The sequence below is a fragment of the Taudactylus pleione genome, unplaced genomic scaffold (genome assembly GCF_031769625.1).
Source record: "Taudactylus pleione unplaced genomic scaffold, aTauple2 ptg000399l, whole genome shotgun sequence".
Classification (NCBI taxonomy): Eukaryota; Metazoa; Chordata; class Amphibia; order Anura; family Myobatrachidae; genus Taudactylus; species Taudactylus pleione.
The window spans coordinates 3,228,927-3,373,105 of NW_028284801.1; the positions used below are offsets into that span (position 1 = coordinate 3,228,927).

Genomic DNA, 144,179 nt, shown 5'->3' on the forward strand with positions numbered 1-144,179 from the left:
TCTCTCCTTGGCCTGTAAGCCTGACCCCCTGTGGGGTTATAACCAGACTCCACTCTTTGATCCCTGCTTCAAGTGAGGAAACCACAGACATTAACAACTTGTACGCTGAGCCTAGGGCAATAAGTAAACACTAGCCAGTCCATTAACTCTCAGTAATACAATTTGAAAAACACTTCCTACAAGAAATAGATTTAACATACAATATAAACAGTATCATTGGACATTTATGGCTGGGCAGGAACACAACTTCTTATAACCTCTCTTTCAACCTTTGTTAAAAGGCTTGTCATTTCCTATACATTTCATACCAAGTTAAAGAGAAAAAAAAAACAAGTTACATGTTTATACCATTTGCATTCAGCGCAGTTATGCCCATGCGGACGCAAAATCCATCATTTTGCTACATCTCCCCTTTTACGATCAGCATGGGAACGTTGGCACCTCATGCTGCAGTCTCCCATGCTGTAACCTGACTGTCAGTACCCAGCCTGGATGGGCTGCTGTCATCTCCCTGTCAAGACAGACCATCGCAGTTGCCATGCTGGGACCCCTTTCGGTGCTGGATGGTGAAGTTGTACTGCTGCAGCAGCAGCAAACTCCACCGGAGCAGGTTTCCGTTGTCACCGGAGATGCGATGTAACCAGCTTAAAGGGTTGTGGTCCTTTATCACCATGAAATCACGTCCGTACAGGTAGGACTGCAATTTCCGGAGGGGCCAGACGATGGCGAGGCACTCCTTTTCGATGGTCGCGTATGCTACCTCGCAAGGAAGCAGCTTCCGGCTCAGGAACATAAGAGTGTTCCCTGCCTTGGTCATCAACCTGACTGAGTACGGCCCCTAGTCCAAAGTTAGTTGTGTCCTTTTGCACTATGAACCTGCACCTGAAGTCAGGTGCCTCTAGCACCGATGCTTCTGACAGGGCTGTTTTCAAGGTGCAAAATGCCTGCTCACAAGCCTCCATCCAGTGTACCAATTGGGGAAGCTTCTTTTTTGTGAGGTGTGTCAGGGGCTTTGCAATAGTGCTGTACTGGGGCACAAACTTGCGGTAGTACCCTGCAGTTCCCAAAAAAGACATGACCTTTTTCTTGGTTTGCGGGGTAGGCCAGGTAGCAATTGCTTACACCTTCCCTGGCTCTGGACGGAGGTTGCCGCCCCCTACTCTGTGCCCTAGGTACTGCACCTCTTGCATGCCCAGCTGGCACTTCTTTGGCTTAATGGTCAGGCCGGCCCCAGTGATCTGTTTTAGTACGTCGTCCAAATGGATCAAATGTTCCACCCAGGTCTGACTGAACACCACTGTCATCCGGGTATGCGACCGCGTGCCTTTCCAGGCCTTCAAGCAGGTCATTAACCAGGCACTGAAATGAGGCTGGGGCATTTTCCATCCTAAAAGGCATTACTAAGAATTCATACAGCCCAAATGGGGTGATAAAGGCAGACTGCTCACGGCCCTCTGGTGACAAAAGGATCTGTCAGTACCCTCGGCTGAGATCCATAATGGTGACACATCATGGCGAGGCTAGCTGACTTAACAGGTCATCCATCCAGGACATGGGATATGCGTCAAATACCATGGCCTCATTTAGCCTTCGATAGTCCACACAGACCTGATTGCCCCCACACTTCTTTGGGACCAGCACTACAGGCGCAGCCTATGAACTACAGGATTTCTGTATGATCCCTAAACTCAGCATCTCATCTACCTCCCACCTCATTGCCTGCAACACTTCCAAGGTGCTTCTGTATGCTGGCTAAGGGGAGTCTGGTTGCCTGTGTCTACATAATGCGTGACTAGGTGTGTTCTCCCTGGCTTCCCTGTGAAGTGGGCCTGATAGGTGTGCATGGTGTCAGATAACTGACTCCACTGCACCTGTTAATTCTTCCCCATACTGGGCATCTGCCAGGGTGGCACCTGTCGCAGCTGCTGCAGTGAGGTCCAGCAGTGGGTCCGGTTCCTGTTCCTCTTCCAGGAGGCTGCAAAGTGCTAGCACATGTGGGTCCCTGTCCTGGTAGGCCTTGAGCATATTTACATGATATACTCTGTCTCTTTCTGCCCTCCTCTCTGGCAACGACATAGTTCACATCTTTTATGCACTGGACTACAGTGTACGGGCCTTCCCACGCAGCCTGCAATTTATTCTGCCTCATTGGAATCAGTACCAGGACCTTTTGTTCCACTTTGAAAGAGCGCTCCCTAGCGTTGCGGTCATACCAGCGCTTCTGTCTGGTTTGTGCAGCCTTAAGGTTGCTCTGGGCCAACCCTGTCAAGGCCTGCATCTTTTCCCTAAACAGCATGACATAATGCACAACAGATGTCTCGGTGGGGGAAGGGCAGTTTCCCTTTCCAGCCCTCTCGAATCTTGCGTCCATACAAGAGCTCGAAGGGTGAGAAGCCAGTGGATTCCTGCGGTACCTTGCGGTATGCAAAGTGGAGGTCCGGCAGGAATCACTCACAGTCTCTTCCCTGGGACTACACAAATGTACGGAGCACTTCCTTCAAGGAACTGTTAAATCTCTCCACAAGTCCATTCCCAGCTGGGTGATAAGGAGAGGTGATCATGTGATCCACCTGCATCCTTTTGCAGAGGCTCTGCATGAGACTGGACATGAACTGCGGGCCCTAGTCGGTCAGCTTCTCCTTCAGGAACCCTACCCGGGAAAAGATGGTGATGAGGGTGTCTGCTACTTTGTCTGCTCTAATTGAGGAGAGGGCCACAGCTTCTGGGTATCGGGTGGCGTAATCCACCATGGTCAGGATGTATTCCTTCCCTGAACTACTGGGTATCGCAAGGGGCCCTACAAGGTCTACGGCCACTCGCTCAAATGGCTCTGAAATAACGGTGAGGGGAATAAGTTGGGCTTTCCCTATATCCCCGGACTTCCCCACTAACTGGCAGGTATGACATGACTGACATTACTGTGATATGTCCTTCCTTTAATACCAAGATGTCCTGCCAGGGGTATTTCATGGGCTACCCTCAGCAGACTTTCCCGATAGGTTCAGGGTACTACAGGCTGCCGTTCAGTGACTTGCCCTGGTGTGGTATCAAGGTTAGGGATTCCCTGTATAAGTAACCATCCTCCCAGTATACCCTGTGTCTCGTTTGCAGTGTCAGATTTCTAAGCTGCTGCTCTGAGGGGGAGTAGGGAGGGGTCAGTCCTCCGCTCTGCTTGAAAGGCTAAACTCTCCAGTGTACTCACAGTGGGGGGGTGTTGTTCTGGTGTGTGCGAATTACTGTCACGGGGGGGCGTGAGATACTGCAGCATGTCTCTCCTCTCCCTCAGCCTGGACTTTCTGCGGACGGGTGGTGACCGCAGACACATATGGCACCATCCTCAGCAGACATGTCAGTAAACCCTGCAGCCTTTCACTGGTCACTCCCACATCTAGATACATTTTTCACACCAGTGTTACATGCATTGGTAAAGTTACTGGCTACAGTGGCACAAGGCATTACAGTATCAGCATTAACCTGACTTAATGCATTCTCCTTGGGTACCTGCAAATCAACACAAGCATTTTCATCATTACATGACATCATTGCCCCACTCTTACACCTAGGCATTGTACCATTCGGCTCACTTGCCACCTAAGAAAGAATGAGGTTAGTGGGAGAAACTGGCATTGTATTTGATACATCAGATTCAGTCACATAGGTAGCTCTTAAGGGACCTAGGTCAGTCCCCAATAACACATTTGTGGGTAGATGGGGCAACACACCCACCTCCTGGAAACCCCTGCCCACCCCCCCAGTCCAGGTATACACGGGCCATGGCTGTTTCAGAGTGGATTCCCCCGACACCGCGTACGGCAATTGTCTTTCCGGGTCCACTAATGTGGGAAATGCACTAAAGTCAAATCTGCCCTGGTGTCACGTAACCCCACAGTTACCTGCTTTCCTACGACCACAGCTTGCAGATTCTCGCTGTCACCCTCCTGGGACCCTCGTGCATACAAAATGACGTGCACGGGTTTCGTTGGTGAGGCCCCTGCAGGAGAGGATGTCATCATCTTCTTTACCAGACAACTGGCACTGAGGTGTCTGGGATCATCACATACATAACACCGGGTGGCCCGTGACCCAAACCGGTTTTCACCCCACCCGCTTCACTGGTGCTGAAGCAGTAGTTGCATTTCCGGTAGAAGGCAATGGAACAGCTCCTCCAGGTCGCTTCTCCTTCCAGATGGGTTGCCCCAGCTTTTCGTTGCGGTGGTGTTCCAGGTAGCAGCATACTTATCAGCCAGGCTGGCAGCTTCTTTTGTGGTCTTGGGTTCGCGATCCAAGACCCACTCCTTGACTTCTGCTGGGCACAGGGAGATGGACTGCTCCTGCAGAATGAGGTCCTTTAACGCCTCAAAATCTGTCACCTGTACTCCATCCAGCCATTGCTGCAGAAAGGTTGTTAGCTGTGCGGACAGTCCTGCATAAGTATCAGGGGCACTGCGTGTTTGACCACTGAACTTCTGCCTGTAAGCTTCCGGGGTAATGCTAAATCGGGCCAACAATGCCTTTTTGATTTCGGCATAATTCCCATCCATCTCCCACAGAAGGTCGGCGAACGCATACAGCGCTTGCCCTCTAAAGCTGGCCACACACTAGACCAACTTGCATCCAACCAGCCAACTAGTTGATTGGTTGGAATGAAAATCTGGTAACGTATGGGGAGTAACTGATGATCAGCAATTTGCTCCTAAATGCAACAGTTTTTGTCCATTTTTCCGGCATTTGGGAGCAAATTGCTGATTGTCATTTGCTTTCATCCCTTACCAGATTTTCATTCCAACCAATCAACAAGTTGGCTGGTTGGACAGATAATCTGTAGATGTGTGGCCAGCTTTAGGCCAGGAGGGGTTAGATAGCTGGCCCATAGTTTTGAATCCAATTGAAATTGACAGCAAGTCTTTTCAAAAGTCCTGAAAAAAAGTGTCCAGTTCAAACTCATTTTCCATCACTGGAAATTGATCTCGACGCGGTCGATGGACATTTGCGTTGCCGGTTACAGGCTGCTGGGCTAGTTTAGCCAACTCCAACTGGAGCCTGCAATCGGCCTCCTCTTTACGCTCCACAGCCTCCTGGTCCATGGCTGCCTTACGCCCTGCAGTCTCCCGGTCCATGGCTGCCTGATTGCTCTGCAGTCTCCCGGTCCATGGCTGCCTTACGGTCTGCAGCCTCTGTAGTATGGAACCTCTAGACAAGCTGCAGTACCATAGTCGGGTCAGGCTCTTTCACATACTTCAGAACTGACTGCAGGTACTGATCCAGGGCACTGACACCACTGGAGTTATCAGAGGAGACCGATCTATAACGAACTGGCCCCGTAACTTCCAGTGCCGTCGGCTCCTTCACAACACTCTGAATCTAATTGATCCCCTTCAGCGGCTGGCTGCGGGTCTGCGTCCATGAGGGCTTTGATCAGCTGTTGTCTGATGTGGTCTTTAGTGGGCAGACCCTTCTGCACACCTCAAGCTCTTCCTTCTTGAGGTCTCTGTAGTTTACCATCATTCGCCAAAATAAAAATAAAAACGGGTGGGGAACAGAAATTGCTTTCAGTGTGACCTTTTACTAATATAAGCTTTGAGTTCTGGAATCTGGTGAAATTGGGTTCCTCGCTAAGAGTACTCCCTCCTTCACTTAAGTTTTTATAAAAATAAAACACTTATTATCATCCCACTGCTGCGAACCAATTGTCACGGGCCTCTGGCAGATCTCTCCAGATACCCCAATCTGAGAATTGCCGCCAGTGACTTTTACAAGTTAACTCAGCACGCGTGGTTAAATACCTGAAAGCTGCCACCAGCAAAAGCAACTTTAATGCTTCAGCATAAGGTGAGTTTTTGTTCTCACCTGCACACACACTTCGAAAAATAGGTAACGTGGGCCAAGTTTAGGCCTTGGGTCATAAAAACAAAGTTCCAGAACTAGAATTAATGTTTTAATTCAAGAATACCTTCAAAGCTTAGTTACAAAAAGTTACAAGACTATAATATTAAATAAAAGGTTGCACACAATTTACTTACAATTTCAGAAATAAAATAAAAGGGAAGCAACAAACCACTGTTGTCTTATGTGATTTGGGGACAGGGCAGCCCCTAGTGACGAACTCCAATTCAATCTGTACATGTGGCCCCTCAGAAATGAACGCTGACCCAGAAGTCAGTTTTCTGCCTGTTTCTCCAGGCACTCCTAGTGTTCCCTCTAGCTCCGGCGGGAGGCAGGGCGCCGGAGCTAGAGGGCATGCCCGTGCGCGCGGCGAAGGCGCGCGCGACAGAGAAGGGGGCGTGGTCATCGGAAAAGGGGGCGTGTCTATAAGACGCGTCCCCTTTTCGTCACTCTTGGGGGCGTGCCCGGCACTTACGGACACGCCGGGCAGCCCCCAAGCCCTGCAGACAGGGAGAATAGATGCCGGGCGCATGCGCCCGGCGTCTATTCTCCGGCGGTGACCGAGTCACCGCATGTTCCTCCACCCGCGGGACACTGCGTCCCGCAGGTGAGAACGGCTCCCGCAGGGTGCTTTTTGCCCTCCAGAAGGAGGGCAGGGAGAGTGTTGTCCAGCTGGTTGGATCTTCGGGGTTCCCTGTCATTTGGGCAGGGGTTATTTTAATTACCTTTCAGCCCTTTCTGAAGTGGGTTTAGGTCAATAAACATGCACACGGCTTAAGTGATAAAACATACACCTCTGGAGCATGACTGTAATGCAGGGTTTCTTGGTCACCAGAGCAGGGGTTATTTCATTTAATCATTGCTCACTCCATCCTGTTTGGAGCTCAGAGATTAGGCCTGTGTCCACAGAACTGGACACTTCTTACAGATGGCTAGGAGAAAGATTTGACAACTCGCTGGTCGGTCTGTCTCTCCTTGGCCTGTAAGCCTGACCCCCTGTGGGGTTATAACCAGACTTCACTCTTTCATCCCTGCTTCAAGTGAGGAAACCACAGACATTAACAACTTGTACCCTGAGCCTAGGGCAATTCCTATAACCTCTCTTTCAACCTTTGTTTCCTATACACAGATGACATTTCATACCAAGTTAAAGAGAAAAAAAAACAATAAGTTACATGTTTATACCATTTGCATTCGGCAGTTATGCCCAAGCGGTTGCAAAATCTGTCTTTTCGCGACAGCGCCTCCAAACCAACCTCCTTAATGGCACAAGCCCACCTATGGTCATTCATCCACTCAAAACCCCTGATGGCTTTTTCACATCTTCCGGTGCACACATTAGAGGTTAGGAGATCCTTCTATGCAGACCTGTATTCCAAGCTTGAAGGAGCACCTTTATCTGAATCTCCTGCCTCATCTAACGACTCCACCACTCTTTTGGAGAACTCCTTTCGTCCTTGGCATTCTATACATTTCCCCAACCTGCCTTGGCACTTAGTGCTTGGGACAATTATGGTTTGAGCGCTCTTTAAAGTGACTAAAGCTATTTAGCAATTAATATCAACTAAAGCCCCAGGAACCAATCGTTTGAGTAGAGACTTATAGAAAATTATCTCCCCAATAACTGTAGACATTCTAGTTCCGTGGTTCGTAAACTCGCTTAAGGTACCCCGATGGTCTAGGGTTTCAGGATATCCATGCTTGAGCAAAACTGGTTTAATACCTAAGTCAAATGAGATTTAACCATCTGTACCCTAGCATGGATATCCTTAAAACCTGGACTGTTAGGGTGCTTTGAGGACAGAGTTTGGGAACCTCTGCTCTAATCTCAGTTTTAATACAATTATCTCAACCAAAATCCACCCATTGTACTTCACCTCCACAATAATAAAAGTCCTCCTTTAACCCGGCAGAGACCTCTCTCTTCCTGGCTCTTATAGACAGATTTCATGCTTACCAAAATCATTTCAGACAAGCTGAAATAGACCACATTGGCTTTATTTGGGGCCGACATTGTTGTGAAAAAATAAATGGCTCCATGTGCATCAGGGGGTCTAGGTGTTCCTGATTTACACTCCTGCTATCTGGCTGTCTTCTTCAGGTATATTAGTGATTGGATACTAAACAAAGGTGTTTATACAGACTGCAAAATAAAATCTGTGGCTACAAAATACTAGTGAATTGTTTCTATGTGCTGAAGTGCAGATATTTTGGGGGCATAAATATATTATAGTGGAATGTTTTATATAATTGTTAATATACTATTTATCATTTAGTTGTCTTGGAATACTAAACAATATCTAATAGCTCTTTAAGGTATATGCACACATTTTGCTGTTTAATTAATAAGTCATTATTTAGAAGCTGCTGTGTATGTAGGAGACAATCAGCTTTAGAATTTTTCAGTTTAGCGCCCAAATATTAGTAGCGTGTTTAATTGGATATGGCCATATTTGGGTTGGGGTACTTACCAGTCCCAGTTGGGATCCTGACGGTTCGGGCTTCGTGTCTCAGTATTTCGTCCGGCAGCATTGTGTACAGATTCAATTTTGTCTCCTCTCCAGTTCATTCATCTTCTAACCCTGTTCCCATACACACAAGGTTCATCACAGCCAATCCTTACAAGACTAAATACCTGTATTCACAACCATTTCCTCTAACCCACTCTGGGACAAATTAGCAGTAATGTGGCAGAAAGACATTTCATGTATAATCTCCTCTAAAGATTTACGGACACATTTTCTGCTTACATGAAAGAGGTTCATGTCCGCACCTTACATGGAGCCTGTATTTCTCTGGCTCAACGCAGATATAGGTATTCGACTGGGGAACGTTCCTACTCCAAATGTCATCACTCCAATGCAACATTCATGCATTGTTTCTGGGAATGTGGTAAAATTAAATAAAAAAAATGTAGCGCAAGGTACTCTCATATCAATAACTTTGACCTCAACAACAACCTGAACCATTCACTTGCCTTTGAAATAATTTTTTAATTGGAACCTTGGACCCACTGAAACCACAATCATACTCCTACCTCACTGTTTTGGTCACTCTGGCCAAAACTTAATTGGACTGTTAGAACTGTACCTTTATTAGCAGAGGTTAAACAAAAACATTGGAATTTTTATACTTTGATAGGCAGTCAACCTTACCGGATGTTAATGAAAGTTTTAAAAAAGTTGCTCTAAAAAGGTTTATACATTGATAAGATGAACAATTCCAAAAACAAAATCTTTACAATATTTGAATCAACTGATTGGTACTTGCATAGTTGCTTACTACTGGACTCATTATGTACTAGTTTGGGAGAACATTCTAAATCTGGGATATGAACCAAAATTCAAAAGAGAATGAGTTTTTTGGAGGTGCACTCTTATCCTAAACTCACACTCTGTCTAAAACCAATATTTATTAGATATGAATAAAAAAAAACAAGTATCCTCTTGATCCAATATATAGTGACATGAGTACAGACTTCCTACTCTATATATAGTATTTGATAAAATGAGAACCGTATGTCCTTAAATAAGGTCACTTGAGCAAAATATAATTTTAAAAACTATAGAAATATAAAGTGATAAAGAAAAATTAAGTGAATAAAGAGATTAAAAACTCAACTGAGTGCTGTCTTTATTCATAAATATAATAAAGTCTATCAACTGTGTGTCTACCGATTATGGTGAAGCTCAATCTATGTCAAGGTCATAGGAAAGGCCTTAAAGTTTCAAACACTATTGGTACAATGCCCCTTCTGCAAAATATTACTGATACTCCAAATGATGGAGAGGAAGCTCAATCCTGGGTACATCATGCAAATAAATGTGGTGGTACCATCCTAAATTATCTAGTCATTGGTCATCTGTGAAAAATAATACCCTCTTATGCAAACTGATGTTCCCTTTACACCAAAATCTCAAATTAAAAGTCTTTCTGGCTTTGGATAAGCAGAGAATGTTTCAGACCATTCACACAAAAGCATTAGTCAGTCAATTCAAACAGGCAACAGAGTGCAATATATTTTCATGCACAATTGTGCCATCGTATTGCTGCTACATGTTCTTTAAAACTATAAAGAGTATTAAAGGAGTCCTGTTGAAGGATGTTACTACCAAGGCAACAGATGCTGATAGGACATTAAGTAGAAAACTGCATGTGCACACAAAAACCTTCAGCAACTGCATAATTGCAAATCTTTTTATTGTAAGAAACACTATTTTTGTGTGGTTTTTTTGTTAAATTTGGGAACAAAAACAAAATGTATTTTTTGCAAAGCATGTACAAAAAACCAAAAAAAAAACAAAAAAAACAAAGAAAATAACATTCACAGACGCAAGAGACTGAGAAAAGAATTTAAAACACTTAAATTAGAACAATAAAATAAAATAGTTGCGGCTGTTTCTGAACCGGTTGCATCATGTCCTGCATCACCACAGGGAAAACAAAACAAAAAAAAGTTAACAAAAAGTAAAAATTCAGAAAAGTAGAAGTAAAACAGTGTCTTGTTTAGGAGGGACAGGCTGTAGGATCTGTACATGATTCAGTTTACTTTATGCCCTGCTCCTAGTCAAAGCCCAGATAAAGGACAGTTTAATAAAGCTATATGTCATCTCAGACCAATCTTGGAATAGTAAACATATTTAAACTTGTGATCTAGTGCCTAGATTGAATAACCACGACTCTACACTTGGTTTGTTAAAAATGTATTAAAATCTGACATTTAGGTTTTGACAGATATCACAGTAATTGCACATCTATTCCACTAATTTTGACCAAGTCTTGTTTTGATTGCTGAAAACCAATTTCACAGTAAGGACAGGTTTTAAATATTTCTGATAATGGTTAACACTGGCTGGGGAAGTTGGTAGAAAGTTTAGATAACTGCGTAGGTTACATAAACCTGCAAATAATAAAAAATACATATGGGGTGGGGAACATTTTTGAAACCTCTCTGGCTAATGCTGCCAACAGGCTTAATCTTCAGAAATACATGATTCTGAGTAAGGACAACATAAAAAATAAACAAATACAGCATTTCAAAGGCCCTGCTATAAGTGCAACTATAAGTTTGTAAAAAGGGCAGGGAAGGTCTGTTTTTAGATGGAGAGTGAGTTTGTTCATGTAAATTTTTAGGCAAATTCCTTTATAATAAACCAAATTAAAGTGACTTTACAGTTCGCTCCAGTACAAAAAGCATTTCGTAATGAACACAAGGTTTCCTCAATTTGACAAAATCGAAGATATGGGATATTACAAAATACAGCCAGACCCAGGGGGAAAGCACCCCCATTAAGCACTCGTGAATGCAATTTGCTTTTTTGGGTGCTTAGACACAACTTTCCAAAGGTTGAAACTATGAATGCAATCTTGTAAAATTCTAATAATTTTACATTCATTTACAGATCCCTGAAAATCAAGTCTACAATGTAAATAATCTGTATTTGACATTGATTACTGGAACTGCACAACCTCGGTATGATTTTACAATAACTATAAAAGGATAGAATTTATTTTATATTCAAACTATAAAGTGAAGAGCATAAATACATTGCTAACCAACAGGATATAATCTGTGGACCAGTCAGTGCTACTTCTCATTCACATAGTTTACAAATAAGACATGCCTGCTTAAATATTCAAAAGCTAGCGTTCCTGCACCAAAAAGATTAGTACATAAGCAGGTGGTGAAGAGATAGAAATAGAAGATGGGAGACTTTCAAAAGGTGGGAATAAGTATCCAATGGCATAACAAAAGAATGTGTATGGAGAGAGGGGGCCTAGAAATGGGTCAATTGTAGGGAGGAGAAAGTCTAGAGCAGCATTAACCCCCTTCCCGTAACTAGCACAGAAACAAAACCTAAAACAGCAGAGAGGTAGTTTGATTGAAAGCGTTGTGTAAATCCCCACTCCCATCAATCATTATCGCTTCACAAATGTCTAAACACACCCCGCTTTTTGCATATTACTAAAGTAGAACAAGGAATAAAATCGCACCTCCTATAAAATCGGTAGGAAGTGAAATGTTGGAACACCAAGTTGGCCATTCATTTTAACCCCACAATGGCTGTCAACCAGAATCCCCTCTGTAGAGCTAACTATTTACAACATTATTTTTGCCCTGGATTTTACACCAAAACATTCACATCCTGCAATGACAAACCACTGTATTTAATTTTTCTACAGTCCCTCCATTAAATGATCCATACCACACATTATAAGTGGAGACAGAGCATGAAAAAAAAAAAATCAAAAAAAAAATCAGCATTTCAAAGTAGCATTTGAAGGCAAGGAGAGTGGTTGTGAGGAGGCTTGGAATGGTTTTCTTCCCTCTAAGTCTGTCTCTTGGACCCAATTCCAAAACATACAATTTTGGAAGGGAAAAAAAAAAAAAAAATAAAAATCAAAAAATGGGCAGAAGTGTAGATATGAAGTACTGAGGCATTGCCAGGGTAACATGACATTTTATGTCTTAAGTTAAACAGATGAAAGGGACTTCGCAAAAGTAGGGATGCATATAGGTCTTGGGAGGCAGAGGGACAGAGTTCCCTGCTGTATCTGTATGCGATTTGAAGGTCCAAGTTTATGAAAACAAAGCAGGGAGGGGTCAGGAGGCTGATAAAAGTCCATTTTCATAGCAGCGTCTCTTATGTGGTGGACGGTCCTCCTCATCATCTTCCTCGTCTTCATCAGAGGAGGACGAAGAAGACGAACTGCTGTCCAATGTTAGGTCCACCACATCTAGCCCAGGCTTCCCATTCTCATTTGCCACTGTGCTGCTGGGAGGAGGAATCTTTGCTGCATTTTCAGGAGAACCTGGCAAGACAAAGGTTAATGATAATAAAGAGCTGATAATTATAAAAAAACTTACTACAAACTTTTGAAGGCTATAGGGGACAGAAGTATAGCAGAGGAAAGTGTGGGAATGCAGTCTTAAAGTTTGTATATATATATATATACACATACACACACACAGATGGAAATATACCTAAGTCAAGAATGGGACACACTGGACTGCAGCTCCTCTCTTTCTCTGCCTTTATTGGACACCAGGATCCATCCACCAAAAATTCTATCTCATCTGCATCCTTACACTCACTGAGGATCTTGGACAATAGCCTGAAATAGAGAACACCCTGCTCAGACAAGAATCAAACCTAACAAGTTGCATCAGTTAAGTTGGTTATTCAGGGAACTGGAGCACTGTAATGCAAACAAATGTTTGCTAGCCTATATCAACCATATTGTCACGTTTCTAGTACAGCATAGAAAACAGAAGTAAAATCTGATATTTGCAATGTGGTGCAGCATTTATTGACATTAATATGTACAAATTTTCATAAATATTCTCTATTTTTACTTCACTGACAAATATATATTACACTGTTGACTTTGTTGTGACTCAAATGGGTATGGCCTGTATTTCAAGAATAAATGTGATTATGCCATTTGACTACAGTAATTATTTAACCCTGGACCTCCACTGTCACAGAACCTCAGTCAATATGAACAAGTAGTAGAATCAATACTTCATTGTAGGCAGTAAAATCTTCCATATAACATTTCAGGATATACCCTATCACTAGAGGGGTCACTACGAATTACATACTCAGGTGAAATACACAAAGAAAAAGAAAAATCACACTACAAACTCTTGTTAACTGTCTTAATAAGGCAGCTTCTGATAAAATGTAGGGTCAAGCACAATAAGAATATTCAAATAAAAGCTGAAAATGAAAAAAAAATATACATTACAATATTTCAAAGTAAGCCAGACTTGTCACACAGGTATATAAAAAGTGCATTGATGGTGATTTTACAGCTCACAACTTCTGCCAATACGTAGGATGTTCATAACAGTGTTGGTGCAGTTTGATAAACTATTACAGATGCTGCAAAGCATCTCTTTCTATCTATGGTTATGGATTGCAGTTATGGAATGTCAATTGTTGAACATCTGTCAATTTGCAGCAATAGTTATTCCAGTAAATTGTATTACCCAGAACAATGCCATAGTATAGTTACCCTTTAATACTCATTACATTTCTAGTTGCTAGAAGATGGATAATTTCATACTCACATGTAACATGTGAATATAAATGTTATAGTTGCAACTAAGTAAACAGTCAATTTAGTTATATGCTGTCAGTTAACAGTGTAAAGTGAAGATTTGTGTCAGTGACAGGCACTTTAATCTGCTTAAATACAAAAACTAGTGAAAGGGATTATTTTTGCATAAGCACAAACAGACTAGCTTAACTACAATTCTTGCTCACCCGTCTATTATAAGCTGATCATACTGAGCAGGTTTGTCACAAACTGGGCATGTCCACGTTGGCTTCTTTTCATTCATTTGCAGGTAGAAAACTGCATCAAAGCACTGGAGGTGAGCACAGGTCTCTGCTCGGCAGGGTACAGTAAGACGCATCTTCACAAGCTGCAAGTCAGGGGGGAATTGCGAAAATTACTATTTACACTGACATCGAAGCACCAAATGAATACATGGGATAGTTGGTTTCATTACATTTAAAAAAAAAAAACACAACAAAACAATAAATATGGCTATATAGTAACTTAGGTGCTGATGGGCCGTAATACATTCCATCCTTTATAGCCTTACCGGGCAAATAAGGGATACTCTTACTCCAGTGGTGGCAATCTCGCTGTCTGGGTCTAGGCGTAGCTTCTCCCTCACTGCATAGTTTGGGAAAATATGACAAAACATTTGCTTTTTATTATAGATTATTGCTTCACAACACAAAAGGAAATATTTAGATTAACAGTTTGCTTCAATTAAATACATTACATTATCAACGCTCACTTGTAAATGTAAAATGAATGAGTGCAAGTATTTCCCAAAAAACAGGCCCAATTATAATCTTACCAAGGGTCTTGCACAGCTCTGGATGTTTCACCCCAATGGTTTTTAAACGTTGCAAGAGTTCAGATGACGTTCTCTGTCTTACCAGATATAAACCCACGGAGTAACTCTATACAAGAAAGAACATATTGTAAGATGGCCAAAAAGCAGCTTTTATGGAGAACCAAGCTCTAAACAGGTTAGCAGAACTATATCAGAAAACAAAGGTGGAGAGGAATGCTATAGAAAATAAGGAAAAGTCAAAGAAATTAAGAAAACAAAAGTTTATATTTGTTTAGTTCCTTTCATATTTCTTTACAAATAAACATGTGACATATCAATACAACCAACATAAATGTTCAAACAGAGTGAAGGAGTATTGGGAACATCTTCATAAAACTTGTAGAAATGTTTTGCTAGTACCAGTTATCAGGCTTTCAATTAAATACATAGACATAATAAAATAAATAAAAAAAATCACCTCACTAATACGCTGTGTATATATACAAACACTTATTATTGTATACCATACTGACTATTGAGCTTAATACCGCTAAATATATAATAGCCAATAAGAAGCAATAAGGTACCAAAATGTTGCCAGAATTGGGGGAAGAGCAGTTGATTGTACATTAGTTCATTAGACAGCATAAGAATACCTAACATAATATAAGCCATTACAAAATAATGGGGAGCTAAATCAACCACAAAGATGAGGCTACCAAGTACTGCAGGACAGTAACAACAGAAATTGAAACAAAATACATTCACAAAAGTAAATGATAAATCTATCATGTGGATGTGAGCACTACAGTAGGGCATATAAAAAGCATGCATCATTTTTGCACATTCTGATACAGTGTGGTAAAACCCTCCCACACATTTTGGACATATCTGGAGCAGTGCAACTTGTGATCTCTGTGCCTTTTCTAGTGTAAGTTAGCTATGATCTTTGACATTGTCCAACTCTATTTTTGTTTACAGAGGCCACAGAAAAACACATACTTTATAGAAAGCTGTAGATCAAATTTCCACCTGTGATACCACCACTCACTCAATGAGCTTACATTTAAAACAGCCAAAGTTATGCCCAACAACAAAAAAAGTATTTACAGTTGAATAATCAGGAGTGTGGGATGTATGAATATTTCCTTCCTTTATTTTTCATATCTAGATAAGGGCACATTTAAAACATGTAAACTGCAAAATACAGATTCACTACTGCAAATTAGGAGGAATCTCCATTTAACACACAATACATTAACACCACCAAGAAGTAATGTTCTTACGATATAGGGCCGTATTCAATTACCGGTGAAAACAGACTTTTGTGCCAAAATTATAGAAAATTGCTTTCTATCATTTAACAATTTTTTTAAAACTGCTCGGACGGTTTTTGCCAAAGTACGCAACTTACTTTAAATGTTGGGGTCATTTATTATTGGGGGGGCTCCAAAGGGTTCTGAAAGAAACCACATTTTTAGCCAAAAATATGGATTTTGCAGTTTTTTTCTCCTGGTCTGGATCTCCATTTTTTTTTTTTTACAGATGGGAGGTAAGATGGGATTTTGGTACTTACCAGTAAATCCTTTTCTCCGATTCCACAGGGGACACTGGAGGTGCTTACGCTGGGGTATAGAGGCTTGGTTAGCTGGAGCTGGCACTTTAAATAATTAAGTGCGAAGCTCCTCCCCACCAGCCCTCAGTTTAGAAAATGAAGACCGATAGGAGATGGAGAACAACAGGAATGAAAGGAAGAGATCATACAACAACAAAACCATACAACATATGGAACAAACTGAACAGACAGGCGAAGAACGCTGAGGTGGGCGTCCAGTGTCCCCTGTGGAATCAGAGAAAAGGATTTACCAATAAGTACCAAAATCCCATTTTCTCTTTAATCCACTAGGGGACACTGGAGGTGCTTACGCTGGGGACGTCCCAAAGTTTTCCCCACGGGCGGGAGCGCTCAGAGGAACCTGCAAAACAAGGCGGCAAAGCATAATGCTGAAACCGCAAATGTATCAAATCTATAAAAATTTCACAGAAGTGAGCACCAATGACCAAGTGGTCACAAGGCACAAAAGTAAAGTCGAGGCACCCATACGTGCCGTCCATGATGTAGCCACAGTACGTGAGGAATGAACAGACAAGATATAGGAGACTGACGATCATAGTTGAAATGAGCTAAACTGATTGTCAGTCTAAGCCAACATGCCTACCCTGTTTGGATGCTGACCAACCCTTCCGAACAGCCTCAAGAGGACAAAAAAAACGAAAAAACAGACAGACTAGCGTAAGGACACCGTCCAAGCAATCATAGAGGCGGAGAGCTCGAACCTCATCCAGGTTGATCTATGTGGAAAGCCGACACAACCGTAGGCAGGAAAGTAACTTGCGTTCTGAGCTCCGCCCTATCATCATGAAACACAAGGCTTGGAGGACAGAGCCCCACCTACCAAAACCCCTACGAACCGTAGCCAAAACCCGAAGGACGACAGTCTTCCAAGACAAATACTTAATATCAACCTCTAAAGAGGTTCTTACATGGAAAACTAAAAAGAGACAAAAAGTATCAAGTAGAAGTCTCAGGGAGCCATCGGTGGTACAAAAGGAGGCTGCACCTGCAACACCCCTTGAATAATGTGAGCGTCGCCGGTAGGAGGGCCAAATCCTGTGTTGAAAGAAAATAGAAAGACCAGAATCTAATCCCGTTTGGAGAGAAGTAAAAACAGGATAACGAAACTTCCTTGACGGAAGGCCCAGACTGTAACACCAAATGATAGAAGAGCGCCCGATGCGATAATGCGCAGCCAAAACCTGTTTCCTGGCGCGAAGAATGGTGGGAATAAGAATGGTGGGAATAAGAGTCTGGGATGCCCTTCCGTCTAAAGATATCGGATTCAAGAACCACCCCGTTACACGCAGTTGCGCTAAGTTAGGGTGGACCAAAGGACCCTGATGCAGAAGTTCCGGACGAAGAGGAAGAGGCCCGGATCGGCTGCCAAGAAGGACCGAAGAACCAACTATTCCGAGGCCAGTTCCGTGCCACGAGAATGACTAAGCCCGACTCGTGTTTTATTCGTTTTAGTAGATGAGGAATTCGTGGAATCGGAGGAAACAGGTAAACCATGTCATAGGTCCATGGAACTGTTAGGGCTTCGACAGCCTGTGCCTGCGGATCCAGAGATCTTGACACGTATATTGGTCGCTGATGTTTAATCGAGACGCCATGAGGTCCGCCTGACAACCTCAGTCCGTGCAACACGTGTGGGTTAAGCTGCCATTCCCCGAGATGGTTATTCTGGCGAGTTAGGTAATCTGCTTCCCAGTTGTCCACTCCCGGGATGAATATTGCCGACCGGATTACTGACAGACTTTCGGCCCACTAGAGAATCTGAGATTCTTCTCTAGTGCCGGTCCTAGTGGTTAATGTAAGCGACGGCCTTCGCGCTGTCTGACAGAACTCGTACCGGGAGAGATCTTAGAAATTGCGCCGCTTCTAGCAGAGCATGTTCCAACATTTATGGGCCACCGTCTTTTTTTGTAGGGACCACCTTCCCTGAAAGTTATAGTCGAGGACAACAGCGCCCCCTCCTCGGAGGCTGGCATTGTCACGATTATCCAATCCCACACTCCGAATAGGTTGTTGCATTGTATCCCCCAGAGGAGAAGGTTGCCAGGGCCCAATGGATCAGTAGATTTAGATGCAGGTGAGAGCCTGACCCCTGTGTTAGCAGGGCCAGCTGGAACACTTGGGAGTGGAATCGGCCAAATTGTAGTGCCCTGAAAGCAGTTACCACCTTCTCGAAGAGATGAAGACCAAGAAGCAAGGACACCCTCTTTGGTCTGAGGACTAGCTGAAAGAGCAACCGGATATCCTGGGCCCTGTCTTCCGGACGGAAAATCCTCTGTAATATCCCCAGAACTGGAGTCTCTGGGACGGACTCAGATTGTTTTTTTTTTTTTTTATTTCCCCCTTTCTTAAATTGATTATGTCAGTGAGACATGATCCAAGAGAAGAGATTCCAATGAAGTCTTGATTAACTGGTCGTCATGACAGACATTATTCTAGTGGAAACAAGGGGGAGGCTAGAATAACCCAAATGGCAACGGTGAGTTTGCCAAATCGCAAAATGCAGTAAAGCCTGATGCAGCTCCCAATTTGGGGCATGGAGATATGAATCGTTTATATACAGAGAAATGAGGAACTCCGCCAGATTCACTCTTGCAATGAAAGACTGAAGCGACTCCATAGTGAAACGATACAGCTTCAGATACTGGTTAGGAGACTTTAGGTTTAAGAGGGGCCTACCTGCAATGTAACTGGAAACTAGCACTGCCGATTCTTGCAGAGACTGAATTGCTTCCAGCAGAACCCTGGCCTTGTCCCTGGACACCGGCAGACTCACAGTGAAGAACCGATGTGGAGGAGAAACGTCGATATCTATTTGGAAGCGAGCCGAAAGCAGCTTGCGAATCCACGGATCTGAAGAGGTCTAGTTCCAGGCTTGTTGAAAAGTCTGTAAACGAGGTCCCACCACAGGAGATCCCAGGTAGGATGAGAGACAGTCAAGGCAACTGTTGGTTGACTGGTTTCTGATCCTGTCGACGTGCAACTGTATGTGGGCGACCTCTACCTCTCCTAATGTGCGAGGGAGTACCTCTGGCCCTTTAACTAAAGGGCTATGCACGAAAGGAATGAAATGAGGGACCAGTGTAAGTCCTCCTGGGTGACAGAGCAGTCGAAGGGAGGAAAGACGACTTATCTCCACTTGGGATATCCATCTGTCCAGTTCTGGACCAAAAAGCATATCACCTGTGACCATAGACACTCAACAGCCCGATTCATACATGGAAAGCATGCGCTCTACCACTGAGCTACATCCTCTTGTTGGATTCTGCGTCCGCCTGCCAAGAGCACAAGCAGAGAATTCTGCGGCAAAAATAGCAGAAGCGGACATACGAGCACTGACTAACATCTCAGGAAACCCTGGTCAGGAAAACTGCTGACTCACGGAGAGTTCTGCTAGTTGTAACTCTGCTATGGAAGTCCAAATTTTTTGTGGAGTGGACAGAGCAAGCTCTCAGATATTAAACTGATAAGAACAGAAACTACACTTGATCTTAGCCAAAAGGCAGAGAACTCGTAATTCTTCCATTTTCCTGTTCTAAAAATCCATTTAAATATATGGCCCCCAGATAGGGGGCGTATCAACTAACCCGCCCAGCAAGTTACAGCATGTTTACTCAGGCGCTAACAAGCGTAGGCCTAAGTTGGGCTACCGCTGCAGTGTAAATGGATCGCAGTGTTGCTCCAACTTGCGAGCAGAAGAGTCCTTAAATAACGTAGCACCCGGCACAGGGAGCATCGTTTCACCCCCAAAAACAAGAAACAAACGCATCTACTTGAGGAGGTGTTTCATGCTGTTCCATCATAGATAATGGGAATGGATATCCGGAGGGGAAACAACGTGGATTTTGAACCGCTTATCCAGTTGTTTCCATGCCACAGAAAGCTGCTTGGTTATCAAAGAGGAGTTCCTGAGCTGCAGGAACTACTTCCTCCGATAGTTTAAGAATCTACCTGACCGCTAGAATTAAAAGGCTCCAACCCCTGAGAGGCATATTCTAAATCCTGCGGTGCGGAGTTGCGAGGAGTTCCTCATCCGTGGAGGACAGTTAGCAGAGAACGCTTAGTGCAGGCTTATGATAGGCAGTGGAGGACAATGTAGAAGCGGTACACAATCTGTACCAGTCCAGATATTTTCCTCCTATTAGCCATCATTTCTGACGTTACAGGCGCCATAACACCTGCCATGTCAGCGGCCCATGGAGAAGTAGGCTAGACAGTAACAGAGGGATCGTTACTAAACAAGCATCACATAGCGTGGTGCCAGCAGCATCTGGCTTAGTTTGTTGTTACATTTGGAACAAATAAACCTTCTCGGATAAGCCTTAGTCCTGTCATTGGCATACACACACAGAATCAGACTCTATGCTTACACAGGGACAGAATACAGAGACAGATTACTAGTGGGAAACAGAGGAGGAGGCTCACACCACTCTCTCCCAATAATTCAGATTCCCTGCACTTTGTACATCCCAGTCACAGCCCCTTTTGGAAAGGATCCTGTATAAGGGATGTGTGCCAGGAGAATCAATCCTTCGGCCCTCACTGTGTGGCTTCTGCACTCTCCTGTAATGAGGAGAGATGCAGGTAGTGTATAAAAGATGGCAGGCATGCTGTTGCCGCATATTGAGAGAGAGCCCGCTCATTAGATTCCGCCCCCTTCTTCCTTCTGAGGCATGCAGTATGGCTGCTTAACGCTAGCCATATTAACTTTCCCCTCTGACTGCCCCACTACTGTGTAACAGTCGCTTGCCGCTCTACTAGCGGGGGAAGGGGAGCCTGTGTAACGCTGGCTGCAGCACCTGTCAGCCCCTCTACTGCCCGCGATGTTCTAAACTAGCGGGGAGACTTAATAGATAGAGAGCAGCGCTGCAGCTGCTCTAAACCAGCGTCGGGAAGCAGGGCGGGAGACGGGGGATGCGCAGCTGAGTATACTCACTGCGCTCCCTCAGAGGTCTCTTCTCTCGTTCAGCTCAGCACCACTTCTTTCTTCTTGTGACCTTGTCACTGTGTAGAAGTGTGCTGTGGTGATAAGGAGCTGTCCGTTGCTTTTAGGATAAGCACTGTGCACTCCTTCCTGCTCTACTAAGAACAGGGCGCCAGGTACCCGGACCCCACCTTTAGAGAGGTGGCGAAGGGCACCTAATATAGTGTAAAAGATGTAATAAAAAAAAATTAACCTATTAAAATAAAAAAATCAAATGTATTGCTGGAGCACAGCCTGTTGTGACCAGCTCCTAGGGCACATTTTCTAAACTGAAGGCTGGTGGGGAATAGAGGGGGAGGAGCTATACACTTAATTATTTAAAGTACCAGCTCCAGCTAACCACGCCTCTATACCCCAGCATAAGCACCTCCAGTGTCCACTAGTGGATGAAAGAGAAAAAGGCTACATCTTTAGCTCATCAGTTTAAGATATAAGAAGAGCAGCAATGTTTCATGTTTAACATTCATTACTAGATGTAACACAATATAAGGCATCTTCATTTCATGGACTTTATATTTCATGGAGTATTAAATGAGAACACCACTCTAGGGCAACTTTAATAATCCATGATAGTTATACTCCAATAATCATTTAATTTAATTCTGCACCCATCTAGCGCTACTCATTTTTTAACAGCTGGTTGTCAGAGCCGGTATGAAATCATTATGGTGGCACCAGAATGTCAACAGTCCATTTTAGAGTTAAGTTTAGAGGTAGGCTGTGGTTAGTATTGGGCTACATTTAGGCCTGGGTTAGGTTTAGGGCTCAAATACACTGAAAAAAGCATTGTCAACATTATGTCCAAGAAGACATTTTGAACCACACCTGCTAGAGCCACTTTTCCTGCTGCTGTCCAAAGAAATGGAGTTATCAGCCTCCAGTAATGATAGTTACAGGCGTGTGACAATTGGGTACACAGAGAAGGATAAGCTGTGGAGTACAAAAAAATACTAGAAAGCTAAGTGTAACCCAAGTTTAATAAGAATTTTTGAGAGATAAGGCCCACAGACTTAGCAGGACAGCTAAACGGGGAATAATCTTGTAAAGAGCATGGAAAGCACATGGTCTATACATCTAGGGCTTATGCTTACCTTTCCATAATTTCCCCAGGTGACTGTTACTCTGTTGCTAGCTGATGACAGATACATGAGATTGGTGAGATTTATGGGGCGGCACGGCCGCTTGGGTTCCACGCCAGGTTTATTGGAGGGATAATAGCCCTGGGTAAATGTATAATGACAGTAGGTAATCAAACACTGTAGCAGATTATGCACATGTGGGCACAATCAAAACAGCAATTAACTCACCGGTACTGAACAATAGTTGTGATTGACCTTTACAGCAATGTTGGGTGGGTACTGATCCTCCTGTGGACAGCTGGTGTCTGTGTAACAAATCCTGAAAGAAAAAGAATATATGTCATCTGTGTCTATTTTGTATTCCATGACTAAGTTACTACACGTGAAAACCAATTGACAATTACAATACCCTCACCACTAGTAATAAAATTATTAATGTTGTTACGATTGTAAAATTCACTTACCTCAAAACCACTTGAACCGATTTGGTGCCAGGATTTAAATCCCTAACAGAAAAAACAAACAAAAAAAAAACGTTAAGGCTATAACAATCAGACATTGGTATCAATCATTTGATCAAGTGAAGTAGAAGATATAAGTGACTAAATTATTAAAGTATACCAATTCCAAGTTGAGTCAATATTTTAGTCAAACAAAACAAAGACACACAATTTAGGCACCCTTTCTTTCCCAATAAATCATTGAATAGTGATGTTCGCAAATAAGATTTCATATTTGACTATGGAGTCTGTGATGAAGAAGTTCTTTAACAACATTTAGCTAACATGTTCATCTGAAGAAAACTGGAAGAATATAGGCTCTTTTAAAAAAAATAAAAATAAATCAGTATGTAGACAAATACGGCTTAGCCACAAACTACTGTTTTTTATTTATATTTACATTTACCCAAGGTGAAGCAAGCAAGTCCAGAGATGGATACATAACATGTGTTCCATGTACAGGTCTATCACTCTTCCCGATTCAGCCAGCACCATAGTTTGCTGGCTACAAGCAAAATTATTTTCAGATTAAATGAGCACTGTAGCATATTGCACCGACTGATCTCTCAGCAACTAGACATCGCCAGTATTGTGGAGCTGGTATCTAAATGATCAGTGCCAATGGTTAATTATCAGCTGGCATCACATCTTTTAACATACATAAAGCCTTGGAGAGAGCTCAAGTACCATCCAGTCAGTGTCTAATTTTACAGGTCGTTTGAAAAATAACAGAGAGCTAAAAGTAGCAACCAATCAGCATCTAGGATTTGATAAATCTCCCCCTAAGTAAGGTAAACACTGAAGCAATGCATGGCTATAGTGTAACTACTGGTTTTCACTCAGCCCGCTGAACTTCCTACCGGTAAATCCTTTTCTCTGATTCCACAGGGGACACTGGAGGTGCTTACGCTGGGGTATAGAGGCGTGGATAGCTAGAGCTGGCACTTTAAAATTTAGAAGTGTGAAGCTCCTCCCCCTCTATGCCCCACCAGCCCTCAGTTTAGAAAATGAAGACCGAGAAGAGGTGGAGAACAAGCGGAGTGAAAAGGAGATAAGAACACACAATAACTGAATCATACAACATACAGAACAAAACCGAACAGGCAGGCATAGAGAGCAGAGGTGGGCGTCCAGTGTCCCCTGTGGAATCAGAGAAAAGGATTTACCGGTAGCTACCAAAATCCCATTTTCTCTTTCATCCACTAGGGGACACTGGAGGTGCTTACGCTGGGGACGTTCCAAAGTTATCCCCACGGGCGGGAGTGCTCTGTGGCGCATGCAGAACAAGGCGGCCAAAACGGGACGTAGAAGAAGCAAACGTATCAAATTTGTAAAACTTGACAAACGTGTGAACTGAAGACCAAGTGGCCGCACGACACAATTGTGACGTAGATGCTCCTCTACCGGCCGCCCATGACGCACCCACAGAACGTGTGGAATGAGCCGAAATTGATGAAGGAGGCCGACGGTTAGCACTAACATAAGCTTGATGAATAGTCAGCCGGGTCCAACGTGCTAAAGGCTGCTTAGACGCTGGCCAACCACTCCGAAACGCATCATAGTGGACAAAAAGCGACTCCGACTTACGAAGGGAAGCAGTCCTGTCAACATAGATGCGGAGAGCCCTAACCACATCCAAGGTAGAAGAACCAGAGTCCTCCACCAACAATGGTACCACAATAGGCTGATTGATATGGAAAGCCGACACGACCTTAGGAAGGAAGGCGGCTATCGTCTGGAGTTCCGCTCTATCCGCATGAAACACTAGGTAAGGAGGTTTATAGGAAAGAGCCCCCAATTCCGAAACCCTACGAGCCGAAGCGAGAGCCAGGAGGATTACAGTCTTCCAAGATAGGTACTTAAGATCAACCTCCTCCAAAGGTTCAAACATGGGCGACTGAAGGAACAGAAGAACTAGATTAAGATCCCATGGATCAATTGGATGTACAAAAGGAGGTTGCACACGCAAGACCCCTTGAAGAAACGTCTGCACCTTTAAGGTTCCCAGATGAAGGCCAGAATCCAGACCCGTCTGAAGGAAAAGCAGAAACCGGGATAAGCGAAAGGTCCTAGACGGAAGATCCCGACTGGAACACCATGAGATACAAGCACGCCAGATGCGATGATAATGCGCAGCCGAAACTGGCTTCCTGGCGCATAGCATGGTGGGAATAACCGCGTCTGGGATACCTCTACGTCTTAGGATATCGGTTTCAAGAGCCACCCCGTTAAACATAGCTGCGCTAAGTTGGGGTGTAGGAAAGGGCCCTGCTGTAGAAGATCCGGGCGCAGAGGAAGGGGCCACGGATCGTCTGATAATAGGGATCGAAGGTCCGGAAACCAACTTCTCCGAGGCCAGTTCGGGGCCACAAGAATTACCAAGGCTGACTCCTGTTTTATTCTTTTTAGAAGACGAGGAAGAAGTGGAATCGGAGGGAAAAGGTAAACGAAGTCGTAGGTCCACGGACTTGTCAGAGCGTCTACTGCTTCTGCCTGCGGATCTCGAGTTCTTGACACGTATACTGGAAGCTGATTATTCAATCGTGACGTCATGAGATCCACCTGAGGACATCCCCATCGATGTATCAGCGCGTTGAACACGTCTGGAAGACGTGGATTATTGACTGATTCTCGGCCCACCGGAGGATCAGAGTTACCTCTCGCATAGCCATGCGACTCCGAGTCCCTCCTTGGCGATTGATGTAAGCGACAGCCGTCGCGTTGTCGGACTGAACTCTTACCGGACGAGCCTTTAGCAACTCTGTTGCCTCTATCAGAGCATTGTAAATCGCTCTGAGTTCCAACACATTTATGGGCCACTTCTGTTCTAGAGGGGACCATCGACCCTGAAAGTGATAAATCGAGGACTACTGCGCCCCATCCTCGAAGGCTAGCATCCGTGGTTATGATGATCCAGGCCCACATTCCGAGCAGTTTTCCAGCTAACAGATTGCTGGATTGTGTCCACCAAAGAAGGGTTACTCTGGTAACCGGGCTCAGACGGATCTGTCGATGTAGGAACAGATGAGACCCTGACCCCTGTGTTAACAGGTCCAGCTGAAGCACCCTGGAGTGGAACCGGCCAAACTGTAGTGCGTCGAAAGCAGCTACCATTTTCCCCAAGAGACTCAGACAAAGAAGCATTGACACAGTCTTTGTTTTGAGGACCAGCTGAACTAACAGTCGGATATCCCTGGCCTTGTCTGTTGGAAGAAAAATCCTCTGAGATTTCGTATCCAATATCATGCCCAGAATTAAAAGTTTCTGGGACGGATTGAGATTCGACTTCTTGAAGTTGATTATCCAACCATGTTGGATTAGAATGTGATATGTCAGTAAGGCATGATCTGATTGAAGAGGCACTGATGGAGCCTTGAGTAACAGATCGTCCAAATAAGGTATTATGTTTACTCCTGATGACCGAAGGAGAGCGATCATGACTGACATGAGTTTGGTGAAGATGCGGGGAGGACAACCCGAACGGCAATGCCCGAAATAGATAATGATCCTTCAAAATGGCGAAACGCAGAAAAGCCTGGTGTGGTTCCCAAATGGGAACATGGAGATATGAGTCCTTGATATCCAGGGATAATAGGAACCAAGCTCGCTATTACTGACTTTAGAGACTCCATGTTGAAACGATACATCTTCAGATACCGGTTCAAAGACTTTAGGTTTAAGATGGGCCTGACCGAGCCATCCGGCTAGGGTACTACAAACAGGTTTGAGTAAAACCCCATACCTCGTTGAAGTTCCGGAACTGGAACCATCACAGAAGATACTAGAGACTGGATAGCCTCCTGTAGAACCATGGCTCTTTCTGCCTGTATTGGCAGACTTGTAGTGAAGAACCGAGGTGGAGGGGAGGTCTCGAAATCTATTCGGTACCCCAGCGTAATTAGTCTTCGGATCCATGGTTCTGTAGAAGTCTGGTTCCAAACTTGTTGAAATCTTTGCAGGCGGCCTCCCACTGCAGATGGTCCCAGGTGGGACTGAAGACAGTCATGCCACTTGTTTCTCAGCTGGTTTAGGCTCTGGTCTACAAGCAACCATGTGTGGACGACCTCGACCTCTGCCACCTCTTGGTTGCGTGGGCGCACCTCTGGTCCTACCACTAAAGGAATGTGGCGCCCGAAAGGAATTAAACGAAGGTCCCGTGTAAATTCTTCTGGGAGCCGATGCAGCTGACGGGAGGAAGGAAGACTTACCCCCTGTGGCTTGGGATATCCATTTGTCTAATTCCGGCCCGAACAGCATGTCGCCAGTGAATGGTAGACTTTCCACCGCATGCTTGGATTCTGCGTCCGCTTGCCAAGCACGTAGCCAGAGGGTTCTGCGGGCCGAAATCGCTGAAGCAGATATGCGAGCACTAATCTGACTGATATCCTTTGAAGCTTCTCCCATGTAAACTGCAGATTCACGGATGTGTTCTGCTAGTAGACGTGACTCTGCTCTGGAATTACCTGAGTCCAATCCTGTAATCAATTGATCGGCCCAGGAAACCACAGCCTTGTTAACCTAAGAGGTAACAAGTGTGGGCCTGAGTTGAGCACCCGCTGCTGTATAAATAGATCTTAGCGTTGTCTCCAACTTACGATCCGACGGATCTTTTAGAACTGTAGCTCCCGGTACTGGGAGTGCTGTTTTCTTTGAGAGACGGGAGACAGACGCATCTACTGGAGGAGGGGTTTCCCACTTTTCCATCATGGATGAAGGAAAAGGGTAACTAGATGAAAACCGGCGCGGAATCTGGAACCTCTTATCCGGCTGTTTCCAAGCTACCGAGAGCTTTTGCTGAAGTTGCTGCGAGAACGGAAAAACTGCAGAGCTCTTCGGTTGTTCATTAAATAATTCAAACTCCTGTGATGGAGGAATTATATGCTCAGGTAAATGGAGAGTCTTTCTGACCGCCAAAATTAAAGATTCCACCCCGGGAGAGGTGGACTCTAACTCCTGAGGGGTGTCGTCCTGTAATGCAACCTCCAATTCCCCTTCTTCGGTATCCTCCATAGTAAGGAATTCTTCCTCCGACTCCCGACTGGAGAACAGTCGTCAGAGTACGCTTTGGTCTCTGGTAGGAGGTGGAGGGTGCGGATGCTGCAGTGCCCATAACCTGTACCAAGGTGTCTAGAGACTTGGTTAGCCCCGCCACCCAGGGAGGTGGAGACTCGTGCCTCAGCTAACTCTGACGTTAAGTCTGACATAACTCCTACCATGTCAGCGGCCCATGGCGGAGCAACTGAGTCAGGAATAGCCATCGGTAGATCAATTGTTATACAAGCATCACATAACGTGGACCCAGTGGCGTGTGGCTTAGATAGTTTGTGGTTACATTTAGAACAGACAAACATCTTTTGAGCCGCTTTTGTTTTGTTCGACATGGATAAACAACAGTCACCCAGACACAATAGACAGCAGTGATTTGAAATAAAACAGAAGGCTGGTTGGGACACAGAGGAAGAGGTACCCCTCCCACAGATTAGATTCCCTGCAGTGACACCCCAGTGTTACTCACAGCCTCTTGCCAGGGATGTAGACAGGAGAATCAGCCTTCAGCCTGTGCCTGCACACTACCTGTAGTGGAGAGATGCAGGCAAACAACAGGTTAAACGCAGCCCCCCACACTGCTGTAACAGCCACTGCCGCGTTAATTAGACCAGGGAGCCCGCGCTATTAGGCTCCGCCCCCTTTCTCCTCAAGTCCGAGGGACTGTAAAATGGCCACCACGCTGCAGTTACCACCTCCCCCCTGCGCTAGCCCCGCCGAGGAGCCGCTAGCCGCGCTCATCAGCGGGGAGAAGCATAATCATTGAATAGCGCTTATAGCACTCTCTGAAGCCAGCGCTGATGGCGGGGCAGGAGTCGGGGAAAGTGCAAGTGATCTGTACTCACTGCGCTCCCCTCTGGACGGCTCTTCCGAACAGCACTTCTCCTCCCTGCTTCCTGGAGGCAGTCTGTGCTGTGTGCGCGCGCGGCATTAAGGAGATGTCAGATGCTTTTGGTGAAGCACTGCACACTCCTTCCTGTAACCCAGGAGCTTAACAGGGTGCCAGTAACCCGGACCCCACCTTTATAGAGGTGGCGAAGGGTACTAGAAAAATGTAAAAGAGGTTTTAAAATAATAAAACAAAAAATAAATAATAGTGTAAAATAAAATAAATAAATTATGTGACTTGCTGGAGCACAGCAGATTGTGACCAGCTCCGACGGCACATTTTCTAAACTGAGGGCTGGTGGGGCATAGAGGGGGAGGAGCTTCATACTTCTAAATTTTAAAGTGCCAGCTCCAGCTATCCACGCCTCTATACCGCAGCGTAAGCACCTCCAGTGTCCCCTAGTGGATGAAAGAGAAATCCTCTTCATTCAGCAGATGGAAGGAAAGGGAAACAACAAGACAAGCCTTCTGCTGCTGCTTCATAGCTACAGGCTATAATGGGGAAAATTGCCAAGGCAGTGTTTCACAAACTCGATCCTCAAGGTACCGTAACAGTCCAAAATGTAAGGATATTCATGAATGAGCACAGGGGAGCAATTAAACCTCAGTCATTTTGGTTTTTCGTAAAACCTGGACAGTTGGGTTGGTGTCTTGAGTATTGAGGAGATTTATCAAAGCTTGGGGAGAGATAAAATACCAACCAATTAGCTCCTGTCATTTATCAACCAGCCAGTAAAATGACAGGAACTGATTGGTTGGTACTTTCTGTCGCCAAACATTGATAAATCTCATAGATACATAGAATTTGACGGCAGATAAGAACCACTTGGCCCATCTAGCCTGCCTCATTTTTAAACATATTGTTACCTCAACCCTTATTGAGCCTTACTTCTTCTGAAGGATATCCTTAGGTCTATCCCATGCATGTTTAAATTGTTCTACCGTCTTAGCCTCTACCACCTCTGATGGGAGGCTATTCCACTTGTCCACTACCCTGTGAAGTAATTTTTCCTCAAATTTCCCCTGAACCTACCACCCTCCAGTTTCAGAACATGTCCTCTTGGTTCTAATACTTTCTTTGAAGAATGTCTCCTTCAATAAAACCCTTTTTATATTTGAACATTTCTATCATGTCCCCCCTTTCCGTTCTCTGCTCCAAACTATACATATTAAGATCTTTTAGTCTTTCCTGGTATGTTTTGTGGTTTTTTGCACCATTTTAGTTGCCCTTCTTCGTACAGTCTCTCATGTATTAATATCCTTCTGGAGATATGGTCTCCAGAACTGAACACAATATTCAAGATGAGGACGTACCAATGACCTATACAGTAGTATTATCACTTCTTTCTTTCTGCTACTGATTCCTCTCCCTATGCAACCAAGCATCTGACTTTCCTTCCGCATTGCTTTGTTACAATGTTTGCTTGCCTTTAAGTCACCTAAAATAGTGACTCCTAGATCCCTTTCCTCTTCAGTACTTTCCAGTATAGTGCCATTAATAGTATATTTAGCCTTTGGATTTTTGAGACCCAAGGGCATGATCTTGCATTTTTTGGCATTAAACTGTAGTTGCCATGTTCTTGACCATTCATCTAGTCTACCTAGATCATCAACCCTCCAGGTGTGTCTACCCTCTTGCAGATCTTTGTGTCGTGCAAAAAGGCATAGTTTCCCTTCAATACCATTTGCAATGTCACAAATACAGATATTAAAAAGCGCTGGTCCAAGTACAGATCCCTGAGGTACTCCACTGGTAACATTTCCCTCTTGAGACTGCAGTCCGTTTACTACAACTCTGTTTCCTATTCTGCAGCCACGATCTTATCCATTCAACTATCTTTGTATCCAATCCCATGCTTTCCAGTTTATTTAACAGTCTGCGATGTGGAACAGTGTCAAAAGCCTTACTAAAGTCTAGATAAGCTATATCTATGGCCACCCTTTATCTATTTCCTTAGTCACCAGGTCCAAAAAGTCAATAAGATTTGTTTGACATGATCTCCCTCCAATAGGGTCCTGCAAATCGCTGGATTTGAGATAATCTACGACTCTTTCTTTTAAGAGTGTTTCCAGCAATTTCCCTACTACTGGTCAGTAATGGCTTGCCTCTTCCTTGCTTCCACTTTTGTGCAGTGGGACAACATTTGCACTTTTCCAGTCCTCTGGAATTACTCCAGTAGCTAGTGACTGGTTGAATAATTCTGTTAATGGTGTTACCAGCACTCCTTTAAGCTCTTTTAGTATCCTGGGATGTATCCCATCTGGCCCCATTGATTTATCCACTTTCAGTTTTGAGAGTTCGGTTAGGATCTTCTCCTCTGTAAATGTGCTTGTTCCTACCTAATTTTTCTGACTACACCTGCAACTTAACTGTGGCCCCTTTCCCTCTCTCTCAGTAGTGAATACTGAACAAAAATAATTAAGATCATCAACTATGACATTGTCTCCCTCAACAAGACTCCCTCTGTCTTTAGTCTTTTTATTCCACCTTTTTCTCTTTTCACTTTACCCCCCCCCCTTTACCCACTGACTGACTGTCATTTTCTCCTCAGCTTTTTCCTTTGCACATCTGATTACTTTCTTAGCCTCCTTCTGTTTTACAAGATACTCCTCTTTGTCCTCATTATTTTGTGTCTGCTTGTATTTCCTAAAGGCCATCTGTTTTGCTTTCACAATACTTGCTACCTCTTTCCCAAACCACACTGGCTTCCTTTTCCTTGTGGTTTTCCTAACCCATTTCATACAAAGGTCTGTTGCCTTTAACATTGCACTTTTAAAATTTTCCCACCTCTCCTGCACCGCTTTCAAGTTCTTCCACCCTGCCAAAGATTCGCTTACACATCTTCCCATCCCTACAAAATCAGCCTTCCTAAAATCTGACAGCCTTTGTATGGGGTGAGTCCGTATCTGTCTTCATTCCGAACCATACTGCTCGATGATCACTGGATGCCAGGTTTTCAACTTATTTACATCAGATATTCTGTCTCCATTTGTAAGTATTATGTCTAATATTTCATCTTTCCGAGTGGGCTCCCTCACCAATTGCAATGAATTCCGGATGTCCCTACTTCCAGTGGAACTTGCCACAGACACCTCCCAGTTTATATCGGGTAGATTAAAATCTCCCATGATTATAACCTTTCCTTTTAATGCCATTTTAGTGATGTTCTGCAATAGTTTATTGTCCAGTTCCTCTTCCTGACCTGGTGGTCTGTAGATCACCCAATACGAAAAATCACTCTCCCGTTTCTATAATCACCCAAAAGGGACTCGTTTTTTTTCTTCAATACTATGTATTAACGTATTTATGCTTTCCTTGACATACATTGCTATTCCTCCACCTATTCTTCCCAGGGACTGGCTGATTCACTCTCCACACTCATAACCAAACGGGAGCCGCTATTTGTCCACTAGCGCTTCTGCATCATCCACTATTTGCAGACTGGACCTGTGCTATAAGAACCTGTGATATTTACAAACTTCACACACTAGTGTTTTCACAATATCGACACCACCAGCTGATTGAATCTGTGCTACAGGAGACTGCGGCAGAAGAGACTACACCTTATATCGCCAGCTGATTGAACCTGAGCTACAGGGTATTACGGTATAAGAGATCATCTCTATACCAAACGACTGGACCTGAGGTATATGGAATTATCATACTTATGAAAGCTTTGCTAGCACTGCTCAAAGATCATCATTACTGTAACCACTGGACATAGTAACTATTATCACATGTTGGTTCTAGCACTATTGAGCACCAAAAGACTGTTTTCTGCATGGACTCATACCTAGCAAGGGAATCAGTGTGATTTACAAATCCCGACAGTGGAAGCCCGGCAGTGAAGTTCCTGACAGGTATTTTTTCTATTTACTAACCTAACCTCCCCCCCCCCCCCCTAACCCTCCCTTAGGGTTAGGCAGTGGGGAAGGGGGGGGTTAGGTTTAGGCATCCCTAAGTATCCAGGGGGGGGGTGCCTAACCCTAACCTCCCGGGGAGGAGGAGGGGGGGGGGGTGGTGTCTAACCCTAAGTCCCCTCGGGAGCCCCTAACCTCCCAGTGTAGGTCTACTGACAGGTGTCGGGATTTCGACGCCTGTCATTAGACACTTGCCGGGATTAGACCGTCGGGATGCCGACCGCCGGCATCCCAACTGCATACCCTATTAAGGCCCCAACCACCTATAAATCTAGTAAGTATAGGGGAAAGGGGAAACCCTAAACACTGGTACTAAAATGGGTTTTAAGATTCAAATCAGGCAGATAAGACTCCAATAATATCCAAAATATCACTAAGGAGAGTATAACATACCCAATTCAAATGGGAAAAGGAGGTGCACCTGTGAGTAAAAATATATAGCAAAAAGGAGGGGAGGAAAGTACTCTTGTAGTTGGGGCACAATTACCGCCTGTATATTGTAAAACGTAACTTTTAATATGGTATGTATGAACAGATAATCACATAAAAAGGACTAACCAGACTAGACAACCTATAATAAAATAATTGAGCCCAATGTCAATGACAATAACCAAGCCAGCATTTATATACCTGGCTTTAGTTGGACACACATGGGAGAGCAGTGGATGCTTATAACTATATTATATGATACCCTCATGGTACATGTGGCGGGTCCGCTCATATCCCATTCAATAGAAATGTACATGGGATACAGAAGCCACCTATACCCTTACCCTATAGTGAGTGGTATCTTTATCTTGTTATCTGTATTATTTATTTAGTACAAACATCACCATCAGTTTTAATACCCAACATATTATTGATCTAGTGTGTTGACATACATTTTTCTGTCATGTCGAGACGGATAGAATATATATCCACCACAGAAGGGTATAATAACCAGTATAGCATTGTGCAATAGATACCCATACAGTGTGTGTATATATGTGTGTATAATATATATATATATATATATATATATATATATATACATATACACATACACACATATATACGTACACATATACAGTCAGGTCCATAAATATTGGGACATTGACATAATTTTCAGATTTTGGCCTCTATTCACCACCACAATGGCTTTGAAATTAAACAAACAAGATGTGATTTAACTGCAGACTTTCAGATTTAATTTGTGGGTAATTACATCCAAATCAGCTGAACGGTGTAGGAATTACAACGGTTTCTATATGTGCCCTCCCACTTTTTAAGGGGCCAAAAGTAATGGGACAAACTAAACAATCCTAAATCTAACTTTCACTTTTTAATACTTTGTTGCAAACAATTACAGCCTGAAGTCTGGAACGCATAGACATCACCAGACACTGGGTTTCATCCTTGGTGATGCTCTGCCAGGCCTCTACTGCAAATGTCTTCAGTTCCTGCTTGTTCTTGGGGCATTTTCCCCTCAGTTTTGTCTTCATCAAGTGAAATGCATGCTCAATCGGATTCAGGTCAGGGGATTGACTTGGCCATTGCATAACATTCCACTTTTATCCTTACAAAACTCTTTGGTTGCTTTTGCAGTATGCTTCGGGTCATTGTCCATCTGCACTGTGAAGTGCTGTCCAATGAGTTCTGAAGCATTTGACTGAATAGGAGCATATAATATTGCCCGAAACACTTCAGAATTCATTCTGCTGCTTTTGTCAGCAGTCACATCATCAATAAATACAAGGGAACCAGTTCCATTGGTAGCCATACATGCCCACGCCATGACACTACCACCACCATACTTCACTGATGAGGTGGTATGTTTTGGATCATGAGCAGTTCCTTTCCTTCTCTTCCCATCACTCTGGTACAAGTTTATCTTTGTCTCATCTGTCCATAGGATGTTGTTCCAGAACTGTAATGGCTTTTTTAGATGTTGTTTGGCAAACTCTAATCTGGTCTTCCTGTTTTTGAGGCTCACCAATGGTTTGCATCTTGTGGTGAACCCTCTATATTCACTCTTTGACACATATACATCTACCTCCTGCAGAGTGTTCTTGATTTGGCCAACTGTTGTGAAGGGGTTTTTCTTCACCAGGGAAATAATTCTTCTGTCATCCACCACAGTTGTTTTCCGTGGTCTTCCGGGTCTTTTGGTGTTGCTGAGCTCTCCGATGCGTTCTTTCTTTTTAAGAATGTTCCAAACAGTTGATTTGGCCACACCTAAGGTTTTTGCTATCTCTCTGATGGGTTTGTTTTGATTTTTCAGCCTAATGATGGCTTGCTTCACTGATGGTGACAGCTCTTTGGATCTCATATTGAGAGTCGACATCAACTGATTCCAAATGCAAATGTCACACCTAGAATCAACTCCAGACCTTTTACCTGCTTAATTGATAATGAAATAAGGGAATAGCCCACACCTGTCCATGAAATAGCTTTTGAGTTGATAGTCCCATTACTTTTGGCCCCTTAAAAAGTGGGAGGCACATATTGAAACTGTTGTAATTCCTACACCGTTCACCCGATTTGGATGTAATTACCCTCAAATTAAATCTGAAAGTCTGCAGTTAAAGTACATCTTGTTTGTTTCATTTCAAAACCATTGTGGTGGTGAATAGAGGACAAAATCTGAAAATTCTGTCAATGTCCCAATATTTATGGACCTAACTGTATATACACACACACACATACAGTACCAGTCAAAAGTTTGGACACACCTTCTCATTCAATGGTTTTTGTTGATTTTAATTATTTTCAACATAGTAGATTAATACTGAAGACCTCAAAACTATGAAAGAACACATATGGAATTATGTTGTATATATGAACAGATAATCACATAAAAAGGACTAACAAGACTAGACAACATATAATAAAATAATTGAGTCCAATATGTATAAGGAAGGTAATTATAACCGTCCTATATTGGATTCTTTGGTAACTCAGAGCATTTCAGCATACTTCTGATGATCCATATAATCAAAATATCAAGCAATAACAGATGCTATCATAGCTCTATATAATAAAAGATTTTTTAGGTGAACAAATATCAATAGATACAGATAATCTCTGGAATGAACACTGGAACATTACTCCGTCGTACCAGTATATGATAACCAGTTAATAGTATACCTGAAAAGAAACCATCATCAGCTGCCAAAAATGTGTGTGTGTATGTGTATATGTGTATATATATATATATATATATATATATATATATATATAAATAATACACACACACATACATACAGTACCAGTCAAAAATTTGGATACACCTTCTCATTCAATGGTTTTTGTTGATTTTAATTATTTTCAACATCATAGATTAATGCTGAACACATCAAAACTATGAAATCAGGATTTTGGTACTTATCGATAAATCCCTTTCTCCGATTCCACAGGGGACACTGGAGTCTCAGTACAATGGGGTATAGATGTGGGATAACCGGGAGCTGGCACTTTAATAAATTTGAATAGTAGCTAGCTCCTCCCCCTCTATATCCCCCTACAGGTCAGTCTAAATAAACTTTGCCCGAGGGGAGCTGGAGCAAAAGGAGAAAGGAGATAGAAAAGCTACAGCATTCATGTAAAAAGAAGTAAATAGTGTTATAAAAGAAACATTCCAATCAGACCCTGGATAAAAAAAAACAACCATCTGAACCTGGAAAACAATAACTTATGCAGGTGGAACAGCGCAGGGTGGGCATCCAGTGACCCCTGTGGAATCGGAGAAAGGGATTTATCGGTAAGTACCAAAATCCTGATTTCTCCTTCATCCACTAGGGGCACTGGAGTCTCAGTACAATGGGGACGTCACAACCTGGGCGGGAGAGCACTGAGAACCCTGCAAAACTGCACGGCCAAACTCTGAAGCAGAGGCCGCAAAAGTATCAAAACAATAAAAGTATGCCTGCCTGACCAAAAAGCAGCTCGACAAAGATGGTTTAAGGAGACCCCACGAGCAGCCGCCCTTGAAGGACCTACCGAGTGCGTTGAATGCGCTGTAATGGAAAAATGTGGTAGTCTTGAAGCCGCCATATAAGCATGTCTGATAGTCAGACGAATCCATCTGAATGGTTTGTTTTGAAGCCGGCCAACCTGGTTGCGCCAGATCAAACGGAACCAAAAGTGCATCCGACCTTCGGAGAGAAGCAGTTCTGTCGACATAAATCCGGAGTGCTCTAACAACATCTAAGGATCCAGAGGCTGGAGACTCGTCCCTGAACATTGGGACCACAAATGGTTGTTTATATGAAAAACAGATACAACTTTAGGAAGAAACAACATCTGCATACACAACTCCGCCCTATCCTCATGGAAAATGAGATAAGGTGGACAACAGGATAGAGCCCCCCGCTCAGACACGCGCCTCGCTGAGGTGAGCGCCAAAAGAAGAACAACCTTCCATGTTAAATACTTTATCTCTACACTCTGTAATGGCTCAGAGGAATCAGACTGTAGAAAAAAAAAAAAACAGGTCCAAATCAAAGTCCCATGGTGCCATAGGAGGCACAAAAGGAAGCTGAATTCTGACTACCCCCTATAGAAAGGTCTGGATATCCGGCAATAAGGATAATTTTCTCTGAAAGAAAAAGGAAAGTGCGGAAACCTGTACCTTTAAGTAACCAAGACGAAGGCCTGCTGATAAGCCGGCCTGAAGAAAAAGAAGGAGGCGTGATATCTTAAATTCTGACTGAGGTGAACTGGGGCGTTCACACCAAGCTACGTACGTCTTCCATATCCTGTAGTAATGTTTAGACATAACCTCCCTCCGAGCCCGAATCCTTGTAGGAATCACACTGGACGGGATACCCTTCTACCTGAGGATGGGCCTACCAATAGTCACGCAGTCAAACGACGCCACCTTAAGTCCCGATAAACAGACCCTGAAGAAGGAGGTCTGCTTGTAGAGGAAGCGGCCCCAGCTTGCCTATCAACAAATTCTGTATGTGGGAGTACCACGCTCGTCTGGGCCAATCTGGAGCTACTAGTAGCACCCTGATATTTTTACGCTTGATTCTTAGAAGCACTCGAGGGATGAGCGGAAAAGGAGGGAACAGGTACACTTAGTGAAACGACTACGGTGTTGTCAGTGCATACACTGCGGCAGCCTGCGGGTCCCTCGATCGGGAGCAGTAACTGGCAATTGGTGGATTAATCTCGAGGCCATGAAGTCGGCCTGATGCTGACCCCAACGCAGAGTCAGTTGGTGAAATACTTGTGGAAAGAGTGACCATTCTCCCGGATGAATGTCATGCCGACTGAGGTAGTCGGCCTCCCAAATTTCTACTCCTGGGATGAAAATCACAAAAATTGCCCCTGCAATTCCTCTGCCCAAAACAGAAGTCGGCTTACCTCCCTCATGGCGGACCGACTTTTTGGTTCCGCCTTGTTTGTTTATGAACGCATACCACCATGTCATTGTCGGGCTGCACTCTGATTGCATGGTCCTTCAACAGGGGCTGAGCCACCTGAAGAGCATATAATACGATCCTTAACTCCAGAATTTTTATGGGCCGTAGCGCCGCCAGTCAAGTCCAGCGGCCCTAAAAAGTGTCTACCCTGAGACACTGTCCCCTATCCTCTCAGAATGGCATCTGTGGTGAAGAGAATCCATTCCCACATTGCAAACCTCTTGCCTGCCAGTAGGTGTGAGGAATTCAGCCACCAAAGGAGAGACATTCGAGCCTTGGGTGACAGTTGAACTCGCTGGTGAAGAAAAAAGGTGGGATCCTGACCACTGAGAAATGAGGTCCAGTTGGAATGGACGGGTATGGAACTCCCGTCTTGGATGGACTCTAAGGTCGCAAACATATTCCCCAAAGGAGAAATACACAGGAGTACTGACACCCTGCAATGGCGCAGTTTCAATCACACCATGTGTTGGAAGGAGGTGACTATTTTCCAGTGGAAGAAACACCCTCTGCTCCACCGTGTCCAAAAAAATCCCTAGGAAGGCAGACGCTGTGAAGGCTTTTTGAAATTCAGGATCCATCCCTGTTGTAACAGAAGATTCCGTGTTATCCATCTGTCCTGCCACAACTGAGTGACTGACGGAGCCTTGAGAAGTAGGTCGTCCAAGTACGGGACGATAGTGACACCCTGAATCTGAAGGCAGGCCATCATTACAGCCCTGACCTTCGTGAACACTCTTGGTGCTGTTGAAAGACCAAAGGGTGAAATTGAGAGTCCCGCACTGCGTGAGGAAACCAAATAGGAATGTGGAGATAGGCATGGTGCCGTGACTCTGATGCGAACCGAAGTTGCTGCGGACACAACGCAGAGTACCAACCACTGTATGATCATGGTCTCCCTCTCGAGACTTGCCATGACAGACTGCAGGGACTCGCTCTTGAACCTGAAGTTCATCAATTAAGGTTGAGATGTTTGTGGTTCAGACTGGGTCTCACTGAACCGTCCAGCTTGGGAACTACAACCAAGCTGGCCCTCCTCTCAATAGAAGCTTTGTATAACTTGTCTGTATAACAAACAGATTGTCTGTTGATGCTTGAAATTGCGAAAGCTAGCCCCCACCTTGGGGTACCCCAGGAGAGAAGGGAGCACGTCATGCCGGAGGCTTAACTGCTGGGAGGAGGATGCGGTGGCTCTACCCCTGCCTCTGGGGCCACGGGAGATAGGGGGAGATCCCCTGGAACGATGGTCCGAAAAGGAGGAGCAGCAGCAGCTGGGAGATAAGTGGACTTACCACCTGTGGCTTGAAAGATCCACTTGTTCCGGTCGAAACAGAGTTTCTGCTGGGAATGGAAAAGCTTCTAAAGCTCTTTTAGATTCATCATCCGTCAGCCATTGTCTCAGCCACAGGGCTCTGTGGCTGAGAAAGCCAAAGCTGAGGATCTAGAGGAAAGATTACAAATATCTTTTGAAAACTCCCTGAGAAAGGAAGCAGACTCGGCAAACTGTTCTGCTAAAGGAACCAGATCCTCCACCGGAACATCAGTTTTAAGGCCCTCGTCAAGCTGCGTAGCCCAAGCTTCCACAGCCTTGTTGACCCAACAACTGACTAGTGCGGGTCAAGTTACAGTGTACCTAGACCTTTGAACTCGGGTTGTCTGGGAGCCAGACAGACAGATATGCCCTGAGCTATTCCCTAGGCACACTAAAATATGGCAGTGGCGAGAACAGCTCCTGCTCCCACCTGTACAGGAGCACCGTCTTTTTAAAAGACATGACATTGCATAATATTCTGCTCTCTGCAGGAAAGGGATAGTATGATAAAAGTTTACGTGTTCAGGGTGGTGTGGGCGTAGGCTTTTAAGCTTACAGCATCTGGTATTCCCTGCTGGTGTCCAAGTATTTACCACACCTGACCCTGCTTAGCTTCAGAGATCAGTCTCATATACTATGAAGGTGGCTGCTAATCTTTGTTTCTCAACAAAGATAGACGGCCTAACATTCGCAGGGTCCATTCTGAGACACAGGCTTTTGTCGCCTGTCCCCCCTCTGTTGCAGGCATGTCGTCCTTTTCTGGAACATCCCAAATAAAGGGATTCGGTATCAGTCTCCTAGCAGGGACATTAGAAGACTATGCCACGGGAGGGACCTGGGCTAATATATAGTGAGCCTTTCTACAGACCTGGCTAAAGACCGTGCCCAGTCTGGTTCAGAGAAGACAGACATCTGAGATTTGGCAACCTTTCTTCTTTGTGAGAAGCTTCCAGCTCTGCAAACAGGGCTGGGCATTAGCTGATTAGGCTACAAACTCCTGCTGTAACATGGCTGATTTAAATTGATCAGCCCAAGGGTGCTGAGGTGATTACAGGAGTCTGTGCTCAACCTGTAACACATGGCATGTATTGCTGCAATCAGCACTGAAGCATACTTTTCACACAACAAGGAAGTAGCTAACTGTTCCTGTATCAATTTCTCTGCACAATTGCAGGAGAAAATCTTATGTGCAGCCTTAAGTCAAGCTACCACATCACTGGCCACACACACACACACACACACACACACACACACACACACAGTACAGAGTGAAGGTACAGTGTGAGACAGAGACTGTTAGTAAGAAGAGATAAGGGCATAGAGGGATATGCTTTTACCCAGCCCAACCGGCGCTGATACAATGACCAGCACACTGTGTAAACACAATGTAAATGTGCTATACAGTTTTAATGACTCTTCAGTAGCCTGACCCCACTGTGTACACACTTCCTGGGACAGGACAGTCTCTCCGCTGAACTCAGCGTCTTGCAGCAGCATGTAGTAGTTAAAATGGCCGCCAGTCTCTGGAAAAGCTGGAAGGCAGGAGCAGAACTCAGCATTAGGCTCCACCCCCCCCCCGCCCCGCTATGGCGCCTGTTTACAGCGCTGAGCGGGCTGCATTACTGATGCCCGCCTTACAGTCTTCCTGGCCACCCTGCTATTCAGGTTGCCAGGAGTTACTAACCTTACCGCTGCCAGTGCTGCCGGGGCAGGTCTGCTAGTGGGGGACCGCGACGTACGCCGCATGCAGCGCGTCTAAGTACACCCCAGAGACAGTGGTCTCTGTAGCTGAAGACCCCAGCGCACACCGCAAGCAGCTGCGGTGGGGTCTCTCGGCAGCTCCAACGATGCAGACAGGCAGGGAGCTGCCTGTCCTGGCCTCATAAGCTGACCGAGGAATCTTTAATTAAAACAGAGAGCTCTGTATAGTGCAACCAGCTCCCTAGGCACAAAATTTAGACTGACCTGTAGGGGGTTATAGAGGGGGAGGAACTAGCTACTATTCAAATTTATTAAAGTGCCAGCTCCCGGTTATCCCACATCTATACCCCATTGTACTGAGACTCCAGTGTCCCCCTAGTGGATGAAGGAGAAAGAACACATATGGAATCATGTTGCAAACAAAAAAAAGTGTTAAACAAATCAAAATATGTTTTATATTTTAGATTCCTCAAAGTAGCCCCCTTTTACTTGAATGACAGCTTTGCACACTCTTGGCATTCTCTCAATCAGCTTCATGAGGTAGTCTCCTGGAATGGTTTTCCAACAGTCTTGAAGGAGTTCCCAGAGGTGCTGAGCACTTGTTGGCTGCTTTTCCTTAACTCTGCGGTCAAACTCATCCCAAACCAAAGACTGACAAAAGTCCAGGAATGATGATGTTCGTCCATGCAAGATGACGTTTTGCCTCTTTCTGAGTTCCATTTTTTTGGAGGGAAAAATCCGAACTCAACGTGCAAACTCTAACCTATCCGAGCCTGCACATCCCTAGTTTATGTCGGGTAATTGTGGAGGCCAGGTCATCGGACGCAGCACTCCATTACTTTCCTTCTTGATCAAGTAGCCCTTACATAACCCGGTGGTGTGTTTGGAGTCATTGTCTTGTTGAAAAACAAATGATGGTCCCAGTAAGCGCAAACGAGATGGGATGGCATGGCGCTGCAGAATGCTGTGGTAGCCATGCTGGTTAAGTGTGCCTTAAATTTGTAATAAATCACCAACAGTGTCACCAGCAAAGCACCCCCACAACATCACACATCCTCCTCCATGTTCACAGTGGGAACCACACATGCAGAAACCATCCGCTCACCTTCTCTGCTTCTCACAAGAGGTAACTCTTGGTCTTCCTTTCCTGGGGCAGTCCTCATGAGAGCCAGTTTCATCATAGCATTTGATGGTTTTTGCAACTGCACTTGAGGATACATTCAAAGTTCTTGAAATTTTCCATATCAACTGACCTTCATGTCTTAAAGTAATGATGGACTGTCGTTTCTCTTTACTGAGTTGAGTGGTTGGTGCCATAATATGGATTACAATAGTAGTCAAGTAGTGGTGTCCACTGTGTACTAACCCTACCTCTGCAGAACACAACTGATGGTCTCAAACACATTAAGAAAGCACATAATTCCACAGATTGACTCTTGGCAAGGCACACCTGTTAATTCAAAACCATTCCAGGAGACTACCTCATGAAGCTGATTGAGAGAATGCCAAGAGTGTGCAAAGCTGTCATCCAAGCAAAAATGGGATTTTGGTACCTACCGGTAAATCCTTTTCTCCGATTCCACAGGGGACACTGGAGGTGCTTACGCTGGGGTATAGAGGCGTGGATAGCTGGAGCCGGCACTTTAAATTTAGAAGTGTGCAGCTCCTCCCCCTCTATGCCCCATCAGCCCTCAGTTTAGAAAATGAAGACAGAGAGGAGATGGAGAACAAGCGGAGTAAAAAGGAGAGAAGAACACACAATAACTGAATCATACAACATACGGAACAAGCAGGCTAAGAGCGCTGAGGTGGGCGTCCAGTGTCCCCTGTGGAATCAGAGAAAAGGATTTACCGGTAGGTACCAAAATCCCATTTTCTTTCATCCACTAGGACACTGGAGGTGCTTACGCTGGGGACGTCTGAAAGTTTTCCCCACGGGCGGGAGCGCTCTGCGGCGCCTGCAGAACAAGGCGGCCAAAGTAGCAAACGTATCAAATTTGTAAAATCTGTCAAGCGTGTGAACTGAAGACCAAGTGGCCACACGGCACAATTGTGACGTGGATGCTCCTCTACCGGCCGCCCATGACGCACCCACAGAACGTGTGGAATGAGCCGAAATGGACGAAAGAGGCCGACAGTCGGCACTAACATAAGCCTGATGAATAGGCAGCCAGATCCAACCTGCCCAAGTCTGCTTAGAAACAAACAAAAATGGCAGCTGCTCAATCAATCTAGCAGTACTAATCAGGTGCATGAAAGGGAGGGGTCACACTAAGTAGAAAAAGAAGGAGGATTTAAATCCTCCTTCTTTTTCTACTTAGTGTGACCCCTCCCTTTCATGCACCTGATTAGTACTGCTAGATTGATTGAGCAGCTGCCATTTTTGTTTGTTTGTTATGAGTTGCATGAAGGAGCCAGCATTAGTAGGGCATGCTGGTTCTAGTAGTGCTAGTTGGAGTTCCCAGGGGTGACTCCCAGGTAAGCTGGCTCTCAATTTGGATGCATTTATGTATGTGCCTTTATCATGAGGCCTTACATTTGCCAAAATTATATATGTGCCTTTATCATGAGGCCTTATAATTGGTATATTTTACATTTGGGGTGAGTGTTTGGGCATAGGGCCCCCGGGACTGGTCTGGCTGGGCCTCCTCAGGGCATCACCACTTAATACACATAGTTGCTTTTCACATCACCTTTTATGTTTGTTTATTATTCATGTATTTTTTCACATATATTTTAACCTCTCATTCCACACTTAATGATTACTCACACACAGCTATACTTTACACTGCACTGTCACTCTTTTTCCATTTTCGTGTGATGCCCTGGGGGGGTTCTGGGTTGGACGTTTTTTGGGGTGCACTGCGCCCCGACGTGAACCCCTTAGTGTTAGGGACTGCTGGTAACAGAGAAGCCGTGACGTGGCCCAGCAGCCTCCCATGTATTTGCAAATGCATGCAACTAATATCTCTGAATTTCTATGACCATATAGACTTCATATATTGTTGCAGGTATTATTCAGTGTGCTGAGGTACAATAGGGGGTTAAATCCTCCTTTTTCTACCAAGTCTGCTTAGACGCTGGCCATCCCCTCCGAACAGCATCATTGAGGACAAAAGGCAACCCAGACTTACGGATGGACGCTGTTCTGGCAATATAGATGTGGAGAGCCCTAACCACATGCAAGGTAGAAGAACCTAGAAGATTGTGTCAGAGTCCTCCACCAACGATGGTACCACAATAGGCTGATTGATATGGAAAGCAGACTCAACTTTGTAAAGGAAAGCGGCTACCGTATGGAGTTCCGCCCTATCAGCATGAAACACAAGGTAAGGTGGCTTGTAGGACAGAGCACCCAATTCCGAAACTCTACGAGCCGAAGCGAGAGCCAGGAGGAGGACAGACTTCCCAGACAGGTACTTAAGATCAACCTCCTCCAAAAGGTTCAAACATGGGCGACTGAAGAAACAGAAGCACTAAGTTTAGGTCCCAGGGAGCTATTGGAGGTACAAAAGGAGGCTGCACGCGCAAGACCCCTTGAAGAAACGTCTGCACCTCAGGAATGAGGGCCAATTCCTTTGAAAGAAAATGGAAAGGGCAGAAAACCTGCACCTTTAAGGTTCCCTGACGAAGGCCAGAATCCAGAACAGTCTGAAGGAAAAACCGAAACCGGGACAAACGAAAAGTCCTAGACGGAAGACCCCGACGAACACCATGAGATATAAACACGCCAGATGCGATGATAATTCACAGCCGAAATTGGCTTCCTGGTGCGTAGCATGGTGGGAATAACAGTGTCTGGGATTCCATTGCGTTTTAGGATATCTGTTTCAAGAGCCACCCCGTTAAACGCAGATGCACTAAGTTTAGGTGTATGAAAGGGCCCTGCTGTACAAGCTCCGGGCGCAGGGAAAGGGGCCACGGACATCTGACAATACGAACCGAAGGTCCGAGAACCAACTTCTCCGAGGCCAGTTCAGAGCCACGAGAATTAGAGGCTGACTCTTGTTTCATCCTTTTTAGAAGACGAGGAAGCGGAATCGGAGGAAAAAAGGTAATCTAAGTCGTAGACCCACGGACTTGTCAGAGCATCCACTGCTTCCGCCTGCGGATCTTGAGTTCATGACACGTATACTGGGAGCTGACGATTCAATCGTGACGCCATGAGGTCCACCTGAGGACATCCCCATCAACGTATCAGCGTGTTGAACACGTCTGGATGAAGCTTCCATTCCCCGGGATGAATATCCTGTCGATTTAGGTAAGCTGCTTCCCAGTTGTCCACACCAGGGATGAATAACGCCGACAGGATTATTGGTTCTCGGCCCACCGGAGGATCAGAGTTACTTCTCGCATAGCCATGCGACTCAGAGTCCCTCCTTGGCGATTGATGTAAGCGAAGGCCGTTGCGTTGTCGGACTGAACTCTTACCGGACGAGCCTTTAGAAACTCTGTTGCCTTTATCAGAGCATTGTAAATCGCTCTGAGGACCAACACCTTTATGGGCCACTTCTGTTTTAGAAGGGACCATCGACCCTGAAAATGATAATCGAGGACTACTGCTCCCCATCCTCGAAGGCTGGCATCCGTTATGATGATCCAGTCCCACACTCCGAATCTTCTGCCCGCTAACAGATTGTGTCCACCAAAGAAGGGCCACTCTGGCAATCGGGCTCAGACGGATCTGTCGATGTAGAAGCAGATGGGTCCCTGACCCCTGTGCTAGCAGGTCCAGCTGAAACACCCTGGAGTGGAACCAGCCAAACTGTAGTGACTCGAAAGCAGCTACCTTCATCCCCAAGAGACGCAGACAAAGAAGCATTGATACCTTCTTTGGTCTGAGGACCAGCTGAACTATTAACCGGATATCCCTGGCCTTGTGTGTTGGAATAAAAATCCTCTGTGATTCTGTATCCAATATCATGCCCAGAAACAGAAGTTTCTGGAACGTATTGAGATTCGGCTTCTTGAAGTTGATTATCCAACCGTTTTGGATTAGAGTGTGATATGTCAGTAAGGCATGATGTAAGAGAAGAGATACCGATGGAGCCTTGAGTAACAGGTCATCCAAATAAGGGGTTATGTTCACTCCTGATGACCGAAGGAGGTCGATCATGACTGACATGAGTCTGGTGAAGATGCAGGGAGCCGAGGATAACCCGAACGGCAATGCCCAAAACTGATAATGATCTTTCAATATGGCGAAGCGCAGAAAGGCCTGGTGTGGTTCCCAAATGGGAACATGGAGATAGGCATCCTTTATATCCAGGATAGTAGGAACCCCCCTGGTTCCAAGCTCGCTATGACTAACTGCAGAGTCTCCATTTTTGAAACAATACATCTTCATATACAGAATCAAGGACTTGAGGTTTAAGATGTGCCTGGCCGAACCATCCGGTTGGGCACTACAAACAGGTTTGAGTAAAATCCCATACCTTGTTGATGCTCCAGACCTAACACATATGATACTATTAGAGACTGGATTGCCTCCTGTAGAACCCTCTTGTCTGCAGGTACTGGCAGACTCATAGTGAAGAACTGAGGTGGAGGGGGGACCTCGAAGTCTATTTGGTACTCCAGGGAAATTAGTCTCCATGGTTCTAAAGAGGTCTGGTTCCGAACTTGTTGAAATTTCAGCAAGCGGGCTCCTACCGCAGGGGACCCCAGGTGGGACGGAAGACAGTCATGCCACCTGTTTCTCGGCTGGTTTAGGCTCCTGTCGACAAGCAACAGTGTGTGGTCGACCTCTACCTCTGCCGCTTCTTGCTTGCGTGGGAGCACCTCTGGCTCTACCACAAGAGGAATGTGGCGCACGAATGAAATGAAGGTCCAGTGTAAGATCTTCTGGGAGCTGGAGCAGTAGACGGGAGGAAAGAAAACTTACTACACCCCCCCCCCCCCCCCCCGTGTCCAATTTCCGGGGCAAAAAGTCAGTCATCAATGAATGGTGAACACTCCACTGCACGCTTGGATTCTGCATCTGCTTGCCAAGCGCGCAACCAGAGGGCTCTGCGGGCTGTCCCTAGAGGCTTCTCCCAGGTAAACTGCAGACTCACGTATGTGTACTAGCAGACGTAATTCTGCTCTGGAAGGACTTGGGTACAAACCTGTATCAACTGGTTAGCCCGGCAAACCACAGACCTGTTAACCCTGGCGGTAACAAGGGTAAGTCTATGTTGAGCTTCCACTGCAGTATAGTCTTTTAGTACAGTAGTTCCTGTACTAGAAGTGCTGTTTTCTTAGAGACGGGATATTGACGCATCTACATGAAGAGACGTTTCCCACTTTTCCAACATGGACGATGGAAAATGATCTCTAGCCGGAAACAGAAGTGGAATTTTGAACCGCTTATTCGGCTGTTTCTAGGTCACAGAAAGCTGCTGTGACAACGGAAAAACAGCCGGGTACATGAACTAATTCATACTCTGGGACGCAGGAATTATATCCTTAGGTAAATTGAGGATATAACTGACTGCCAAAATTAGAGATTCCACCCCGGGAGAGGCGGACTCTAACTCCCGTTAATGGTGTGAATTGGAGGGTACAGACACCGTTGTACCCATAACCTGTACCACGGTGTCTAGAGATCTGTTTAACCCAGCCGCCCAGGGAGGAAATAGTAGATGCAGATATGCGTGTACTGATACCAATTTTGAGACCTGCGTGCCTCAGCTAACTGTGACGTTAAGTCCGTTTTACCTCCATGGGCCGCTGACATGGTAGGAGTTGAGTTAGTAACAGCCATAGATGGCTCCATTGTTATACAAGCGTCACATAACGTGGACCCAGCGGCATACGTGTTACACTTAGAACAGACAAACAACTTTTGAGAAGCCTTTGTTCTGCTTGACATTGATACACAGTCACTCAGAAGGACACACTGAAAACATAAGGCTGGTCTGGGACACAGAGGAGGAGATACACCCCACTCCCCTCCCACAGATTAGACCCTGCACTTTCTCACAGCCTTCTGTACCAGGGATGTAGGGCTAATGGTTGTGTAGCCATGCAGCTGCACTCTGTTTTGCAAAATATGGCAGGCACGCTGTTTGTAACAGCTCTGTGTCTGAGCAGTGTGAGAGACCACGCTGGGTAGCTCCGCCCCCCGTCCTTATCAAGTCTGTCTGCAGTCTAAAATGGCTGCCCCCATCTAACAAAGGAGCTCATTGTGCAGGACAGACTCAGCAGAGTCTGGAGTGTTCAGCCCCGCAATGCATGCCCCCTCCGTCCCTGTGCAGCCCTTAGCGGCGAGCAGGGACTGATTACAGCCTATGCCCCCGCCTGAAGCAGCCATTGAAGATGGGTGCAGTCCATCATATTTGTACAAGCTTCTATCTTGCCAGATAGCATGGCTATGGACTGTCAATCCAAATCCCTCCTCATAACACCACTTCTGTAACCAAACATTGAAGTTTCTGATGCAATGATTTCCATCTCCCCCTCTGTGTACTGGCAATACTTCTGGAAAAGTTACAGTGGTTACCACCTGCTTTAGAGCAGTCCCTAACTTCCTGAATTCATCTTTTACTGCCATGACTTCTGCATTGGTCACATCATTTGTCCCTAGGTGGAAAATGACATCCACCTCTCCATCTTTTTTTGCTACCGTCACAATTCTTAGCATACGCTCTTTATCCCTTGAAGCTGTGGCTCTAGGTAAACACCTTACTTGTCTCTACTTCAGAAGTGTTTCCCAGGTGTACTACTCAATGTAATCTCCCAAGAGAAGTCTAGTCCTTTTTAAAGGTGTAATTTTCCTGTTCCTATTTCTATATAGTCAGTGGAAGACCCCCATATCTTCCTGTTCTGTATTGCCTATATTACTAGCTGTACCTTCCAGCCCTGCAAGAGCTGCATATGAGTTTTGCAGTGTCACAGCTTGTGGGAGGTGTCTGTGTCCCTCTGGAAATCTCTGCCTTTCAGAGCCCACAGTAGTCTGGGCAGTATGTCTTCTGGGGGCTCTGTGAGGCAGTGTTGGCCTCAAGGACAGAGACATCCTAAATATCACAGCATGCGGTTTTGCTGAGATATGTAGGATGTCTGTGTTCTTGAGGCTACCACTGCCTCAGAGAGCCCATACGTTTGGAAAACACTGTGCTAAGGCCTTCCTAACAGCAATCAGTAAATTAACTTATTGTTCCCTCTAGGTCCTGCGCGCCAGATCATAGAAATGGCATCTTAGCGCGCACGCCCAGAAAGGAGGCGTGGCCCTTTTAGTCACTCTTGGGAGGCATGCCCAGCACTTACAGACATGCTAGGCTGCCCCCACACACTCTCCTCTCTATGAATAGATGAGGTGTGCATTCACATGGAATCTATTCTCCTGTGGTGATCACTGCACCGCATTTCGGCCCACGGGTGGGGACAGCACCCGGCAAGTTGTTTTAGAGGGGCACGGCCAAAAGGTCAAGGTGCATTCTGTCCTTTTGAAATCGGGCAGGGCCAGACACCCCGCTAAAACAGCCTAGTGGGAACGCTAACTTATATAGAGTAAAATTTTAATTTGCTTTATATATACGCTCTGAATACTGCAACTCTCAGGAGTACATTTTCCAGGTTCTATACAATCATTAGGAATGGAGGATATTATTGAGAGGACTAATACACCTATCAATTGCAGAGTCAGATTTAAAGTGTTCTGCCTTGCACCTCCATACCTCAAATATGTTCAGGTGTTGCTAAATCCTTGCTTTTCCATTTTAAGACATTGTCCTTGGCCAACACCTACTGTAATAGCAACCTCTCATATTCTCAGTCATATTCCCAAATTGACTATTTTGATTATCTAATTGGATCACCTTTCAGTACATAGTTTTCAAAGATGGGTTTACTGGAGAGTGAGAGGTGTTCAGACACAAACACTTGTCATGTGATATCCCACCTCTTTCTGGTTCTTAGGGTGCGTACACACGGGACGATTTTTTGGACGACAGAACGATAACTATCGTTCTGCCGTTGAAAAAAAAAAATCCCACAGTTTCAGCCCCAAAACGATGAACGATAAAGACAAATGCGCGCTCCCGTTTGTAGTTGGTAGTTATCGTTTATTAAAAGTAACTAACCTGTATTTAGGCGCTAATCAATTCAAATTATATTACTAGAAGCAGCAGCCAACTAGTGAGTTGTGTAGACTCACTATGGTCATATAAAACGAGAAAAAAAAAAAAACACTAAAAAACAGAAATTTGGTTGCGCTTATCAATCCTTGTAATGGCAGAAAATAAATGACTATAATAAAGATACTTTATATCAGACAAATTAATAAAACACTGACATATATAAAATTAACAATGAAATTAACAATATAGAACAGTATAATTGACAACACCTATGTGGTCAAAGCTATTAATGTGTCGACACAAATATTAAAAAATATAGGTAAAAATCACTTGATATACTAGATCCTGGAATGGAAAAATTCCACAAGCATTGTAGCAATCCTTGCTGTGTTTATTCCTTTAGGATATTTAGCTGTTGAAAAATTTAATTGGCAAGAATATCAACGTCTCTGTGATAAATCAGTTCATAAAGTGTTTGTGTGCTTAAGTAGCACCTGCTGTGCAGCGATGTGTTATCTCCAAATATTTAGCAGGGATTTTTTTTAGAATAAAAACACTCCGCTGGCTGTGCTTCTTATAAGTATCCCAACCAAATGGATACTCACAGTCTCTCCCAATAATGAAGCAGGAGATCTCCCCGACTTATACCGCAGCATGCCTGTGAGGTGGATCCTGATTCAGCGGCACCATAGGAATCCGGGCTAGATGTTAGCTTTATAATGTACCTCTGCACACCAAGGAGATAGTCAATTGGGGTAAAAAAGCCAATTTTTCTTTCAGAGTTGACGTTGGTAAGATAATTGTAAATTAACCAGGTAGACTGACGCGTTTCGCTCCGCCCAGAATCTTTATCTTTGATTATCTTACAAACGTCGACCCTCTGAAAGAACACTTGATACCACGGAGACAGCGATTACAACTGAAAAATTGTTAACAGTAAACACACCCCTGCCGGGGGGACACAGGATGATTTTGGCCATGGAGCGAATCCCAGCTTTAGAGGAAAACCTACCTATGTAAGATGATTTAAGACTCCTTATAGAATTATTGATCTAATCAAGGCATTGATAACTAAAAAGTTGCTTGGTCTAGTTTAATCAAACTTTCTACCATAGGTTCCAATCTCTCATATTACAAAACCTACAATAGCTTTTTAAATCTTATTTGAAGTGATCTATTACGACATAAAATATCCTCATGGGATGTATGCGCCAACTCAAAAAGAGGAGAAACTCTCTAAATTGCAAGTTACAGTATAAAGCAATTTTTTTTAATCAAGGATTTAGAGTTCTGTGTCAAAGTATTATCAAATCGGCTAACCTTATATTTTGCCATGTTTGCCTTGATGACCAAATTTGATTTACCCCGGATAAATGAGCACAACATAAATGTTCATCTCATTATTGCATTGAATTGATTATGCAGTGCGCTAATCAAATTTCTATTATATTGTCATTTGACACTCAAAAGATCTACATGAATAATTTTTCCTTGCAATTTATTCAAACAATTCAGTCACAGTCCTCTCCTTTGGTCAACATAGCCGCAATAGATCTTTGTAATACGGTTTTAAGATTCAAGGGACTCAACAAGGATGTCTGCTTTCTCAGTTACAGTTTACTCTTTATGTATTGCTGCTCGTGGCACCAGACAGGCATCAATTACATTCACATACTACTACAATAATAGTGTTCGCTCTAGCTCCGGCGGCAGGCAGGGCGCCGGAGCTAGAGAGGGCACTTCCATGGGCGTGCCTGAAAAGGTGACGTGGCCATTGAAAAAGGGGAGTGTCTATAAGACGTTCCCTTTTCGTCGCTGTTGGGAGCGTGCCGGGTACTTACAGACATGCCAGGCAGCCCCCAAGTGCTGCAGACAGGAAGAATAGATGGAGGGCGCATGCGCCCGGCGTCTATTCTCCGGCGGTGACGGCACATTTCCCCACCCGTGGGACACTGCGACCCGCGGTTGAAGACGGCACCCGCAGGCTGTGAGGGCAGGATGCTTTTTGCCTTCCAGAAGGAAGACAGAGCGCCGCACCCCGCTAAAACAGCCTAGCGAGAACGCTAAATATAATATTTGGGTGTTAATCTACATTTAAAGACTGACTGCAAAAGACAACTACTTCCATCGAAATGACCTTGCCTCACCTTCTCTTTGTTCCATACAGAGTCAGTTTATAAATCAAACACATGTAAACAACTTCACATATTTTTTACTTTGGCAGAATTAGAACAATCCCACTGTGAATTATGACTGGAGTCAAACAGCATGGTGTTTAAAAATGTCTAGGACTGAGAATTCTAATGGGTTGGGTACTGGTTGCTGGTGGTCAGAATCCAGACGCAGGCATTTCGACAGGGTCAGAACACTGACACCTGTTGGTTGGTATCCTAACCCTCTCCCTACTACTAACCCTCCCTCCTAGGGTGCCTAAACCTAACCTCCCCCTCCCCGCACCCTAAACCTCTGCCCTTAGTGCTTAACCCTAACCCCACTACTTACCATCGGGACGCCGGCCCCGGGATTCTGAGCAGGGTTATGACCGCCTTCCCTTATAATATCTATTTCGGTATTTTGTGGAAAACCACTTTTCCCAAATTCTAAGACTTTGCCTACTTACAGATTACACATTTCAGAGTGGACCAAAACAATGACAAGGTAACTAATACCCCTTTCACATCGCAAACCCAGCTCTGACTCTGTATTTTAAACACGGGTGCAACCCAGGTCAGACCCCTTTCACACTGCACCTTCAACCAGGGTTATTCCCAGGTTGGCCTTGTTCACACTGAACCCGGGTCAGCCATGTAAAACCCTATGGATGTCATTAAATTGACTTTTTCAGACTCACAAAAGGGAACAAGGGAGGGGTGGGGACTGCTCACAGCTTTGCGGGAATCATGGCTGATGGATTACCATGGTGTAGCCCTGAGTTCATGATGTTTGTGCTTTACGGTTATTTGATTCAGCCAGTAAGAATATGATGCAGCTTCTAGCAGCATAGTGTACAATTCACTTTTTCATCACTCCAATTAGCCATCACTGTAATGACAGTAGTGGTATTAACCCCTTCCAAACTGCCAGAATGCTGCCTCTGCTGTTGTCTGCAGTGTGCTGCCTGTGTGTCTGGCTGCTGACATGATCAAGTTAGAACCAGGAACACCCAATAGGTGGTGTTTGCCGAGTCCCGGGTTGGATAACCTGGGTAGGGCCTGTTCACACTGCACTTCAACCCGGCTTGTTCCTGTGTTCAACCCTGCTCGATTGCATGGTTAAAATGCCAGGTTGCTCGACCCAGGAATTTGGTTGGTGGCGCGTTCACACTGCACCTCGACCCAGCAATATCCCGGGTTATTTTTGCGATGTGAAAGGGGTATTACTCACAGTGTACTTTGTCACATATCTATACCCTATTCAGCTGTATTTGTACCACATGAAACTAGTATGATACAATCATTTATAAACAGAACTGACAGATATACTAAGTTGCAATTCAGAAGGCAGATTAAGAATTTGTCTTCCACAATTCACAAAGAAACTACCATAAAGCTGGGTACACACCTTATAGATAAAGATTGACTGATTTGCAGATATATCTGCAGATGATCGTTGTTCATACACACTGAACAACCATCATCTGTCTTCTGGCCGCAGGTCCTGCTGGCCAGGGGGCGTGTCGCACCCTCCTCCCCTGCGGTATCTGCTGCAAGTGTAGAGACAGTCGGCTGATCACCCAAACACAGCATGATGATGCTCCAGTATACAGTATCTGCAGATATATTGGACATTGGCTGTGCTGCACAGCCGACACAATATGTCTGGACGTTGTTGTTCACAGACATATCACTGGTACACACTGGCCGACGAACACAAGATATATTGGCCGAACAATTGATCGGTCAATATATCTGCCACTGTGTGCCCAGCATTAAATTATTTAATCACTGCTATCTAACCAGGTCTCTTCAGATCCTTCCATAAGTGGGTGTATGGTAGAGTATATTTTACTATAAATGATGAATTTGTCTGGTTGTGACTATTTATTGGCAGGAAGCAGCCAAGATATGTTTAAAGATATTCGAAATCATCCCTCCAGACCATCAAAAATATTCATCAGCATCCATCTAGTTTGCTTCTTTGACAAGTTCTACTACTTACTAGATTTACGGTCATTGGAACTTAGATTAAATTAATACATATACTCTAACATCACATTAAAATTGATTTAAAACAAACTGTGGACAAAACTATCACTGCACAAGTTCATGACCATCATTAGATGAATTCCATGGACCAGAATACTAAAGTAAGTTTTAGAAGACATCAGACTGAGGGAAAAATCTAAAATTGTATAGAGCACTTACTTCTCGAAAACCATGGTTTTGAATTCTTCTCCCCTCTTTGACCATTTGTAATTTCCCTGTTATGGCTTTATTGTATGCATCTTTAAACTAACTTTATGATGAAAGCTATAGACTATAACCACATTTTGGGCCTGTTTCAGAGGTGGACGAAGTGGCAATGATGCACGAATATGGCTGTAGTTGTAAATCTGCGCATGTGCCCGGATTATCACCACTCGCATGTAGTACAGAATCAGACACATGGTCCGTTTTTTTTTTTTTTTTTTTTTTTTTTAAGAGGGCCAAAGACGCTAAATCGTTCAGTCGTCCACACGCACATGGAGAAACTGCACCTGCCATAGTGCTGGTGCAAATTTTGATGGTGCACCAATGATGAAAATGCACTGGCTCAAGATGCAGCAAGTGGGTCTCAGTCTTGGGAAAATCATCTACAGCATTAGCATAAGGCACAACAAGAAATGCAGCTGCTTCAGAATCAGGCCCTTTATCTTATTCCCTTTAAGATTATGTGCACAATTTCCATAGGCATTCCAACAATGTAGGGCTTTATTCTATTACCGGTCATGCCTTTTGTGGGCAGGAGAGTGCCTATCTGGCCTTTTTCAAAGGGCCCACTCAATGATCAGCACACTCCTCTAACAAGATGCAAACCTTTGCAACCACCTCATGTGATATTATATTGATGTATAGAAGCACGTGTCTCAAATCAAAGCATTTTTTTATTATTTTAAACTACACACAAACAAAAATGTGCACCATGATAGGCTAAATAAGCCCATTATACATCTAAAACATGTACTTTAGTTGCAGTCTCTTTAGAACAGCACTGAGGAGCTGCACAGTAATGCTGGCATAACAGATACCAATGCTTGTGACACAGTAATGCTGGCCATACACTAGTACGATGCGATTCATCGTCCGTTTTTCCTTGAACTCCCCGGCAGCTCCCTGGCAATTTGGTGCTTTTTTCACACACGTTCTGCATATGATTACGATAGTTAATATGGGCTGCACATCTGCTCATACGATAGAAGAGCGGCGGGACCGCTCATTGGATCGTATCCTAACTAAATACTTCAAGATTGACAATTCATCATACGACGCGTCTAAAATCGGGCAATCAGCACGAAATCCCGCTAGTGTATGGCCAGCATTATGCTTTAACTGTCTTGTGTTACTAACAAGAGCAGATAAGCATAGATACTGATTGCTTAATATACATGAGCGCACAATACAGAAGTGATTTTAAGAGCCCGTGCTTCTCTCCACCAATGGACCTCCCTCCATCAGGTTCACCACCTCTCTTCAAAGCTTGCAACTGTCTCTCAAAGGGATGTAGTTATTCGAGATACCAACACCTGCCATAATCCCGATCGTCGCAGATGGGGTATGTATTCACTTAGCCCGGGGATGGGGGGGGTTTGGGTTTATTTAGGGGGACTTAGGGTTAGGCCCCCCCCTCGGGGAAGGCTAGGTTTAGGCTAGGAGAAGGGGGGGGGGTGTTAGGCACTAGGGGGGAGGCTAGGGTTAGGCGCCCCCCCGAAGGGTTAGGGAGTGGAGGTTCGGTTTAGGCACTAGGGGGGAGAGGTTAGGGTTATGCACCCCTAAGGGAGGGTTAGGGGGAGGAGAGATGAGGGTTAGGGCTACTTACCTCCGCTGTGCTTATATGTCACTCTTGGGTTCAGTTATGTGGTGGTTGACAGAACTGCGCTTACTTTTGTCCACATTTTTTGATTGGCAGTCATTAGCCCTGGTTCTGCCCATAACACTGACTAAACATAATTTTATTTGGTACTGGACCACCAACCCGAGGCACCCCTGCCAGTGCCCTGAGGCACCCCAGGGTGCCACGGCACCTAGTTTGGGAACCACTGAGTCAAGCCAATCACCCTAACCCACTGTTCTATGCTGTGCGAAAACGTTCTCTACCCTCTGCATTACTACCGTCTGTCTGTCCCTCCCATACAGTTTGTAAACTCTCATGAGAAGGACCCTATTTTATCATTTGCTTTTCCTTCCATCACTTATACCATTATTTCCTGCGGGTTAATTTTGTGAGTGTGTGTTCCTGCTTGGCTGTCTTAGCGGGACGCAGTGTCCTGTCCGATTTTAATAGGGCAAAATGTGCCTTGCCCTTTTAGTGGCGCCCCGCTAAAACAGCCTGCCCTGAGCCTTCCTCACCCGCAGGCCGCAGTGTGTAGAGTTGGGGTGACCGAATACCGCCGTTTGAATAGACGCTGTAGGCACAGCATCTATTCACTGCAAGTTAAGAGCTTGGTAAGTGCTGGGTACGCCCTCAAGTGTGATGAACTGTGGCATGTCACGAGGACATGCCCCCTCCCAGGTCAACCACGCTCCCTTTTCCGGAGTGCGCCTTCGATGCAACGCAGAGTATTCCCTACCTGCATTCTAGCAGGAACACTATATTATGACTACATATAAAGCAATGTTTATATAGCGTATATATTGTATGTTCTGCATTATCTTGTACTGTAAGGGGTATATTTACTAAAGTGCCGGTTTTTATAAGTGGAGATGTTGCCTTAAGCAACCGGATTCTAGCCATTATCTTTTAGAATGCTATATAACTTAAGTAGAATCTTATTGGTTGCTATGGGCAACATCTCCAATTCTAAAAACCAGCACCTTAGCAAATACACCTGCTAAGACTTTTGCACGTTTATGTTATTTTTGAACCGTTTCTGATTATGTACTATGTAAGGTGCTGGAGAACCCTTGTGGTAGATAATATGCTAAAAAAAAAAACGACTAGAAGTCTCAGCTACATATTAAGTCATTGAGTGAACAGGGAAGAGACATGTCAAACTATCTTTTCACAGTGATCTGATAGCTGAATATTACAGTCAGATTGTAGCAAAACACTTATACTTTACAAAGCATCTTAACAGTTGAGGTATAGATATTTTATATCTTTAGGACAGTTACAAAACTTCCCTTTAGTAGTCAGTAATCTTATAAGATTAGTGTAAACTTGCTCACCCATACAAATATTAATATAAAGAAACAGCCAGTGGCATATCCAACTAAGGAGGTTGAGTGTTCACATGCAACCCATCACATAGCACTACTGGTGCAGCTGTGTGCTTCAGTTGTGACAGCGAGGATACAGAAGAGTACCTTGAATTCTTTATCAGGTCCACTTGTCTTGGTGACAGCACAAACACACAAGGACTGTCTTGGAGTTTTTCACTGTTCTGTGCAACTAAAGGAGAGAAAGAATTGATAAGTGTCAGTAAAGTGAAGTTTGAGCCACAGGTGTCAATGGCACCATGGTTAGGGGACCCTCACAACTCTGAATTGAATGCATTACAGATCTAATAATCGGAAGACCCCGAAAACAGGTTCAGAAACCCTACTTAAGGTCATTAAATCTACAGGTCTTAAGTCACTTGCAGGACTTGTATTCTTATTTTGTTCATATGATTTCTGTACTTTGTAAGGTGCTGCGGAGCAGTTCTGGCACCATATAAAAGGTTAATAAACATTTATTTTATAAATACATTTATAAAACTAACATATCCTTGGATTATGGTTATCACCTGCCTTTATTTTTTAACAGGAGTGTGAATTAATATTTAGTACAGAGCACAGTCCTATTGTTCTTTCTAGGCATATTATACCTGGCCTTAAGCTCCCTTCTAGCTATATATAAAACATTTTAATTAAAAGCTGTAGTGTTTAGAATATAAACATACAAAAAAATAATAATAATAATAAAGTCAGGCCAACAAATTCCGGCTCCTAAGCTTTCTCAAAAGAGACATTGACAGTCACTAGGGAGGGGGAGTCAATTCTCAACACGGGGTCGTAGCTCTCGGATTAAGTGCCCAGAGCTATTCAATTGATTGGAACACGTCCGGCACTTAACCCGGGAGGTGCACCTTACCACAGCTAGTGCCCAGGGCGGTACACTGCATCACCCGGATTACATGTCGGATGCAATGCAGTTACCGTACACAGTAACACTGCGACTGGCCACAATGCACTAGTTAAAGCAGATTTCTGCTCGCACCCTCAGGAGAGTGCGAGCTGAAATCGGTCAGTTGCAGTTTTACAGTGTGAGCAATAGATCGCTCTGGGCACTAAACCCAGTAAGCTACATCCCCACTGTGAGAACTGAATTCCCACCACTGTATCTGGTGTGGAAAAAAAAAAGGCTGTGAATGAAATCTTGAAGCCAAAATTTCTAGTAGCCAAGTAAAGCATGCGTCCATTTAGTTCTGCAGGAAGTACTGTGAATTTAGGTACTTAAGAGTTTCGAAAACCCCACCCTTGTGATTTGTATAGTCCGCTTTAAGCCTTCACAAAAGTTTGAAAATTAAATTTTTTGTACAGCAGGGAATGCAATTTATAAATACTGATATGGGATCAAAAACCCAGAATTTGGGGAACCATGCTTAATACGATACACGGCTTGTCTTTTCTCGCACAGTCCGTGGAACCCTCTTCTTATGAAAGTAGTTTAATAGTGCTCCTCACATTGAGTGAACATAGCATTTTATGATCATATCCATGTAGTACAACTAGCATCAACTGTTCCGGTTTTCCGTTTATAAAGGTTTCCTGATAAAGTACCTCACATTGTGGTAGGCATCCATAGTTTAAATAGATCAAACCGTTTTGGTAACCAGCCCTTGTCCAGTCAACAATGTGGTCCCATACCAGTGAACACTGTTGACTCAATACTGAGTACTCCTTACATAATGCTGTTCACGTTAAGAAATGACTTTTACACGTTTATTAATAAATTGGTCCTTATTAAACTTTAGCCAGATATTTTTAAACTAAATCAATATATCGATGTGTGTATAACGGCAAACAGCCAAAACTGCTTTGAGATCTTCAAAAGCCTATATTTACAGTTAACTGCAGCAAACCTACTTCAGCATTTTATAATTTCATAGGTGTAAATACAAATAAATATTTGAACAACTGCGATGGAATATAACCTTTTAATACATTGATATTGAAAATGGTAATCTATTGTATTTTTCTCTTCAGGGTACTAGCACACAGACCCTGCAGTTATAAAAGAGTGTTCAGTCTCTGTATAGTAAGGACAATGGAATGCATTAAATGCCCATCCAAACAGAAATTCCAGCAGGTACTTCTTAAACACATACAGTCAGGTGCATAAATATTGGGACATTGACAGAATTTTCATATTTTGGCCTCTATTCACCACCACAATTGCTTTGAAATGAAACAAACAAGATGTGCTTTAACTGCAGACTTTCAGATTTAATTTGAGGGCAATTACATCCAAATCAGGGGAACGGTGTAGGAATTACAACGGTTTCTATATGTGCCTCCCACTTTTTAAGGGGCCAAAAGTAATGGGACTATCAACTCAAAAGCTATTTCATGGACAGGTGTGGGCTATTCCCTCATTATTTCATTATCAATTAAGCAGGTAAAAGCTCTGGAGTTGATTCTAGGTGTGACATTTGCATTTGGAATCAGTTGCTGTCAACTCTCAATATGAGATCCAAAGAGCTGTCACTATCAGTGAAGCAAGCCTTCATTAGGCTGAAAAATCAAAACAAACCCATCACAGAGATAGCAAAAACATTAGGTGTGGCCAAATCAACTGTTTGGAACATCCTTAAAAAGAAAGAACGCACGGGAGAGCTCAGCAACACCAAAAGACCCAGAAGACCACGGAAAACAACTGTGGTGGATGACAAAAAAATTATTTCCCTGGTGAAGAAAAACCCCTTCATAAGTTGGCCAAATCAAGAACACTCTCCAGGAGGTAGGTGTATATGTGTCAAAGTCAACAATCAAGAGAAGACTTCACAAGAATGAATATAGAGAGTTTCACCACAAGATGTAAACCATTGGTAAGCCTCAAATACAGGAAGACCAGATTAGAGTTTGCCAAACAACATCTAAAAAAGCCATTACAGTTCTGGAACATCATCCTATGGACAGATGAGACAAAGATCAACTTGAGTGATGGGAAGAGAAGAGTATGGAGAAGGAAAGGAATTGCTCATGATCCAAAACATACCACCTCATCAGTGAAGCATGGTGGTGGTAGTGTCATGGCCTGGGCATGTATGGCTGCCAATGGAACTGGTTCCCTTGTATTTATTGATTATGTGACTGCTGACAAAAGCAGCAGAATGAATTCTGAAGTGTTTTAGGCAATATTATATGCTCATAGTCAGTCAAATGCTTCAGAACTCATTGGACAGCACTTCACAGTGCAGATGGACAATGACCCGAAGCATACTGCAAAAGCAACCAAAGAGTTTTTTAAGGCTAAAAAGTGGAATGTTATGCAATGGCCAAGTCAATCCCCTGACCTGAATCCGATTGAGCATGCATTTCACTTGATGAAGACAAAACTGAAGGGAAAATGTCCCAAGAACAAGCAGGAACTGAAGACATTTGCAGTAGAGGCCTGGCAGAGCATCACCAGGGATGAAACCCAGCGTCTGGTGATGTCTATGCGTTCCAGACTTCAGGCTGTAATTGCCTGCAAAGGATTTGCAACAAAGTATTAAAAAGTGAAAGTTAGATTTAGGATTGTTTAGTTTGTCCCATTACTTTTGACCCCTTAAAAAGTGGGAGGCACATCTAGAAACCATTGTAATTCCTACACAGTTCACCTAATTTGGATGTAATTAGCCTCAAATTAAATCTGAAAGTCTGCAGTTAAAGCACATCTTGTTTGTTTCATTTCAAAGCCATTGTGGTGGTGAATAGAGGCCAAAATATGAAAATTCTGTCAATGTCCCAATATTTATGCACCTGACTAAGTGCTAATTCAATGAAGTGCAAGGTTCCGACGTGATATGCGGTTGTGCACATCGCAGGATGAAAACCTTCTAAAAGTTCTAATTTCTTCTTCGCACCTATACGAGTTAACAAAAACACAAAAGGTGTTCCTAACCAGATAACCTGACAGAACACGTGGCCACCCGAATTGCCACTTTGAAATTCTGAGCAGACCACAGAAATTTCACAGTTTTGAAAGCCCTGAACATGTTTTCGGTACAAACTTATGGACTGATTCAAAATGACAGTACAAGGAAAAACAAAAACCACATCATCATTTAAAACTAACATGGTTTTGACTTTTAAAATTATTGCTGCTGTAAATCTAGCAGCTAAATCGTGCCACTGCCCGTCACTAGCACGCTATAATTTGGGCCTGAAACTGTAAGATATTGCGAATTTTAATCCTTTCAAAATGAGGGTAAGGATTCAGACACATTAAGTTGATTTCAAATGATTCCTTAATAATACATACTATATACTTGTTATCCTCCCACTATTTAATTTAAATCTATAACATTTAGAACAATGGTATCTTCAAACAGAAGTATATTCTGATAACTTAACTTCATTCCAAAAGCGAAAGCAGTGTTACCTTGTGGTTCACATACAAAGTTCAGAGAACAAAAACTGTGAATTCAACTTCTAAAAAGGTGTGTGTGGAGGAAGAGTGTCTTGCTGTGTACAGATTGAGTCTCCCATATCCAAAATGTTTGGGACCAGGAGCATTTTGGTTATCAGAATATTCTGTATTTTGCAATAATTGCATACCATAATGAGATATCTAGGGAATGGGACCCAAATCTAAACACAGAATGCATTATACACACCGCCTGCAGGTTATACAATATTTTCAATAATTTTGTGGCTCAAACAAAGTTTGTGCACATATATGAAATTTATTTATGTTTCATATACACCTTATACACAAAGCCTGAAGGTAATTTTATACAATATTTTAATAATCGTGGTCCTTAAACAAAGTTTGTGTACACTGAACCACCAAAAAGCAATAGGTATCACTCTCTGCCATGCTAAAAAAAAAAAATCCGTATTTCGGAATATTTGGATATGGGAGACTCAACCTGTATATATAACTTTTAAGATCCCTTGCTGTATTTTAAAAAGATCAGTAATGTTTAGAGGAAATTATGTTTTTCAATGATATTCTATTGATCCCTGGACATTGTTAGATAATTGTGACTGGACGCTGGATACAGTCTCAAAGTATAGATCGGTGTGAGATTTTAGTGTAAATACTTATGGGTTTGTGATCATAAAGTGGAAGTTTACACTCTGTAAATATACATATATAAACCAGTGTGCTATTCAGAGTTTACATACGAATTTCTATGCTGTTTTTCAGCTATATTCCTCAAGTACAGATGTGCCCACTGTCAGCTACTAGCCGCATCCACGATCTGCCAATGTAATGTCTATGGTCACAGTGCAAATATTTGCATGCGCTTGTTCATGGGCACATTTTACCACGACTACATTGCCACGATGCGTACGCATTGCGGGTAAGAGGACAGTGGACATATCTGGACTTTTATCATTAGCCCACATTAAATCCCTATGCCATTCAGTTGCAGCTTCTGAGGTTATATATAAAAATTCAGTTTTGTGGTTTGTAAGCTACTAGCTGAAGATGGTAATATCTGACCTCTCCTTGAGTTGTATAACATTACCCAACTGTTATCATTTATCTATGTTACTCTATAGCACTGGTTCCCAAACTTTTTTGAATTACGGCTCCCTAGTGTAACAGCATTATTTTCACAGCACCCCTAAGCCAAAAGGTTGTTATTCAGGAAAAAAGAAAAAAAAAAAGTAGTAAAGTGAAGTAAATTGTACCCATCATCCTTAGGTTCTGTTATGTGGTGGTGGACAGGTTTGCATTTCTGTTTGTCCACATATTTACATTACATTGACCATAAATAATTTTATTTGGTGCTGGATCACCAACCTGAGGCACCCCAGGGTGCTAAGGCGCACAGTTTGGGAACCACTGCTCTATAGAATAGATCAGTGGTTCTCAAACTCAGTCCTCAGGACCCCAAACTGCTCACATTTTTCAGGTCACCCAGCAAAGGTGTATTTATTACTCACTGACACATTAAGAGATCCACAGGTGGAATTAATTATTTCATTTGAGATGAGAGAACTGAGTTTGAGAACATGTGGAATAGATAATTTCTTTGTGGCAATATTAGTATAAATGGCAATAGTGAGTCATGGATTCTGTGTGGGGCTGAAGGGCTCCACCCACACAGGGAAAAAAACAAAACAAAAAAAAAGTGTGGCCACAACTAGAGGCTGCCTTGTGGATTCAGTCCAAGGAGGACTGGGCAGTCAAGAGAAGTACTGCCAAGTGTACAGAGTCCAGGTAGGACTATTGCAATCAGAAGTCCAGTGTGCCTGAAGGCTAGTGAGCCCAGAGAACAGTGGAGGCTAGGAAGCTGGAAATCTTACCTGCAAGGAGAATACTCCTCTTTGGGGGCGATTGAAATGTGGCGCATGACCCCTGCTGGGCGTCTATGCGAATAGGTGCCCGATGGAGCAATTCAATTGTTGCTCCGTTTTAATGCCTAAAGCAGCGGGGGGACATTACTTCGCACAGCCATCTGAGGTGTGGTGTCTAAAGTCCTATACCCGCCTGTACTGAGACTCCAGTGTCCCCTAGTGGATGAAGGAGAACATGTGTTATATGGGGCACTACTACAATGTGGCATAATCTGTAAAGGGCATTACTGTGTGGTATAATGTGTAAGGGGCATTACTGTGTGGCATTATGTATGAGGGGCACTACTACTGCGTGGCATAATGTGTACAAGGGGCACTACTGTGTGGCATAACCTGAAATGGCGGCATAACCTGAACTGGCTGTGTGGGGGCAAATGCATGCGATTTTTTTTAACTCTTTTTAAGATCTTGCTATGTGGCCCTCAAAGTTCTAGTTACACCCTTGCATGCAAATACAGAGGCTCTGAAATTAATATGAACTTGCATGGGTCATCAAGTTTGCTCAGGCTAAAGGCACATACACACTGGATATTTATGAGTGATAACATTTTTGAAGGATATATAGTTCAAATTGTCCAGTGTGTATGCACTAAGCGATGAATGATGCGGTAATTTTTTACTGGTTTGACGACTCAGGAGCGAGCAACTGAAAACATGGTCATAGGTGTGCTGGGGATTAGTTTGAAGCCTACAAAATGTAGAGTACAACAAATGATGTTGCCGCATGATAGCTGTTTTATATAATCTCTCTCAAGTTCCAAATTTTGCACTCTGTATATGTGCTCCCTAATTGATATCATCCTGTAGAAGAATGGCTTCTTCACCAAAGAGTTTAAAGCCGTAAAACAGCCTAAAGAGATATAGTTTTCAAAAACATTTAATACTTTTTTGTGCTTTAAAGGGGATTACATTTTGGCAAACCTTTACTAATGCCTCACGTTTAACAATGAGGTCGTCCCTCTGTTACTTGGATGAGAGCATCACCTCAATACATTCACACAGCTTTAACAATACTCTATGGAGCTTGTGGCTGCAGGAATTGAGTCAGCTCTAAGGTTCACATACAGATGTGTCCTTACACATCTTTGCTACAGTAGTGCTAAAAATCCCCTCTCCGTACGGCAAGTCGAAAATGCGTCTAAGGGCCGTATTAAATTGTTGTCAAAAACGGCCATTTTTTCAACCCCCCCAAAAAAACTGCAAGATTTTCGACAGATAACAGGCGAAAATGGCAACAGGCAAATTAAAAAAAAAAAAAAAAAAATGGGTAAAGTTTTCTCCATCCCAGACCAGGAGGAAAAAAGATGCAAAATCCCTATTGCATACTTTGATGAAAAGCGACCGCGCAAATTGTGTGCAAAAAAAAAAATACAAAAATAATTGAAAATTAAGTGTATTGGGTCTCATTTTTTTTTAGGATTCATTTGAAGTGCAACACTTGTATACAATAGTCTCTGAATCTGTATACGAAGTGCTACAATGTAGCGGCTGCAGCTTTTTCATTCCAAAATCCGTTGTGGTTCATATACAAACTCAGGTGCGCACAGATATACAAGTGTTGCATATCTCCTTGCGCGTCCTAGTCGCATCACATTGTGACATAGACGCATTATCGTCAAAAAATGAAATAAAAAAAGGCCTATCGCTAGTAGAGTAGCATGGGACCTTGCGGCTCACTCATACCAGTTATGTCACACTGCGTGGTGTATTAAAGCTAGATTGCATGCATCGGCATTATTATCCATGTGTAAAAATCCTCTGGCAGAATATAGTAATGCCCATTTTGCTTTATTTAATGGACATGATGTTATTTGTGAAGGATATACAATATGAATTGGTGGAAGTATCACTTGAGATCATGTCCAAGGAGATATTAAACTTTATGCTAAATATTAAGGCCATGAGACTGTAAATAGTGTATCGTGATGTATACAACCGGCATGTAGCCTTATATATAGTGGTTATGGAGCATGTGACACCACCACAACTATAAATAAAAGTTGTCACATAAAATCTCACTGTCAGCAGGATGAAGAGGGGGATTAGAGTTTTAGCCAACAAAGCACAAAAAAAAGGCTCTATTCATAAACACAAGAGCAAAGGAGGCAGTTAAAATGGTGGCATAAGTATATGTCAAAGGATAAGAACATACAGAGGCAAAAAGTATTTTTATTTACTTTCCACCTCCTTAAAAGATTTTCTGACTCATATCCTACTGGCAGTACAGTGCAGCATGCATGCTAGAGAAACATAGGTATAAAATAAAATGTATATTTGAACAATTCCATTAAAATGATTAGAGGTTCCTAAATTATATATATATTTTAACATCCTGACCTCTAAGCTATTCATATATTTGCCATTTCTGGTTAGCAACATTTTTAAATTGCATTCACACCCATAAAAAATTTAGTTAGAATTAAATGTAATGTAGCATTGTGGCAATATCTTATGACTCACCAAGTTCCGTGGGCTTTAAAAGTTCATCTACCACATCGTAAAAGGGCAACTTGACAAGTCGCACCTCAGGCTTGGTCACTAATTTGGGGGGTATTCGAGAAAGGCCATTTACATGTTTCCCATACAAGGCTGGATAGTCCATGTTAGGCGGAGAAAGGGAATTCCTAGGACCAGATGCTCCATGGTCATAGGATGCGTGGATGGTCAAAGAGTCTGTTGACCGATGTTGTGGTGGCTGTGCTGGAGCTGTGGAGACTACATCACTGCCCTTCTTGGAGTATCTGGTCTCATAGAGCTCCTTTATCTTTTTGAACACTTCAGGACTGCAATCAAACTGCACCAGTTGCAATGCACGAGTGACAAGCTCATGCTTCAAGCCACTTTTACTGCGTCCAACATATCCCAGAAGCATCTGAAGGTCTGATACGCGAAAACTCATCACCATGTTCTGAATAAGGAATAAGAGGTATTTTAAAGCCATTATTTTCAGTAAGTGTTGGGACAACATTTTCAACCAAACAATCATGTGACCACCTAGTCAAAAATATTTCTGCAGACAAGAGTAAAAGGATTTTCAGTTTTATCACATAGCAAAAAATAGTAGTTTAATGTAATGTATAATGTAATAATGTAATGTATAATGTAATAATAATGTAATAATGTAATCAACATTTTTTATACTCTCCACTCATTTCTAGAAACAATACAAAACTGAATAATAAAATATATTACCTATAGACATACAAACTCAATAAGTAGAGTAGTGTTCCCGCTAGGCTGTTTTAGCGGGGCGCGGCGCCCTGCCCTCCTTCTGGAGGGCAAAAAGCACCCTGCCCTCCTTCTGGAGGGCAAAAAGCGCCCTGCCCTAACAGCCTGCGGGAGCCGTTCTCACCCGCGGGACGCAGTGTCCCGCGGGTGGACAAACATGCGGTGACCCGGTCACCGCCGGGGAATAGACGCCGGGCGCATGCGCCCGGCATCTATTCTCCCTTTCTGCAGCGCTTGGGGGCTGCCCGGCATGTCCGTAAGCGCCGGGCACGCCCCCAAGTATGACGAAAAGGGGGACGCGTCTTATAGACACGCCCCCTTTTCGGACGCGCGCACGCGCCGAAGGCGCGCGCACAACATTGCCCTCTCTAGCTCCGGCGCCCTGCCTGCCACCGGAGCTAGAGGGAACACTATAGAGGTTTAATAACTAATACATGATTCAAAATTTTGCAGACAAAGGTTTTACCCTATACTGGAAAATGATGCCAGAAATGATCATGATTGTGTCTGTGATACCAAACAGCAACAAGTAATTCCAAAATCCTAGGGACTATTACATTCAGCCATTTTGACTGGGAGTCTACCAGTTCTGTATCCAGTACTCTAAATGTTGTGCACCCACTTGAAATGGCATCGGAGGCAGTGTGTGAGTGGGAGGCCACAAGTCATAATCAAGATTCTACCTGTCCCAGCAGTTTTCAGCCAAAGCTGCAAAAGGACTCAAAGGGGTTCTGGAAAAAATGGTCATTGGGGAGGGGAAACTTCGTAAAATAACATGCGTGCACATGGTAGAAGCAGCTTTGAAATAAGGGTAGATGTCTGTACAATACAGTAATTTCATCTGTAAACTAATTTCAAGCTGCTCAGCAATAGGACACAGGCATGACAGACACTGAGCAGAAATTGCTTTCTGTTGGGATTCACATGCACAACAGACAGAATTGTGTACAAAGTAAAAAAATAATATATACAGTATATATATTCAGTGAGCAGCAGTTCAGTGGGATGAAATGCTTTGTTAATTAGAGAGGACATTGAAGAATAGCCAGATTGGTTCAAGCCGATAGGAAGGCGACAGTAACTCACATAACCACGTGTTACAACAGTGGTATGCAAGAGAGTAAAACTCTGAACAGCATGTCGAACCTTGATGTGAATGTGGTAATGCAGCAAACACCACACTGGTTTTCAAGTAAACTGAAGATATAGTGGGCACAGGTCCACCAAAACTGGACAACTGAATATTGGAAACATTTTTACCTGGTCTTAAATAGCTTAACTCCTGCGTAAGAGTCAGAATTTGCATGAACATGAATCAATAGATCCTGCCTTGTATCAATAGTCTGTGGTTGTGCTATAATAGTGAGGTGCATGTTTTCTTGGCACATGTTAATACCAATTGAGCATCATTTAAAATTCCACAGCCAACCGGAGTATCGTTGTTAAGGGACCTATCCATTAGCAGATCTTTCTGAAAGACAAAAGATTTATCTTTTGAAAATTCCTGGGGCTGCTGTGACAGATATCTGTCATGTACATGACAGATTTTTGCAAAGGACGAACGATACTGCATGACATCATTCTGGGAGTGGATTTTTTTTATGTTTCTATTAATTTTCATTAAAAAAAATCGTTCATCATTTACCGCAACAGATATTTCTAATATCTGTCAGCGATAAACGATAATTGATCAACATGTTGGAGAGACAAAAGACCCAATTTGTCGCCCGCGGGAGTGCGCATTTTTTTTCGTTCAGAGCCTATCCTTTAGCAGATAAATTGAGCGACTGAACGATAAATCGTTCATCGTTCAAATTTATCTGCTAATGGATAGGCCCCTTTACTCATCTTCTAATGGCATGTTATCCTGCTGGAAGTATCCATGTTACAAGCCACACAATCTGAAGCTTGTATCACAAACATGAGTTCGGTGTACTCCAAAGGAAACCAGTGTCACTAGGTCTCAATCCAATAGAGCACCTTGGTATTTGTTGGAAAGGGAGTTTGGCAGCTGACAAATCAGCAGCAACTGAGTGATGCCAACATATCAACATGGACCAGAAACACTAAAGAATGCTTCCAGCACTCTTAAATACACGCCAAGAAGAAATCAGGCTGTTCTAGGGGATCATTTTGGAAAGAAAACGCGCTGAGCAGTGAATTGGACTGGCAGGAAGTGCTGAATGCTGCTCCAGGGCCAAGGCTGGCATGCCGACTCACTGTTTGCTGTGCTGGATTCTGAAGTGGCTGCTCAGGTAATTCCTGTTCAAGTTCTTTGGTGAGAACTAATGCCAGGTCCTTTGAGTTATGAAGTAATTTGGACATTTCTTGAAATTTTTCTGTCAGAAAGGTCTGAACAGTGGGCCCGATTCAGACCCGCTCGCTAGAAGCGTTCGCACGCTGCCTAAGTATGCAAATTCCGTGATCGCACGGCAAGGCATTAGCACGCCCACCAAGTCTTAGTGTGCCATCGCGGTGTGTATTTAGCGGCCCATCAGCCTGTCTTAAGACACCCACTTTCCCTTAGTGAATCAGGTCATCGCTAGGAAGCGTATACAATAGGTAACAGAGTACCATCGGACCTGTACGCAGCACTTGTGGCTGACCATACCCTACTGCAAAGCACTGCGAGTGCTTCCGTGTGTAATTCAACCATGTGAAGTTTACTATGATGCTGCATCTTAATTATGCAAGTCTCTGAAACAGCGTTAAGACGCTCAGACACTCCTGCGTTCGCACCACCCCTCCAGTTTCCGTCAACCAACCCATTACCATCCACAAACGGCTCGTCCTGTCACTCAATCTAGAGAGGAGTCTTTGTACAAGGGAACTGGTTCGCACAATCGCACTGCGTTGCATACGCATATTGCTATCAGCAGGCTACGTGCGAACTCAGCCTAGCGAACGGGTCTGAATCAGGCTCTTGTGAGAGATGTTACTGTATACACTTGTGGAGTGTTACAGCTGTGGCTTTGTGATGAAATTCAGATTACAGTAAGGAACAGATCAGGCCTGAGGTGTGCAGTTATTGGGAAAAAATGCACGGTCAGTGTCCCCAATCATGTTGGTTTTATTCCTCCCAATATACCACACCTTTTTATAGAATGTATATACTGAAGTGCCAAAAGTCATGGGAAAGCAGTATGTAAAAGGTAATGGTAGCTGGCTTCACCGTACTACGATGTCTTGGAAATGTCCAGACCTCTATCAGTTGTAATCTGACATCTCGTAAGGCAGTTTGGACACCGGCTAGGCTGCTCATGGCAAAGCAACGTGAATTATGAGACTTCGAAGGGGGCATGATAGTGGGTGCCCGATGGATGGGACATTCTATTTCCGAAGTTCTGCGAATATTCAACATTCCTTGACCTACGGTGTAAAGGGTGTAACCTCATGGAAGGCATTCTCAACCACCATGGAAAACAGGTGCTTAATGATCGTGACCAGCCGAGTCTGGCCAGTGTTGTCTGTGATAACAGACAAGCGACAATGGCTCAAATCACATCCACATTGAATGCAGGAGGTTCCAAATGCATATCCAGCAGGTCAGTGTAGCATTTTTTCTCCATGGGATATGGGAGCAGAAGAACCATCAGAGTATCCCTGTTAACACTACGACACCGAACACAGTGTCTCATCCGGGCTTGTGATGTCCCTAATTGGACACTGGAGGACTGGCAACATGTGGTGTGGTCTGATGAGTCATGGTTCCAGTTGTTTTGGGCTAATGGCACGGTTGGCTGTGTCACAGAACGCACGAGGCCATGGATCCCAGATGTCAACAAGGCACAGTGCAAGCTAGTTGTCCCTCCATAATGGTGTGGGGTGTGCTCACGTGGCACAGGTAGGGTCCACCTGAACACGTCATTGACTAGCTATGTTTCACTGCTTGATGACCACTTGCAGCCCTACATATATATACACACACACACACACTACTCAGTACCACTTCAAGTCCTCTCACTTGCCGCAATATAGGAAGAACAAGCAGCCGAGAGGTGATGGACTTTCCTTAGATGAATTACAGGGATTCCAGTTTTAATAAAAAATTATATTTATATTATATATATATTTATCTCTCTCCCGCTAGGCTGTTTCAGCAGGGCGCGGCACCCTGCCCTCACAGCCTGTGGGTGCAGTCTTCACCCGCGGGTCGCAGTGTCCCGCGGGTGGAGAAATGTGCGGTGACCTGGTCACCGGCAGAGAATAGACGCCGGGCACATGCGCCCAGTATCTATCCTGTCTGCAGCGCTTGGGGGCTGCCCAGCGTGTCCGTAAGTGCCGGGCACGCCCCCAAGTATGACGAAAAGGGGACGCATCTTGTATACACGTCCCCTTTTCATGGCCACGCCCCTCTCTAGCTCCAGTATATATATATATATATATATATATATATATATATATATATATATATATATACATATACATACATATACACACACATATATACATACATATATACACACACACACAGCCTTGCAAAAGTATTTACCTCCTTGGCTTTTTACCTTTTTTGTTACATTACAACCTGTCATTATTTTTAATCTGAATTTTATGGGATGGATCTGCACAAAATAGTCTAATTAAGTGAAATGAGAAAAAAAAATAAAATACATATGCATAATATATATTTTAATATAGAAGAATCTTTATAAATAAAATTCTGAAAATTGGCATGTCCATATGTAATCACCCCCTTTGCTAGCCCCTCAAAAGTTCTGGTGCAACCAATTACCTTCAGAAGTCACATAATTAGTGAAATGAAGTCCACCAGTGTGAAATCTAAGTGTCACATGATCTGTCAGTATAAACTAGGGATGTGCAGGCTCGGTTCTACTCGGTTCCGTTCGGTTCTTTTTACCGGATCTTATTGGGTTTCAGCTGTCACGAGTTTTGGATAGCCAATAAGATTCGGTAAAAAGAACCGAACGGAACAGAGAACCGAGCCTGCACATCCCTAGTATAAACACACCTTTCCTGAAAGGCCCCAGAGGCTGCAACACCACTAAGCAAGAGGCATCACACCATGAAGACCAAGGAGCTCTCCAAACAAGTCAGGGACAAAGTTGTTGAGAAGTACAATTCTGGGTTGGGTTATAAAAAAAAATATCCAAATCTTTGATGATCCCCCGTAGCACCATCAAATAGAAAGAACATGGTACCACAACAAACCTGCCAAGAGAGGGCTGCCCACCAAAACTCACAGACCGGGCAAGGAGGGCATTAATCAAAGAGGCAGTACAGAGACCAAAAGGTAACCCTGAAGGAGCTGCAGAGTTCCACAGCAGAGACTGGTGTATCTGTGCATGTGACCACAATAAGCCGTACCACTCCATAGAGTTATGGAAGAGTGGCCAGAAAAAAGCCATTACTTGGTGATAAAAATAAGAAGACACAATTTGAGTTTGCCTAAAGGCATGTGGGCGACTCCCCAAATGTATGGAGGAAGGTGCTCTGGTCAGATGAGACCAAAATGAAACTTTTCGGCCACCAAGGAATACGCTATGTCTGGCACAAACCCAACACATCCCATCACCTCAAGAACACCATCCCCACAGTGAAACATGGTGGTGGCAGCATCATGCTGTGGGGATGTTTTTTTAACAGCAGGGACTGGGAAACTGATTTAAGTCGAGGGAAAGATGGTTGGTGCTAAATACAGGGATATTCTTGAGCAAAACCTGTTTCAGTCTGCCTGTGATTTGAGACTGGGATGGAGGTTCACCTTCCAGCAGGACAATGACCCGAAGCATACTGCTAAAGCAACACTTGAGTGGTTTAAAGGGGAAACATTTAAATGTGTTTGAATGGCCAAGTCAAAGCCCAGATCTCAATCCAATTGAGAATCAGTGGTCAAACTTGAAGATTGCTGTTCACAAGCGGAAACCATCCAACATGAAGGAGCTGGAGCAGTTTTGCCTTGAGGAATGGGCAAAAATCCCAGGGGCAAGATGTGGCAAGCTCATAAGAGACTTATCCAAAGCGACTTGCAGCTGTAATTGCCGCAGAAGGTGGCTCGACAAAGTATTGACTTTAGGGGGGTGAATAGCTATGCACACTGAAGTTTTCTTTTATGTTGTCCTAAATGTTGTTTGATTCACAATATAGAAAAAAAAACAACCACCACAACTTCACAGTTGTAGGCATGTTCTGTGAATGAAATGATGCACACCTTCAAACAATCCATTTTAATACCACGTTGTGAGGCAACAAAACATGAAAAATGCTAAGGGGGTAAGGGGGGGGGGGGGGTTATAACTTTTGCAAGGAGCTGTGCATAGTATTATATATATACACACACACTGTGGTGTTTGAAAGTTTGTGAACCCTTCAGAATTCTCTTTATTTCTGCCGAAATAAGGCCATAAGGTGTGTATCCACTTGCAGATCTTGGAACGACTGTACGATTACAACATTGTGATCGTACAGTTGTTCCTCTTACCCTGAAGTGCCTACACTGAACGATGTGTCATTCAGTGCAGGCACCCTCCTTCATCCCCGAACATGCCCAATCTGTCGTTATTGGCAGATTGACTGGCAAGTTCAGGCGATGATTGATGTCTAAAACTACCAGCGGGAGCGCGCATCGCTGGTTGTTTTACATTTCATGCCTGATTTATGAGCGATCACACGACAACTGTTGTTATCGTTCAATTGCTGTTTAAATCGGCAAGTGAATACGTGGCTTAAAACTACCTCAGATTTTCACACAAGTCCTATAAGCAAAGAGAACCAAATGAGAAAAAAAAAAAAATTAGACATGTTCATTTTTTTTTTTTTTTTTTTTTTGAGGGAAACTATCCAATATCACATCTGTGAGTGTCAAAAGTATGTGAACCTTTAGGCTTAGCAGATATTTTGAAGGTATAAATTAGAGTAAGGTATTTGCAATCTATGGGATGACAATCAGGTGGACAACGTGTCTTTTTAACCACTTTCCTGGCAGTCGTATCAGATACGACCATACCAGACTGGGCTTTACCTGATATGGTCGTATCTGAAACGACCAGTCAGGAATGCCCACTGGGCGGCTGTGGGAAGCTAATCTTCCTGCAGCCGCCTACATCAGAGGGACCTCCTGGTCCCTTCTACACCCGCGGCTGCCTCTTCAGCGTGTCCCGATCACTGCTGGCCACAGTGATCGGGCACCAGGACCCACCCCCATCCAGCGCGGCTGACATACATAGTAGCAGCAGCCACGGCTCCTGTAGCCGCGGAGGCTGCCGAGTCCCGATCACTGGCCAGCAGTGATCGGGATGCCGGCATCACCCCCCACGGCGTGGCTGCAGGGCAGCCGACCTCTCCTCCTGCGTCCGCATACGCTGGTTCTGGTCGCACTGCCATGTGCCCCCACCCCGCGCCATCTACCTCTCCACACAGCTGTCACTCCTCAATAGAAAGCAGCAGCCACGGCTCCTGGAAGCCGGCTGCTGCTGTGACAACCCGGCCTCGCCTCCCCCGCTCAGCTGCTCTCTCTCTCGGGCAGTTACTGTATATCCTCCTAGCCGGAGCAACCCCACCTCCTCATTCCTTCCGGCCAGGAACAGCTCCGCCTCTTGTGCCCGATCACTGCTGGCCACAGTGATCGGGCAGTAAAGAGTCACACAGAGTGTGTAAAAAAAAAATAATAATAATAAAAAATATTATATATATATATATATATATATATATATATATGCGCGTGTGTGTATTATACACACATGCACAAGGGATGGCCACTGACGGCCACACAGGTGGTTTTGCCCTGCTGACACGCACTGATGCTGGACATCGATTGCAGCCCCTTCGATGATATAGCAACATCGGTGACTGCTGTCTCAATAATACATTTTTATCGATGTTTTCCCCACTGACCATCGATGGTACACCTGTCAATAGATACCATTACAGTATACCATAAAAATTGCTATTAAAATATTAATAAAATTGTTTGGGATAAGTTTTAAAAAAGATGTTCTTGACCTAATTCAAATCTTAAAAAAAAAAACCCTACATTTTCTGAGCAGTTTTTGGAAAAATAATTTGTCAGTTAAGTGGTTAAAAGAACAGGGATCTATCAAAGTTTGATGTTCACAACACGTTTGTGGAAGTGTATCATGCCACGAACAAAGGAGATTTCTGAGAACCTCAGAAGAAGAGTTGTTGATGCTCATTAGTCTGGAAAAGGTTACAAAACCATCTCTAAAGAGTTTGGACTCCACCAATCAACAGTCAGATTGTGTACAAATGGAGGAATTTCCAGACCTGTATTACCCTTCCCAGGAGTAGTCGACCAACAAAGATCACACCAAGAGCAAGGCGCCTAATAGTTTGCAAGGTCACAAAGGAATCCAAGGTAACCTCTAAGCAACTTAATGCCTCTCTCACATTAGCTAATGTTAATGTTCATGAGTCCACCATCAGTAGGACAATGAACAACAACGGTGTGCATGGCAGGATTGCAAGGAGAAAAAAAGCCTCTGCTCTCCAAAAAGAACATTACTGCCAGTCGGCAGTTTCCTGAAGATCACCTGGACAAGCCAGAAGACTATTGGAACAATTTGTTGACAGATGAGTCCAAAATAGAGCTTTTTGGTTTAATTGAGAAATTAGTTTAAATGAGAAGCGTTATGTTTAGAAAAAGAAAAACACTGCATTCCAGCATAAAAATCTCATACCATCTGTGAAATACAGTGGTGGTGGTATCATGGTTTGGGCCTGTTTTGCTGCATTTGGCCCATGACGACTTTGCCATTATTGATGGTACAATGAATTCTGAATTATACCAAAATATTCTAAAGGAAAATGTCAGGACATCTGTCCATGAGCTGTATCTCAAGAGAACGTGCAGCAAGACAACGACCCAAAGCACACAAGTCATTCGACCACAGAATGGTTAAGGAAGAATAAACGTAAAGTTTTGAAATGGCCAAGTCAAAGTACTGACCTTAACCCAATTGAAATGTTATGGAAGGACCTTAAGTGAGCAGTTCATGGGAGAAAACCCACCAACATAACAGAGTTGAAGCTGTTTTGTACGGAGGAATGGGGTAAAATTCCACCAAGCCAATGTTTAGGACTAATCAACAATTACCGGAAACGTTTAGAAGCAGTTATTGCTGCACAAGGGGGTCATACCAGATACAGAAAGCAAAGGTTCACATAATTTGCCACTCACAGATATGTGATATTGGATCATTTTTCTCAATTAAAAAAAAAAAAAAAAAAAAAAAGAAGGGGAGCACGTCTAATTTGTCACATTGATATTAACAATTGGATACATATTATATTGCATGTGCTTTATAAAAAGAATTATAACCATAACAATACTAGTGGAGCGCTTGTTAGAAAAAGTATACTACAATATAAAAGAAAATATGTTTATTAGAACAGAGTAAAAAAAAAAGAATATACACATATATAATCAATACGTTGTATATGAACACTCAGACTAAATGTATAGGTGAAAATTAAATCCAACAGAAGGTAATAGTCAGGTGCATAAATATTGGGACATTGACAGAATTTTCATATTTTGGCCTCTATTCACCACCACAATGGCTTTGAAATGAAACAAACAAGATGTGCTTTAACTGCAGACTTTCAGATTTAATTTGAGGGTAATTACATCCAAATCAGGGGAACGGTGTAGGAATAACAACGGTTTCTACATGTGCCTCCCACTTTTTAAAGGGGCCAAAAGTAATGGGACAAACTAAACAATCCTAAATCTAACTTTCACTTTTTAATACTTTGTTGCAAATCCTTTGCAGGCAATTACAGCCTGAAGTCAGGAACGCATAGACATCACCAGACGCTGGGTTTCATCCCTGGTGATGCTCTGCCAGGCCTCTACTGCAAATGTCTTCAGTTCCTGCTTGTTCTTGGGGCATTTTCCCTTCAGTTTTGTCTTCATCAAGTGAAATGCATGCTCAATCAGATTCAGGTCAGGGGATTGACTTGGCCATTGCATAACATTCAACTTTTTAGCCTTAAAAAACTCTTTGGTTGCTTTCGCAGTATGCTTCGGGTCATTGTCCATCTGCACTGTGAAGCGCCGTCCAATGAGTTCTGAAGCATTTGACTGAATATGAGCATATAATATTCATTCTGCTGCTTTTGTCAGCAGTCACATCATCAATAAATACAAGGGAACCAGTTCCATTGGCAGCCATACATGCCCACGCCATGATACTACCACCACCATGCTTCACTGATGAGGGGTGGTATGTTTTGGATCATGAGCAGTTCCTTTCCTTCTCCATACTCTTCTCTTCCCATCACTCTGGTAAAAGTTGATCTTTGTCTCATCTGTCCATAGGATGTTGTTGCAGAACTGTAATATCTTTTTTAGATGTTGTTTGGCAAACTCTAATCTTGTCTTCCTGTTTTTGTGGCTCACCAATGGTTTACATCGTTTACATAGAGGGTAAACCCTCTATATTCACTCTTGTGAAGTCTTCTCTTGAATGTTGACTTTGACACATATACACCTACCTCCTGGAGAGTGTTCTTGATTTGGCAAACTTATGAAGGGGTTTTCTTCACCAGGGAAATAATTCTTCTGTCATCCACCACAGTTGTTTTCCGTGGTCTTCTGGGTCTTTTGGTGTTGCTGAGCTCTCTGGTGCGTTCTTTCTTTTTAAGACTGTTCCAAACAATTGATTTGGCCACACCTAATGTTTTTGCCATCTCTCTGATGGGTTTGTTCTGATTTTTCAGCATAATGATGGCTTGCTTCACTGATCGTGACAGTTCTTTAGATCTCATATTGAGAGTCGACAGCAACTGATTTCAAATGCAAATGTCACACCTAGAATCAACTCCAGACCTTTTACCTGCTTAATTGATAATGAAATAACGAGGGAATAGCCCACACCTGTCCATGAAATAGCTTTTGAGTTGATAGTCCCATTACTTTTGGCCCCTTAAAAAGTGGGAGGCACATATAGAAACCGTTGTAATTCCTACACCGTTCCCCTGATTTGGATGTAAATACCCTTAAATTAAATCTGAAAGTCTGCAGTTAAAGCACATCTTGTTTGTTTCATTTCAAAGCCATCGTGGTGGTGAATAGAGGCCAAAATATGAAAATTCTGTCAATGTCCCAATATTTATGGACCTGACTGTATATGGCGTGTAATACAGAACCAGAACAAAGTACCTCTTGTGAAATATGTCCATGGTTCGCACTTTTCAATAAAGTCAACTGTAATATGAGTATGAGTGACTTTCCATGATGTATGTGTAGGGAATGTGGTGTAGTCTGATACTATATGGTGAGCTCAAAAGCAGCATGTGTGACGGGACCCAGAAACTGTTGAGTAGGACCCCAATTTGTTAACATGAGGGGACCCCGGGACCCACAATTTTTTTAGCTGAGCGCGATCACTGAAATAAATAGGTGAAAATGTAATCCAACAGAATATAATATATGTAGTGTAATACGGACCCAGAAAAAAAGTCCCTCTTGTGAAATATGTCCGTGGATCGCACTTTTCAATAAAGTCAATACTCACAGTCCAGATAAAGTGTCAAAAGTCTCACCCAAATAGATGATTTATCTAAGGTAAGTTGGAACAGTACTGGGGGCAGATAGCAGTTGGGGTAGAGGGGGTTAAGTGCAAGAAGCAGTTGAGATAGAGCTGGGGCAGGTAACAGTTGGGTGGCAAGGAGGGGTTTAGGGGCACGCAGTTCTGAGGATAGGACAGAGATAAGGGTAGATAGCAGCTGGGCAGTACTGGGAGGCAAGGAGGGGTGTAGGGGCACACAGTGCTGGTGATAAGGGAAGATAGCTGGGGCAGTACTGGGAGGCAAGGAGGAAGTTAGGGGCTAGCAGTGCTGGGGATAGGACGGGGATATGGATAGATAGCAGCAGGGGTAGTACTGGGGGCAAGGTGGGGTTTAGGGGCAGGAAAGAGGTAAGGTGCTGACTGATTATGAACACTAAATAACAGTCCTGTGAGACTACTCTGTGCGCCTGCCACATTAATTGCAGAGTGTTAGCAGTTAGCCTTCGCGGCACCCCCAGCCCCCACCCTTATTGTATTCTTAGCTGAACCGCACCAAAAGACACTCCCGCCCGCCCGCCTTCCCTCCCTCCATCCGTCCGGCCCACCCCTCGCTTATTAACACTTACTTTGTTCCATGTCAGAGAACGCAGGAACGTGTAGTGGCACCTATTCTACTTCTACTCAGCTCATGTAGCCGGCTAACGCCAGAGCCATCTTCATGCCGGGTGTGCAAGCCTTGTATGCTGCCAGGTTGCTTCATACTCGATACTCTGAAGCCGTCTGTCTCTGTAGCGCCGCGTGCCGATTCTGGAAGCTGCTGCATCTAGGAAGGGCGCCATAGGGCTGGCTCCACTTTAATAGTTCTCCCTGCTGCTGGGCCAGGGAGACATCAATTTACAAGTAGCCAATCCCGGTGGAGAGTGTCCCCGGGGACCCACCCCTTTTGAAAAAGCGAGTCCATGTCCATTTGAGTAAAATATGCGCTATATCGTGGATTTGCGATCACTGCATTTAGTCTGAGTGTTCATATGCACCTTATGGATTACATGTGTGTATCACTTTTTTAACACTGCTCTATTAAACATTTAGTGTTCTTTTAACTTGTGGTATAATTTTTCAAACAAGCATTCCACCTGTATTGCATTGGCTTATAAAGCACATGCAATATAATATGTTTCCAATTGTAAATATAAATGTGGCATATATATATATATATATATATATATATATATATACACATACACACACATATATATATATATATATATATATATATATATATATACACACACACACATATATATATATATATATATATATATATATATATATATATATATACACACATACATATATACACACACACACACACATACACACACACACACACATATACACACACACACACACATATACACACACACACACATATACACACACACACACACATATACACACACATATACACACACTATAGAAATGAACTGCGGCACGCCAAACTTGAAATATAATAGACAAGCTGTATTGGACAATATACTGCCAACGTTTCAGAGCAGCAGCTCTTTTTTCAAGGCAGCCAATATACAGCACATAAATAGTCAGCTTACAAACAAGATGAATATATTTGCTTACCTTAATTAGTTACTCCATCCCAAAGTTAAACCATCTCGTGATATCATCCCCTGGAAACAACGTTTCCAAACGTCTAGCCCTGTAGTCCAGTGAGCCAGTCAGGCACTATGGCCTATAGTGGCCACGGATAAAGACTTATCTAGTCTACGGAACTCCTATGACCTGCTATACCCGCGGCCGTAACATACGGGACATAGTGGTACATACTGACATCACGGGCTTCCCCAAAACAGCAAGACCACCAACGTCTTCTTTCCTACAGAGACCCCCAGGGTGCTATAAATGCTTACAGTGCACCACTTGTAAGTATATGATCACGGGGAATTGCATCAAACATCCTCACAAGGATAAAAAGTACCTGATACGCTACGTTTTAAACCGCTTGTCTACTCATGCCATCTATGCCATCATCTGCCCATGCGGCTATTATTATATTGGCAAAACCATTCATACCATTAGAGAACAAATGGCCTTACACAGGTCGGCAATCAAATTGGCAACCAACAGGGGCAATACGAAACAACCGGTAGCTAGACATTTTCTGGAAGCGAGACACCCCCTGACTGCCCTTAAACACATGGTTATCGATCAGGTACCTATCTCCATCAGGGGAGGTGACCGTGAAAGTTCACTATTGCGTCTGGAGGCTCGCTGGATCCACCAACTGGACACTACTGCCCCACGGGGGCCTCAACGAAAAAATTTATTGGAATACCATTTTGTCCTGACATTAGCCACATTTACCACAGATTTATTTGTGTTGGTCTTTGAGATCATGTTCCTTGTACCATTTAACATGTGAGGATTTGTTTATTTACTTAATGCCATGGTCTATATATGTTACCTATGTATCACTAGTCTTTAAAGTAGTAGGGCTGATTTTTCCATGCTTTCGATGCTTATACGGTTTCGGTCTGGATCCACTAGTTGATCTTACATCACTTTAGACATAGCCCTCTGCCGTGTATTACGTGACCCGGGCCAGATATACTAAATATTATGTATTGGTCTTCACTAATATGTTGTTTTTTAGGTCAGTGGGGCGCCAGATATGTATTATGCATATGTATATTTATTGTTTATCTAGCGCTGTGGTCTGCTTTGCAGACCGGGGAGACGCTGCCAGGTCTCCTGGCAACCACGTCGCGGGTAGCTGACGTCATTTTGACGAGACGCTGGCTCTGGCGTGGGCGCGCGCTGCCCGGTCTGCAGCAGACCAGGGATCTTCTCTGACTATTTAAGGTAAGAAAATATATTCATCTTGTTTGTAAGCTGACTATTTATGTGCTGTATATTGGCTGCCTTGAAAAAAAAAGAGCTGCTGCTCTGAAACGTTGGCAGTATATTGCCCAATACAGCTTGTCTATTATATTTCAAGTTTGGAGTGCCGCAGTTTATTTCTATAGTGCATGTCTATATTGTCTGAAGGCACCCACCAGTCTTCACTAATATCTCTAAATTTGAGTGCCAGTCCGCTTGCGCAGAGTGTATAATATATACACACACACATATATATATATATATATATACACACGCACACAGAGTGGTGCTTAAAAGTTTGTGAACCCTTCTGAATTTTCTACTCTGTTCTATTAAACATTTAATTTTCTTTTAAATTGTGCTATACTTTTTCAAACAAGCACTCCACTTGTATTGTATGTTTTGTGCAGGTAGCAGATCCTGCAGTTGGAGCTGCTGGATTTGAATTAGTTTGCTGATTAAAGAGGTAGCGCATGTCTCTGTTCATGAATTATTGTCTGAGACGGGATCCGGTCAATATTCAGACAGTCGGGATGAAGGTGCTTAGAATGCAGACACCTGTCAGAATCCCGGTGCCGGCATCCCGACGGTAAGTACTGGGGTTAGGGAGAGAGTTAAGCACTAAGGGGAGGGTTAGGCACTAAGGGGGAGGGAGATTAGATTCAGGCATCGGGAAGGGAGGGTTAGGATACTGATCGACAGGTGCCGGTATCCTATGTCGGGATGCGGGTATCAAAATTCGGACCGCTGGCATCCTGTACCCAATCCGTCCGAGACAGATGCTAACAAAATAATTGCATGCACTTTGCCAATTTAAACACTACTAATACCTGTCTGAAGGACACTAATTAACAAAATTTCACCTTATTGGCAAAGTAGTACACATTTTTGGATAAATTTACTAAAGTGAGTTTTAGAAGAGATGTTGCCCATAGCCGGGCAGATTCTACTTAACATTTAACTAGCACCTTCTAGAAAATAATATCTAGAATCTGATTGGTTGCTATGGGCAACATCTCCTCTAAAACTCACTTCTAAAAACTCTCACTTTAGTACATTTACCCCTTTGAGGCATACAGTTCAAGTTGTGCTGAAGTCAAACATCTTGTTACATTGTTCTGGAATAAGCCAATTTCAAAACATTGTGTGTGGACGAATTACCACTAATAACTGGCTCCAATTTTTACTTTGTGAATAATTGAGTGCATGAGTACATTATCTAATACCCCTTTTACACCAACCAAATAACCCGGGTTATTGTCGGGTCAATCCAGGTCGAGGCTCTGTGTGAACGGCTCCCAGAATAATAACCCGGGACGATTTACCCGGCAATCTTACTCGGGTTGAGAGCAGGGTTGAAAACGTGTTGTTCCCGGGTCATGCGGCAGTGTGAACGGGTGCTACCCGGATTATTTGAACCGGCTACATTCCGCTATTTGTTGATTGGAGCTCCTGGGGCGCTGGCAGATGTTATTTGTAAGTGCCCTGCAGAGAGACGCAGACTTGCCATCACTTGCCTGCCTAACCTCCTGCACACAGCCTGCACCACAGCCACACATGTGCTCCGTCTGCCATCATTGCTGCAATGCTGTAATCAGTCCCCACCTCTCTTTTGTTGCCTTTTGTGACCTCATCTTTGTCAGCCCTTAAAAAAGACCATTTTTAATGACATCTATAGGGAAAAGCAGGGATTACCCGGGGGGTTCAGTGTAAACGGGGCAAACCTGGGAATAACCCGGGTCGAGTTGCAGTGTAAACGGGGTCTGAAGCAGAGTTCGACCCGGGATTGACCAGTGTTCAAATTCCAGGGTCGGACCCGGGATTTTGGTGTCAAAGGTTTATAAAGCTGCTGCATGGACATTTAATGGTGAAATTTAGTTTTATTAGATTACAAACAGTAATTGTTGCCGATTGTATTTTCTATTAGAAATGTATGTCCTTGTAATGGCTATTATTATAGTACCCCCAGCTGTATGTTTATTTGTGCATGTGTATTAAATGTTATGTAGTCTGAAAGAACGCATCACCGCGCTTCGTTTTTTTCCCCCTAACTATGGATCAATTGACAGCTATTTTTACTTGAAGTATGAACAGCAGGTTTCATCAAAAACTAGTTGAGCAGGTAGCAGAAGCCCAAACTAGAGGTGTTTTCACAAGAAATTGTAAAAGCAACAACTGCTTTAAAGGTCCAATTATAACAAAAGACCAACAGATGGCATAGAGAGGTGGGTGGAACAATGAATACAACCTATCAGTGTTCGCAAATACGCGCTATAGCGCGTATTTTACCCGCTATCGGGCAGCGGGGACCCACTTTTCTAAAGTATCCGGGTCCACGGGGACGCGCTATGCTGTGGCCAATCCCTGACAGCTGGCTGCAGCATAGCGCGTCCCCCTGTACTAACAGACACAACGCTGTCTGTTAGAGCAGCCAATGAGAGTCAGATAGACTCTCATTGGCTGCTGCTGTGTAAAGCCGTGCTGGGATCAAGTGTCTGATCCCAGCATCGGCACAGCATCCGTGCCCGGCGCTGGGATAGTGTGTTTGTTCCCAGCGCCGGGTAAACTACTGCGGTGGGTACCTGGTGAAGGGACCGCCTGGTCCCTTCCACCAGCGTCGGCGGCAGTAGCTTTGCTCCGGGCGCAAGCTAAGCGGAGCTCGCTGCCCGGAAGCGAAGTAGCGCCGGGCGGCGGTTGTTTGGCACCAGCAGCCAATAGGAGGCAGACGCGACAAGCCAATTGCGGCTCGCCGCGTCATAGCTCCGCCCACTCGCAGCGTTTTGAATAGACGCTGCTGAGCGGGAACGCGTTCAGCCCGTCGGTGGAGGGGAGGAGTGAAGACCTCCCGAAGAGAAGAGCGGCGCGGCAACAGTTCTGGTGGCCGCGGAAGCGGCCAGAAGACGGCGTGATCAAGAAGGAAGAGGCGGTGCCGCTGGCCAGGACGGGCCAGCGGCAGAAGACTGAAGCTGAGGAATGAAGAGGACTGCGGGGGAGTAAAGCAAAAGAGCTAACAAAGCTCCCCCCGCAGCCTCTTCCACCGTACCGGTAGGCGGCCTTGGGCCACCGGTATTTTACTCCTTCCTAGACCACCAGGGTTGTCGGGCACTAGGTCCGTGGGATAAATTCAGGCAATAGGTCTGTGGGTCTCTAGGCGGGCACAAGGCCCGGGCAACATAGGGGGCATTAGGCCCAATTGAAGGTATATGCCCCCCAAATAGGTGTGTGACTTGGGCATTAGGCCCAGGTCACTAGAGAACCCACCTATTTGCCCTTTAGTGGCCTAATACCCAGGTCACTCACACCTATTAGGGGGGCAGATACCTTCATTGGACTGCATAGGTGGTCTGACAGGCATACAAGGGGCACTGCACAGGGGGACTGCTCCTGGGGGCACTGCACAGGGGGACTGCTCCTGGGGGCACTGCACAGGGGGACTGCTCCTGGGGGCACTGCACAGGGGGACTGCTCCTGGGGGCACTGCACAGGGGGACTGCTCCTGGGGGCACTGCACAGGGGGACTGCTCCTGGGGGCACTGCACAGGGGGACTGCTCCTGGGGGCACTGCACAGGGGGAAAGTCATATTACCTGAAAGATCATGGAGGCATTAAAACATGCATTTAAGGAGCTTGTGGGGATATCTGATGCTGTTGGGGGTATCAGATCTGCATTTTAGGGGCATGTGGGGGATGTGTGGTGGCATGTGGGGAGGTCTGAGGCATATGGGGAGCTCTAAAGCATAAATTATGATGGGACCCAGAAATGGTCAGGTAGGACCCCATTTTTTTAAAGTGGTGAGTCCCTGGGACCCACAAAGTTTGTCGCTCCCCGCGATCACTGCTATAATGGAATCAACGCATTTCGAAACACTTTTCTGCAAAGAAAATAGCTGCTAAATGAGAATGGTGGTGATTGAGGAGGGGGGGGGGGTTAGTACAGAGGGAATAACAGAGAAAGCAGTGTATTTCTGTATTCAAGTATTTAGTTTTGCTATAAACTATAATCAAGTTCATACTTATGTTTAATGCAAATGGACTGTATGGGGGGAATTCAATTCCGTGCGATGTAGTATAGCTGCGGGAGAGAGCTCCCGCAGCTATTCAATTCAACGCATTGTTTGGGCGAGCAAAAGATTTCTTCTTGCACACCCCTGGGGATGCGAGAAATCCGACAAAAGTGCTGGGCATGCAGCAGTTTGCCGGCTTAGCGTTTCGCTAACAACTGCGCACCCGGAACTTTAGTTGGAGAATGCCGGTTACCGTGCCTTAACACCCAGGTTAAGTCGCGAGAACCGGCATTCTCCGATTTACCTGCTTCCCGACAAGGCACACAGCGCATTGAATTGAATAGCTGCGGGAGCTCCCTCTGCTATTCATCATCTCGCTGAAGTGAATTCCCCCAATGTGTTTAGAAACTACTTATAGAACCTATTTTACTATATTGCTCAAATATAAAATATTTAACATTTCTATCTATTTTCAGCAGAATATTATATTCCATGACCTGTTTAATTTCGGCAGTGGACAGGGTACTACACTATAGTGCAATGCATTATGTGATGATGCAAACGAACTAAAAAAGCCACACAGGGAATTGTACTAGGAAAAAAAAAGTAATTAAAAGGAATTCATAACTGCACTATCTCCCCCATAATAATTCCAGAGAATCTAAGCCAGGTAAGGGGTCTGGAGCGCCCAGTCATCTATGGCAGTGGTTCTCAAACTGGGTGCCACAGGTTGGTGGTCCAGGACCAAATTCATTTTTTATGGTCAATGTGATAGTCAAAACCAGAGCTGGTGGCTGCCAACCATAAAATTTGTGCACCACCCTATCTACCACCACAAAACGGACCCTAAGGATGACAGGTATAGCCCTTTCAGACAGAGAAAACGACCTGGTTATTTTCCGGCACAAGCTGGGTCGACCCAGGTCATTTTTCTGTGTAAAAGGGCCAACCCGGGTTTAATCCAATTGCTAACTCATCATTCAGCTGTGCATCATCTCAGAGTGTTATGCCGAAGAACAGCAAAGCAGCCCACTGACACTACCAATGCTTTTTGATGACATTACAGAAATCAGTGACAGATTCGCTGGCTGTCATAGAGGACCCTGTCACCAACACCGTTGAGGATGTGGTGGAGGCAAGTGGACCACCACTGGGACACCGGCTGCAGAACAAACAGACCCCCGATTTTGTGTAGGAATAGTAAAGTAGTACTTTATTTACGATTACACATTTTTGGGGGTTTACATTCAAACGAAATATACAATACAGGGCATAGTTCAGTAGTGTTCACTCTAGGTCCGGCGGCAGGCAGGGCGCCGGACCGAGAGTAAGGGCACTTGTGCGCGCCCGACAAGGGGGTGTGACCAATGAAAAGGGGGAGTGTCTTTATTACACATCCCCTTTTGATCACTCTTGGGGGCGTGCCCGGCACTTACGGACATGCCGGGCATCCAAGCGCCACAGTCACTCTGAATGGATGCCGGACGCATGCGCCCGGCATTCATTCACCGGCGGTGACTGCTGCTATGCAGTTACCCCCACCCGCGGGACACTGCGGTCCGCTGTTGGAGGACAGAACCCGCAGGCTGTTTCAGCAGGGCGCCGCACTGGAGGGCAAGGTGCTTTCTGCCCTTCAGAAATAGGGCAGAGCGCGACGCCCCGCTGATACAGCCTAGCGGGGACGCTAGTTCAGTACAAATTAAATTGTTTTGGCACTCAATACCAATATTAAATGCAGCTCTAAACAATCAGTTCATAGCTGTCAACTGTTTGTTTCATGTCACTGGCCCTCATTACAACCAGTAATGAGTGCTAACAGCAATTTTGGCCGGATACACGCCTGCCCGATTTTCACCCTGTGCATCTGATTTCTTGGCGTTGTAGCGTGTAACCAGCCTCACTCTACTTAAATCCAAACTCAAACCATACAAACACCAAAACAAGCGATTGTGCAGTATTCAAACGGTGTTGCGTACCGTCACAAAACAATTGCCCTCTCCTGCATAGCTCAATGGTTCTGCGGTAGTTGGCGCTTCCCTTGGTGAGTGCAGGGGTGAGAAGTTTAAAAAGGTAGTTGAATGTAAGTTGCGACATTTGAAAGTGTACCATCCACTGCTCTGGCTGAAAAGCTGCCAAAGTCGCCCAGATAGCTTCTCCATGCCTGAGGTCTCTGGTCCACAACGATTGATTAGTCGCGCTGGTAGAAATACTGCCTATGAACAGGGCTCTCCTGAGCAAATACCTGTGTCGAGTATTAGCCCTCTCTGACAGATATTGTACCCTTCTCCTCACATCACACTGTGCCAAGTACAGTGTAAGCAGCAGCTGCATCAGGCTCTCATTTGCAGGGTGAAACAGGAAAAAAAACGCAATAACTCAGGAACTCCGGGCTACTCAGTAACTTGTCGGCCATGGTTAAAGCAATGCATTGAGCAGTTGCCACCCACTTTCATGACCTCATCTCTGTGTGCCCAAAAAACAGTCCATTTCTTATGACACACCGTACAGCTTATTTCCCCTTCATGCTAGGGATCTGGAAGTGACGTGAGGGTGAAAGTGCAGTTCCATGCACATTAAGGCCACCCAAAGAAGAAAGTGGTCCGCTCGCCACGCTTCGGGCTCGGTGGCTTGCCACATGGTTATATTCCCCCTCTATGCCCACTTGGATGGTAGGGAACGACGGTGGACACTGGCTGATGACACCAGGGTCCTCTCCGTGAAGGGGATTTAGACATTACCTATATTCCAGGTTCAGTGTGAAAGGGTTCGACCCGGGAATAACGCAGGTCCAAGGTGCAGTGTGAAAGGGGGCTAGGAGCTAAAACACTGGTTGAAAAATCCAGGAAAAAAAAAAAAAACAGGGTCCAAGCCCAAACTTCCGTGTGAAAGTAGTACTTAATGTAATAATTTTTGCTGGCACTTCAGTCAAATGGTTATCTATTACAACACAAAATTATTGCCTTGTATCAACATACACAGATAACTACAACAGTATAGTGGGTTAAGAAGACAGTAATCAAACCAGAAACTTTGATGAACTCATAAAAGGGATAAAAAATGACCAAGACTGAATATGAACAAAGTCTCAAATCGTCAAACAGATTTTGAGTTCCTCTGCAAATAGTGTAAAGCTAAAAAGGAACCATAACTAATGGTGCATACACACGGTCAGATCTGTCAGATGAACTACGAACGATTTTTGACTATAAAAATGAATGAAAAAATCGACCAAATCTGACCAAACACATCAGATATCAAATATCGTTATCAGACAAACGGGAACGTGCATCGTTCATCTGACAAACATGTCAGATTTTCCTTCAGATATGAACGATTTTTAAAATAGTTATTGTACAGATCTGAAGGAAAATCTGACCGTGTGTATGCACCTTAAAGGTGCCCACACATAGCGATCTGCACACGATCCCACAATGTATGCAATTTCCCTTGAACTCTTCCCAAGCAGCTCCCCGGCAGTCCTACACACGATTTGGAGTAAAAAATGTCCAATCTGACTTAAGATCTATCGTGCATCCAGTGCATTGTGTCTCAGATAGACAAATCTGCCCTACAGCACGACAGATCTGAAGATGTGATGTACGACGAGTGGGGACGCTTCACGATTTGTCGAAATCGGACAAATTGGGTAAAATATCGCTATGTGTATGGGCAGCTTAAGAGTGCCTTCAATATCACATGTACGATAAGGGCAGAATGTAGCCCCCACACTCATCATGTGCCCTACAATTGAATGTATTATAAACAAGTTGGCAAATTATCCCATGGTCCCCAATTTGCTTATACTGCATAAGTTACTGTAGTAGTTTTGAACACACAGATACCTTCCTTCCTATGGAGTTTTATCCTATTATTACACACTCTGCCCTGACAACAGCAATACGAAATGCAACATTATCAATAAGTAAAAATATTCCACTAAAACTTGCAAGTTGACAGAGAGAGCTACACTTTATTAAGAGTGGCGGGATGATACAGAGCTGTGAGGGGGGCGGTGTCTGTGCTGTTACAGGCAGATGTGCAGGAGGCATTGGGTGAATAATAACGGGCATATAGTGGCTAGGCACAGAGTATGGCATTACTGCCATAGCAAAGGAGTTGGCAAAAAAAAGGGAGCACTACAACGCTGCTCTGTGATGCTGAGACAATAACGTGCAGATGCCGGTCCCACCCCCTCCTTCCCGGTCTCACCTTCGCTTCCACAAGCTCAGCCGCCATCTTGGACTTCAGCGACCTCCGCGCCGGCCGACGTCGCCCCACGTGACCCAGTTCCGTTCCCTCAGACCAATCCCTATCCGCGGCACTGCGGGTCTGGCCTCGGCCGGGACACGCCTTCCCCCGGCGCTTCATGGCTGTACCTCTGCCAATCACACACGGGCGGGGCAGCACAACATCGTGAAGCCCTCCCGCTCCCAGCTTTCCGGCCGCTGCTTTGTAACGTCCCCCCCCCCCTCACAAGCGCTCTCTGACGTCTGGTCGTGTTTAAAAAAAAATAAAAAAATAAAGTAAGCACCACGTCATTACGCAACGGGCTGAACGCAGGGCCCGACTTTTATATCGGGGAAGCTGCATAAATGGAGTGGTTTAAAAGGGGGTCGCAAAATGTAGTCTGATGATCCAACATGGGAAAAGAGTGTGTGGTGTAAGGCAAGAAAATACAAAGTTGTTTATAGTACAGCAATAGGCTTTGTTACCTATTATATGGACAGGCCGGAGTGCAGTACGCACGTTCTGGCATTACATGCCTGCTGACTTTCATGTGAACCGGTTCTTATATAGTGTTGTTGGGGACCCTTCTTATTTACCTTCTAATAATGGCTGCTTTTACTCTTAGTTTAAATACTAATAAAAGCTTGTTGACCGGTCTGGGAATGAAAGCCGTTGGTACCAATGATTTACTATAGTTGGTACCAACTTTCAAGTGCCATTTTCTAGTTTTTGCCTACTCTGTTGACTTCAGAACTCAGTGTTTAACATTTGAGTGTTAAAAATATCCTATATGGCGCTGTGAGCCTCATTCTGCGTAAGGAGCAAAGCAAAAAAAGGAGCAAATATGCACCATGTCAAATTATGGGCCCCATTTAACAATGAAACCGAACTCCTTTAGCATTTGCTAAAGGAGTTATGTCCTCCTTTCAATCCTTAAACAGTGGTGAACTAAGATTACAGCTATGTATCTGTTACGCCAGAGGTTCCCAAACGCCACCAGTATAGTCCAGGTTTTAAGGATATCCATGCTTGAGTCCAGATAGTTCAAATCAAATTGACTGAGGTGCTAATTAAGGGATAGATGTACTAAGCCTTGGAGAAAGTGGGGAGACCCCTCCCGTCGTTCCACATTTACCACTCCCCTCCGCCAAAATCTGCACTGGCTCCCTTTCCCCTACAGCACAGGTTCTCAAACTCGGTCCTCAGGACCCCAAACAGTGCATGTTTTCCAGGTCTCCTCACAGAATACAAGTGAGATAATTAGCTCCACCTGTGGATCTTTTAAAAGGTGTAATGAGTACATCTGCTGGGTGACCTGGAAAACATGACCTGTGTGGGGTCCTGAGGACCGAGTTTGAGAACCACTGCCCTACAGAATCCTCTTCAAACTCCTCACCCTCACATACAAGGCCCTTTCTAAATCAACAGCTCCCTATATTTCCAACCTCAAACCCTTACATTCTCCCTCCCACCCACTCCGGTCGGCCAATGACCATTGCCTCTCCTGAATCTCACGCCCGTATCCAAGATTTTGCCTGTACGGCCCCCCTTCACTGGAATTACTGTAGCTCCCTTGCTCGATCAGGCTCTCACCAACCTTGCATAGCTTCAAACGTGCACTACAAATTCACCTGTTCATCAAAGTGTACCCTTCCACCACATAACACTGTCACCAGGCTGCTCAGCCATCTCTACCTCGCCTACTTCCTGCCCTCAGGTCTGCATTCACATGCCCACGCCTCATGTTATCTATCTCCCCTAGATTGTAAGCTCCTAGGTGTAGAGTCCTCCTGTTCTCACAGCCCTCTTCTCTAGCACTTCTATGACAGCCTTCACCTTCCCAGCTGTATTGTGTACTGATAATTGTGGTGCTAATTGTTACTTGTGCTCTGTTTATGTTTCAGTTACTGTATTGTAATGTAATGTTCTGCGTACCCTGTACTGTCCCACTGTTGTCCTAATGTATGGTGCTGCTGACCACTTCTGGCACATAATAAATAAAATGTTTTGTGGGTGGCCGCACTGACATCATCAGTGATGTCAGTGCGGAGCTTCCTGCTCCATCAGAGCAGAAAGCTCCCTGGAGCTTACGAGTGCCCAGACCCAACCATAGGGTCTGGTCGTAAGCCCCGATGGTCGTGATGGTGATCACCATCGCAACCATCAACCTGGTCGGTTGTTAAGCTGTGGGTGGTAACCCACAGCTTAACGATCGTCAAGGAGGCGGCCGTTCAGGATGCAAGCGGCTGCCCTGATTCAGGGCCTGATTCAGACCCGCTCGCAAGCAGGTCAATGGTGGCCTAGTGCGCACGCGCTGCGTGTGAATTGCACGTGCGCGAGCCCCGGAGCGAGCGCAAAAAGCACTCGCTTCGGGACTCACTACAAAAGGGGCGGCTGTCGATGTTGATCGACAGCTCGCCCCATTTTGTAGGCGTGGCGGGGGGGTGGCTTCACAAACGGAGGCGTTCCCATGCGAACGCCTGCCGTTTGTGGGTGGCCCCACTGACATCACCAGTGATGTCAGTGAGAGAGCTTACGGCTCTATTGAGCCAGAAGCTCTCTGGGGCTTGCGGCCACGAGACCCTACCACAAGGGTCTCGTCGCAAGCCCGATGGTCGCGATGGTCTTGACCATTGCGACCATCATCATGGCCGCTCGCAATAGCTGTGGGTGGTACCCCACAGCTATGCGAGCGGACAAGAGGCCGTAACTAAAAAAACCTGCGCCCGCCCTGATTCAGAGCGAGCGCTCGCTTTTTGCGAGCGCCTCAGTCCAATCAGGCCCTCAGTGCGATCGCTTGCATCTAACGACCGCCACTGAATGAGGGCCAGTGTCTGTTTAGTTAAATCTGATAGAAAAATTTAAGCTGTCCAGTATTTGTTCTCTGTAAGCAGTCAGTATTTTCTCTGCATGCTAAAAACCCCCCAAAATAAATGCATTTGCAACCCTTGCATTGCAGCATGGTCTCAGAAATCAGATACTGGGATTCCTAGATGGAGGACTAGAGGTCACGGACCAGGAGGTGAAGGACGTGTGTATATGCATTCCTCGTCCACCAGTACCGGATGTTGGCGAGACCTGACCAAAGGCGCGGAATCTAAGTTACCGGGACGTGTTCACCAGTGATCCCTCCAATTGGGATTTGGGTTTAAGCTGCACCCGGTAAGCAGGTCGTGGCCCTTTGGTCAAGTATCCAGCACTAGTGGGAAAAAAAAAAGAACACAAACTCAGGAAGACCCCGGAGAGGCACTAGAAGTAATGTCAGTAATCAGTACACAGAGGGAGACCTAGACGCAGGATAGTGTACGGAAGTGTAATGAAGCTGAGCCTAGAATGATGCTCTGAGAATCCAAACATAGACTGGAGCAATAAGGGCTTCGGGAATCCAGACGCTAGGTGGCGAAATAGGTACACTGTGAATCCAGACTCCTGAAGATGAGTAAGTACACAGAGGACCTACTGCACTGAATCCAAGCAAATTAGCGTACTGAGGGCCTGATTCAGCAAGGATCGCTATTTTGCTAGAACACACGCACCGAAGTTGGTAATATTAGTGGTGACATGCAAATGTTTACAATCGCATTGCGATCACAGCTTACCATAAGGACGCCCACTTCCCCTTACACACATACGTATACTTGGGAAACATCGCAAAACAATTGGTAACAGCAAGTAACATCGGATCCATATGCACAGTTAAGGCAGGTCAGACCTCACTCAGGAATTGCTTACTTCAGGTCACGCTATGAGGCCTCAGGCTGCGTATGGTATTGCAGCGGATAGTTTATGCCTGCCCCTGCAACGCTGTCTCAACGCACTTTCACGCTTGCCACCCACAAACGGCACTTCCAGTCAATCAATGTGTTCAGGATCTGCGTAGCCTCCGCAAACGCATTTCCCATCGCAATTGGTGGTCTGCGCACTGCAATCCATGCGCAATGCGAATTAATCGACTGCGTGCATCTTTGCAACTGCGATCCTTACTGAATCAGGCCGTGAGTGCAGTGAATCCAGACACAATTTAGTGTACTGAGGACCTGATTCAGAGCCGCTCGCAAGATGCGATTGCTCGCTGGCAAAAAGGGTCCGGGTGTGCAAATCAAGCGATCGCTATTTGCGCTGTAAGGACGCCCTCTATGTCTTAGTGAGCGACGGCAGTTAGCGTACACTGGACTATAAAACCTCCCACTTGTCACTCGCAGCACATGTCATCTCCTGGAAGTGTCTGATTAATCGTGAACATCGAGGGCCATCGGAGCTGCTCGCAGCGCTTGGGGTTGACCTAACCTACCCCAAGCACTGCGAGCAGTTCAGGCTAAAAAACAACTAAGTCATGTGTGCAATGACGCTACTTTGCTAATTATGCACACCCATTAAACGCTGTTCTGATGGTCAGACACGCCTGCGTTCGCACAAGCACTCCCCTGTTCACAAGCACATTCCCCTGTTACCACCCACAAACGGCGCAATCTGTCACTCAAAGTAGCATCCTGTCTGTGTACTACGAGCGCTCGATTGTACATCGCAGATGCTAGTTTGCGCACGCGCACTGCGACTTAGACGCATGCGCAGATGGGCGACAATCGCTCCTAGCGAGCGAGCGGCTCTGAATCAGGTCCTGAGTGCACTATGATTCTATACGCAATGTAGTGTACTGAGGGCCTGATTCAGACCCGCTCGCAAGCACTATGTGCTCGCAAGCGAGTCGATGGTTGTGCATTGCGCACGTGTGGCGTGTGCAATGCTCCGGGGCTCGCTACAAACGGGGCAGCTGTCGATGTTGATCGACAGCTCGCCCCATTTTGTAGGCGGGATGGCTGGACAAGCGGAGGCGTTCCTGAAGGAACGCCTGCCGTTTGTGGGCGGCCCTACTGACATCACGAGTGATGTCAGTAATGAGCTTCCGGCTCTATCAGAGCCGGGAGCTCACTGGGGTTTGCGGCAGACGAGACCCTACCACAAGGGTCTCGTTGCAAGCCCGATGGTCACGTTCGCGACCATCACCTGGCCGCTCAGAAAGGCTGTGGGTGGTCACCCACAGCTTAGCGAGTGGCCAGGAGGCCAGGTTTTTAAAAACAAAGCATCCGGCCTGATTCAGAGCGAGCGCTCGCTTTTTGCGAGCGGTTCTGAATCAGGCCCTGAGTGCACTGCGCAATGGCGTATCTATAATGGGTGCAGTGTGTGCGGGGCACTCTAGTGCCCGGAGTCTACTAATGCTCCGGTGGCTGGCCAGCCGCATCAGTCGGCTGCTGGCCACCGGGGAGAGAGGAGGGGGCACCGCACGGGGAGTGCACACGGGCCCCCTCCTCTCTTAAGACACCCCCGGCACTGCGAATCCAGACACACGGAGAGCATGGGACAAAGACACTGCAAACTTTTACTGGATGAAGAACTGAGGGTGGAAATTGATCCTGTTACAGGGAGAAACTGATAAGAATACACAGTGGGTAGTCTGTAGTAGCAAATATAACTCGAACGCTGCGAAAACATTGAAAAATGAAGCGGCAAGAGACAAGCTCCCCCCGCCAGCCAATCCTGCCAGGGTTTGTCTATTCCCTCAATGTGCAGGTGGTCTGTGATGTAAACCTAAAAATTAAGAGTGTGGTAACAGGTTATTCTGGGTCTTGTCTTGATGCATATATCCTGCGCCAGTCAGCCCTATGGGACAAATTTTAATCTGAAGGAATGCCAGGGGGCTGGCTACTTGCAATGCCTTCATCTATACCAGGTGTGTGCAAGTTTGTTACACAAGGACCCCTAATGATCCATGGTCTCAGTGGCGTCACTCACCCTGGTGCGGGCTCTGGAGAAGATAGTAGTGAAAAGGGGGCATGGTCTTGTGGGTAGAGGGCATGGCCTAGCAGCCCACCCCCCCATTTTAGTCACTTCGGGGGTCCGGAGATGCGGACTGCCTCCCGGGTATCAGCCTGTGTGCAGTACCTGCTCCCTCACTGTGTCACGTACCAAGTGCTGCATGTAATGTTACAGTGCAGCACCTGGCTCCTGTCACTGAGTAGAAGTTGGCACTTTGGTGTCTCCCAGGGCTAGACTGGGACTAAAAATAAGCCCTGGCATTTAAAGCACACACAGGCCCACCTCACATCAGCATCTGGCTCCTGGCATAGGCTCCTTACTATTCCTGACTCCTCCCACTTACCGTTCACTGTAGGAATTTTTTATGGCAGGGGTGCTGAACACAGGACGACACATCTGTGCACACCAAAGCAGAGCCGTAAAAAAATTATAGTGGTACAGATTACCATGCGCCTTTCAGCAGCCCGTGATCATAAAGGTAAAGATAGTGTCACCAACATGGAACATACAAAAATGTATTACCAAAATTATCTTCAGGCGCTCAGATCTACAACCATCCCTTTCAGAAATTACTCATGAGACGGTGCCCTAAAACTCAAACAGAAAACAAGGAAATCATATAGTGTAGTATTATAGGGGTATTTCACTATATATTTCCACAAAGCATGACACCACCCTTTGATGTAAACCTTGAACGTACCTGGAATGGTGGTCTACTATGAATAAAGTAGACAATACAGCAAAGGGGTATAGGGTTTGTGGATCTCCGTCCAGAATAGAAACTCCTCCTCCTCAAGGAACACAATTTTCACAGTTGTATATGAAATGGAAAACAGCTCCAATTAGTGTAATACTATTTTAATTTCCATACAAATAATTAAACAGTCATAAAAAAAGAAAGTGAAGGACAGATGATGTGGTCTACAAGTGGAGTAGGCAACAAACACATAAGTCCCAAACATCAGGCGTCCCCGGAAGTTGTTGCAAAAGGGATCCCTGGAAAGCATCCAAACAGTCCCCACCTTTCTCCTCCACCAACGCGTTTCGATACAGGATTGTATCTTTTCCAAGGTATGAGGAGACATGCACAGTATTCAGTATATAAACCCCACCTGATTAAACTAATGGACCCTGGCTGAAGCCTAATACCATACATGAACAACTAGCCAAACTAAGCCTTTGTCTTTATCTCAATGACCCGATACCTCTGCTCCATGCCTGTCCACAGTTCCAACCAAATGGTGGTTCATTATTCTCCAATTGCGAGCTTCTTGTCTATTTCCACTAAACCCGGAAGATGCGGTCCAAGCCTCTGTCTTGTAGCTGCGACTTAACTTCCGGTCACGTGCTTCCGGTTCCTTGAACTTTAATAACCGGGAACTAGGGGAATAGTTCCAGTGGATTCGTGTAGGTTGAAGTGTTTGCCGCATAGGCGCCCATCTTGTTGGAGATTTTCATCAGCATCCAAAGGGTAACCATTTTCCAGGAGTTAAAAATAAAGATAAAAACAAATTAATACATAGTAAAACCTATAAAATACATATAAAATAATTATAAAAGACTTCAAAGTATTTATTAAGACCGGTAGGTATAAGAGTTTTAAAATTATATATCATTTGCATTTCATTCCTCGCTAATATTTCTGCAATATCATTCCCCTGGTATCGGCTTAAATCTTTTTTAACCCGTAAACATTTTTTATATGACCAGTATCACAATTGTGTACCTCCTTAAAATGACAGGAAAGAGCGTGGGTATCAAGACCTTTGCGCATATTACGCAAATGTTCCCCTATCCTGATTTTTAGCGGTCTGCTTGTATGGCCTATATAGAATTTTCCACATGTGCATTCAATGCAATAGATTAGGTTAGAAGAATGACAGGTCAAAAAATCTTTAATTTTATGCTCTCTTTCATTAATAATAACTTCAGTTTTCTTATTCCCAAAGCAATTTTTTATATTTTTGCACCCAATACAAGACCCACATATGTAAAAACCCTCTGAAGTAATATTTGCAGGCTTAGGAGATATGGGATGTAGGCTCCTAACCAAATTAGTTTTTAAGTTTGGAGCCCTCCTAAAGATACAGACTGGGTCCTTTGGAAGGTCTGCTCCAATTATAAGGTCTTTCTGTAATATGGACCAATGTTTTCTTAATATTTTTTTAACTTGCTGGTGTTGGGAAGAGAAATCGGTGATAAAAGACCATTTGAATCTTTCAACAATCCCTTTCTCCCTCACTTTTTTTCAAACAGGCTTCTCTGTCTAAGTTCGACACAATATCAAGAGATGCAACAGCCTTTTCTTTATTATAGCCACATGCTTTAAAACATTTCTTCATCTCTATGGCTTGAGATAAAAAAGTACTTTGATCTGTACAATTTTTCTTTAACCTCCTAAACTGACCCATCGGTATAGTGTCCAAATAATTGTCATGGTGGCAACTATTTCTATTTATATAGGATCTAGAATATGTGGGCTTAATAAAATTATGTGTCTTAATTTGTTCCTCATCAATAAAAATGGGTAAATATAAAAAATGAGCAATCTCTTTACTGATATCAAATGATAGTTTGATGTTTCTATCATTTTCATTTAAATATTCACAGAAGGAGTCTAAAATGGTCCTCTCACCCCTCCAAATAAAGAGAATATCATCAATATACCTATGCTATGGGCACCAGGTTTGCCCCAAGCTACGCTAAAATTTTTATGGGTTAGTGGGAAAGAAATTTTATATGGAATGGGAACCCTTTCCAGGCGAACCTGGTGTCCTGGCATAGGTATATACAATATTCTCTTTATTTGGAGGGGCGAGAGGACCATTTTTTAGACTCCAGGCTCGGATTATCTGGTGGTGCGGTGTATAAATCCTTGAAATATTCCAAAAAGGAAATTGTTATATCAAAGGTAGAGGTCCAAACATGAGTTTCTGAGATAATACACCACGCTTTAACAGACTTATGACACAGGCGCACGCTTGGCGCTGCTCCTTTGTTGATGCACGTGCGGCTACTGCGCATACATTTCACACACAAACACAGAAAAAAAGATTTGTTTATTTTTTATGCAGCACACTTTGGGGGTTACACTACCCTTTAACAGACTTATGACACAGGCACATGCTTGGCGCTGCTCCTTTGTTGATGCACCTGCGCCTACTGCGCATACATTTCACACGCAAACACAGAAAAAAAGAATTGTTTATTTTTTGTGGAGCGCACTTTGTGCGGTTACACCACCCTTCAACAGACATATGACACAGGCGCATGTTTGGCACTGTTACTTTGTTGATGAACGTGCAGCTACTGCGCATACATTAAACACACAAACAGAAAAAAAGAATTGTTTATTTTTTGTTGAGCGCACTTTTAGGGGTTATACCTCCCTTTAACAGACGAGCCAGCTGACCCTTTACTTATGACACCAGCGCACGCTTAGCGCTGCTCCTTTGTTGATGCACGTGCGGCTGCTGCGCATACATTTCACACACAAACACAGAAAAAAAGAATTGTTCATTTTTTGTGGAGCGCACTTTGGGCGGTTACAGCAACTATTAACAGACTTATGACACAGGCGCACACTTGGCAATGCTCCTTTGTTGATGCATGTGCGGCTACTGCGCATACATTTCACACGGAAACAGAAAAATAGAATTGTTTATTGTTTGTGGAGTACACTTTGGGGGATACACCACCCTATAACAGACTTATGACACAGGAGCACGCTTGGCGCTGCTCTTTTGTGTAGGCACGTGCAGCTACAGCGCACATAATTCACAGCACAGAAAATAATTTTTTTTTTTTTTTTTTTATGTGCATTTGGTGGTTACACCACCCTTTTACTTATGACACAGACGCACGTTTGGTGCTGCTCCTTTGTTGATGCATGTGCGGCTACTGCGCATACATTTTACACACAAACACAGAAAAAAAGAATTGTTTATTTTTTGTGGAGCGCACTTTGGGGGATACACGACCCTTTAACAGAATTATGACACCGGCGCACACTTGACGCTGCTCCTTTGTTTATGCACGTGCGGCTACTGCGCATACATTTCACACACAAACTCAGAAAAATAGAATTGTTTATTTTTTGTGGAGTATACTTTGGGGGTTACACCACCCTATAACAGACTTATGACACAGGAGCACGCTTGGCGCTGCTCTTTTTTGAGGCACGTGCAGCTACAGCGCACATAATTCACAGCACAGAAAAGAAGAATTTTTTTTTAAGTGCACTTTGGGGGTTACACCACCCTTTAACAGATGAGCCAGCCGGCCTTTTACTTATGACACAGGCGCATGTTTGGTGCTTCTCCTTTGTTGATGCATGTGCGGCTACTGCGCATACATTTTACACACAAACACAGAAAAAAAGAATTCTTTATTTTTTGTGGAGCGCACTTATGGGGTTACACCACCCTTTAACAGACTTATGACAATGGCGCATGCTTGGCGCTGCTCCTTTGTTGATGCACATGCAGCTACTGCGCATACATTTCACACACAAACACAGAAAAAAGAATTGTTTGTTTTTTGTGAAGTGCACTTTGGGGGGTTACACCACCCTTTAACAGACGAGCCAGCTGACCCTTTACTTATGACACCGGTGCACGCTTGGCGCTGCTCCTTTGTTGATGCACGTGCGGCTAGTGCGCATACATTTCACACACAAACACAGAAAAAAGAAGAATTGTTTGTTTTTTGTGGAGCGCACTTTGGGATTACACCACCCTTTAAGAGACCTATAGCACAGGCGCCCGCTTGGCGCTGCTCCTTTGTTGATGAACGTGCGGCTACTGTGCATACATTTCACACACAATCACAGAAAGAAAGAATTGTTTATTTTTTGTGGAATGCACTTTGGGGGTTACACCATCCTTTAACAGACTTATGACACATGCGTACGCTTGGCACTTCTCCTTTGTTGATGCACGTGCGGCTACAGCACACATAATTCACAATACAGAAAAGAAGAATTTTTTTTTTTCAAGTGCACTTTGGAGGTTACACCACCCTGTAAAAGAAGAGCCAGCCAACCCTTTTCTTATGACACAGGTGCAGGCTTGGCGCTGCTCCTTTGTTTATGCACGTGCGGCTACTGCACATACATTTCACACTCAAGCACGGAAAAAAAAAGAATTGTTTATTTTTTGTGGAGTGCACTTTTGGGGTACACCACACTTTAACAGACTTATGACACAGGCGCACGCTTGGCGCTGCTCCTTTGTTGATGCACGTGCAGCTACATTGCACACAATTCACATCAAAGAAAATAATTTTTTATTTTTTTAAAGTGCACTTTGGGGGTTACACAACCCTTTAACAGATGAGCCAGCTGGCCCTTTACGTATGACACAGGCGCATGCTTGTCACTGCTCCTTTGTTGATGCACGTGTAGCTACTGCGCATACATTTCACACATAAACACAGAAAAAAAGAAAATTTTTAAATTTTTTGTGGAGCGCACTTTGGGGGTTACACCACCCTTTAACAGACGAGCAAGCCGGCCCTTTACTTATGACACAGGCGCACGCTTGGTGCTGCTCCTTTGTTAATGTACGTGCGGATACAGCTCACACAATTCACAACACAGAAAAAAAATATTTTTTATGTTTTTTGAAGTGCACTTTGGGGGTTACACCACCCTTTGACAGACGAGCAAGCCGGCCCTTTTCTTATGATGCAGGCAAACGCTTGGCGCTGCTCCTTTGTTGATGTACATCCAGCTGCAGCACGTAAATTTCACACACAATCACAGAAAAATTGAAGAATTGTTCATTTTTTGTGGAGCGCACTTCGGGGATTACACCAACCTTTAACAGGCATATGACACAGACGCACGTTTGGCGCTGCTCCTTTGTTGATGCACATGCAGCTGCAGCATACACAATTCACAACACAGAAAAGATGATTTTTTTTTAAGTGCACTTTGAGGGTACAGCACCCTTTAACAGACGAGCCAGCCGGCACTTTATTTATGACACATGCGCACGCTTGGCGCTACTCATTTGTTGATGCATGTGTGGCTACTGCGCATACATTTCACTCACAAATACAAAAAAAAAGATTAGTTTATTTTTTGTGGAGCGCACTTTGGGAGTTACACCACCCTTTAACAGATTTATGACACAGGCGCACGCTTTGCACTCCTTCTTTGTTGATGCACGTGCGGCTACTGCGCATACATTTCACACGCAAACACAGAAAAAAAGAATGGTTTATTTTTTGTGGACCGCACTTTGGGGGTTACACCACCCTTTAACAAACGAGCCAGCTGGCCCTTTACTTATGACACAGGCGCACGCTTGGCGCTGCTTCTTTGTTGATGCACCTGCGGCTAATGCACATACATTTCACACACAAACACAGAAAAAAATAAGTATTGTTTCTTTTTTGTGGAGTGCACTTTCTGGTTACACCACCCTTTAACAGATTTATTACACAGGCGCACGCTTGGCGCTCCTCCTTGGTTGATGCATGTGCTGCTACTGCACATACATTTCACACACAAACACAGAAAAAAAAAATTATTTATTTTTTTGGAGCGCAATTTGGGGGATACACCACCCTTTAACAGGCTTATGACACAGGCACACGCTTGGCGCTGCTCCTTTGTTGATGCACGTGCGGCTACTTCGTATACATTTCACACACAAACACAGAAAAAAAGAATTGTTTATTTTTTGTGGTGCACACTTTGAGGGTACACCACCCTTTTACAGACTTATGACACAGGCGCATGCTTGGCGCTGCTCCTTTGTTGATGCATGTGCGGCTAAAGTGCACACTATTCACAACACAGAAAAGAAGAATTCTTTATTTTTTTTGAAGTGCAGTTTGTGGGTTACACCACCTTTTAACAGATGAGCCAGACGGCCCTTTTCTTATGACACAGGCGCATGATTGGCGCTGCTCCTTTTTTGATGCACGTGCGGCTACTGCACATACATTTCACACACAAACACAAAAAAAAAGAATTGTTTATTTTTTGTGGAGCGCACTTTGGGTTACACCACCCTTTAACAGACAAATGACATGGGCACACGCTTGGTGCTGCTGCTTTGTTGATGCACATGTGGCTACTGTGCTTATATTACGCACACAAACACAGAAAAAAAGAATAGTTTATTTTTTGTGGAGCGCACTTTGGGGGTTACACCACCCTTTAACTGGCGAGCCAGCCGGCCCTTTACTTATGACACAGGTGCACGCTTGGCGCTGCTCCTTTGTTGATGCACATGCTGCTACTACGCATACATTTCACACATAAACTCAGAAAAAACAAATTATTTATTTTTTGTGGAGAGCATTTTGGAGAATACACCACGCTTTAACAGACTTATGACACAGGCGCACGCTTGGCGCTGCTCCTTTGTTGATGCACGTGCGGCTACTGCGCATACATTTCACACACAAACACAGAAAAAAAGATTTGTTTATTTTTTATGCAGCACACTTTGGGGGTTACACTACCCTTTAACAGACTTATGACACAGGCACATGCTTGGCGCTGCTCCTTTGTTGATGCACCTGCGCCTACTGCGCATACATTTCACACGCAAACACAGAAAAAAAGAATTGTTTATTTTTTGTGGAGCGCACTTTGTGCGGTTACACCACCCTTCAACAGACATATGACACAGGCGCATGTTTGGCACTGTTACTTTGTTGATGAACGTGCAGCTACTGCGCATACATTAAACACACAAACAGAAAAAAAGAATTGTTTATTTTTTGTTGAGCGCACTTTTAGGGGTTATACCTCCCTTTAACAGACGAGCCAGCTGACCCTTTACTTATGACACCGGCGCACGCTTAGCGCTGCTCCTTTGTTGATGCACGTGCGGCTGCTGCGCATACATTTCACACACAAACACAGAAAAAAAGAATTGTTCATTTTTTGTGGAGCGCACTTTGGGCGGTTACAGCAACTATTAACAGACTTATGACACAGGCGCACACTTGGCAATGCTCCTTTGTTGATGCATGTGCGGCTACTGCGCATACATTTCACACGGAAACAGAAAAATAGAATTGTTTATTGTTTGTGGAGTACACTTTGGGGGATACACCACCCTATAACAGACTTATGACACAGGAGCACGCTTGGCGCTGCTCTTTTGTGTAGGCACGTGCAGCTACAGCGCACATAATTCACAGCACAGAAAAGAAGAATTTTTTTTTTTTTTTATGTGCATTTGGTGGTTACACCACCCTTTTACTTATGACACAGACGCACGTTTGGTGCTGCTCCTTTGTTGATGCATGTGCGGCTACTGCGCATACATTTTACACACAAACACAGAAAAAAAGAATTGTTTATTTTTTGTGGAGCGCACTTTGGGGGATACACGACCCTTTAACAGAATTATGACACCGGCGCACACTTGACGCTGCTCCTTTGTTTATGCACGTGCGGCTACTGCTCATACATTTCACACACAAACTCAGAAAAATAGAATTGTTTATTTTTTGTGGAGTATACTTTGGGGGTTACACCACCCTATAACAGACTTATGACACAGGAGCACGCTTGGCGCTGCTCTTTTGTTGAGGCACGTGCAGCTACAGCGCACATAATTCACAGCACAGAAAAGAAGAATTTTTTTTTAAGTGCACTTTGGGGGTTACACCACCCTTTAACAGATGAGCCAGCCGGCCTTTTACTTATGACACAGGCGCATGTTTGGTGCTTCTCCTTTGTTGATGCATGTGCGGCTACTGCGCATACATTTTACACACAAACACAGAAAAAAAGAATTCTTTATTTTTTGTGGAGCACACTTATGGGGTTACACCACCCTTTAACAGACTTATGACAATGGCGCATGCTTGGCGCTGCTCCTTTGTTGATGCACGTGCAGCTACTGCGCATACATTTCACACACAAACACAGAAAAAAGAATTGTTTGTTTTTTGTGAAGTGCACTTTGGGGGGTTACACCACCCTTTAACAGACGAGCCAGCTGACCCTTTACTTATGACACCGGTGCACGCTTGGCGCTGCTCCTTTGTTGATGCACGTGCGGCTAGTGCGCATACATTTCACACACAAACACAGAAAAAAAGAAGAATTGTTTGTTTTTTGTGGAGCGCACTTTGGGATTACACCACCCTTTAAGAGACCTATAGCACAGGCGCCCGCTTGGCGCTGCTCCTTTGTTGATGAACGTGCGGCTACTGTGCATACATTTCACACACAATCACAGAAAGAAAGAATTGTTTATTTTTTGTGGAATGCACTTTGGGGGTTACACCATCCTTTAACAGACTTATGACACATGCGTACGCTTGACACTTCTCCTTTGTTGATGCACGTGCGGCTACAGCACACATAATTCACAATACAGAAAAGAAGAATTTTTTTTTTTCAAGTGCACTTTGGAGGTTACACCACCCTGTAAAAGAAGAGCCAGCCAACCCTTTTCTTATGACACAGGTGCAGGCTTGGCGCTGCTCCTTTGTTTATGCACGTGCGGCTACTGCACATACATTTCACACTCAAGCACGGAAAAAAAAAGAATTGTTTATTTTTTGTGGAGTGCACTTTTGGGGTACACCACACTTTAACAGACTTATGACACAGGCGCACGCTTGGCGCTGCTCCTTTGTTGATGCACGTGCAGCTACATTGCACACAATTCACATCAAAGAAAATAATTTTTTATTTTTTTAAAGTGCACTTTGGGGGTTACACAACCCTTTAACAGATGAGCCAGCTGGCCCTTTACGTATGACACAGGCGCATGCTTGTCACTGCTCCTTTGTTGATGCACGTGTAGCTACTGCGCATACATTTCACACATAAACACAGAAAAAAAGAAAATTTTTAAATTTTTTGTGGAGCGCACTTTGGGGGTTACACCACCCTTTAACAGACAAGCAAGCCGGCCCTTTACTTATGACACAGGCGCACGCTTGGTGCTGCTCCTTTGTTAATGTACGTGCGGATACAGCTCACACAATTCACAACACAGAAAAAAAATATTTTTTATGTTTTTTGAAGTGCACTTTGGGGGTTACACCACCCTTTGACAGACGAGCAAGCCGGCCCTTTTCTTATGATGCAGGCAAACGCTTGGCGCTGCTCCTTTGTTGATGTACATCCAGCTGCAGCATGTAAATTTCACACACAATCACAGAAAAATTGAAGAATTGTTCGTTTTTTGTGGAGCGCACTTCGGGGATTACACCAACCTTTAACAGGCATATGACACAGACGCACGCTTTGCACTCCTTCTTTGTTGATGCACGTGCGGCTACTGCGCATACATTTCACACGCAAACACAGAAAAAAAGAATGGTTTATTTTTTGTGGACCGCACTTTGGGGGTTACACCACCCTTTAACAAACGAGCCAGCTGGCCCTTTACTTATGACACAGGCGCACGCTTGGCGCTGCTTCTTTGTTGATGCACCTGCGGCTAATGCACATACATTTCACACACAAACACAGAAAAAAATAAGTATTGTTTCTTTTTTGTGGAGTGCACTTTCTGGTTACACCACCCTTTAACAGATTTATTACACAGGCGCACGCTTGGCGCTCCTCCTTGGTTGATGCATGTGCTGCTACTGCACATACATTTCACACACAAACACAAAAAAATAATTATTTATTTTTTTGGAGCGCAATTTGGGGGATACACCACCCTTTAACAGGCTTATGACACAGGCACACGCTTGGCGCTGCTCCTTTGTTGATGCACGTGCGGCTACTGCGTATACATTTCACACACAAACACAGAAAAAAAGAATTGTTTATTTTTTGTGGTGCACACTTTGAGGGTACACCACCCTTTTACAGACTTATGACACAGGCGCATGCTTGGCGCTGCTCCTTTGTTGATGCATGTGCGGCTAAAGTGCACACTATTCACAACACAGAAAAGAAGAATTCTTTATTTTTTTTGAAGTGCAGTTTGTGGGTTACACCACCTTTTAACAGATGAGCCAGACGGCCCTTTTCTTATGACACAGGCGCATGATTGGCGCTGCTCCTTTTTTGATGCACGTGCGGCTACTGCACATACATTTCACACACAAACACAAAAAAAAAGAATTGTTTATTTTTTGTGGAGCGCACTTTGGGTTACACCACCCTTTAACAGACAAATGACATGGGCACACGCTTGGCGCTGCTGCTTTGTTGATGCACATGTGGCTACTGTGCTTATATTACACACACAAACACAGAAAAAAAGAATAGTTTATTTTTTGTGGAGCGCACTTTGGGGGTTACACCACCCTTTAACTGGCGAGCCAGCCGGCCCTTTACTTATGACACAGGTGCACGCTTGGCGCTGCTCCTTTGTTGATGCACATGCTGCTACTACGCATACATTTCACACATAAACTCAGAAAAAACAAATTATTTATTTTTTGTGGAGAGCATTTTGGAGAATACACCACGCTTTAACAGACTTATGACACAGGCGCACGCTTGGCGCTGCTCCTTTGTTGATGCACGTGCGGCTACTGCGCATACATTTCACACACAAACACAGAAAAAAAGATTTGTTTATTTTTTATGCAGCACACTTTGGGGGTTACACTACCCTTTAACAGACTTATGACACAGGCACATGCTTGGCGCTGCTCCTTTGTTGATGCACCTGCGCCTACTGCGCATACATTTCACACGCAAACACAGAAAAAAAGAATTGTTTATTTTTTGTGGAGCGCACTTTGTGCGGTTACACCACCCTTCAACAGACATATGACACAGGCGCATGTTTGGCACTGTTACTTTGTTGATGAACGTGCAGCTACTGCGCATACATTAAACACACAAACAGAAAAAAAGAATTGTTTATTTTTTGTTGAGCGCACTTTTAGGGGTTATACCTCCCTTTAACAGACGAGCCAGCTGACCCTTTACTTATGACACCGGCGCACGCTTAGCGCTGCTCCTTTGTTGATGCACGTGCGGCTGCTGCGCATACATTTCACACACAAACACAGAAAAAAAGAATTGTTCATTTTTTGTGGAGCGCACTTTGGGCGGTTACAGCAACTATTAACAGACTTATGACACAGGCGCACACTTGGCAATGCTCCTTTGTTGATGCATGTGCGGCTACTGCGCATACATTTCACACGGAAACAGAAAAATAGAATTGTTTATTGTTTGTGGAGTACACTTTGGGGGATACACCACCCTATAACAGACTTATGACACAGGAGCACGCTTGGCGCTGCTCTTTTGTGTAGGCACGTGCAGCTACAGCGCACATAATTCACAGCACAGAAAAGAAGAATTTTTTTTTTTTTTTTTATGTGCATTTGGTGGTTACACCACCCTTTTACTTATGACACAGACGCACGTTTGGTGCTGCTCCTTTGTTGATGCATGTGCGGCTACTGCGCATACATTTTACACACAAACACAGAAAAAAAGAATTGTTTATTTTTTGTGGAGCGCACTTTGGGGGATACACGACCCTTTAACAGAATTATGACACCGGCGCACACTTGACGCTGCTCCTTTGTTTATGCACGTGCGGCTACTGCTCATACATTTCACACACAAACTCAGAAAAATAGAATTGTTTATTTTTTGTGGAGTATACTTTGGGGGTTACACCACCCTATAACAGACTTATGACACAGGAGCACGCTTGGCGCTGCTCTTTTGTTGAGGCACGTGCAGCTACAGCGCACATAATTCACAGCACAGAAAAGAAGAATTTTTTTTTAAGTGCACTTTGGGGGTTACACCACCCTTTAACAGATGAGCCAGCCGGCCTTTTACTTATGACACAGGCGCATGTTTGGTGCTTCTCCTTTGTTGATGCATGTGCGGCTACTGCGCATACATTTTACACACAAACACAGAAAAAAAGAATTTTTTATTTTTTGTGGAGCACACTTATGGGGTTACACCACCCTTTAACAGACTTATGACAATGGCGCATGCTTGGCGCTGCTCCTTTGTTGATGCACGTGCAGCTACTGCGCATACATTTCACACACAAACACAGAAAAAAGAATTGTTTGTTTTTTGTGAAGTGCACTTTGGGGGGTTACACCACCCTTTAACAGACGAGCCAGCTGACCCTTTACTTATGACACCGGTGCACGCTTGGCGCTGCTCCTTTGTTGATGCACGTGCGGCTAGTGCGCATACATTTCACACACAAACACAGAAAAAAGAAGAATTGTTTGTTTTTTGTGGAGCGCACTTTGGGATTACACCACCCTTTAAGAGACCTATAGCACAGGCGCCCGCTTGGCGCTGCTCCTTTGTTGATGAACGTGCGGCTACTGTGCATACATTTCACACACAATCACAGAAAGAAAGAATTGTTTATTTTTTGTGGAATGCACTTTGGGGGTTACACCATCCTTTAACAGACTTATGACACATGCGTACGCTTGGCACTTCTCCTTTGTTGATGCACGTGCGGCTACAGCACACATAATTCACAATACAGAAAAGAATTTTTTTTTTTCAAGTGCACTTTGGAGGTTACACCACCCTGTAAAAGAAGAGCCAGCCAACCCTTTTCTTATGACACAGGTGCAGGCTTGGCGCTGCTCCTTTGTTTATGCACGTGCGGCTACTGCACATACATTTCACACTCAAGCACGGAAAAAAAAAGAATTGTTTATTTTTTGTGGAGTGCACTTTTGGGGTACACCACACTTTAACAGACTTATGACACAGGCGCACGCTTGGCGCTGCTCCTTTGTTGATGCACGTGCAGCTACATTGCACACAATTCACATCAAAGAAAATAATTTTTTATTTTTTTAAAGTGCACTTTGGGGGTTACACAACCCTTTAACAGATGAGCCAGCTGGCCCTTTACGTATGACACAGGCGCATGCTTGTCACTGCTCCTTTGTTGATGCACGTGTAGCTACTGCGCATACATTTCACACATAAACACAGAAAAAAAGAAAATTTTTAAATTTTTTGTGGAGCGCACTTTGGGGGTTACACCACCCTTTAACAGACGAGCAAGCCGGCCCTTTACTTATGACACAGGCGCACGCTTGGTGCTGCTCCTTTGTTAATGTACGTGCGGATACAGCTCACACAATTCACAACACAGAAAAAAAATATTTTTTATGTTTTTTGAAGTGCACTTTGGGGGTTACACCACCCTTTGACAGACGAGCAAGCCGGCCCTTTTCTTATGATGCAGGCAAACGCTTGGCGCTGCTCCTTTGTTGATGTACATCCAGCTGCAGCACGTAAATTTCACACACAATCACAGAAAAATTGAAGAATTGTTCATTTTTTGTGGAGCGCACTTCGGGGATTACACCAACCTTTAACAGGCATATGACACAGACGCACGTTTGGCGCTGCTCCTTTGTTGATGCACATGCAGCTGCAGCATACACAATTCACAACACAGAAAAGATGATTTTTTTTTAAGTGCACTTTGAGGGTACAGCACCCTTTAACAGACGAGCCAGCCGGCACTTTATTTATGACACATGCGCACGCTTGGCGCTACTCATTTGTTGATGCATGTGTGGCTACTGCGCATACATTTCACTCACAAATACAAAAAAAAAGATTAGTTTATTTTTTGTGGAGCGCACTTTGGGAGTTACACCACCCTTTAACAGATTTATGACACAGGCGCACGCTTTGCACTCCTTCTTTGTTGATGCACGTGCGGCTACTGCGCATACATTTCACACGCAAACACAGAAAAAAAGAATGGTTTATTTTTTGTGGACCGCACTTTGGGGGTTACACCACCCTTTAACAAACGAGCCAGCTGGCCCTTTACTTATGACACAGGCGCACGCTTGGCGCTGCTTCTTTGTTGATGCACCTGCGGCTAATGCACATACATTTCACACACAAACACAGAAAAAAATAAGTATTGTTTCTTTTTTGTGGAGTGCACTTTCTGGTTACACCACCCTTTAACAGATTTATTACACAGGCGCACGCTTGGCGCTCCTCCTTGGTTGATGCATGTGCTGCTACTGCACATACATTTCACACACAAACACAGAAAAAAAAAATTATTTATTTTTTTGGAGCGCAATTTGGGGGATACACCACCCTTTAACAGGCTTATGACACAGGCACACGCTTGGCGCTGCTCCTTTGTTGATGCACGTGCGGCTACTTCGTATACATTTCACACACAAACACAGAAAAAAAGAATTGTTTATTTTTTGTGGTGCACACTTTGAGGGTACACCACCCTTTTACAGACTTATGACACAGGCGCATGCTTGGCGCTGCTCCTTTGTTGATGCATGTGCGGCTAAAGTGCACACTATTCACAACACAGAAAAGAAGAATTCTTTATTTTTTTTGAAGTGCAGTTTGTGGGTTACACCACCTTTTAACAGATGAGCCAGACGGCCCTTTTCTTATGACACAGGCGCATGATTGGCGCTGCTCCTTTTTTGATGCACGTGCGGCTACTGCACATACATTTCACACACAAACACAAAAAAAAAGAATTGTTTATTTTTTGTGGAGCGCACTTTGGGTTACACCACCCTTTAACAGACAAATGACATGGGCACACGCTTGGCGCTGCTGCTTTGTTGATGCACATGTGGCTACTGTGCTTATATTACACACACAAACACAGAAAAAAAGAATAGTTTATTTTTTGTGGAGCGCACTTTGGGGGTTACACCACCCTTTAACTGGCGAGCCAGCCGGCCCTTTACTTATGACACAGGTGCACGCTTGGCGCTGCTCCTTTGTTGATGCACATGCTGCTACTACGCATACATTTCACACATAAACTCAGAAAAAACAAATTATTTATTTTTTGTGGAGAGCATTTTGGAGAATACACCACGCTTTAACAGACTTATGACACAGGCGCACGCTTGGCGCTGCTCCTTTGTTGATGCACGTGCGGCTACTGCGCATACATTTCACACACAAACACAGAAAAAAAGATTTGTTTATTTTTTATGCAGCACACTTTGGGGGTTACACTACCCTTTAACAGACTTATGACACAGGCACATGCTTGGCGCTGCTCCTTTGTTGATGCACCTGCGCCTACTGCGCATACATTTCACACGCAAACACAGAAAAAAAGAATTGTTTATTTTTTGTGGAGCGCACTTTGTGCGGTTACACCACCCTTCAACAGACATATGACACAGGCGCATGTTTGGCACTGTTACTTTGTTGATGAACGTGCAGCTACTGCGCATACATTAAACACACAAACAGAAAAAAAGAATTGTTTATTTTTTGTTGAGCGCACTTTTAGGGGTTATACCTCCCTTTAACAGACGAGCCAGCTGACCCTTTACTTATGACACCGGCGCACGCTTAGCGCTGCTCCTTTGTTGATGCACGTGCGGCTGCTGCGCATACATTTCACACACAAACACAGAAAAAAAGAATTGTTCATTTTTTGTGGAGCGCACTTTGGGCGGTTACAGCAACTATTAACAGACTTATGACACAGGCGCACACTTGGCAATGCTCCTTTGTTGATGCATGTGCGGCTACTGCGCATACATTTCACACGGAAACAGAAAAATAGAATTGTTTATTGTTTGTGGAGTACACTTTGGGGGATACACCACCCTATAACAGACTTATGACACAGGAGCACGCTTGGCGCTGCTCTTTTGTGTAGGCACGTGCAGCTACAGCGCACATAATTCACAGCACAGAAAAGAAGAATTTTTTTTTTTTTTTTTTTATGTGCATTTGGTGGTTACACCACCCTTTTACTTATGACACAGACGCACGTTTGGTGCTGCTCCTTTGTTGATGCATGTGCGGCTACTGCGCATACATTTTACACACAAACACAGAAAAAAAGAATTGTTTATTTTTTGTGGAGCGCACTTTGGGGGATACACGACCCTTTAACAGAATTATGACACCGGCGCACACTTGACGCTGCTCCTTTGTTTATGCACGTGCGGCTACTGCTCATACATTTCACACACAAACTCAGAAAAATAGAATTGTTTATTTTTTGTGGAGTATACTTTGGGGGTTACACCACCCTATAACAGACTTATGACACAGGAGCACGCTTGGCGCTGCTCTTTTGTTGAGGCACGTGCAGCTACAGCGCACATAATTCACAGCACAGAAAAGAAGAATTTTTTTTTAAGTGCACTTTGGGGGTTACACCACCCTTTAACAGATGAGCCAGCCGGCCTTTTACTTATGACACAGGCGCATGTTTGGTGCTTCTCCTTTGTTGATGCATGTGCGGCTACTGCGCATACATTTTACACACAAACACAGAAAAAAAGAATTTTTTATTTTTTGTGGAGCACACTTATGGGGTTACACCACCCTTTAACAGACTTATGACAATGGCGCATGCTTGGCGCTGCTCCTTTGTTGATGCACGTGCAGCTACTGCGCATACATTTCACACACAAACACAGAAAAAAGAATTGTTTGTTTTTTGTGAAGTGCACTTTGGGGGGTTACACCACCCTTTAACAGACGAGCCAGCTGACCCTTTACTTATGACACCGGTGCACGCTTGGCGCTGCTCCTTTGTTGATGCACGTGCGGCTAGTGCGCATACATTTCACACACAAACACAGAAAAAAAGAAGAATTGTTTGTTTTTTGTGGAGCGCACTTTGGGATTACACCACCCTTTAAGAGACCTATAGCACAGGCGCCCGCTTGGCGCTGCTCCTTTGTTGATGAACGTGCGGCTACTGTGCATACATTTCACACACAATCACAGAAAGAAAGAATTGTTTATTTTTTGTGGAATGCACTTTGGGGGTTACACCATCCTTTAACAGACTTATGACACATGCGTACGCTTGGCACTTCTCCTTTGTTGATGCACGTGCGGCTACAGCACACATAATTCACAATACAGAAAAGAAGAATTTTTTTTTTTCAAGTGCACTTTGGAGGTTACACCACCCTGTAAAAGAAGAGCCAGCCAACCCTTTTCTTATGACACAGGTGCAGGCTTGGCGCTGCTCCTTTGTTTATGCACGTGCGGCTACTGCACATACATTTCACACTCAAGCACGGAAAAAAAAAGAATTGTTTATTTTTTGTGGAGTGCACTTTTGGGGTACAACACACTTTAACAGACTTATGACACAGGCGCACGCTTGGCGCTGCTCCTTTGTTGATGCACGTGCAGCTACATTGCACACAATTCACATCAAAGAAAATAATTTTTTATTTTTTTAAAGTGCACTTTGGGGGTTACACAACCCTTTAACAGATGAGCCAGCTGGCCCTTTACGTATGACACAGGCGCATGCTTGTCACTGCTCCTTTGTTGATGCACGTGTAGCTACTGCGCATACATTTCACACATAAACACAGAAAAAAAGAAAATTTTTAAATTTTTTGTGGAGCGCACTTTGGGGGTTACACCACCCTTTAACAGACAAGCAAGCCGGCCCTTTACTTATGACACAGGCGCACGCTTGGTGCTGCTCCTTTGTTAATGTACGTGCGGATACAGCTCACACAATTCACAACACAGAAAAAAAATATTTTTTATGTTTTTTGAAGTGCACTTTGGGGGTTACACCACCCTTTGACAGACGAGCAAGCCGTCACCCTTTTCTTATGATGCAGGCAAACGCTTGGCGCTGCTCCTTTGTTGATGTACATCCAGCTGCAGCACGTAAATTTCACACACAATCACAGAAAAATTGAAGAATTGTTCGTTTTTTGTGGAGCGCACTTCGGGGATTACACCAACCTTTAACAGGCATATGACACAGACGCACGTTTGGCGCTGCTCCTTTGTTGATGCACATGCAGCTGCAGCATACACAATTCACAACACAGAAAAGATGATTTTTTTTTAAGTGCACTTTGAGGGTACAGCACCCTTTAACAGACGAGCCAGCCGGCACTTTATTTATGACACATGCGCACGCTTGGCGCTACTCATTTGTTGATGCATGTGTGGCTACTGCGCATACATTTCACTCACAAATACAAAAAAAAAGATTAGTTTATTTTTTGTGGAGCGCACTTTGGGAGTTACACCACCCTTTAACAGATTTATGACACAGGCGCACGCTTTGCACTCCTTCTTTGTTGATGCACGTGCGGCTACTGCGCATACATTTCACACGCAAACACAGAAAAAAAGAATGGTTTATTTTTTGTGGACCGCACTTTGGGGGTTACACCACCCTTTAACAAACGAGCCAGCTGGCCCTTTACTTATGACACAGGCGCACGCTTGGCGCTGCTTCTTTGTTGATGCACCTGCGGCTAATGCACATACATTTCACACACAAACACAGAAAAAAATAAGTATTGTTTCTTTTTTGTGGAGTGCACTTTCTGGTTACACCACCCTTTAACAGATTTATTACACAGGCGCACGCTTGGCGCTCCTCCTTGGTTGATGCATGTGCTGCTACTGCACATACATTTCACACACAAACACAGAAAAAAATAATTATTTATTTTTTTGGAGCGCAATTTGGGGGATACACCACCCTTTAACAGGCTTATGACACAGGCACACGCTTGGCGCTGCTCCTTTGTTGATGCACGTGCGGCTACTGCGTATACATTTCACACACAAACACAGAAAAAAAGAATTGTTTATTTTTTGTGGTGCACACTTTGAGGGTACACCACCCTTTTACAGACTTATGACACAGGCGCATGCTTGGCGCTGCTCCTTTGTTGATGCATGTGCGGCTAAAGTGCACACTATTCACAACACAGAAAAGAAGAATTCTTTATTTTTTTTGAAGTGCAGTTTGTGGGTTACACCACCTTTTAACAGATGAGCCAGACGGCCCTTTTCTTATGACACAGGCGCATGATTGGCGCTGCTCCTTTTTTGATGCACGTGCGGCTACTGCACATACATTTCACACACAAACACAAAAAAAAAGAATTGTTTATTTTTTGTGGAGCGCACTTTGGGTTACACCACCCTTTAACAGACAAATGACATGGGCACACGCTTGGCGCTGCTGCTTTGTTGATGCACATGTGGCTACTGTGCTTATATTACACACACAAACACAGAAAAAAAGAATAGTTTATTTTTTGTGGAGCGCACTTTGGGGGTTACACCACCCTTTAACTGGCGAGCCAGCCGGCCCTTTACTTATGACACAGGTGCACGCTTGGCGCTGCTCCTTTGTTGATGCACATGCTGCTACTACGCATACATTTCACACATAAACTCAGAAAAAACAAATTATTTATTTTTTGTGGAGAGCATTTTGGAGAATACACCACGCTTTAACAGACTTATGACACAGGCGCACGCTTGGCGCTGCTCCTTTGTTGATGCACGTGCGGCTACTGCGCATACATTTCACACACAAACACAGAAAAAAAGATTTGTTTATTTTTTATGCAGCACACTTTGGGGGTTACACTACCCTTTAACAGACTTATGACACAGGCACATGCTTGGCGCTGCTCCTTTGTTGATGCACGTGCGGCTAGTGCGCATACATTTCACACACAAACACAGAAAAAAGAAGAATTGTTTGTTTTTTGTGGAGCGCACTTTGGGATTACACCACCCTTTAAGAGACCTATAGCACAGGCGCCCGCTTGGCGCTGCTCCTTTGTTGATGAACGTGCGGCTACTGTGCATACATTTCACACACAATCACAGAAAGAAAGAATTGTTTATTTTTTGTGGAATGCACTTTGGGGGTTACACCATCCTTTAACAGACTTATGACACATGCGTACGCTTGGCACTTCTCCTTTGTTGATGCACGTGCGGCTACAGCACACATAATTCACAATACAGAAAAGAATTTTTTTTTTTCAAGTGCACTTTGGAGGTTACACCACCCTGTAAAAGAAGAGCCAGCCAACCCTTTTCTTATGACACAGGTGCAGGCTTGGCGCTGCTCCTTTGTTTATGCACGTGCGGCTACTGCACATACATTTCACACTCAAGCACGGAAAAAAAAAGAATTGTTTATTTTTTGTGGAGTGCACTTTTGGGGTACACCACACTTTAACAGACTTATGACACAGGCGCACGCTTGGCGCTGCTCCTTTGTTGATGCACGTGCAGCTACATTGCACACAATTCACATCAAAGAAAATAATTTTTTATTTTTTTAAAGTGCACTTTGGGGGTTACACAACCCTTTAACAGATGAGCCAGCTGGCCCTTTACGTATGACACAGGCGCATGCTTGTCACTGCTCCTTTGTTGATGCACGTGTAGCTACTGCGCATACATTTCACACATAAACACAGAAAAAAAGAAAATTTTTAAATTTTTTGTGGAGCGCACTTTGGGGGTTACACCACCCTTTAACAGACGAGCAAGCCGGCCCTTTACTTATGACACAGGCGCACGCTTGGTGCTGCTCCTTTGTTAATGTACGTGCGGATACAGCTCACACAATTCACAACACAGAAAAAAAATATTTTTTATGTTTTTTGAAGTGCACTTTGGGGGTTACACCACCCTTTGACAGACGAGCAAGCCGGCCCTTTTCTTATGATGCAGGCAAACGCTTGGCGCTGCTCCTTTGTTGATGTACATCCAGCTGCAGCACGTAAATTTCACACACAATCACAGAAAAATTGAAGAATTGTTCATTTTTTGTGGAGCGCACTTCGGGGATTACACCAACCTTTAACAGGCATATGACACAGACGCACGTTTGGCGCTGCTCCTTTGTTGATGCACATGCAGCTGCAGCATACACAATTCACAACACAGAAAAGATGATTTTTTTTTAAGTGCACTTTGAGGGTACAGCACCCTTTAACAGACGAGCCAGCCGGCACTTTATTTATGACACATGCGCACGCTTGGCGCTACTCATTTGTTGATGCATGTGTGGCTACTGCGCATACATTTCACTCACAAATACAAAAAAAAAGATTAGTTTATTTTTTGTGGAGCGCACTTTGGGAGTTACACCACCCTTTAACAGATTTATGACACAGGCGCACGCTTTGCACTCCTTCTTTGTTGATGCACGTGCGGCTACTGCGCATACATTTCACACGCAAACACAGAAAAAAAGAATGGTTTATTTTTTGTGGACCGCACTTTGGGGGTTACACCACCCTTTAACAAACGAGCCAGCTGGCCCTTTACTTATGACACAGGCGCACGCTTGGCGCTGCTTCTTTGTTGATGCACCTGCGGCTAATGCACATACATTTCACACACAAACACAGAAAAAAATAAGTATTGTTTCTTTTTTGTGGAGTGCACTTTCTGGTTACACCACCCTTTAACAGATTTATTACACAGGCGCACGCTTGGCGCTCCTCCTTGGTTGATGCATGTGCTGCTACTGCACATACATTTCACACACAAACACAGAAAAAAAAAATTATTTATTTTTTTGGAGCGCAATTTGGGGGATACACCACCCTTTAACAGGCTTATGACACAGGCACACGCTTGGCGCTGCTCCTTTGTTGATGCACGTGCGGCTACTTCGTATACATTTCACACACAAACACAGAAAAAAAGAATTGTTTATTTTTTGTGGTGCACACTTTGAGGGTACACCACCCTTTTACAGACTTATGACACAGGCGCATGCTTGGCGCTGCTCCTTTGTTGATGCATGTGCGGCTAAAGTGCACACTATTCACAACACAGAAAAGAAGAATTCTTTATTTTTTTTGAAGTGCAGTTTGTGGGTTACACCACCTTTTAACAGATGAGCCAGACGGCCCTTTTCTTATGACACAGGCGCATGATTGGCGCTGCTCCTTTTTTGATGCACGTGCGGCTACTGCACATACATTTCACACACAAACACAAAAAAAAAGAATTGTTTATTTTTTGTGGAGCGCACTTTGGGTTACACCACCCTTTAACAGACAAATGACATGGGCACACGCTTGGCGCTGCTGCTTTGTTGATGCACATGTGGCTACTGTGCTTATATTACACACACAAACACAGAAAAAAAGAATAGTTTATTTTTTGTGGAGCGCACTTTGGGGGTTACACCACCCTTTAACTGGCGAGCCAGCCGGCCCTTTACTTATGACACAGGTGCACGCTTGGCGCTGCTCCTTTGTTGATGCACATGCTGCTACTACGCATACATTTCACACATAAACTCAGAAAAAACAAATTATTTATTTTTTGTGGAGAGCATTTTGGAGAATACACCACGCTTTAACAGACTTATGACACAGGCGCACGCTTGGCGCTGCTCCTTTGTTGATGCACGTGCGGCTACTGCGCATACATTTCACACACAAACACAGAAAAAAAGATTTGTTTATTTTTTATGCAGCACACTTTGGGGGTTACACTACCCTTTAACAGACTTATGACACAGGCACATGCTTGGCGCTGCTCCTTTGTTGATGCACCTGCGCCTACTGCGCATACATTTCACACGCAAACACAGAAAAAAAGAATTGTTTATTTTTTGTGGAGCGCACTTTGTGCGGTTACACCACCCTTCAACAGACATATGACACAGGCGCATGTTTGGCACTGTTACTTTGTTGATGAACGTGCAGCTACTGCGCATACATTAAACACACAAACAGAAAAAAAGAATTGTTTATTTTTTGTTGAGCGCACTTTTAGGGGTTATACCTCCCTTTAACAGACGAGCCAGCTGACCCTTTACTTATGACACCGGCGCACGCTTAGCGCTGCTCCTTTGTTGATGCACGTGCGGCTGCTGCGCATACATTTCACACACAAACACAGAAAAAAAGAATTGTTCATTTTTTGTGGAGCGCACTTTGGGCGGTTACAGCAACTATTAACAGACTTATGACACAGGCGCACACTTGGCAATGCTCCTTTGTTGATGCATGTGCGGCTACTGCGCATACATTTCACACGGAAACAGAAAAATAGAATTGTTTATTGTTTGTGGAGTACACTTTGGGGGATACACCACCCTATAACAGACTTATGACACAGGAGCACGCTTGGCGCTGCTCTTTTGTGTAGGCACGTGCAGCTACAGCGCACATAATTCACAGCACAGAAAAGAAGAATTTTTTTTTTTTTTTTTTATGTGCATTTGGTGGTTACACCACCCTTTTACTTATGACACAGACGCACGTTTGGTGCTGCTCCTTTGTTGATGCATGTGCGGCTACTGCGCATACATTTTACACACAAACACAGAAAAAAAGAATTGTTTATTTTTTGTGGAGCGCACTTTGGGGGATACACGACCCTTTAACAGAATTATGACACCGGCGCACACTTGACGCTGCTCCTTTGTTTATGCACGTGCGGCTACTGCTCATACATTTCACACACAAACTCAGAAAAATAGAATTGTTTATTTTTTGTGGAGTATACTTTGGGGGTTACACCACCCTATAACAGACTTATGACACAGGAGCACGCTTGGCGCTGCTCTTTTGTTGAGGCACGTGCAGCTACAGCGCACATAATTCACAGCACAGAAAAGAAGAATTTTTTTTTAAGTGCACTTTGGGGGTTACACCACCCTTTAACAGATGAGCCAGCCGGCCTTTTACTTATGACACAGGCGCATGTTTGGTGCTTCTCCTTTGTTGATGCATGTGCGGCTACTGCGCATACATTTTACACACAAACACAGAAAAAAAGAATTCTTTATTTTTTGTGGAGCACACTTATGGGGTTACACCACCCTTTAACAGACTTATGACAATGGCGCATGCTTGGCGCTGCTCCTTTGTTGATGCACGTGCAGCTACTGCGCATACATTTCACACACAAACACAGAAAAAAGAATTGTTTGTTTTTTGTGAAGTGCACTTTGGGGGGTTACACCACCCTTTAACAGACGAGCCAGCTGACCCTTTACTTATGACACCGGTGCACGCTTGGCGCTGCTCCTTTGTTGATGCACGTGCGGCTAGTGCGCATACATTTCACACAGAAAAAAAGAAGAATTGTTTGTTTTTTGTGGAGCGCACTTTGGGATTACACCACCCTTTAAGAGACCTATAGCACAGGCGCCCGCTTGGCGCTGCTCCTTTGTTGATGAACGTGCGGCTACTGTGCATACATTTCACACAATCACAGAAAGAAAGAATTGTTTATTTTTTGTGGAATGCACTTTGGGGGTTACACCATCCTTTAACAGACTTATGACACATGCGTACGCTTGGCACTTCTCCTTTGTTGATGCACGTGCGGCTACAGCACACATAATTCACAATACAGAAAAGAAGAATTTTTTTTTTTCAAGTGCACTTTGGAGGTTACACCACCCTGTAAAAGAAGAGCCAGCCAACCCTTTTCTTATGACACAGGTGCAGGCTTGGCGCTGCTCCTTTGTTTATGCACGTGCGGCTACTGCACATACATTTCACACTCAAGCACGGAAAAAAAAAGAATTGTTTATTTTTTGTGGAGTGCACTTTTGGGGTACAACACACTTTAACAGACTTATGACACAGGCGCACGCTTGGCGCTGCTCCTTTGTTGATGCACGTGCAGCTACATTGCACACAATTCACATCAAAGAAAATATTTTTTTATTTTTTTAAAGTGCACTTTGGGGGTTACACAACCCTTTAACAGATGAGCCAGCTGGCCCTTTACGTATGACACAGGCGCATGCTTGTCACTGCTCCTTTGTTGATGCACGTGTAGCTACTGCGCATACATTTCACACATAAACACAGAAAAAAAGAAAATTTTTAAATTTTTTGTGGAGCGCACTTTGGGGGTTACACCACCCTTTAACAGACAAGCAAGCCGGCCCTTTACTTATGACACAGGCGCACGCTTGGTGCTGCTCCTTTGTTAATGTACGTGCGGATACAGCTCACACAATTCACAACACAGAAAAAAAATATTTTTTATGTTTTTTGAAGTGCACTTTGGGGGTTACACCACCCTTTGACAGACGAGCAAGCCGGCCCTTTTCTTATGATGCAGGCAAACGCTTGGCGCTGCTCCTTTGTTGATGTACATCCAGCTGCAGCACGTAAATTTCACACACAATCACAGAAAAATTGAAGAATTGTTCATTTTTTGTGGAGCGCACTTCGGGGATTACACCAACCTTTAACAGGCATATGACACAGACGCACGTTTGGCGCTGCTCCTTTGTTGATGCACATGCAGCTGCAGCATACACAATTCACAACACAGAAAAGATGATTTTTTTTTAAGTGCACTTTGAGGGTACAGCACCCTTTAACAGACGAGCCAGCCGGCACTTTATTTATGACACATGCGCACGCTTGGCGCTACTCATTTGTTGATGCATGTGTGGCTACTGCGCATACATTTCACTCACAAATACAAAAAAAAAGATTAGTTTATTTTTTGTGGAGCGCACTTTGGGAGTTACACCACCCTTTAACAGATTTATGACACAGGCGCACGCTTTGCACTCCTTCTTTGTTGATGCACGTGCGGCTACTGCGCATACATTTCACACGCAAACACAGAAAAAAAGAATGGTTTATTTTTTGTGGACCGCACTTTGGGGGTTACACCACCCTTTAACAAACGAGCCAGCTGGCCCTTTACTTATGACACAGGCGCACGCTTGGCGCTGCTTCTTTGTTGATGCACCTGCGGCTAATGCACATACATTTCACACACAAACACAGAAAAAAATAAGTATTGTTTCTTTTTTGTGGAGTGCACTTTCTGGTTACACCACCCTTTAACAGATTTATTACACAGGCGCACGCTTGGCGCTCCTCCTTGGTTGATGCATGTGCTGCTACTGCACATACATTTCACACACAAACACAGAAAAAAATAATTATTTATTTTTTTGGAGCGCAATTTGGGGGATACACCACCCTTTAACAGGCTTATGACACAGGCACACGCTTGGCGCTGCTCCTTTGTTGATGCACGTGCGGCTACTGCGTATACATTTCACACACAAACACAGAAAAAAAGAATTGTTTATTTTTTGTGGTGCACACTTTGAGGGTACACCACCCTTTTACAGACTTATGACACAGGCGCATGCTTGGCGCTGCTCCTTTGTTGATGCATGTGCGGCTAAAGTGCACACTATTCACAACACAGAAAAGAAGAATTCTTTATTTTTTTTGAAGTGCAGTTTGTGGGTTACACCACCTTTTAACAGATGAGCCAGACGGCCCTTTTCTTATGACACAGGCGCATGATTGGCGCTGCTCCTTTTTTGATGCACGTGCGGCTACTGCACATACATTTCACACACAAACACAAAAAAAAAGAATTGTTTATTTTTTGTGGAGCGCACTTTGGGTTACACCACCCTTTAACAGACAAATGACATGGGCACACGCTTGGCGCTGCTGCTTTGTTGATGCACATGTGGCTACTGTGCTTATATTACACACACAAACACAGAAAAAAAGAATAGTTTATTTTTTGTGGAGCGCACTTTGGGGGTTACACCACCCTTTAACTGGCGAGCCAGCCGGCCCTTTACTTATGACACAGGTGCACGCTTGGCGCTGCTCCTTTGTTGATGCACATGCTGCTACTACGCATACATTTCACACATAAACTCAGAAAAAACAAATTATTTATTTTTTGTGGAGAGCATTTTGGAGAATACACCACGCTTTAACAGACTTATGACACAGGCGCACGCTTGGCGCTGCTCCTTTGTTGATGCACGTGCGGCTACTGCGCATACATTTCACACACAAACACAGAAAAAAAGATTTGTTTATTTTTTATGCAGCACACTTTGGGGGTTACACTACCCTTTAACAGACTTATGACACAGGCACATGCTTGGCGCTGCTCCTTTGTTGATGCACCTGCGCCTACTGCGCATACATTTCACACGCAAACTCAGAAAAAAAGAATTGTTTATTTTTTGTGGAGCGCACTTTGTGCGGTTACACCACCCTTCAACAGACATATGAAACAGGCGCATGTTTGGCACTGTTACTTTGTTGATGAACGTGCAGCTACTGCGCATACATTAAACACACAAACAGAAAAAAAGAATTGTTTATTTTTTGTTGAGCGCACTTTTAGGGGTTATACCTCCCTTTAACAGACGAGCCAGCTGACCCTTTACTTATGACACCGGCGCACGCTTAGCGCTGCTCCTTTGTTGATGCACGTGCGGCTGCTGCGCATACATTTCACACACAAACACAGAAAAAAAGAATTGTTCATTTTTTGTGGAGCGCACTTTGGGCGGTTACAGCAACTATTAACAGACTTATGACACAGGCGCACACTTGGCAATGCTCCTTTGTTGATGCATGTGCGGCTACTGCGCATACATTTCACACGGAAACAGAAAAATAGAATTGTTTATTGTTTGTGGAGTACACTTTGGGGGATACACCACCCTATAACAGACTTATGACACAGGAGCACGCTTGGCGCTGCTCTTTTGTGTAGGCACGTGCAGCTACAGCGCACATAATTCACAGCACAGAAAAGAAGAATTTTTTTTTTTTTTTTTTATGTGCATTTGGTGGTTACACCACCCTTTTACTTATGACACAGACGCACGTTTGGTGCTGCTCCTTTGTTGATGCATGTGCGGCTACTGCGCATACATTTTACACACAAACACAGAAAAAAAGAATTGTTTATTTTTTGTGGAGCGCACTTTGGGGGATACACGACCCTTTAACAGAATTATGACACCGGCGCACACTTGACGCTGCTCCTTTGTTTATGCACGTGCGGCTACTGCGCATACATTTCACACACAAACTCAGAAAAATAGAATTGTTTATTTTTTGTGGAGTATACTTTGGGGGTTACACCACCCTATAACAGACTTATGACACAGGAGCACGCTTGGCGCTGCTCTTTTGTTGAGGCACGTGCAGCTACAGCGCACATAATTCACAGCACAGAAAAGAAGAATTTTTTTTTAAGTGCACTTTGGGGGTTACACCACCCTTTAACAGATGAGCCAGCCGGCCTTTTACTTATGACACAGGCGCATGTTTGGTGCTTCTCCTTTGTTGATGCATGTGCGGCTACTGCGCATACATTTTACACACAAACACAGAAAAAAAGAATTCTTTATTTTTTGTGGAGCGCACTTATGGGGTTACACCACCCTTTAACAGACTTATGACAATGGTGCATGCTTGGCGCTGCTCCTTTGTTGATGCACGTGCAGCTACTGCGCATACATTTCACACACAAACACAGAAAAAAGAATTGTTTGTTTTTTGTGAAGTGCACTTTGGGGGGTTACACCACCCTTTAACAGACGAGCCAGCTGACCCTTTACTTATGACACCGGTGCACGCTTGGCGCTGCTCCTTTGTTGATGCACGTGCGGCTAGTGCGCATACATTTCACACACAAACACAGAAAAAAAGAAGAATTGTTTGTTTTTTGTGGAGCGCACTTTGGGATTACACCACCCTTTAAGAGACCTATAGCACAGGCGCCCGCTTGGCGCTGCTCCTTTGTTGATGAACGTGCGGCTACTGTGCATACATTTCACACACAATCACAGAAAGAAAGAATTGTTTATTTTTTGTGGAATGCACTTTGGGGGTTACACCATCCTTTAACAGACTTATGACACATGCGTACGCTTGGCACTTCTCCTTTGTTGATGCACGTGCGGCTACAGCACACATAATTCACAACACAGAAAAGAAGAATTTTTTTTTTTCAAGTGCACTTTGGAGGTTACACCACCCTGTAAAAGAAGAGCCAGCCAACCCTTTTCTTATGACACAGGTGCAGGCTTGGCGCTGCTCCTTTGTTTATGCACGTGCGGCTACTGCACATACATTTCACACTCAAGCACGGAAAAAAAAAGAATTGTTTATTTTTTGTGGAGTGCACTTTTGGGGTACACCACACTTTAACAGACTTATGACACAGGCGCACGCTTGGCGCTGCTCCTTTGTTGATGCACGTGCAGCTACATTGCACACAATTCACATCAAAGAAAATAATTTTTTATTTTTTTAAAGTGCACTTTGGGGGTTACACAACCCTTTAACAGATGAGCCAGCTGGCCCTTTACGTATGACACAGGCGCATGCTTGTCACTGCTCCTTTGTTGATGCACGTGTAGCTACTGCGCATACATTTCACACATAAACACAGAAAAAAAGAAAATTTTTAAATTTTTTGTGGAGCGCACTTTGGGGGTTACACCACCCTTTAACAGACGAGCAAGCCGGCCCTTTACTTATGACACAGGCGCACGCTTGGTGCTGCTCCTTTGTTAATGTACGTGCGGATACAGCTCACACAATTCACAACACAGAAAAAAAATATTTCTTATGTTTTTTGAAGTGCACTTTGGGGGTTACACCACCCTTTGACAGACGAGCAAGCCGGCCCTTTTCTTATGATGCAGGCGAACGCTTGGCGCTGCTCCTTTGTTGATGTACATCCAGCTGCAGCACGTAAATTTCACACACAATCACAGAAAAATTGAAGAATTGTTCGTTTTTTGTGGAGCGCACTTCGGGGATTACACCAACCTTTAACAGGCATATGACACAGATGCACGTTTGGCGCTGCTCCTTTGTTGATGCACATGCAGCTGCAGCATACACAATTCACAACACAGAAAAGATGATTTTTTTTAAAGTGCACTTTGAGGGTACAGCACCCTTTAACAGACGAGCCAGCCGGCACTTTATTTATGACACATGCGCACGCTTGGCGCTACTCATTTGTTGATGCATGTGTGGCTACTGCGCATACATTTCACTCACAAATACAAAAAAAAAGATTAGTTTATTTTTTGTGGAGCGCACTTTGGGAGTTACACCACCCTTTAACAGATTTATGACACAGGCGCACGCTTTGCACTCCTTCTTTGTTGATGCACGTGCGGCTACTGCGCATACATTTCACACGCAAACACAGAAAAAAAGAATGGTTTATTTTTTGTGGACCGCACTTTGGGGGTTACACCACCCTTTAACAAACGAGCCAGCTGGCCCTTTACTTATGACACAGGCGCACGCTTGGCGCTGCTTCTTTGTTGATGCACCTGCGGCTAATGCACATACATTTCACACACAAACACAGAAAAAAATAAGTATTGTTTCTTTTTTGTGGAGTGCACTTTCTGGTTACACCACCCTTTAACAGATTTATTACACAGGCGCACGCTTGGCGCTCCTCCTTGGTTGATGCATGTGCTGCTACTGCACATACATTTCACACACAAACACAGAAAAAAATAATTATTTATTTTTTTGGAGCGCAATTTGGGGGATACACCACCCTTTAACAGGCTTATGACACAGGCACACGCTTGGCGCTGCTCCTTTGTTGATGCACGTGCGGCTACTGCGTATACATTTCACACACAAACACAGAAAAAAATAATTGTTTATTTTTTCTCTAGCACACTTTGGGGTTGCACCACCCTTTAACAGACTTATGACATAGGCGCACGCTTGGCGCTGCTCCTTTGTTGATGCACGTGTGGCTACTGTGCATACATTTCACACACAAACACAGAAAAAAAGAATTGTTAATTTTTTGTGGTGCACACTTTGAGGGTACACCACCCTTTTACAGACTTATGACACAGGCGCATGCTTGGCGCTGCTCCTTTGTTGATGCATGTGCGCCTAAAGTGCACACTATTCACAACACAGAAAAGAAGAATTCTTTATTTTTTTTGAAGTGCAGTTTGTGGGTTACACCACCTTTTAACAGATGAGCCAGACGGCCCTTTTCTTATGACACAGGCGCATGATTGGCGCTGCTCCTTTTTTGATGCACGTGCGGCTACTGCACATACATTTCACACACAAACACAAAAAAAAAGAATTGTTTATTTTTTGTGGAGCGCACTTTGGGTTACACCACCCTTTAACAGACAAATGACATGGGCACACGCTTGGCGCTTCTGCTTTGTTGATGCACATGTGGCTACTGTGCTTATATTACACACACAAACACAGAAAAAAAGAATAGTTTATTTTTTGTGGAGCGCACTTTGGGGGTTACACCACCCTTTAACTGGCGAGCCAGCCGGCCCTTTACTTATGACACAGGTGCACGCTTGGCGCTGCTCCTTTGTTGATGCACATGCTGCTACTACGCATACATTTCACACATAAACTCAGAAAAAACAAATTATTTATTTTTTGTGGAGAGCATTTTGGAGAATACACCACGCTTTAACAGACTTATGACACAGGCGCACGCTTGGCGCTGCTCCTTTGTTGATGCACGTGCGGCTACTGCGCATACATTTCACACACAAACACAGAAAAAAAGATTTGTTTATTTTTTATGCAGCGCACTTTGGGGGTTACACTACCCTTTAACAGACTTATGACAAAGGCACATGCTTGGCGCTGCTCCTTTGTTGATGCACCTGCGGCTACTGCGCATACATTTTACACGCAAACACAGAAAAAAAGAATTGTTTATTTTTTGTGGAGCGCCCTTTGGGGGATACACGACCCTTTAACAGAATTATGACACCGGCGCACACTTGACGCTGCTCCTTTGTTTACGCACGTGCGGCTACTGCGCATACATTTCACACACAAGCTCAGAAAAATAGAATTGTTTATTTTTTGTGGAGTACACTTTGGGGGTTACACCACCCTATAACAGACTTATGACACAGGAGCACGCTTGGCGCTGCTCTTTTGTTGAGGCACGTGCAGCTACAGCGCACATAATTCACAGCACAGAAAAGAAGAATTTTTTTTTAAGTGCACTTTGGGGGTTACACCACCCTTTAACAGATGAGCCAGCCGGCCTTTTACTTATGACACAGGCGCACGTTTGGTGCTGCTCCTTTGTTGATGCATGTGCGGCTACTGCGCATACATTTTACACACAAACACAGAAAAAAAGAATTCTTTATTTTTTGCGGAGCGCACTTTGGGGGATACACCACCCTTTAACAGACTTATGACAATGGCGCATTCTTGGCGCTGCTCCTTTGTTGGTGCACGTGCAGCTACTGCGCATACATTTCACACACAAACACAGAAAAAGGAATTGTTTGTTTTTTGTGAAGTGCACTTTGGGGGGTTACACCACCCTTTAACAGACGAGCCAGCTGACCCTTTACTTATGACACCGGTGCACGCTTGGCGCTGCTCTTTTGTTGAGGTAGGTGCAGATACAGCGCACATAATTCACAGCACAGAAAAGAAGAATTTTTTTTTTTTAAGTGCTCTTTGGGGGTTACACCACCCTTTAACAGATGAGCCAGCCGGCCTTTTACTTATGACACAGGCGCACGTTTGGTGCTGCTCCTTTGTTGATGCATGTGCGGCTACTGCGCATACATTTTACACACAAACACAGAAAAAAAGAATTGTTTATTTTTTGTGGAGCGCACTTTGGGGGATACACCACCCTTTAACAGACTTATGACAATGGCGCATTCTTGGCGCTGCTCCTTTGTTGATGCACGTGCAGCTACTGCGCATACATTTCACACACAAACACAGAAAAAGGAATTGTTTGTTTTTTGTGAAGTGCACTTTGGGGGGTTACACCACTTTTTAACAGACGAGCCAGCTGACCCTTTACTTATGACACCGGTGCACGCTTTGCGCTGCTCCTTTGTTGATGCACGTGCAGCTAGTGCGCATACATTTCACACACAAACACAGAAAAAAAGAATTGTTTGTTTTTTGTGGAGCGCACTTTGGGATTACACCACCCTTTAAGAGACCTATAGCACAGGCGCCCGCTTGGCGCTGCTCCTTTGTTGATGAACATGCGGCTACTGTGCATACATTTCACACACAATCACAGAAAGAAAGAATTGTTTATTTTTTGTGGAATGCACTTTGGGGGTTACACCATCCTTTAACAGACTTATGACACATGCGCACGCTTGGCACTTCTCCTTTGTTGATGCACATGCGGCTACAGCACACATAATTCACAACACAGAAAAGAAGAATTTTTTTTTTCAAGTGCACTTTGGAGGTTACACCACCCTGTAAAAGAAGAGCCAGCCAACCCTTTTCTTATGACACAGGTGCAGGATTGGCGCTGCTCCTTTGTTTATGCACGTGCGGCTACTGCACATACATTTCACACTCAAGCACGGAAAAAGAAAGAATTGTTTATTTTTTGTGGAGTGCACTTTTGGGGTACACCACACTTTAACAGACTTATGACACAGGCGCACGCTTGGCGCTGCTCCTTTGTTGATGCACGTGCAGCTACATTGCACACAATTCACATCACAGAAAATAATTTTTTATTTTTTTAAAGTGCACTTTGGGGGTTACACAACCCTTTAACAGATGAGCCAGCTGGCCCTTTACGTATGACACAGGCGCATGCTTGGCACTGCTCCTTTGTTGATGCACGTGCAGCTACTGCGCATACATTTCACACATAAACACAGAAAAAAAGAAAATTTTTTAATTTTTTGTGGAGCGCACTTTGGGGGATACACCACCCTTTAACAGACGAGCAAGCCGGCCCTTTACTTATGCCACAGGCGCACGCTTGGCGCTGCTCCTTTGTTAATGTACGTGCGGGTACAGCTCACACAATTCACAACACAGAAAAAAAATATTTCTTATGTTTTTTGAAGTGCACTTTGGGGGTTACACCACCCTTTGACAGACGAGCAAGCCGGCCCTTTTCTTATGATGCAGGCGAACGCTTGGCGCTGCTCCTTTGTTGATGTACATCCAGCTGCAGCACGTAAATTTCACACACAATCACAGAAAAATTGAAGAATTGTTCGTTTTTTGTGGAGCGCACTTCGGGGATTACACCAACCTTTAACAGGCATATGACACAGACGCACGTTTGGCGCTGCTCCTTTGTTGATGCACATGCAGCTGCAGCATACACAATTCACAACACAGAAAAGATGATTTTTTTTAAAGTGCACTTTGAGGGTACAGCACCCTTTAACAGACGAGCCAGCCGGCACTTTATTTATGACACATGCGCACGCTTGGCGCTACTCATTTGTTGATGCATGTGTGGCTACTGCGCATACATTTCACTCACAAATACAAAAAAAAAGATTAGTTTATTTTTTGTGGAGCGCACTTTGGGAGTTACACCACCCTTTAACAGATTTATGACACAGGCGCACGCTTTGCACTCCTTCTTTGTTGATGCACGTGCGGCTACTGCGCATACATTTCACACGCAAACACAGAAAAAAAGAATGGTTTATTTTTTGTGGACCGCACTTTGGGGGTTACACCACCCTTTAACAAACGAGCCAGCTGGCCCTTTACTTATGACACAGGCGCACGCTTGGCGCTGCTTCTTTGTTGATGCACCTGCGGCTAATGCACATACATTTCACACACAAACACAGAAAAAAATAAGTATTGTTTCTTTTTTGTGGAGTGCACTTTCTGGTTACACCACCCTTTAACAGATTTATTACACAGGCGCACGCTTGGCGCTCCTCCTTGGTTGATGCATGTGCTGCTACTGCACATACATTTCACACACAAACACAGAAAAAAATATTTATTTATTTTTTTGGAGCGCAATTTGGGGGATACACCACCCTTTAACAGGCTTATGACACAGGCACATGCTTGGCGCTGCTCCTTTGTTGATGCACGTGCGGCTACTGCGTATACATTTCACACACAAACACAGAAAAAAATAATTGTTTATTTTTTCTCTAGCACACTTTGGGGTTGCACCACCCTTTAACAGACTTATGACATAGGCGCACGCTTGGCGCTGCTCCTTTGTTGATGCACGTGTGGCTACTGTGCATACATTTCACACACAAACACAGAAAAAAAGAATTGTTAATTTTTTGTGGTGCACACTTTGAGGGTACACCACCCTTTTACAGACTTATGACACAGGCGCATGCTTGGCGCTGCTCCTTTGTTGATGCATGTGCGGCTAAAGTGCACACTATTCACAACACAGAAAAGAAGAATTCTTTATTTTTTTTGAAGTGCAGTTTGTGGGTTACACCACCTTTTAACAGATGAGCCAGACGGCCCTTTTCTTATGACACAGGCGCATGATTGGCGCTGCTCCTTTTTTGATGCACGTGCTGCTACTGCACATACATTTCACACACAAACACAAAAAAAAAGAATTGTTTATTTTTTGTGGAGCGCACTTTGGGTTACACCACCCTTTAACAGACAAATGACATGGGCACACGCTTGGCGCTTCTGCTTTGTTGATGCACATGTGGCTACTGTGCTTATATTACACACACAAACACAGAAAAAAAGAATAGTTTATTTTTTGTGGAGCGCACTTTGGGGGTTACACCACCCTTTAACTGGCGAGCCAGCCGGCCCTTTACTTATGACACAGGTGCACGCTTGGCGCTGCTCCTTTGTTGATGCACATGCTGCTACTACGCATACATTTCACACATAAACTCAGAAAAAACAAATTATTTATTTTTTGTGGAGAGCATTTTGGAGAATACACCACGCTTTAACAGACTTATGACACAGGCGCACGCTTGGCGCTGCTCCTTTGTTGATGCACGTGCGGCTACTGCGCATACATTTCACACACAAACACAGAAAAAAAGATTTGTTTATTTTTTATGCAGCGCACTTTGGGGGTTACACTACCCTTTAACAGACTTATGACAAAGGCACATGCTTGGCGCTGCTCCTTTGTTGATGCACCTGCGGCTACTGCGCATACATTTTACACGCAAACACAGAAAAAAAGAATTGTTTATTTTTTGTGGAGCGCCCTTTGGGGGATACACGACCCTTTAACAGAATTATGACACCGGCGCACACTTGACGCTGCTCCTTTGTTTACGCACGTGCGGCTACTGCGCATACATTTCACACACAAACTCAGAAAAATAGAATTGTTTATTTTTTGTGGAGTACACTTTGGGGGTTACACCACCCTATAACAGACTTATGACACAGGAACACGCTTGGCGCTGCTCTTTTGTTGAGGCACGTGCAGCTACAGCGCACATAATTCACAGCACAGAAAAGAAGAATTTTTTTTTAAGTGCACTTTGGGGGTTACACCACCCTTTAACAGATGAGCCAGCCGGCCTTTTACTTATGACACAGGCGCACGTTTGGTGCTGCTCCTTTGTTGATGCATGTGCGGCTACTGCGCATACATTTTACACACAAACACAGAAAAAAAGAATTCTTTATTTTTTGCGGAGCGCACTTTGGGGGATACACCACCCTTTAACAGACTTATGACAATGGCGCATTCTTGGCGCTGCTCCTTTGTTGGTGCACGTGCAGCTACTGCGCATACATTTCACACACAAACACAGAAAAAGGAATTGTTTGTTTTTTGTGAAGTGCACTTTGGGGGGTTACACCACCCTTTAACAGACGAGCCAGCTGACCCTTTACTTATGACACCGGTGCACGATTGGCGCTGCTCTTTTGTTGAGGTAGGTGCAGATACAGCGCACATAATTCACAGCACAGAAAAGAAGAATTTTTTTTTTTTTAAGTGCTCTTTGGGGGTTACACCACCCTTTAACAGATGAGCCAGCCGGCCTTTTACTTATGACACAGGCGCACATTTGGTGCTGCTCCTTTGTTGATGCATGTGCGGCTACTGCGCATACATTTTACACACAAACACAGAAAAAAAGAATTGTTTATTTTTTGTGGAGCGCACTTTGGGGGATACACCACCCTTTAACAGACTTATGACAATGGCGCATTCTTGGCGCTGCTCCTTTGTTGATGCACGTGCAGCTACTGCGCATACATTTCACACACAAACACAGAAAAAGGAATTGTTTGTTTTTTGTGAAGTGCACTTTGGGGGGTTACACCACTTTTTAACAGACGAGCCAGCTGACCCTTTACTTATGACACCGGTGCACGCTTTGCGCTGCTCCTTTGTTGATGCACGTGCAGCTAGTGCGCATACATTTCACACACAAACACAGAAAAAAAGAATTGTTTGTTTTTTGTGGAGCGCACTTTGGGATTACACCACCCTTTAAGAGACCTATAGCACAGGCGCCCGCTTGGCGCTGCTCCTTTGTTGATGAACATGCGGCTACTGTGCATACATTTCACACACAATCACAGAAAGAAAGAATTGTTTATTTTTTGTGGAATGCACTTTGGGGGTTACACCATCCTTTAACAGACTTATGACACATGCGCACGCTTGGCACTTCTCCTTTGTTGATGCACATGCGGCTACAGCACACATAATTCACAACACAGAAAAGAAGAATTTTTTTTTTCAAGTGCACTTTGGAGGTTACACCACCCTGTAAAAGAAGAGCCAGCCAACCCTTTTCTTATGACACAGGTGCAGGATTGGCGCTGCTCCTTTGTTTATGCACGTGCGGCTACTGCACATACATTTCACACTCAAGCACGGAAAAAAAAAGAATTGTTTATTTTTTGTGGAGTGCACTTTTGGGGTACACCACACTTTAACAGACTTATGACACAGGCGCACGCTTGGCGCTGCTCCTTTGTTGATGCACGTGCAGCTACATTGCACACAATTCACATCACAGAAAATAATTTTTTATTTTTTTAAAGTGCACTTTGGGGGTTACACAACCCTTTAACAGATGAGCCAGCTGGCCCTTTACGTATGACACAGGCGCATGCTTGGCACTGCTCCTTTGTTGATGCACGTGCAGCTACTGCGCATACATTTCACACATAAACACAGAAAAAAAGAAAATTTTTTAATTTTTTGTGGAGCGCACTTTGGGGGATACACCACCCTTTAACAGACGAGCAAGCCGGCCCTTTACTTATGCCACAGGCGCACGCTTGGCGCTGCTCCTTTGTTAATGTACGTGCGGATACAGCTCACACAATTCACAACACAGAAAAAAAAATGTTTTTTATGTTTTTTGAAGTGCACTTTGGGGGTTACACCACCCTTTGACAGATGAGCCAGCCGGTCCTTTTCTTATGATGCAGGCGAACGCTTGGCGCTGCTCCTTTGTTGATGTACATCCAGCTGCAGCACGTAAATTTCACACACAATCACAGAAAAATTGAAGAATTGTTCGTTTTTTGTGGAGCGCACATCGGGGATTACACCAACCTTTAACAGACATATGACACAGGCGCACGTTTGGCGCTGCTCCTTTGTTGATGCACATGCAGCTGCAGCATACACAATTCACAACACAGAAAAGATGATTTTTTTTTTTTAAGTGCACTTTGAGGGTACAGCACCCTTTAACAGACGAGCTAGCCGGCACTTTATTTATGACATATGCGCACGCTTGGCGCTACTCATTTGTTGATGCATGTGTGGCTACTGCGCATACATTTCACTCACAAATACAGAAAAAAAGATTAGTTTATTTTTTGTGGACCGCACTTTGGGGGTTACACCTCCCTTTAACAGACTTATGACACAGGCTCATGCTTGGCGCTGCTCCTTTGTTGATGCACGTGCGGCTACTGCGCATACATTTCACACGCAAACACAGAAAAAAAGAATTGTTTATTTTTTATGGAGCGCACTTTGGGGGTTACACCACCCTTTAACAGACGAGCCAGCTGGCCCTTTACTTATGACACAGGTGCACGCTTGGCGCTTCTTCTTTGTTGATGCACCTGCGGCTAATGCGCATACATTTCACACACAAACACAGAAAAAAATAAGTATTGTTTCTTTTTTGTGGAGTGCACTTTCTGGTTACACCACCCTTTAACAGACTTATTACACTGGCGCACGCTTGGCGCTCCTCCTTGGTTGATGCATGTGCTGCTACTGCACATACATTTCACACACAAACACAGAAAAAAATATTTATTTATTTTTTTGGAGCGCAATTTGGGGGATACACCACCCTTTAACAGGCTTATGACACAGGCACACGCTTGGCGCTGCTCCTTTGTTGATGCACGTGCGGCTACTGCATATACATTTCACACACAAACACAGAAAAAAAGAATTGTTTATTTTTTCTTTAGCGCACTTTGGGGTTGCACCACCCTTTAACAGACTGATGACATAGGCGCACGCTTGGCGCTGCTCCTTTGTTGATGCACGTGCAGCTACTGCGCATACATTTCACACACAAACACAGAAAAAAAGAATTGTTTATTTTGTGTGGTGCACACTTTGAGGGTACACCACCCTTTTACAGACTTATGACACAGGCGCATGCTTGGCGCTGCTCCTTTGTTGATGCACGTGCGGCTAAAGTGCACACTATTCACAACACAGAAAAGAATAATTTTTTAATTTTTTTGGAGTGCACTTTGGGGATTACACCACCCTTTAACAGACGAGCCAGCCGGCCCTTTTCTTATGACACAGGCGCACACTTGGAGCTGCTCCTTTGTTGATGAACGTGAGGCTACTGCGCATACATTTCACACACAAACACAGAAAAAAAGAATTATTTATTTTTTGTGGAGCGCACTTTGGGGGATACACCACCCTTTAACAGGCTTATGACACAGGCGCATGCTTGGCACTGCTCCTTTGTTGATGCACGTGCGGCTACTGCGCATACATTTCACACGCAAACAGAAAAAAAGAATTGTTTATTTTTTGTGGAGTACACTTTGGGGGATACACCACCCTATAACAGACTTATGACACAGGAGCACTCTTGGCGCTGCTCTTTTGTTGAGGTACGTGCAGATACAGCGCACATAATTCACAGCACAGAAAAGAAGAATTTTTTATTTTTTTTAAGTGGATTTGGTGGTTACACCACCCTTTAACAGATGAGCCAGCCGGCCTTTTACTTATGACACAGGCGCACGTTTGGTGCTGCTCCTTTGTTGATGCATGTGCGGCTACTGCGCATACATTTTACACACAAACACAGAAAAAAAGAATTGTTTATTTTTTGTGGAGCGCACTTTCGGGGATCCACCACCCTTTAACAGACTGATGACAACGGCGCATGCTTGGCGCTGCTCCTTTGTTTATCCACGTGCGGCTACTGCACATACATTTCACACGCAAACTCAGAAAAAAAGAATTGTTTATTTTTTGTGGAGTACACTTTGGGGGTTACACCACCCTTTAACAGATGAGCCAGCTGACCCTTTACTTATGACACCGGTGCACGCTTGGCACTGCTCCTTTGTTGATGCATGTGCGGCTAGTACGCATACAGTTCACACACAAACACAGAAAAAAATAAGAATTGTTTGTTTTTTGTGGAGCTCACTTTGGGATTACACCACCCTTTAAGAGTACTATAGCACAGGCGCCCGCTTGGCGCTGCTCCTTTATTGATGAACGTGCGGCTACTGTGCATACATTTCACAATCACAGAAAGAACGAATTGTTTATTTTTTGTGCAACACACTTTGGGGGTTACACCATCCTTTAACAGACTTATGACACATGCGCACGCTTGGCACTGCTCCTTTGTTGATGCATGTGCGGCTACAGCACACACAATTCACAACACAGAAAAGAAGAATTTTTTTTTTTTTTAGTGCACTTTGGGGGTTACACCACCCTTTAACAGATGAGCCAGCCAGCCCTTTTCTTATGACACAGGTGCAGGCTTGGCGCTGCTCCTTTGTTGATGCACCTGCGGCTACTGCGCATACATTTCACACGCAAACACAGAAAAATAGAATTGTTTATTTTTTATGGAGCGCACTTTGGGGGTTACACCACCCTTTAACAGACGAGCCAGCCAGCCCTTTACTTATGACACAGGCACACGCTTGGCGCTGCTCCTTTTTTGATTCTCCTGCGGCTACTGCGCATACATTTCACACACAAACACTTAAAAAAATAAGTATTGTTTGTTTTTTGTGGAGCGCTCTTTGAGGTTACACCACCCTTTAACAGACTTATGACACATGCGCATGCTTGGCACTGCTCCTTTGTTGATGCACATGCGGCTACAGCGCACACAATTCACAACACAGAAAAGAATAATTTTTTTATTTTTTTGGAGTGCACTTTGGGGTTTACACCACCCTTTAACAGACGAGCCAGCCGGCCCTTTTCTTATGACACAGGCGCACACTTGGAACTGCTCCTTTGTTGATGAACGTGAGGCTACTGCGCATACATTTCACACACAAACACAGAAAAAAAGAATTATTTAGTTTTTGTGGAGCGCACTTTGGGGGATACACCACCCTTTAACAGGCTTATGACACAGGCGCACGCTTGGCACTGCTCCTTTGTTGATGCATGTGCGGCTACTGCGCATACATTTCACACGCAAACACAGAAAAAAAGAATTGTTTATTTTTTGTGGAGTACACTTTGGGGGATACACCACAGTATAACAGACTTATGACACAGGAGCACTCTTGGCGCTGCCCTTTTGTTGAGGTACGTGCAGATAGAGCGCACATAATTCACAGCACAGAAAAGAAGAATTTTTTTTATTTTTTTTTTAAGTGGATTTGGTGGTTTCACCACCCTTTAACAGATGAGCCAGCCGTCCTTTTACTTATGACACAGGCGCACGTTTGGTGCTGCTCCTTTGTTGATGCATGTGCGGCTACTGCGCATACATTTTACACACAAACACAGAAAAAAAGAATTGTTTATTTTTTGTGGAGCGCACTTTGGGGGATACACGACCCTTTAACAGAATTATGACACCGGCGCACACTTGGCGCTGCTCCTTTGTTTATCCACGTGCGGCTACTGCGCATACATTTCACACGCAAACTCAGAAAAAAAGAATTGTTTATTTTTTGTGGAGTACACTTTGGGGGTTACACCACCCTATAACAGACTTATGACACAGGAGCACGCTTGGCGCTGCTCTTTTGTTGAGGCACGTGCAGCTACAGCGCACATAATTCACAGCACAGAAAAGAAGAATTTTTTTTTTTAAGTGCTCTTTTCGGGTTACACCACCCTTTAACAGATGAGCCAGCTGGCCTTTTACTTATGACACAGGCGCATGTTTGGTGCTGCTCCTTTGTTGATGCATGTGCGGCTACTGCTCATACATTTTACACACAAACACAGAAAAAAAGAATTGTTTATTTTTTGTGGAGCGCACTTTCGGGGATACACCACCCTTTAACAGACTGATGACAACGGCGCATGCTTGGCGCTGCTCCTTTGTTGATGCAAGTGCGGCTACAGCACACACAATTCACAACACAGAAAAAAAGATTTTTTTTTAATTTTTTTTAGTGCACTTTGGGGGTTACACCACCCTTTAACAGATGAGCCAGCCAGCCCTTTTCTTATGACACAGGTGCAGGCTTGGCGCTGCTCCTTTGTTGATGCACCTGCGGCTACTGCGCATACATTTCACACGCAAACACAGAAAAAAAGAATTGTTTATTTTTTATGGAGCGCACTTTGGGGGTTACACCACCCTTTAACAGACGAGCCAGCCAGCCCTTTACTTATGACACAGGCACACGCTTGGCGCTGCTCCTTTGTTGATGCTCCTTCGGCTACTGCGCATACATTTCACACACAAACACTTAAAAAAATAAGTATTGTTTGTTTTTTGTGGAGCGCACTTTGTGGTTACACCACCCTTTAACAGACTTATGACAGGCGCACGCTTGGCACTGCTCCTTTGTTGATGCACGTGCGGCTACTGTGCATACATTTCACACACAAACACAGTAAATAAGATTTGTATATTTTTTGTGGAGCGCACTTTGAGGGTACACCAGCCTTTAACAGGCTTATGACACATGCGCATACTTGGCACTGCTCCTTTGTTGATGCACATGCGGCTACAGCGCACACAATTCACAACACAGAAAAGAATAATTTTTTAATTTTTTTTTAGTGCACTTTGGGGGTTACACCACCCTTTAACAGATGAGCCAGCCAGCCCTTTTCTTATGACACAGGTGCAGGCTTGGCGCTGCTCCTTTGTTGATGCACCTGCGGCTACTGCGCATACATTTCACACGCAAACACAGAAAAAAAGAATTGTTTATTTTTTATGGAGCGCACTTTGGGGGTTACACCACCCTTTAACAGACGAGCCAGCCAGCCCTTTACTTATGACACAGGCACACGCTTGGCGCTGCTCCTTTGTTGATGCTCCTGCGGCTACTGCGCATACATTTTACACACAAACACTTAAAAAAATAAGTATTGTTTGTTTTTTGTGGAGCGCACTTTGTGGTTACACCACCCTTTAACAGACTTATGACAGGCGCACGCTTGGCGCTGCTCCTTTGTTGATGCTCCTGCGGCTACTGCGCATACATTTTACACACAAACACTTAAAAAAATAAGTATTGTATATTTTTTGTGGAGCGCACTTTGAGGGTACACCAGCCTTTAACAGGCTTATGACACATGCGCATGCTTGGCACTGCTCCTTTGTTGATGCACATGCGGCTACAGCGCACACAATTCACAACACAGAAAATAATAATTTTTTAATTTTTTTGGAGTGCACTTTGGGGGTTACACCACTCTTTAACAGACGAGCCAGCCGGCCCTTTTCTTATGACACAGGCGCACACTTGGAACTGCTCCTTTGTTGATGAACGTGAGGCTACTGCGCATACATTTCACACACAAACACAGAAAAAAAGAATTATTTATTTTTTGTGGAGCGCACTTTGGGGGATACACCACCCTTTAACAGGCTTATGACACAGGCGCACGCTTGGCACTGCTCCTTTGTTGATGCATGTGCGGCTACTGCGCATACATTTCACACGCAAACACAGAAAAAAAGAATTGTTTATTTTTTGAGGAGTACACTTTGGGGGATACACCACCCTATAACAGACTTATGACACAGGAGCACTCTTGGCGCTGCTCTTTTGTTGAGGTACGTGCAGATACAGCGCACATAATTCACAGCACAGAAAAGAAGAATTTTTTTTTTTTTAAGTGGATTTGGTGGTTACACCACCCTTTAACAGATGAGCCAGCCGTCCTTTTACTTATGACACAGGCGCACGTTTGGTGCTGCTCCTTTGTTGATGCATGGGCGGCTACTGCGCATACATTTTACACACAAACACAGAAAAAAAGAATTGTTTATTTTTTGTGGAGCGCACTTTCGGGGATACACCACCCTTTAACAGACTGATGACAACGGCGCATGCTTGGCGCTGCTCCTTTGTTAATGCAAGTGCGGCTACTGCGCATACATTTCACACACAAACACAGAAAAAAGAATTGTTTGTTTTTTGTGAAGTGCACTTTGGGGGGTTACACCACCCTTTAACAGAAGAGCCAGCTGACCCTTTACTTATGACACCAGTGCACGCTTGGCGCTGCTCCTTTGATGATGCACGTGCGGCTAGTACGCATACATTTCACACACAAACACAGAAAAAAATAAGAATTATTTGTTTTTTGTGGAGTGCACTTTGGGATTACACCACCCTTAAAGAGACCTATAGCACAGGCGCACGCTTGGCGCTGCTCCTTTATTGATGAACGTGCGGCTACTGTGCATACATTTCACAATCACAGAAAGAACGAATTGTTTATTTTTTGTGCAACACACTTTTGGGGGTTACACCATCCTTTAACAGACTTATGACACATGCGCACGCTTGGCACTGCTCCTTTGTTGATGCACGTGCGGCTACAGCACACACAATTCACAACACAGAAAAGAATAATTTTTTTTTATTTTTTTTTTGTGCACTTTGGGGGTTACACCACCCTTTAACAGATGAGCCAGCCGGCCCTTTTCTTATGACACAGGTGCAGGCTTGGCGCTGCTCCTTTGTTGATGCACCTGCGGCTACAGCGCACACAACACAGAAAAGAAGAATTTTTTTCTTTTAAGTGCACTTTGGAGGTTACACCACCCTTTAAAAGACGAGCCAGCCAACCCTTTTCTTATGACACAGGTGCAGGCTTGGCGCTGCTCCTTTGTTTATGCACGTGCGGCTACTGCACATACATTTCACACTCAAGCACGGAAAAAAAAATAATTTATGTTTTGTGGAGCGCAATTTGGGGGTTACACCTCTTTTTAACAGATTTATGACAAAGGCTCACATTTTGCGCTGCTCCTTTGTTGATACACGTGCGGCTACTGCGTATATATTTCACACACAAACACAGATAAAAGAAGAATTGTTTATTTTTTGTGGAGTGCACTTTTGGGGTACACCACACTTTAACAGACTTATGGCACAGGCGCACGCTTGGCGCTGCTCCTTTGTTGATGCACGTGCAGCTACATTGCACACAATTCACATCACAGAAAAGAAGAATTTTTTTATTTTTTTTTAAGTGCACTTTGGAGGTTACACAACCCTTTAACAAATGAGCCAGCTGGCCCTTTATGTATGACACAGGCGTACGCTTGGCACTGCTCCTTTGTTGATGCATGTGCAGCTACTGCGCATACATTTCACACATAAACACAGAAAAAAATGAAAATTTTTTCATTTTTTGTGGAGCGCACTTTGGGGGTGACACCACCCTTTAACAGACCTATTACACAGGTGCATGCTTGGCGCTGCTCCTTTGTTGATGCATGTGTGGCTACTGCGCATACATTTCACACACTAACACAGAAAATAAGAATTGTTTATTTTTTGTGGAGCGCACTTTGGGGGTTACACCACCCTTTAACAGACGAGCAAGCCGGCCCTTTACTTATGACACAGGCGCACGCTTGGCGCTACTCCTTTGTTAATGTACGTGCGGCTAAAGCTCACACAATTCACAACACAGAAAAAAAATATTTTTTATGTTTTTTGAAGTGCACTTTGGGGGTTACACCACCCTTTGACAGACGAGCCAGCCGACCCTTTTCTTATGATGCAGGCGAACGCTTGGCTCTGCTTCTTTGTTGATGTACATCCAGCTACATTTCACACACAATCACAGAAAAATTGAAGAATTGTTCGTTTTTTGTGGAGCGCACTTTGGGGATTACACCAACCTTTAACAGACTTATGACACAGGCGCACGTTTGGCGCTGCTCCTTTGTTGATGCACATGCAGCTGCAGCGCACACAATTCACAACACAGAAAATAAGATTTTTTTTTTTAAGTGCACTTTGAGGGTACAGCACCCTTTAACAGACGAGCCTGCCGGCACTTTATTTATGACACAGGCGTACGCTTGGCGCTACTCATTTGTTGATGCATGTGTGGCTACTGCGCATACATTTCACTCACAAATACAGAAAAAAAGAATAGTTTATTTTTTGTGGAGCGCACTTTGGGGGTTACAGCACCCTTTAACAGATTTATGACAAAGGCGCACGCTTGGCGCTGCTCCTTTGTTGATGCATGTGCGTCTACTGCGCATACATTTCACACACAAACACAGTAAAAATAATTATTTATTTTTTGTGGAGCCCACTTTAAGGGTACACCACCCTTTAACAGACTGATGACAACGGCGCATGCTTGGCGCTGCTCCTTTGTTGATGCAAGTGCGGCTACAGCACACACAATTCACAACACAGAAAAAAAGAATTTTTTTTAATTTTTTTTTAGTGCACTTTGGGGGTTACACCACCCTTTAACAGATGAGCCAGCCAGCCCTTTTCTTATGACACAGGTGCAGGCTTGGCGCTGCTCCTTTGTTGATGCACCTGCGGCTACTGCGCATACATTTCACACGCAAACACAGAAAAAAAGAATTGTTTATTTTTTATGGAGCGCACTTTGGGGGTTACACCACCCTTTAACAGACGAGCCAGCCAGCCCTTTACTTATGACACAGGCACACGCTTGGCGCTGCTCCTTTGTTGATGCTCCTGCGGCTACTGCGCATACATTTTACACACAAACACTTAAAAAATTAAGTATTGTTTGTTTTTTGTGGAGCGCACTTTGTGGTTACACCACTCTTTAACAGACTTATGACAGGCGCACGCTTGGCACTGCTCCTTTGTTGATGCACGTGCGGCTACTGTGCATACATTTCACACACAAACACAGTAAATAAGAATTGTATATTTTTTGTGGAGCGCACTTTGAGGGTACACCAGCCTTTAACAGGCTTATGACACATGCGCATGCTTGGCACTGCTCCTTTGTTGATGCACATGCGGCTACAGCGCACACAATTCACAACACAGAAAAGAATAATTTTTTAATTTTTTTGGAGTGCACTTTGGGGGTTACACCACCCTTTAACAGACGAGCCAGCCGGCCCTTTTCTTATGACACAGGCGCACACTTGGAACTGCTCCTTTGTTGATGAACGTGAGGCTACTGCGCATACATTTCACACACAAACACAGAAAAAAAGAATTATTTATTTTTTGTGGAGCGCACTTTGGGGGATACACCACCCTTTAACAGGCTTATGACACAGGCACACGCTTGGCACTGCTCCTTTGTTGATGCATGTGCGGCTACTGTGCATACATTTCACACGCAAACACAGAAAAAAAGAATTGTTTATTTTTTGTGGAGTACACTTTGGGGGATACACCACCCTATAACAGACTTATGACACAGGAGCACGCTTGGCGCTGCTCTTTTGTTGAGGTACGTGCAGATACAGCGCACATAATTCACAGCACAGAAAAGAAGAATTTTTTATTTTTTTTAAGTGGATTTGGTGGTTACACCACCCTTTAACAGATGAGCCAGCCGTCCTTTTACTTATGACACAGGCGCACGTTTGGTGCTGCTCCTTTGTTGATGCATGTACGGCTACTGCGCATACATTTTACACACAAACACAGAAAAAAAGAATTGTTTATTTTTTGTGGAGCGCACTTTGGGGGATACATGACCCTTTAACAGAATTATGACAACGGCGCACACTTGGCGCTGCTCCTTTGCTGATCCACGTGCGGCTACTGCGCATACATTTCACACGCAAACTCAGAAAAAAAGAATTGTTTATTTTTTGTGGAGTACACTTTGGGGG

The 144,179-nt window shown here is 44.2% G+C and overlaps 1 protein-coding gene and 1 pseudogene across 1 annotated transcript; both read right to left on the bottom strand.

The window, feature by feature from the left end:
• Positions 1–10,066: 10,066 nt before the first annotated feature.
• PIAS4 (protein inhibitor of activated STAT 4) lies at positions 10,067–90,020 on the bottom strand. Its single transcript, XM_088446465.1, has 11 exons — positions 89,797–90,020; positions 66,432–66,879; positions 57,777–57,861; positions 22,904–22,945; positions 22,668–22,758; positions 22,452–22,580; positions 14,765–14,870; positions 14,501–14,574; positions 14,157–14,317; positions 12,869–12,999; positions 10,067–12,696 (listed from the first exon to the last, which is right to left on the bottom strand). The coding sequence occupies exons 1-11, from the start codon at positions 89,953–89,955 to the stop codon at positions 12,488–12,490; spliced, it is 1,635 nt and encodes a 544-aa protein (XP_088302591.1). The 5' UTR covers positions 89,956–90,020; the 3' UTR covers positions 10,067–12,487.
• LOC148506628 (U2 spliceosomal RNA) lies at positions 19,788–19,891 on the bottom strand (annotated as a pseudogene).
• Positions 90,021–144,179: the final 54,159 nt, after the last annotated feature.

Excerpts from the sequence above, each read along its gene's own strand:
- PIAS4 (XM_088446465.1), bottom strand. The coding sequence starts at position 89,955 with ATGAAGCGCCGGGGGAAGGCGTGTCCCGGCCGAGGCCAGACCCGCAGT. Across the intron at positions 57,862-66,431 it reads TTTAAAGCCCACGGAACTTG|TTGCACAGAACAGTGAAAAA; the intron begins GTGAGTCATAAG and ends TCTCTCCTTTAG. Across the intron at positions 13,000-14,156 it reads GATCAGCTTATAATAGACGG|GCTATTGTCCAAGATCCTCA; the intron begins GTGAGCAAGAAT and ends TCTCTATTTCAG.